This window comes from Photinus pyralis, unplaced genomic scaffold (assembly GCF_008802855.1).
Source record: "Photinus pyralis isolate 1611_PpyrPB1 unplaced genomic scaffold, Ppyr1.3 Ppyr1.4_LG10, whole genome shotgun sequence".
Lineage (NCBI taxonomy): Eukaryota > Metazoa > Arthropoda > Insecta > Coleoptera > Lampyridae > Photinus > Photinus pyralis.
The window spans coordinates 11,473,472-11,609,719 of record NW_022170250.1 but is presented as its reverse complement, the minus strand read 5'-3'; the positions used below and the strand labels follow the sequence as shown (position 1 = coordinate 11,609,719).

General features: G+C 43.2%; 20 protein-coding genes and 2 long non-coding RNA genes across 38 annotated transcripts in view; 12 read left to right on the top strand and 10 right to left on the bottom strand.

The window, feature by feature from the left end:
- Positions 1–1,098, bottom strand: part of LOC116161384 — a 16,716-nt gene extending 15,618 nt beyond the window's left edge. The window contains exon 1 of the mRNA XM_031474717.1: positions 970–1,098. The gene's annotated coding sequence lies outside the window, so the exon portion shown is untranslated. The remainder of the gene's footprint in view (positions 1–969) is intronic.
- LOC116161383 overlaps positions 1–3,246 on the top strand; it is a 4,362-nt gene extending 1,116 nt beyond the window's left edge. The window contains exons 3-8 of the mRNA XM_031474715.1: positions 1–84; positions 134–309; positions 2,216–2,506; positions 2,551–2,731; positions 2,777–2,953; positions 3,001–3,246. The exon at positions 1–84 is cut by the window's left edge and continues 93 nt beyond it. Coding sequence (XP_031330575.1) covers positions 1–84; positions 134–309; positions 2,216–2,506; positions 2,551–2,731; positions 2,777–2,953; positions 3,001–3,186 — 1,095 coding nt within the window. The 3' untranslated portion in view covers positions 3,187–3,246. The remainder of the gene's footprint in view (positions 85–133; positions 310–2,215; positions 2,507–2,550; positions 2,732–2,776; positions 2,954–3,000) is intronic.
- A 2,475-nt stretch (positions 3,247–5,721) lies between these two features.
- LOC116161915 (retinaldehyde-binding protein 1-like) lies at positions 5,722–7,569 on the bottom strand. Its single transcript, XM_031475412.1, has 4 exons — positions 7,259–7,569; positions 7,034–7,214; positions 6,812–6,988; positions 5,722–6,767 (listed from the first exon to the last, which is right to left on the bottom strand). The coding sequence occupies exons 1-4, from the start codon at positions 7,534–7,536 to the stop codon at positions 6,582–6,584; spliced, it is 822 nt and encodes a 273-aa protein (XP_031331272.1). The 5' UTR covers positions 7,537–7,569; the 3' UTR covers positions 5,722–6,581.
- Positions 7,570–9,237: 1,668 nt separating this feature from the next.
- LOC116162355 (retinaldehyde-binding protein 1-like) lies at positions 9,238–10,275 on the top strand. The gene is made up of 4 exons (XM_031475972.1): positions 9,238–9,515; positions 9,560–9,740; positions 9,786–9,962; positions 10,012–10,275. Exons 1-4 carry the CDS (start codon positions 9,238–9,240, stop codon positions 10,159–10,161), a joined length of 786 nt encoding a protein of 261 aa, XP_031331832.1. The 3' UTR covers positions 10,162–10,275.
- Positions 10,276–13,746: 3,471 nt separating this feature from the next.
- LOC116162354 lies at positions 13,747–14,708 on the bottom strand. Its single transcript, XM_031475971.1, has 4 exons — positions 14,431–14,708; positions 14,202–14,382; positions 13,979–14,155; positions 13,747–13,932 (listed from the first exon to the last, which is right to left on the bottom strand). Exons 1-4 carry the CDS (start codon positions 14,706–14,708, stop codon positions 13,747–13,749), a joined length of 822 nt encoding a protein of 273 aa, XP_031331831.1.
- Positions 14,709–17,976: 3,268 nt separating this feature from the next.
- On the top strand, positions 17,977–19,071 carry LOC116161798. The gene is made up of 3 exons (XR_004143430.1): positions 17,977–18,251; positions 18,301–18,703; positions 18,750–19,071. It is a non-coding gene; the product is annotated as an uncharacterized LOC116161798 (long non-coding RNA).
- Positions 19,072–21,723: 2,652 nt separating this feature from the next.
- Positions 21,724–22,787, bottom strand: LOC116161797. The gene is made up of 4 exons (XM_031475265.1): positions 22,479–22,787; positions 22,253–22,433; positions 22,029–22,205; positions 21,724–21,980 (listed from the first exon to the last, which is right to left on the bottom strand). Exons 1-4 carry the CDS (start codon positions 22,754–22,756, stop codon positions 21,933–21,935), a joined length of 684 nt encoding a protein of 227 aa, XP_031331125.1. The 5' UTR covers positions 22,757–22,787; the 3' UTR covers positions 21,724–21,932.
- Positions 22,788–23,672: 885 nt separating this feature from the next.
- LOC116161796 lies at positions 23,673–25,740 on the bottom strand. The gene is made up of 4 exons (XM_031475264.1): positions 24,394–25,740; positions 24,170–24,350; positions 23,946–24,122; positions 23,673–23,897 (listed from the first exon to the last, which is right to left on the bottom strand). Exons 1-4 carry the CDS (start codon positions 24,669–24,671, stop codon positions 23,712–23,714), a joined length of 822 nt encoding a protein of 273 aa, XP_031331124.1. The 5' UTR covers positions 24,672–25,740; the 3' UTR covers positions 23,673–23,711.
- Positions 25,741–27,299: 1,559 nt separating this feature from the next.
- LOC116161795 lies at positions 27,300–28,511 on the top strand. The gene is made up of 4 exons (XM_031475263.1): positions 27,300–27,623; positions 27,665–27,839; positions 27,886–28,065; positions 28,113–28,511. The coding sequence occupies exons 1-4, from the start codon at positions 27,340–27,342 to the stop codon at positions 28,305–28,307; spliced, it is 834 nt and encodes a 277-aa protein (XP_031331123.1). The 5' UTR covers positions 27,300–27,339; the 3' UTR covers positions 28,308–28,511.
- Positions 28,512–30,458: 1,947 nt separating this feature from the next.
- LOC116162353 lies at positions 30,459–31,680 on the top strand. Its single transcript, XM_031475970.1, has 4 exons — positions 30,459–30,766; positions 30,809–30,983; positions 31,036–31,215; positions 31,262–31,680. The coding sequence occupies exons 1-4, from the start codon at positions 30,483–30,485 to the stop codon at positions 31,421–31,423; spliced, it is 801 nt and encodes a 266-aa protein (XP_031331830.1). The 5' UTR covers positions 30,459–30,482; the 3' UTR covers positions 31,424–31,680.
- Positions 31,681–34,044: 2,364 nt separating this feature from the next.
- LOC116161890 (clavesin-2-like) lies at positions 34,045–38,910 on the bottom strand. Its single transcript, XM_031475372.1, has 6 exons — positions 38,618–38,910; positions 35,533–35,974; positions 34,768–35,473; positions 34,535–34,724; positions 34,311–34,487; positions 34,045–34,265 (listed from the first exon to the last, which is right to left on the bottom strand). Exons 3-6 carry the CDS (start codon positions 35,058–35,060, stop codon positions 34,062–34,064), a joined length of 864 nt encoding a protein of 287 aa, XP_031331232.1. The 5' UTR covers positions 35,061–35,473; positions 35,533–35,974; positions 38,618–38,910; the 3' UTR covers positions 34,045–34,061.
- Positions 38,911–39,753: 843 nt separating this feature from the next.
- On the bottom strand, positions 39,754–55,227 carry LOC116161898 (RIMS-binding protein 2). Of its 10 annotated transcripts, none has more exons than XM_031475380.1 (16): positions 55,107–55,227; positions 54,795–54,964; positions 54,437–54,723; positions 53,438–54,386; positions 53,222–53,388; positions 52,955–53,107; positions 47,532–47,585; positions 47,181–47,371; positions 46,709–47,129; positions 46,308–46,660; positions 46,173–46,260; positions 45,938–46,108; positions 45,434–45,891; positions 42,086–42,356; positions 41,603–41,685; positions 39,754–41,341 (listed from the first exon to the last, which is right to left on the bottom strand). In XM_031475380.1, exons 2-16 carry the CDS (start codon positions 54,959–54,961, stop codon positions 40,958–40,960), a joined length of 4,197 nt encoding a protein of 1,398 aa, XP_031331240.1. In that variant the 5' UTR covers positions 54,962–54,964; positions 55,107–55,227; the 3' UTR covers positions 39,754–40,957. The 10 variants fall into 10 exon arrangements, with proteins under 10 accessions (XP_031331240.1, XP_031331241.1, XP_031331242.1 ...); XM_031475381.1 differs by having other exon boundaries at positions 42,086–42,353; XM_031475382.1 differs by having other exon boundaries at positions 45,938–46,090.
- A 4,847-nt stretch (positions 55,228–60,074) lies between these two features.
- LOC116162037 (aminoacylase-1-like) lies at positions 60,075–65,415 on the top strand. The gene is made up of 6 exons (XM_031475555.1): positions 60,075–60,324; positions 60,372–60,690; positions 60,736–61,150; positions 61,198–61,485; positions 64,704–64,891; positions 64,938–65,415. The coding sequence occupies exons 1-4, from the start codon at positions 60,076–60,078 to the stop codon at positions 61,400–61,402; spliced, it is 1,188 nt and encodes a 395-aa protein (XP_031331415.1). The 5' UTR covers position 60,075; the 3' UTR covers positions 61,403–61,485; positions 64,704–64,891; positions 64,938–65,415.
- Positions 65,416–68,276: 2,861 nt separating this feature from the next.
- On the bottom strand, positions 68,277–75,163 carry LOC116160963. 2 transcript variants are annotated; one of them, XM_031474116.1, is made up of 4 exons: positions 74,159–75,163; positions 70,237–70,428; positions 68,855–69,013; positions 68,277–68,804 (listed from the first exon to the last, which is right to left on the bottom strand). In XM_031474116.1, the coding sequence occupies exons 1-4, from the start codon at positions 74,257–74,259 to the stop codon at positions 68,303–68,305; spliced, it is 954 nt and encodes a 317-aa protein (XP_031329976.1). In that variant the 5' UTR covers positions 74,260–75,163; the 3' UTR covers positions 68,277–68,302. The 2 variants fall into 2 exon arrangements, with proteins under 2 accessions (XP_031329976.1, XP_031329977.1); XM_031474117.1 differs by having other exon boundaries at positions 74,155–74,202.
- Positions 68,985–70,454, top strand: LOC116160962. Its single transcript, XM_031474115.1, has 2 exons — positions 68,985–69,109; positions 69,161–70,454. The coding sequence occupies exons 1-2, from the start codon at positions 69,071–69,073 to the stop codon at positions 70,220–70,222; spliced, it is 1,101 nt and encodes a 366-aa protein (XP_031329975.1). The 5' UTR covers positions 68,985–69,070; the 3' UTR covers positions 70,223–70,454.
- A 496-nt stretch (positions 75,164–75,659) lies between the features above and the next one.
- On the bottom strand, positions 75,660–86,135 carry LOC116160961. The gene is made up of 3 exons (XM_031474113.1): positions 85,973–86,135; positions 85,858–85,924; positions 75,660–84,512 (listed from the first exon to the last, which is right to left on the bottom strand). Exons 2-3 carry the CDS (start codon positions 85,894–85,896, stop codon positions 75,816–75,818), a joined length of 8,736 nt encoding a protein of 2,911 aa, XP_031329973.1. The 5' UTR covers positions 85,897–85,924; positions 85,973–86,135; the 3' UTR covers positions 75,660–75,815.
- Positions 86,136–86,987: 852 nt separating this feature from the next.
- LOC116161786 lies at positions 86,988–87,797 on the top strand. Its single transcript, XR_004143428.1, has 3 exons — positions 86,988–87,173; positions 87,223–87,277; positions 87,605–87,797. It is a non-coding gene; the product is annotated as an uncharacterized LOC116161786 (long non-coding RNA).
- Positions 87,798–89,143: 1,346 nt separating this feature from the next.
- LOC116162352 lies at positions 89,144–98,238 on the top strand. Its single transcript, XM_031475969.1, has 2 exons — positions 89,144–97,809; positions 97,869–98,238. The coding sequence occupies exons 1-2, from the start codon at positions 89,144–89,146 to the stop codon at positions 98,005–98,007; spliced, it is 8,805 nt and encodes a 2,934-aa protein (XP_031331829.1). The 3' UTR covers positions 98,008–98,238.
- A 2,784-nt stretch (positions 98,239–101,022) lies between these two features.
- LOC116162498 lies at positions 101,023–112,228 on the top strand. 6 transcript variants are annotated; one of them, XR_004143553.1, is made up of 4 exons: positions 101,023–101,171; positions 101,221–101,287; positions 101,532–101,710; positions 101,771–103,133. XR_004143553.1 is itself a non-coding variant. In XM_031476122.1 (3 exons), exons 2-3 carry the CDS (start codon positions 101,249–101,251, stop codon positions 111,698–111,700), a joined length of 8,733 nt encoding a protein of 2,910 aa, XP_031331982.1. In that variant the 5' UTR covers positions 101,023–101,171; positions 101,221–101,248; the 3' UTR covers positions 111,701–112,228. The 6 variants fall into 6 exon arrangements, 1 of the variants encoding a protein (XP_031331982.1); XR_004143551.1 differs by having other exon boundaries at positions 101,408–101,710; XR_004143552.1 differs by having other exon boundaries at positions 101,221–101,504; positions 101,566–101,710.
- On the top strand, positions 111,930–118,162 carry LOC116162499 (zinc finger protein 845-like). The gene is made up of 2 exons (XM_031476123.1): positions 111,930–113,955; positions 117,006–118,162. The coding sequence occupies exons 1-2, from the start codon at positions 112,396–112,398 to the stop codon at positions 117,942–117,944; spliced, it is 2,499 nt and encodes an 832-aa protein (XP_031331983.1). The 5' UTR covers positions 111,930–112,395; the 3' UTR covers positions 117,945–118,162.
- A 209-nt stretch (positions 118,163–118,371) lies between these two features.
- On the top strand, positions 118,372–119,587 carry LOC116162501 (DTW domain-containing protein 2). 2 transcript variants are annotated; one of them, XM_031476125.1, is made up of 3 exons: positions 118,372–118,511; positions 118,600–118,766; positions 118,816–119,587. In XM_031476125.1, the coding sequence occupies exons 2-3, from the start codon at positions 118,681–118,683 to the stop codon at positions 119,486–119,488; spliced, it is 759 nt and encodes a 252-aa protein (XP_031331985.1). In that variant the 5' UTR covers positions 118,372–118,511; positions 118,600–118,680; the 3' UTR covers positions 119,489–119,587. The 2 variants fall into 2 exon arrangements, with proteins under 2 accessions (XP_031331985.1, XP_031331986.1); XM_031476126.1 differs by lacking the exon at positions 118,372–118,511 and having other exon boundaries at positions 118,644–118,762.
- Positions 119,486–121,579, bottom strand: LOC116162500 (aminoacylase-1A-like). The gene is made up of 7 exons (XM_031476124.1): positions 121,477–121,579; positions 121,256–121,425; positions 121,036–121,207; positions 120,837–120,983; positions 120,603–120,787; positions 120,318–120,547; positions 119,486–119,717 (listed from the first exon to the last, which is right to left on the bottom strand). Exons 1-7 carry the CDS (start codon positions 121,577–121,579, stop codon positions 119,513–119,515), a joined length of 1,212 nt encoding a protein of 403 aa, XP_031331984.1. The 3' UTR covers positions 119,486–119,512.
- Between the last annotated feature and the right edge of the window lie 14,669 nt (positions 121,580–136,248).

Below are 136,248 nucleotides of genomic sequence, written 5' to 3'. Positions count from 1 at the left end.
ATTCACTTCATCAATTCGTCCTTTACTGTAAAGGCGCTTTTTAAAATGCTAAGCCCCTTTATTAATCCGGAAATGGCAGGCTTGGTTGGCTTCCAATAGCACCGAACAGTGTGTAACATTAGTTCGCTTGCAGATCCACTTCCACTGCAGCGGCACGGACATGGAGTTGTTCCACAAGAAGTGGATACCGACGCGATGTCTTCCGAGAGAATATGGGGGCGAGTTGGAGTCAGTTGAAGTCTACAGTCAGGCCCTTGTACAGAGGTTGGAGTCGCTGCAATGGTTTTTTGACGCGGAACTTTTGCAAAGGTCCCAAACATAGATTACTCTTATGTGTAGTTCTCATTCAGTTTAGGTAATTCAAGTGTGAAGTAGAAAATACGTTTTTTCACTCCCCTCCATTGAAATGTCCTTTAGACTCATGGCATCGTTTTTGATTACCAAATGAGGTTGGTGTTTTTGTTTTACTTTTGCAAGAAGGGCACATTTCTGAAATATAATCCCGAAAATTGATGTCGTATGGAAAATTGTTATGGTTCCAATAAAGCGAAATCACCCCAAAAATCAATTTTTCAGCAAATTTTTAAGGTTAATGGTGTACCTACCGGGTGACCCAATAAGGCTGTTCCTCGGCGATATCACGGGAACCGTTCGTCGTATGAATAAAAAAATTATTGGGTAAATTGGTCATGAAAAATCACTGGAAAATATTTTCAAGTTCTAAAAATGACCACCAGAGGGCGTAACAGCAATCTTAAATCTTAAAAGTGCATTTTCTTTAAATTTGGTCATTTTTAGAACTTGAAAATATTTTCCAGCGATTCTTCATGACCGATTTACCCAAATTTTTTTATCCCTAAGTCATACGACGAACGGTCCCCGAGATATGGCCGAGGAACAGTCTTATTGGGTCACCCGGTACAGTAAACTATTAAAATTGAAATTAAGATTACTCACTTAACTGACTACTTAACTGATTGTCTCGTACTGGAAATTCTAGCGATCTGTGTCACGACCTTCTGATCTTTCACTCCAATGGAATTAAAATTTGGAAGTGAGTGTTGTCACTGTGCCATTTGGGTTACCGAATGCACCTGATACGCGAAAGGTAAATGCGGAAGAACTGGGCGTGGGTGCCAGTTAAGTTGCGCTACACGGTACAAATTTCAGCATAATTTACCTATCAAGGTGTTTTTTAATTTTTATTTGTCCATTAACCACATTATCCTTTGATTTAATGAGGAATAAATTACTAATTACGACCTATATACGTGGATAGATAGTATCAGGAGCGGATAATGTATCCCTCTTTCTTTGTTAGCGTTCAGGTACCAGGATTACAAAAACTGAAGCGTCTAACAAAAAAGTGCCAAAAAACCAGTGATACTACAACGGGTTATTTACCGTAAAAGGGGTGCAGCAGCTAACGTCGGCACTTGATAGCCGGGACTTGAATTTTCCCCGAACTGCGGAAAAGAACACTACGGTCAGAAAGACCACACTAGAAGCCATAAATTCACTTCAAATGTGAAATATCGTGTCAGGGGCACAGCAGCAAACATCGTAAAATGATTCAGATGGCAGCTTTTCTTCAGGAACTGAATTCTGCGCTCGCTGTAAATATCAGTAGGTCCCAATGTAAGTGATTAACCGATTTCGTTGCATATGCTGAATATTTCAGAAGAGTTTAGGAGGTATAAATCCACTTCAAATCAGAAGGGCTGCGGCACATTGCGTAAAAGGATTCTTAGACCATATTCTTTCTGTATGCTATTCCGACATATGAATTTCTGCTTTGAGTTTGCATTTTCTGCTCTCCTGGTAGCGAAACCATTCAAAAGGTACTGTATTTGACCAAGGTTCATAAGCCTTTGAGACGTTTCAAATTATTCTGCTGTCCCAACAAAGTTTTTCGAGAAGGTACTGGAGGACTCCGTTTTAAAAGTGATTTATTCTACCAGGAGCGCAGCTGTGAATGTCGTAGTCTCCAGATTGCGGAAACTAACCTTTAAAATGCAAGCAATTTATCAATACGCTCTTTCGGCTCACCTTAAAAATGGATTTGTCGTATAAAGAGCACAAACGCGATAATATTGTGCAATTTATTCAAATGAAGTAATTATCCTACTGTAAATTCATACATTTCGGAATAATAACCACTTAACGTCAGATGGGAAATTGGGTAATTGAAGAACGGTGTTCTCTTATTCCTCAGTTTGCGTACGGAAATGTCGGAAGTTAAATTTGGATTCAGTGCCGGTGCAATAATCCAAGCCGGCCACGTGAGCGACGATGATCTTCAACTGCTGAAGATATGGCAGCGCGAAACTGATCTTCCCCAATTGACGGACGAACAGCTAGTCCTGTTCCTGATTGCCACCGGTAGCTCCGTCGAGCTGTGCAAGGCTACCATAGAGACTCACTTCAGAATCAAGACGAAGACTCCGGTCTTATTCAAAGATAGAAATGTGCAAAATGAAGATCTTAGGAAAATTGCGAGAGTCATGTAAGCTTCCCCTTTAAAAAACACGTTAGCAGAACACATTTTAGGCACTTTGCTGTAATGCCTGAACGCTATGGAGGATCCACGCTCTTCTTCTCCGGGTTGAACGATAGTAATTACAGAAATCTGGATTTTGCGTGTTTTTTGAGGATGAACTGCCTAATTGTAGAGGCGATTCTTCAAGATAACAACCCGCAGGACGTTATATACGCCGTTGATTGCAGAGGGGTAGGTTCGCCAATTATCTCCTCCCGTGACAAGTTATCATTTCAGTCGACGTTTATGCACGCTTGGAAAATTAACGTGCACCTTCTGAAGGTTTACTTCGACTACATTCAGCATGGACTTCCATGCAGGATCAAAAACGTCCATTTTCTCCACTCCAATCGGGTTATGCACACGATTTACAACATGTTCAAGCCTTGGATCGGTCAGGAAATATCATCCAAAGTAAGATCTCACAAAGTATTTGATGTGATGTAACTTCTCGTACGTAGATTAAACTTCACTCGAGCCAGGAGAGCACGAACAGCTTTTACGAGTGGATACCAAAGAGGTACCTTCCGAAGCAGTTCGGTGGAGATTTAGAATCCATCCGCGTCTACCACGAGAGAACCATGAAGAAGCTGGTGGAATTGCAGTTTTACTTTGACGCGGAACAAAAACTGTGGTTGAGGGACTAAGCATTACCTCCCCCCTCCTTCGTCAACCCCACATATATTTGTGTTACGGTTTTTACACATTTTTACACTGTTCTCAATTAAATGCGTAAGAGAAATGCAATTTCACTTTTAATGTATTCTTTTTGAGTCAATAGCTACCGGATGCGTCGTGACCGGTTAGTTGCTGGGAAAGGCTGTAGGCGCCAGTCTGACGTGCGATAACACAATTGTAATGTCTGTAACGTGACCAAATCAGCTGACTCAAAATTATTCGTAGTGATGTCATGCAGCAGCGTGAGAAATGCGAACTCGGCGACCTTGAAATCTAGTAGATTTCAATTGATTGTTTTTATATGCGCGTGGGTTAAGTAGGCGCGGTCTATTAGTTACGTACAGATGACGCTTTATTTTGACGCGGAACAAAAGCAGTGATTGCTCCTCGTCTTCGGAAGTAAAGGGCTTCTTCGACGTTGCTTCCTGTTGTCGAGGCTGCAGCAATTCAGGGTGTCGGGGCGGCGAAGTTGGAATATATTTGTGAACGCTAGTGGTGGTCTCATTACCGCCCGTACATAATTTGTTGTCTATGAGAATCGGTGTCCTTCACAGACGAGTCGGCGAAGTCCGTAGCTCTTTTTCGTTTTTTCTTCTACTGGCCTCTCTGTGGGGTGTGTGTCAAAGTTTGTAAAAATGTAAGGCGAAATCTAGCGTTAAAAAATGTGTGGGTGATGGGAAAAGACTTCTTCAGTCATCATGTTCTCCTGTTAGCCAGAATAATTTTACAAAAAGTTTCTAACTGATAGTTCGTGTATTAGGAGTCGAAATACCTCCTCGCACATTATACTCTCCTGATACAAAGTTGGTAAAAATTTAAGGCAAAATCTGGCGTCGAAAGTTTTGTGGATGATGGAAAAAGACCTCCTCAACAATCATGTTTTCCTGGTGGCTAGACAAATTTTACAAGAATTTTCTAACTGATAGTTCGTGTATGAGGAGCTGAAACAAATCCTCGCGCATTATATTCTCCTGATACTACACTTGTAGAGATTTAAAAAGAAATTTGGCTTCGAAATATGTTTGTGGGTGATGGGAAAAGATCTCCTCAACTATCATGTTCTCGTGGTAGCTAGGCCAATTTTACAAGAATTTTCTAGCAGATACTTGGTATTTTTAGAGCTGAAACACCTCCTCGCGCATTGTATTCTCCTAATACAACACTTGTAAAGATTTAAAACTAAATTTGGCTTTGAAATATTTGTGTGGGTGATGGGAAAAGACCTCCTCCACCATCATGTTCTCCTGGTACTCAGACAAATTTTACTAGAATTTTTTAACTGATAGTTCGTGTATTGGGAGCTGAACACATCTTCACGCATTATATTCTCTTGGTACAACACTTGTAAAAATTTAAAACTACATTTGGCTTTGAAATGTTTGTGAGGGATGGGAAAACACCCCCTATTCAACAATCATATTCTTCTGGTAGCCAGACAAACTTTCCAAGTATTTTTTAACCGCTAGTTCGTGTATTCAGAGCTGAACCACCCCCTCGCACATTATACTCTCCTGATACAACATTTGTAAAGATTTCAAACTAAATTTGGCTTTGAAATATGATTGTGGGTGATGGGAAAAGACCTCCTCCACCTTCATGTTCTCCTGGTACAAATTTTACACGAATTCTGTAACTGATAATTCGTGTCTTAAGAGGTGAAACACCTCCTCGCGCATTATATTCTCCCGATACCACACTCGCAAAGATTTAAAACTAAATTGGGCTTTGAAATATGTTTTTGAAGGATGGGAAAAGACCTCCGCAATGTTCCCTTGGTACTCAGAACAATTTTTAGAAGAATTTTCTAACTGATAGTTCGTGTATTAGGAGCTGAAACACCTCGCGCATTATATTCTCCTGATACAACACTTGTAAAAATTTAAAAAGAAATTTGGCTTTGAAATGTGTTTGTGGGTGATGGGATAAAAGACCTCCTCAACTATCGTGTTCTCCTGGTAGCCAGACAAATTTTACAAGAATTTTCTGACTGATAGTTCGTGTATTAGGAGGTGGAACACCTCCTCGTGCATTATATTCTCCTGATACAACGCTTGTAAAGATTTCAAACTAAATTTGGCTTTGAAATATGTTTGTGAGGGATAGGAAAAGACCTCCGCCATGTTCTCCTGGTTCTCAGACAAATTATAGAAGAATTTTCTAACTCATAGGTCGTGTATTAGGGGCCGAAACACCTCCTGCATTATATTCTCCTGATACAAAATTTGTAAAGATTTAAAACGTAATTTGGCTTTGAAATATATTTGTGGGTGATGGGAAAAGACTTCCTCAACCATCTTTTTCTCATAGTACTCAGACAAATTTTACATGAATTTTCTAACTGATAGTTTGTGTATTGGAGCTGAAACACCTCGCGCAGTATATTCTCCTGATACAACACTTGTAAAGATTTAAAAAGAAATTTGGCTTTCAAATGTGTTTGTGGGTGATGGGATAAAAGACCTCCGCAACTATCTTGTTCTCCTGGTAGCCAGACAAATTTTACAAGAATTTTTAACCGATAGTTCGTTTATTTAGAGCTGAACCACCTCCTCACACATTATACTCAACTGATACAACATTTTTAAAGATTTAAAACAAAATTTGACTTTGAAAAATGTTTGTGGGTGATGGGAAAAAAACTCCTCGGCCATCATGTTCTCTTGGTACTCAGACAAATTTTACAAGAATGTTTTAATAACTGATGGTTCGTGTATTAAGAGCTGAAACATCTCTTCGCGCATTATATTCTCCCGATAAAATTGTAAAACTAAATTTGGCTTTGAAATATGTTTGTGGGGGATGGGAAAAGACCTCGGTAACAATCATGTTCTCCTGGTAGCCAGACAAATTTTACAAGCTGAAAGACCTACTCGCACATTATACTCTCTTGATACAAAGTTTGTAAAAATTTAAGACGAAATCTGGGGTTGAAAGGCGTTTGACGGTAATGGGAAAAGACCTCCTCAATCATTAAAAGGCATCCAAGAAAAAGGGGGTGACTAGAAAATCAGAGAGGACCGTCCCAAGTGATCACCTTTTTAAGGTGCGCACGATGTAAACCCAGCTCTCACAGAAATATTTCAATTTCGACGCCTTACTTCGCCTTAAACATTCACAAATCTTGTATCAGGAGAATATAATGCGCAAGGAGCTGATTGATGCTTAGGTTAGAGAGAGTGAAGTTAGGTTAAGGTGCTGAGTTAGGTTAGGTCAGAAATCTTGTATGTAAGAATATGATGTGCGAGGAAGTAATTCAAGGTTAGGTTAGAGTGCTAGTCGTAAAATTCAATTTATAAAAACGTTACACAACAAAAAATGTGTGGTTGAGGAAGGAGGGGGAGGTAATGCCAATAAAATGGTCGAGTTAGTTCTGCAACCACAGTTCTTGTTCCGCATCAAAATAGAACTGCAGGTCCTCCAGCTTCTTTATGGTCCTGTCGTGGTAGACGCGGATGGATTTCAAATCTCCGCCGAACTCCTTCGGAAGGTACCTCCTTGGTATCCACTCGTAAAATCCGTTCGTGCTCTCCTCGCTGGAGTGAAGTACAATCTACGCAACAGTTACACGGTATCAAATACGTTATGATGTCTTACTTTGGATAATATTCCCTGACCGAACCAAGGCTTGATTATGTTGTAAGTGACGTGCATAACTCGATTGGAGTGGAGGAAATGGACGTTTTTGACCTGGCATGGAAGTCCTTGCTGTATGTAGTCTAAGTAGACCTTGAGAAGGTGCATGTTAATTTTCCAAGCGTGCATAAACGTCGTCTGAAATGATAATTTGTCACCGAAGAAGATGACTGGCGAACCTACCCCTCTGCAATCGAAGGTGTATATAACATCCTGCGGGTTGTTATCTTGAAGAATCGCCTCTGCAATTAGGCAGTTCATCCTCAAAAAACACGCAAAATCCAGATTTCTGTAATTGCGATCGTTCAACCCGGAGAAGAAGAGCGTGGATCCTCCATAGCGTTCAGGCATTACAGCAAAGTGCCTAAAATGTCTTTTGCTGACCCATTTTTCAAAAGGGAAGCTTACATGACACTCGCAATTTTTCTCAGATCTCCATTTTGCACATTTCTATCTTTGAATAAGACCGGGTTCTTCGTCTTGATTCTGAAGTGAGCGTCTATGGTGGCCTTGCACAGCTCGACGGAGCTACCGGCGGCAATCAGGAACAGGACTAGCTGTTCGTCCGTCAATTGGGGAAGATCAGTTTCGCGCTGCCATCTTTTCAGCAGATGAAGATCATCGTCGCTTACGTGGCCGGCTTCGATTATTTCAGGGGCACTGAATCCAAATTTAATTTCCGACATTTTCGCACGCAAACTGAGAAATGGGAGAGCGTCGTTTTTCAGTTAGTTAAATTCCCATCCCACGTTAGGTGGGTATTATGCCGAAATTCGTGGATATTTAAAGCATGATAATTACCTTCTTTGAATAAATTGCGATTATCATCGCGTTTGTGCCCTTGGTACGTTAAATGGATTTTGTCAAACTGAATTCTATTTTATTTTGTGCCACGGCCTTCCTATCTTCCATTTCAATTGCGTTTGATTTGAAAGTTAGTTTTGTCATCATGCCATTTGGGTTACCGAATGCACCTGAAACGCGAGAGATATATGTGGAAGAGCTGGGCTGGGGTGTCGGTTAGATTACCAATTACTACCTGTATACGTGGATAGATAGTATCAGGAGCGGATAATGCATCCCTCTTCCTAATTAGCTTTCAGGTACCAAGGTAAAAGCGATATGGTGAGTACAAAAAAGGGCCCATAAATGGCACAATCACTTATTATTTCCGGTTCAGTATCTTAGATATTCAAAAATCCTCGGCTTGTCCTATCCTTCTAGAAGTTAAGAGTCATAAATTTACTTCAACGGGTTACTTATCGTAACAGGAGTACAGCAGCAAACGTGGGCAAATTTTTGCTGTTTATTGGTCCGGCACTTGAATTTTGTTCGCACTGCGGAAAGATACCGGGTGATTAGAAAAGTAGTAGATCAAACTAGAAACTATAAATTCCTTTAAATGTAATACATCGTGTCAGGAGCACAGCAGCAACCATCGTAATATGATTCAGATGGCAGCTTTCTTTCGGCAACTTGCCCCCACTGTAAATATTAGTAGTAAAAAGTTTCAAGCATCGAAACATCGAAGTGCGATTTCGTTGCGTATGCTGTTCTCCTCATAAATGAATATTTTAGAAAGAATTAGGAGCTATAAATCCATTTCACAGCAGGAGTGCTGCAGCATATCTCGTAAAATGGTTCTTGGGCCATATTTTTCCTGTGTACTGTTCCGATACCTAAATTTCAGCTTTCGCTTTGCATTTCATGCTCTCGTGGTGGGGAAACCCTTCCAGCCCTTCTGCCAGGAAGCCTTGAGATCCAAAAAATTGCGTTATAAAGAGTGATGCGAAGATTTGGGCTAACTTGGACAAGATCAAAAACCGGCTGCTCCCAGAGCCAATACCGGCCTTGCTCGACGAAAAGATCCTGATCTTCTTCACTGACCGCTGACGTACAAACAGCTAACAAATCATCAAATCGCACTATCACTTGAAGCAGACTCGCCCTGATATCTTCGCAAGCAAGCGAATCAATGATTAAAAATGGCGGTTTTCATTAATAAAAAACCATTTTGTTGGCATTAACTAGTTAAAAAGAAATGATGTGGGGATTATCCCGGGGAGATTTTGATTCATTCGGGTTTGGGCTACCAGCGCAATCAGTGTGTGGTCCAAAGTAAATTTTCTGCGAGATTCGGCTTTGGACTCAAAAGTTTGCTGCTTCAAAGGCGCGGTTGCAGCCAAGAAAGGCACATGCCATCCTAAAAATTGATGTCGTATGGAGGAATGACCTTATCAAGGGAACAAACGAGATATTAATCGCAATTTATTCAAGTAATACAATTGTATCTAAAATTTGCAAATTTCGGCATAATACCCATTTAACGTGAGATGGGAAATTAACTAATTGAAAATGATCTGTCATTCTTCAGTTTGCGTACGGAAATGTCGGAAGTTACATTTGGATTCAGCGCCCCTGAAATAATCCAAGCCGGCCACGTAAGTGACGACGATCTTCAACTGCTGAAGAAATGGCAGCGCGAAACTAATCTTCCCCAATTAACGGACGAACAGCCAGTCCTGTTCCTGATTGCCACCGGCAGCTCCGTCGAGTTGTGGAAGGCCACCATAGCAGCTCACTTCAGAATCAAGACGAAGAACCCGGTCTTATTCAAAGATAGAAATGTGCAAAATGTGGATCTTAGGAAAATTACGAGAGTCATGTAAGCTTCCCCTTTGAAAAGCACCTCAGCAGAAGACATTTTAGGCACTTTGCTGTAATGCCTGAACGCTATGGAGGTTCTACGCTTTGCTTCTCCGGGTTAAACGATACGAATTACCAAAATTTAGATTTTGAATGTTGTTTGAGGATGAACTGCATAATTTTGGAGGCAGTTCTTCAAGACAACAATCCGCAGGATATTATATACGCCTTTGATTGTAGAGGGGTAGGTTAACCAGTCATCGCCTTCCATGACACGTTATCATTTTAGACGACGTTTATGCACGCTTGGAAATTTAACATGCACCTTCTGAAGGTCTACTTAGACTACGTACAGCATGGACTTCCATGCAAGATCAAAAACATCCATTTACTCCACTCCAATCGAGTTATGCACACCACTTACAATATAACCAAGCCTTGGATTGGTCAGGAAATATCATCCAAAGTAAGATCTCGTAAAGTATTATTGATGTGGGGTAACTTCTCTTTCATAGATTGTACTTCACTCGAGCCTGGAGAGCACGAACAGATTTTACGAGTGGATACCAAAGAGGTACCTTCCAAAGGAGTTCGGCGGAGACTTAAAGTCAATCCGCGTCTACCACGAGAGAACCATGAGGAAGCTGGAGGAGTTGCAGTTTTAGTTTGACGCAGAACAGAAACAGTGGTTGAGAGACTAACCTAACCATTTTGTTTGCACTACTTCCCCCCTCCTTCCCTTCGGTATCGCCACATTTGTTGTTGCGTAACGATTTTTATAAATTTGTACAATGTTCCGTATGTTGCGTAAGAGAAATGGATTATTATCACTTGTGATACATACTTTTTGAGTAAATGGCTACCGGATTCGTCATGACCGGTTAATTGCCAGGGGGCCAGTCTGACGAGCGATAACACAATTTTAATGTCTTTTACGTGACCAAAGCCCCGGCTGAATTAGTATTTTTCGTAGTGATGAGATGCAACAGCGTGAGAAATGCGAACTCAGCGACCTTGAACTCTAGTAAATTTTCATTGGTCGTTTTTATACACGCGTGATTGGGTTAAGTACGCGCACTCTATTACCCATGGCCGCTTTAACCTATTAGTTCGATTTTGTAGGCGGTTTTCTCCGCAATAAAACAATTTCTGAAACAAAAATCTGGAGAGAGAGGGAAGGAAGAGAAAGAAAAGGAAAGAGAGAATTGCGTAGATTGTAGATAGGGACGGAAAGAGGCATACAGGTGGGCAAAGAGTAGTGAAAAGAGGAAGTAGCTGACAGACAGATGCTGAAAAGAAAAAGTAGAGAGAAAGAAAAAAATAAAGAACCAAGCAGAGACAGAACAAGCAATTCGGGACAGAAAGAGGGAGACAGGGGGAGCAAATCAGAGAGTGACAGAGAGAGTCAGGTAATGGGGAGGCAGAAGAAAGACCGATAAAAATAAATAGAGACAGATAGATACATAGAAAGGCAAAGGGCGACGGAGAAAGACATAGAAAGACGGAGAGAATCAGATATAGGGACAGAGAGAAATACAAGACAGAGGGAATGAGAGAGTAGTAATAAAGTGCTTTAATAAACATTCAATATTAGAACACGTCACGTCTAAAAAAAGGCAGATTTTTTCAATCAGTTTCGGCTAATTGACACATTTGTCTGACATTTAGGCCAATTGACAGATGAACTCATAGGCAAACATGGCAATTATGACAAATTGACAATCTACCAATCAGCGCTTACCGAAAAAACTTGTGACAGTACAGCTCAGAAAAGAAAACAACCGCCGATATCCCCATACCAATTGGCAAGATTAGAAAGGCGCCGCCCAGGTGCTTCAAATTCAAGGCGCCGTTCCACTGGGTTTCCTGGATGTCGAGCGTCAAACTGCTGTTCCGTTGGAGTTCGGCGTAAGCGTGGATGTACAGGCCGTGCTCGTTGAGGGCGCCCATCGCCATATTGAAGCTTTCGAGAAAGTAGTGGCCCTTGATCATGATAACCGATAGCTTCGCCGTTTTGGTCACCAGTGTACTTACGAACATGTTCGGTTTTGAGTTTATGTAGCGGCCCAAGGGGGCGTCGAACACGTTTCGCGCCTCCATCATGAAAAATCGCGAAGCGTTCATGGGGCTGGTTCGAGGAAGGATCCTCTTTCTGATTTCGGTGTAGACGGTCGATTCGGGACAGTCGCGTTCGAAGTGGAGGTAGATGTAGCTTCGAGGTGCGTAGATCGGTAAGTTGGTGGTCGCCAACTCTTCGTCGCTTGCGATGGGTTGGTCGTGGTAGGGACGCACTAGGATGTTGATCAAGTTGGAGTTGTAGCCCGTGTGCAGGTTGATAATCAGAAGTGAGTACGCGACGAGGAGAAGTCTGATGGATATTCGATTGGAAATGGACGGGGTGGGAACACCAAACGTCAGTGATGCTACCATTGTGGCAATTGAAGAAATCTTAGTTGAAGAGAGAGTAAGTTTTCCGATTACATACCATGCCATGGTGACCGTCACAAAACAGACTATTACCGAAAACCAAATGCAGCAATCGAAGGGGTAAAAGAACACACCCAGATCTGCTGTGTACTCCAGTTCTGGTCCGATCCAGTAGAATTCGTAAATCAGCTGGGTGTCGGCATAGTCGAAGATTGAAAATTTCGAAGCAACAGCAAAAATGGATAAGTCAACCAAGCAGCTGAAATTGTTGTTTGGCTCCTCCTCTTCCTCCAAGTAGGTTACGTTAAGCTGCTCTTCCAAATCGCGCATTATCATCTGAACAATATAACCTTCCACTTTACTTTTTTCGGAAGTAGAAGACGACCACTTGTAGCAGACTGGACATTCGTTATAGTTCCGGTACTTCTTCAAAAAATCGATCATTTTCAAATCCCCGCACCCGTACCAAGCTGGGTCGCGACAAGATCGACCGCACTGATTTGGCTGTGTGTTAGGATCGCACGTTAAAGCCGAAACCTGCCCATTGTGTAACATTACAACCACCACATTCACGATAAAGGCATCCCACATCTGTCGAAACAGTTGCGAAACATTTTGGACTGTTCCAATGAGCAACACGAATTGGCCCCTAGGACTGTAGCCTTGGCTCCAAACCGCGCTGTCTATCAAACCTGATAGAATACCTTCCAAATCTTCCAAGTCATTTGCCTCAATGAGGTAATTGTTCCAATGCAGATGACCACCTGTTATCGGTTGCGAAACGTCCACGGTAACAATGGCATTAGTTGCGTTACCTGACAGAAATTTGGACGTCCCATTATATACGTGGGTAAAGGACGGACGATTTGCAAAGACTTTCTCGATCACTTCCATCGCGCACGCTTCCAATACACGTTCCTCTTCAATCCGAAAAAGAGCACATCTTACAGCAAAAATCAGCACGCAAACGAAAAGCGACCTCATTACACCGATTCCTTAATTACAGTACTCATTTTTCTTTGTTATAATACGATGATCATTAATCACTCACATTTTGATTTATATGTTGGTTTTACGCGCACTAGTAACCCAACTATTTGTCTTAGAATAATGGATCAATACAGTAAAAATAGTAATTACGTTTATTTCAAATAAATACGCCCACGAGTCGATAATGTTTACGTTAAAAGACGCTGGATTCTATTCAGTTTTAGAAACTTAGAAGGTCCAAATTTTCCAAGGGGCACTGTTAAGATGAGTTGCTTCTTGCCACTGAGCTTAGAATTAACCCAGTCATTAATCCCAACCAAGTTTTCCTGATCAAACAAACGTACGTGAAAATTCGTATTGAGAACTATCGCTAAAAATTATAACAGTATGAACGTACTTTTTCGGTGCATTCGATTAATAAACAAAATCGGATTCGAAGAAGCCGTAGTCAGAAATCTCTTCCTCCCCGACCTCTCACATTACACGCCTCGAACTCCTTAGAGCATTTAAAAGCTTTTACTTTCTTTCAAGGCCCTTACAAGGTTCACTGAAAGCCTTTAGAGCCTCCAACGTTTTGTAGATCTTTCAACATTTTCAGATTCACTAAATATTTCACATATTTCTCTTTTTAAACCCAAGGAGTATCAAATAAATCTTTAGATGCTTTTAAAGGAAGAAAAGGGCAGTAAGAAAGGCACATTGTATAGTAAAGGTGCATTATTGGAGCCAAATGGCATCATGTGAATTTTACTTATTTGTCTTCCTCTTCTAACAGAATGGTGCATGCCCTATGGAATTATGTGTCTAATCCTCCTTGCACGAGTTGCTCCTCATCATCCGTAAACTTGTTGCTCGATTGCCTCAAAAAACGGCTGTAGATTGCGCAACCTCACTAAAGTTTGTTCGTTATAAAAGCGCAACGATTCCAATTCACCCCCGTATTCCATTGGAAGGTATTCCAACGGGACAAATTCGTGGAGATCACCAAAACCTCCGTCGGAAGTTTTGAACAGGTGGATCTGGAATGAGCAGTGAGCCCTAAAAATGTGACGTAAGCGATATCACCTTCTCCATTACGTCCGACTTTATGAACGGCCTGAAGAGGTTGATTCCCGCGTACGCGATTGACCCCGCGTTGAGAAGATACGTGTTGCCAGATTGCAGCGGCTGTCCCTTCTGGCCGTAGTCGCTGAAGACCCTGATCGCTCTCAACCCCATTTTAGTCAGGTGCATGAAGCTATACTGAAACAGACGGTGAAGTCGTAACGAAATCTCTCGAGCGACTCACGCCTTGAAAATCGAAAACCGTAGTGACGCTGCTAGGAGGGTTGTAAAACAAAAGGGAGTCTAAAACCATTGTTGCCAGTTGTGCGTATCGCTGAAAATCGTATTTTCTGTAGTTCGGATCGATTACACTGCTGACTATTATCGCCGAACCGTTATATCTCTTTGGCATTACGGCAAGGCTTCTAAGCAAATCTGCAATGAGCAAACGGCCGAAGCCCACCTCTACTCACATCACCTCACCCATCCGTATCAAGCTCTCGTTTTTCAAGTGGCGACCATAGAAGATCTCGGGCGCGTTCATTCTGATCTCGAAGTAAGTTTCGATCGTCCTCTTCGCGTAATCTCGGTCGTTCCCGCACGACACGAGAAACAAGCCGATCTGTTCGGCGGACAGCTTCGGGTAACGCGCGCTGCGTTGCCATTCTTGGATCTCCCGAACGGCCTCTTCGGTGGTACGCGCGGTCGCAATCAGATCTTTCACTTTGAACCCGTACCGTACGCCCGTCATCTCTATGTATGTGCGCCGTCTCCATGGACCAGTGCTCTACTTGAATTCGGTTCACACGACCTTCCAGTAAGGCTAATCAAAAACGCAATTAATACAGTTCACGTTCCCACCATCAGTCACCGGTTTTTTTCCCATTACATCCATGAAGTCGAAAAGATCAAAATTCCTGGCTGATCACCGTTAAAAGACCGAAATTTAGGCAAATTTCTGATAGTTTCCTCGCTTATGTGCTCCTAATACGAATTATTCTTTCGAAAAACAGTACTTCGGTGGATCAATTTTTCTTCTAGTTTTCACAGACCATAATATTATGGTCCATTTGAGGGTAGGCGACTAGATCGTCTGATTTATTCTTTATGGTTCAAGTTTATGTGCTCCTAATACAAATGGATCTCTAAAATGGGCCAAGTTTCGTAGACCTTGGGGTGTGCAATTTGAGGTTAGGTTATACGTTATTTATATGCAAAGGTGCTTCTGCTGAGAATTCCTGTTGAGAATTTTGGACTAGTGGGTGATCGATTGATTAACACTGATCGCTGTCGATTTGTGCTTTAAATTACAGCTTCACTTTAAACAAGTTTCTGATATTTTTCTACGCCTACGTACTCCTAATACAAACGAATTTTTCTTAAAAAACGTACTTCAACTTCTCACATAAAACTGTTCACATAAACCGTGAAAGTGAGACTCGGTTACTACATCATCGATACACAATCTTTCTTCGATTTACGTAAAGTTCTAGTATTTTCTTGATTGTTTACATTTGCATGTGCTCCTAATACAAATTATTCTTTCGAAAAAAATAAGTTTCGGAAATCAATTTTTCAAACCTTAGAGTTTAGACTATTACTAGATCACCCAGGGATCCATGGAGTTCGATCTCAGATGACTACCAAGAAATTATCGCCCTTCTGAGCTCCTGATACTAATTTTCATTAGAGTACGAGATCAAACTGATCAAAATGGCTCGTGTTCACCTGTCGCTGGAGTGTTCCAAAGTAGAAATTCAATTTAGTCCAAGCCTTTATATACTTTTCGTAGTTTACACTTATGTGCTCCTGATACAAACGAATCTTAGGAAAAGGCACGTCAATTAATGACGAGATCGTGAATTTCAGATTAGGTATTACTATGTCATATATTTGCAAATGTTCTTAAAAATTGGTATCAGATGAATCGAAAATAACGAATAACGTGTAGAGTTTATTGAAGTAGATCCATCAAACTGCATTGTGGCACACCTGTTGGTGAAGTGCATTTGTAGCGAGAGTTCGCTACGGGTTTAAATTTTTTAGTTAGATTCCGGTACGACCGCGTAAAGCGAATTTGAAAGCAGACGATATAAATAAAAAGTTCATTGCCCGAATAATTACACAACGTACGAAGAAGATCAAATGAAACTGTAACATCAACGTCAATTCGAGAAGGCCAGTACTAATTTGTGCCTTTGATTGTATAAAACGCTATAATTAAGGTAACGTAATCTTTGATTTGTTTAAAAAATAATGATCGGTTCGATTTCAGAAATTGCATTAAATTTTATTGAAAATAATCATAAAATAGATTCTTAAAGGAATCAGTCTGTGTAAACTGGCTGTAATACCCTCCAGACTCCCTGGAACTGCCAAAAACGGTCATTACTCTTTAAATAAAGACAATCGGATTTTCCTATTCCGATAAATCCAGAGGGGTGAGGGGGGGGGGGGTCTGGGAGAATGGAATTTTTTTACCGGGTCGTACCGCAATCTAACTAAACATTCTAAAAAATTGAAACCAGTTTTGGGCCCTCGTTGCAAATGCACTACAACGATGCATTTTGATTACTCCAACAAACTCAGTAATAGGAGCGTAGAAGGCCAAGAGTTTAAACATTATTTTCTAGTCATCTCATCGTTTATGACAAAAATTGAGTCTAAGCTCAATGTTTGTATGAAAAATGTATTTCCTAAGCTCCTTTTTGTTTAAGAATCACTTGTATTAGGAGCACATAGGTGTAAACAACCAAGAAAATACTAGAACTTTACGTAAATTGAAACTTTACTTGTGACAACTCTACTTGACAGGCGTACAGGGAGGTATTTTGATTAGTGTGAATCATCTAATCCAAGAAAATTCGTAATAAAAGCGTAAAAGGCCCGAATTTATTTGTTCCCTTCTAGTCACCTGATACCAAACCATAAGAACGCTTGTAAATCGAAGAATCTAGTCTGATTTTGGTGATCTCACGGTTTATGCGAAAAACTGAAGTGTCAAAGTACGTTTTTACAAAAGATTTATTGTATTAGGAGCACATAAAATATAAGAAATTCGTTTACGCTAGCTTTCCTTTGAGCCAATTAATCGACAAGTGAGTACAGCGATGAGTTTTGATCAATTAGTCACCCACCAGTCCAAAATTCCCAACAGGACCGTAAAAAGGCGAGAATAAATTCTTTTTTAGTCTCGTGATGCCAAACTATAAGAAAAATCATTGTATGTAATTAATCTAGTGACCTAGGATGAACTTGCACAGCCTATGCGAAAGTTTAACGTGCCGAGGTGCCCATTTTAGAAAGATTCATTTGTATTAGGAGCACATAAACGTAAACCATAAGGAATATATCAGATATTTGCCTACATTGATATCATACTTTGAAACACTTTTGCGACAGGAGTCTAAAGTGATGCATTTTGATCAATTTAAACTCCTACGATCTGTTCACCTCTCCTGAAGTTAACCATCACAGGGGCGCAGTTGAATGGATCTGCTGATGCACTTTTTTTTGGAAAGAATCATTCGCATTAGGAGTACATAATTGTAAACAAGGAGAAACCTGAACTTTACGTAAACTGAGGCATTACTAGCAACATACTGCACTGACAGGAGTACATAGAAGTTACAGAAGATGTATATGGGTTTCGAGTCACCTGACATCAAGCTCTGAGAACCTTTGTAAATGGATGATCTAGTAATCTAGTCTGAATTCGATCATCTCATGGTTTACGCAGAAAATTGACGTGTCAAAGTGCCTTCTTATGCAAGATTCAGTTGTATTAGGAGCACATAAGCGTAAACCAGGAAAGAAATAGGAATTTGTGTAAGTCGAAGGCTTATCTTGAAACATTTTGGCTACTAGCATACGTCTATCTATTCAATAGAATCGGTAACATTGACCGATGGTGGGAACGTGAACTGTATTAATTTCGTTTTTGTTAAATACTGCGAAGGTCGTGTGAACCGAATCAAGGGTAGCACTGATCCATGAGACGGCACTTTTACAGAGTGATGACAGCCGTACGGTACGGGTTTAAAGTCGAAGATCTGTTTGCGGCCGGTCGTACCACCGAAAAGGCCGTTCGGGAGATCAAAAAATGGCAACGCAGTACGCGTTACCCGAAGCTGTCTGTCGAACAGATCGGCTTGTTCCTCGTGTCGTGCGGGAACGATCGTGATTACGCGAAGAGGACGATCGAACATTACTTCCAGATCAGATCGAACGCGCCCGAGATCTTCTATGGTCGCCACTTGAAAAACGAGAGCTTGGTGAGGATTGCTGAGGTGATGTGAGTAGAAGTAGGCTTCGACCGGTTTGCTCATTGCAACTCTGCTTAGAGGTCTTGCCGTAATGCCAAAGAGCTATAACGGTTCGGCGATAATGGTCAGCAGGTTAATCGACCAAAACTACAGGAATTACGATTTTCATCGCTACGCACAGCTGCAACAATGATTTTAGACTCGCTTTTGTTTTACGACCCTCCTAGCAGCGTCACTACGGTTTTTGATGTTCAAGGCGTGAGTCGCCCGAGAGATTTCGTTACGACTTCACCGTCTGTTTCAGTATAGCTTCATGCACCTAACTAAAATTGGATTGAAAGCGATCAGAGTCTTCAGCGACTACGGCCAGAAGGGACAGCCGCTGCAATCCGGCAACACGTATCTTCTCAACCCGGGGTCAATCGCGTATGCAGCAATGAACCTTTTTAGGCCGTTCATAAAGTCAGATATAATGGAAAAGGTGACATCGCCTACGTCACATTTTCAGTGCTCACTCAACGTTCTAGATTCACCTGCTCAAAACTTCTGACGGCGGTTTTGGTAGTCGAATTTCTACCGAAAGAATACCTTCCAGTGGAATATGGGGGCGAATTGAAATCAGTGCGTTTGTATAACGAACAAACCTTAGTAATGTTACGCGATCTACAGCCGTTTTTTGAGGCAGTCGAGCAACAAGTTTACAGTCAAAGCAGTTGAGCAAAGAGGATTCAGCAAATGATTCCATAGATCATTCTGTCAAGTGATGCCATTTGGCTTCAATAATGCACCATTACTAACTAAACCCTTTCTTACTGCCCCTTCCCTCCTTTAAAAGCACCTGAATGTTTATTGTATACTCGTAGTGTTTAATTAAAACTCATAGAAGAAGAAATATCTGAATTATTTAATGAAAGATGCTGAATCGGAAAATCTTGAAAGATCTGTATAACGTTCGGCCACGTTGAAAAAGGTTTACAGTAAAGAGCCTTGAAACGGCAGTAAAGGTTTTTAAATGCATCTAAGGAGTTCTAAAAAAACTCGTGACGTGTAGTGTGCGAGGTCGGAGAGGAGCTTTAATGTAAACATGATCTATTCACCGCAAAAAGTCCGCCCGTACTGTTATACTTTTTAGCGATAGTTCTCAATACGAATTTGGAGGTACGCTTGTTTATGAAATTGAATTTTTTATTATTTAACGCCCGATTAGTAGACTTATCGACGAAACTTTTGTGTTCGCGATTATACTGCCTTAATATTCCTGTTGTTGCGGCGAATTTCCGGATTTGTTTCCTTGGCATCAGCTTTCCCCAGGTTCATACGCATATTATTAAATTTCCGCTCTCTTAATTATTTGTACTGAGCTCTACGACGGCTCAAGACGCATTACATTTGTCGCGCTCTGCGAATTTACCCCCCCCCCCCTCTCTAAAACATTGAACGACTTAATGACTTCTTCTGCTATTATACGCAAATTTTTAAAAAAACCCATAGCGTATCCTGCAACCTTCAACCTGCAGAAGTATCAAACGCGTAACTGGTTTGGAAATTACTGCCTTAAAATAAATAAATACCACACCACCTAACACTGAGCTACCCTCTTGAAGTTCGGTTCTAACCCCTACAAAAATTTGGAAAAAAATCAACCCCAAAAAAGGGCTTCCGTTACATCGTGAAATATGAAAAAGAAACCTTCTCGTTTCTTGTGTCCTCCTGATAGCCACAGAAAATGTGCAAAATTGTTCCGGCAAATACGGTTGTTACTTTATATGCTCTCCGGGTGGTCAGCCTACATTTTCTTTACTGCCGAGTACTATGTCTGCCTGGGGGAAATTCCATACCCCCCAGATCCTCCGGATCTGCCGCCGACCTTAAATCTTTTAACCCAAGAACTCTCATTGCAGGGCAATACCAATTTTGGTTCAAAATAGAGAAACCTCGGGGTCTGGAGGGTATGGAATACCACCCTGTATACGAAGATGACATTCGTATGGGTGGCACATGATTTCATGATGATTATGGTGGTAGAGAAAGAGAATTTTTAAATTTTTCTCCAGTGCGGAGTACTATGTCTGCATGGGGGGATTCCATACCCCTCCGGACCCCCCGGATCTGCCGCGACCTTAAAACTTTTAAACCCAAGAACCTCCTCATTTGCAGGGCAATACCCATTTTTGGTTCAAATAGAGGAAACCTCGGGGTCTGGAGGGTAGGAATACCGCCCTGTATACGAAGATGACATTCGTATGGGTATGCACATGATTTCATGATGATTATGGTTGTAGAGAAAGAGAATTTTTAAATTTTTCTCCGCTGCGGAGTACTATGTCTGCCTGGGGGGTATTTCAGACCCCCCGGATCTGCCACCGACCTTAAAACTTTTAACCCAAGAACTCTCATTGCAGGGCAATACCCATTTTGGTTCAAAATAGAGAAACCTCGGGGTCTGGAGGGTATAGAATACCACCCTGTATACGAAGATGACATTCGTATGGGTGTGCACATGATTTCATGATGATTATGGTTTTAGAGAAAGATAATTTTTAAATTTTTCTCCGCTGCGGAGTACTATGTCTGCCTGGGGGGTATTTCAGACCCCCCGGATCTGCCACCGACCTTAAAACTTTTAACTCAAGAACTCTCATTGCAGGGCAATACCAATTTTGCTTCAAAATAGAGAAACCTCGGGGTCTGGAGGGTATAGAATACCACCCTGTATACGAAGATGACATTCGTATGGGTGTGCACATGATTTCATGATGATTATGGTTGTAGAGAAAGAGAATTTTTAAATTTTTCTCCTCTGCGGAGTACTATCTCTGCCTGGGGGTATTCCATACCCCCCAGACCCCCCGGATCTGCCTCCGACCTTAAAACTTTTAACCCAAGAAATATCATTGCAGGGCAATCCCCATTTTGGTTCAAAATAGAGAAACCTCGGGGTCTGGAGGGCATGGAATACCACCCTGTATACGAAGATGACATTCGTATGGGTGTGCACATGATTTCATGATGATTATGGTTGTAGAGAAAGAGAATTTTTGAATTTTTCTCCTCTGCGGAGTACTATGTGTGCCTGGGGGGTACCCCCCGGATCTGCCACCGACCTTAAAACTTTTAACCCAAGAACTCTCATTGCAGGGCAATACCCATTTTGGGTCAAAATAAACAAACCTGGAATACCATCCTGTATACAAAGATTAAATTCGTATGAGTGTGCACATGACTTCATGATGATTATGTTTGTAGAGAAAGAGAATTTTCAAATTGATCTTTTCTGGTGGAGTATTGTGTCTGGCTGAGGGGTATTCCATACGGATGAGCTGCCACCTACCTTAAAACTTTCAAACCAACGACTCTCATTGCACTTTAAAAAATGACAATCAAATTTTCCCCCCCTGGAGCTGCTCCCGTCTTTCAGAAAAGTGTATTTCGGTACGACATTCTTTCGGAAAAGGTTTTGGGGACCGTCAAATTCAGACTGGGTTACTAGATCGTCTATTCGAAAATAAGTTCTCGTCTTTCTGCGCTCCTGTCACGAATTTTGTTGGATTAGCTGATCAGATTGGTCGAGGTGCCGTGCTGTACATCTGTCGCTGAAGTGCTTCAAAGTAAGGCTTCAATTTACGCAAATTTCTAATATTCTTCTCGTGATAGAAGCGCACTGACTCCAAATCACCACCGAACTCCTTCGGAAGGTACTCCTTTGGAATTCACTTGTGGAACTCATCGAAACTGGCACCGGCTCTGTACATCTCTACCTGAAAGTTTGCCATTGTCATAAGATGTACACGTGACGCAGTCAGAACCTTGTCCAAGACTTCCGAGTTCAGGAAAGGTTTGAACAGGTTCAGTCCAGCTTCGGCGATGAAGTTCGCATTGAGGACGCAGGTTCTGCCCAACTGCAAGGGCATGGCGTGCTGGTAAAAGGTTGTAAGAGCCTTGATGACACCCAGTCGGAGCTTCACCAAGTGCATGAAGCTGTACTAAAACGGAGGGGCAGACTACGGCAACGGATTATGGGAGTACTCACGCGTTTACTATCGAAAACAGTCGTAACGGTCTCGGGAGGATCGTGGAACAAGCTGGCCTCCAGGGTCATCGTCACCAGTTGGGCGTAGAGCCTCATGTCGTAATTCCTGTAGTTCGTGTCTCGCAAGCAGACGAACAGAATCGCCGAACCTTCATACCTTTTCGGCAGCACACCTACACTCCTAGCACGTGGTCAAAATTATCGCCGGAGTCACGAGGTAACTTACAAAACTTCGCACATCCTCTTCAGATCGCTGTTATCTATGTTACGATCGCCGAAGATCTCTTGGTGGCCCAATTTAACCTCGAAATAGGTTTCGATCGTCTTCTTGGTGTACTCGCGGTCGTTCCTGCAGGAGACCAGGAAGAGGCCGATCTGCTCGTCCGTCAGCTTAGGACGGCGTATGGACTTTTGCCAGCCGCGAATCGCCGCAATGTCTTCTTCGGTGGTACGATTGGCCTTAATCAGGTCTTCCGCTTTGAAACCGAGTTGTATGGTGCTCATACTGTACGTACTTTAAAAACTTCTGACATACGAGTACGCGATTTCCCATTGATAACCGGAACCCATGGAGGTTCGCATATTCGTAGAAATAAATGTAAATTTTTCGACCTTTATACTAATCATATAAATCACATCTGAATGACACAAATTCCGAATGCATTAAATTTAGTAGCTCTGAACAATCTACGAGCCTTAAAATCGTGCTGTACACACCACCCACGCCTTCGCCGATATGAGACGATTTGCCCAAATGGCGCATATATGCGCCTGAATAGCGCATAACATATTTATCGACCTTTGACGTCATGACAAAGGCAAGTTTTGTGCTTGTTATCGTCTGGTACAAGTGTGAGCAACCTCCAGATATCTTAAAACGGCCGACGTTTTGTGCGCCATCCCGAAATTATGCTCCGCTTAAATTCCAGATTTAGGTCGTTCTTCGTAAATTCTGAGCATGAAGGGTAACGGGTAGCAATCATGTCACAAGGGGCGAGGGTGAGGTATTCTCTTTGATGTATTTCGACATTGCTCGCTTGTAAACACTCTCACGCCAGCCTTCACAAAGCGCACAATTGAATTGGATGTGAGCGTAATTTAAAACAAAGATACAAACAGAGGCAATCTTCTAAAGGCCTAACGAGGGCGTCCAAAGGCCTCGCACATTATAAAATCCTAATCAAAGGTTAAAAGTTAGATCATTTCGTCTTGGGAATAGAGGAAACCTCGGATAGTAGGAGCAGAAATACCTCCTCGCTCATTAGTTTCCCCTGATACAAAGCTTAAGCACAAGGCGTTCAATGATTTTCGTGAAGGTTTTTGCGACTTATAAAAATGAGGGGATATACGTATTGGCTGATCTCCCTGCTGTGCGCCTGGTATAGTTATGTCAGGAGACCTTAGGAAAATGTTGTTATTAGGAGGTTGTGCGCACAGTACGTTGAAGGCAATCTAGCTCCTAAGTTTCGTAGACCTGCTGCTGCAGGGCTTCAAAGTATGGTCGCAAGCTCGCCAAGCGTCGCAAATTTTCTTCGCTGTAAAAGCCAATCGGCTCTAGTTCTCCTCCCAACTCCTTCGGTAGGTAGGCTCTTGGTATGCAATCGTAGAACCGATCAAGGTTTGCGTTAGCCTTGTGCATCTCCATCTGGAAGTCGGAATTTGACTTTGGTTGTTGACAAAATATCTACTTTACATTCTCCAGGACGTCCAATTGAAGGAACGGTTTGATAAAGTTGACGACAGCGTACGTAACGTAATTGACGTTCAAGACGTATATTTTTCCCAATTTGGGGGGGTTTCCGCTCTGGTTGAAGTTGGCGAAGTGCTTCACTAGCTTCAACCTCATCTTGGTCATGTGCAGCAACGTGACCTGCGAATTGCAAGTGGGATTGCGATCGGCCTTCTCCGGCTTCTTACCCCTTTGGAATCCATGACGGTGATGACGTTCGTCGGAGGGTCGCCGTAAAGGAGCGATTCTAACGTCATAGTGTACAACTGGACGTAGGTGCGAAAATCGAAATTTCTGTAGTTCGTGTCCTTTAGGCTAGCGACCATTACTGCGGCACCACCAAGCCTCTTCGGCATCACAGCGACGTTCCTGTCAGGGCGATCAATTGCTTAATTACAGCAAAGCGACTTACACAACGTTAGCGATCCTCCGCAGGTCCTCACTGGCGACGTTCCTGTCGCGAAAGATTTCGGGCGCGCCCAGTTTCGTCTCGAAGTACATCACGATCGTCCTCTTCGCGAATTCACGATCATTTCTGCACGCGATTAGGAAAAGACCGATCTGTTCGTCGGTCAGCTTCGGGTAGGGAGTCGAGCGTTGCCATCCTTTAATCGACGACACACGTTCAACTGTAGTGCGATTGTCACTGATTAAGTCATCGAACTTGAAGCCCAAATTGACAACCGCCATAGTCTCACGATGTCACGCAAGTAATGAAACTACTTAGAATCTCGTCGTCAAGTATTCTACGCAAGATTATTTTAATGATCGGCCAAGGACTCTAAATTATGCGATATGTCACGCACTCCTGATAAATGCGTCAAGTATTGAAATTCGTACCCACCTATTTTATACAGATGCATAAATTAATAATTCCAGCGAGAAAGTGCAAATGTTTTGAATTGCTAAGCTACTTACCGATAAATTATTCGCTATCTTTCTGAGTTCCTGATACAGCAATCGCTAAAATAGTCACCTATATCGAGAGATCATAACATGCAAAAATGTCTCCGCTCCATACGTCTCTGCGTTTTCCAAAACAATTGTACACCTCCTTGCGTTTCTGTGACCCTAATAAAGTAATGTATACTAATAATGTAATCAGGAGCGTAAAATACGTATTATTTCAACACATTAGTGCTCTTCCTTACCATTTGTCAGCAGGATACAACAAAATATAAATCAAGGATCTGTTTCAGAACGACATAGCATACGTCTCTGTCATCCTGGTAACTAATTTGTAGGTCAAATGTTACCAGGAACGTATAGTACGTATTGTTGAAACAAATTTGTGCTCCATCTATGCCTCCTGTCGTCCTGATACAAGAATATTTAAAGATAGCATGTTAAGAGCCCTCTGTCAATAAATTTTTGACCTCCTTGCATCTCTTTATCCTGATAATCTTTAGAAAGGCCCAAAAAAATTAGGAGCTAGCAGAAAATAAAAATGATGAGTTTTAACGTTCAAAATATACATTACGAATTTGTTCGACTGCCCTTCGGACTAGAAAACGCACCTACAACTAGATGACATTCTGATACAACAATATTTAAAAATAGAAATGTATCAGGAGCATGTTAACAGCCCTTCGTCAATAAATTTTTGACCTCCTTGCATCCCTGTCATCTTGATAAACTAATTTAGATAGTCCCAAAAAAATTAGGAGCTAGCAGAAAACAAAAATGATGAGTTTTAACGTTCAAAATAGTCATTACGAATTTGTTCGAATGCCCTTCGGACTAGAAAACGCACCGACAACTGGACGACATTCTGATAAAACTGTATCAGGAGCATGTTAAGAGCCCTTCGTCACCTCCTTGCATCATCCTGATTATTTAGATATCCCAAAAAATTAGGAGCTAGCAGAAAACAAAAATGATGAGTTTTAACGTTCAAAATAGACATTACGAATTTGTTCGAATGCCCTTCGGACTAGAAAACGCACCTACAACTAGATGACATTCTGATAAACAATATTTAAATATATAAATGTATCAGGAGCATGTTAAGAGCCCTTCGTCAATAAATTTTTGACCTCCTTGCATCTCTGTCATCCTGATAAAATATTTAGATAGTCCCAAAAAAATTAGGAGCTAGCAGAAAACAAAAATGATGAGTTTTAACGTTCAAAATAGTCATTACGAATTTGTTCGAATGCCCTTCGGACTAGAAAACGCACCGACAACTGGACGACATTCTGATAAAACAATATTTAAATATATAAATGTATCAGGAGCATGTTAAGAGCTCTTCGTCAATATATTTTTGACCTCCTTGCATCTCTGTCATCCTGATAAAATATTTAGATAGTACCAAAAAAATTAGGAGCTAGCAGAAAACAAAAATGATGAGTTTTAACGTTCAAAATAGATATTACGAATTTGTTCGAATGCCCTTCGGACTAGAAAATGCACCTACAACTGGATGACATTCTGATAAAACAATATTTAAATATAGAAATGTATCAGGAGCATGTTAAGAGCCCTTCGTCAATAAATTTTTGACCTCCTTGCATCTCTGTCATCCTGATAAAATATTTAGATAGTCCCAAAAAATTAGAAGCTAGCAGAAAACAAACATAATATATATAATTACACTTCAGGTGGGTATCAAATGGCTCAAAGGACCATGTTCAATTTCGGCATGAGACCGCGAGTAGATTTGGAGTAGAAAATAAGGCCTTACACTCCGAGTGAGTAAAAGCATTCGCTTAATACTAATTTATTACTAATCGGTCTTTTGTTTATATACAATTGTACCCTAGTTTAACTATATCTTTTATAAACATTTCATAATAATAATGTGCATTATTAATCTACTGACCTATAGTAGTATCTATCCATTCATATTTTAATGTGCAATGGATGCGTTCTTGCACAATATTGTTATTGTAACCTAATCTATGCAATAATTGTTATCTGTTCAATCCACTTAGAATTGGTGACCCAAAAAGTAAAGGATAAAGTCTTTATAGGGTAAAAAAACGGCTACTCCAAAAGTGATTTTTGGGCCAAATTCTTCACCATAGAACAGGCTCGAAAGTACCAAAAATTTCTTATTTTTCCTCATTCACTTATTGAAAATCGACTGGTTCCCTGCTGCATTCGGTTGGCCCAAAAAGAAGATAATCCCGTTCTTCCAATCTTATATTCCAATGCCCTTTCTGCATCTCGCTCGCAAGCCCTTGTAAAGCTATTCCTAGTCTGAATCATCATTGCCATGGAAGACGTAAAAGACACACAACGATATAGACGCAGATCTCTAAATTGGTTTATAAAGGTCTAAGTACATAGATTAAAAGTGACGTTCAATGATAATATTTCGTATGTCATAGAGTGATCAGTATCAATTCGATAAATGAAGTCAAAGGGCGTTGTTCTTGGATTTGAAGAGGCGCAGATAGTAAAAGATGGCGTAGTGGAAGCGGAAAAGATCCGCACTATCGACGCATGGCTGGACGGAACGGATATCCCTAGGCTCAGTGGGGAGCAGATAATTCTTTTCCTCGCATCTTGCGATAACAACGTTGAACTCGCGCAGGACGCCATCGGGGAATATTATCGGATCAAGAGCAGTACACCTCAGCTGTTTGCTGAGAGGAGTGTGGATTCGGATGCTGTGCGAAGGGCCTTGAGTGCGGGGTGAGTAGCACCGTTGGCTTTCGTTCTGTAACTGCTTTCAGGCGTATGTGCACGTGGCGAGACGAAAGTGGCTGCGCCTTCGGTTACTACGACATCAAAGTCGACTCAAAGTCTTGGGGTCTTGCAGATGGCTTAAAGTTGATGTTCATGGCATTTGATTGTGCCCTCTATGACGGTCCTCCCAATGGACTACAACTACTAATAGATACTAAAGAGGCGAGTAGGCTTCACCTCTACTAAGTTACCAAGCGTTTTGTTACAGATAACTTTGGCAATTGTAGCGAAATGCTTTTATCCGGATTTGCTGCGAACCGCCTTTAAGTATTTCCTGCGGGCCTCGCCAGTGAAGCTGAAGAAAATTCACATGTTCAACACATTCTCCATTACTCGTCAAATGATACAAGTGGTCAGGCCGTTTATGGACAAAAAGCTCTACGAGCAGGTAAGCTGGCACGGATCTGCAGAGGGCTTCACAACCAAAATTCGCAGTTCGTCTTCCATCCGAGGGATCTTCAGTGGGAAGAGTTTTACGAAAAATATGTGCCTAGGCGATCGCTCCCGAGCGATTTGGGAGGGGATTTGCCTACAGTTGACGATATGCAACAGCAGATGATCGACAGAATGGTGGAACTTGGCACGTACTATGAAACCGATGAGAAGTGGATTAAAGGACTTCACTTCTAAAAAATGCATTGTAGATAATTAAACAAAGTAGCTTTAATATCTTAGTAGGCATAGAAAACCCCAACCGCTGTCTTCAACATGATGGACGAGGAGGTATTTCTCCACCACTACAAGGCATATTTCAACACCTTTGCTAGAGGAATACAACGTGCGAAGATGTGTTTCAGCTCCTAATGCATCGTCAGCAAACCCTTGTAAACATTTTGTGGCCACCAGGAAACCATGAAGAAAGACACACTTAACTTTGGAATGAGGAGAGAATAATGTGTGAGAAATCACAATATATGGCCTATCAGAACTCTTGTAAAGTTATTCTGGCGACCAGGAAGCCATGATGGCCATAGAGGTTTTTGTCCATCATAAAAAGGAACAATTTACATATTATACCACACCACCTTACCTTGGCTTAGATTTTTGGAAATCTTGTATCAGGAGAATATAACGTGGCAAACTTTTAGCTACCAGGCGAACATGATAATAAATACTTTTCCATTATCAACACCTTCTTTTACTTTTACACCTTTTTTTTACAATCTGGGAACTGTTTGAAATTATGGATTCTGCGGGCCAATCTCTATAAGAAAATGTTTTTTCCCGGTCGGTCTCAGACAATTTTTTTCCGACCTCAAAAAAAGGCAGGTTATAAACCTTCCTTTTTTACCAAAAATCGACTGCTCCAAAATTTCTCGGGAAAACACTTTTTCTCACTAATTTTGGTGCGTAGAATCCAAATCGATTCGTACTTTTTCGATCAGACCTCCCAATCAAAAGTTATGGACTAAATAAAAATTTCGACAATATTCAAAGGGCTGTAGCTTTTGATCTAGTAGACCAATCTTGGAACTGTTTGAAATTATGGATTCTACGGGCCAAACTCTATAAGAAAATGTTTTTTCCCCGTCGATCTCAGACAATTTTTTTTTCCGGCCTCAAAAAAAGGCAGTGTATTACCTTCCTTTTCTACCAAAAATCGACTGCTCCAAAAATTTTCGGGAAAACACTTTTTCTCACTAATTTTGGTGCGTAGAATCCAAATCGATTCGTACTTTTTCGATCAGACCTCTCAATCAAAATTTATGGACTAAATAAAAATTTCGACAAAATATAGTATTGACTGGGTCCGTTACTGTTCCAACCGTAACAATTGGCACCCAACGTTGAGCCATAATTTTCGAGTGCAAAGCCCACCGGAACCCACCAACGAGTGACTCAGCAATAGTAGTAGTAAACACGAGGAGTAACGCCAGCATGAGGCACTTCCACCAGCGCCTCTCCGACTCCCACAGAAAGTGCGCCAGCCGCCACCAACACCAACATGCCCCCATGATCGCTAGCGGCGCGTTTCCAACAACCATCATGAGCACCGCATCCGCCTCCACCGCCTCAGTAGTTGTACAGGTGGGTTCCTGGACCACTTCAAGGTCGATCGCCACCTGGTGGAGACCTTAGGAAGTAGGCCTTGCTGGTTGTTGATGCTGCTTATAAACAGTTCGTTGTCGAGGTGTTTGGTGTTGCGGCCAATGGTGCGCTTGTTAGTAGTGGAGCCGGTGTTGCCGCTCCTCTGACGTTCGTAACAACAGCGATAATTCTATAACCGGTCCGTGCAAAGATGCGAAATTAATATGTGGGGGCATTAGACCAACCATACCTCTCCTACATGTCGAGATCTTAGTAAATTTTTACAGTTTCACTTGGCCACCTTAAGATTGTCATCTCCAACGGTCCTTTATTTTCCTCACCCACCCTGTTTCGCGTACCTTGTCAACTAGCTCGCCAATGTGTCAGCAGTTTTCACCCGCCATCTTGTTTTTACCACCGACTGCAGGTATTGGGCTTGTTTTTGTTTAACATCATAGCAAGGTAATTGTAAATAGACTAAAAAGTCGAGAAAGAAATAGGAGATTGGTAAGGTTTTTTCAATGGTTCGAAAAGACAAAAAAAAAATGACATGTCAAAATGGCGGCCCAAAGCCGTAACCACCAATCCAGTTTAGTTGAACTAGATGGACCCACACAGGCTATTCTGCATCAGAAAAGAACGAGGCGAAATTGAAGCGATGGTTTAGATTAGATAATGACGACGAATAAATATTTTGTGGTTGAGTAATACGCAAAAGGTCAAAGGACATCCGATTAATATCGTTAGTCTACGAAATTCTAAATAGTCAATGACAGAATGACCTTAAAAGAGTTAGTGCTTGGTTTTCAATCTGAACAGTTGATAACGGACGGCGTTGTCGCCGAAGAGGCGGTTTGTGCTGTTAAATCCTGGCTGAACGACGCCAAACTTCCGGCTCTGAGCGACGAGCAGATAATACTTTTCCTGGTATCTTGCAATCAAAATGTTGAGTTTACTCAGAAGACTATCCTGGTGCATTTTAAAATTAAGAGGGGCTCGCCTGAGCATTTCGACAGTAGACGGTTGCATGGGAATGACGTCCAGAATGCCCTTCAGACTGGGTAAGGTGGATCTAGGCGTCTTCGTTTGCACTTGTAATTTTTCTTAGGCGCACCTGCGTTTGGAAAGACGAAGAGGGCTGTGTCATCATATACTACCGATGTAATCGAGACGTTCGGCATTGGAACCTCAGTCACTCGGCCAAATTTTCGTTCATGGTTCTTGACAGTGCTCTGTAACCCTCCAAAAGGATTGTATATCATCGTCGACACCAAGGAGGTTATCGAATTCGGTGGACTGTTTCAAATGTGGTTACCTCTGATGCTTTCAGTTAAGCTTCGAGCTTGCTATGAAGACTCTACGCCCGAGCGTGCTGAGTGTCATCTTCAATTACTTCCAACGGGCGGCGCCAGTCAAACTGAGAGCCATACATATCTTCAATTCTGCGTATTGGGCACCGAAACTCTTGCAAATGGTCAGTCCATTTATAGACAGTAAGATTGTCGAACAGGTGGGTCACGAGTGAATTGCTCCTCTTTAACCGTACCAGTCCGCAGATCGTCTTCTACCCCAGAAATCTGAGCTTGGAGGAGCTCCGCGAGAGGTTGCCAAGCGACTTGGGAGGAGAGTTGCCATCTGTTGACGTTTTGCAAGAACGTCTCATTGAGAAAATGGAAAGCATCTCTGCGTACTATGAAGCCGAGGAGTTGCAACGTTGACCTTTTGTACGCCCGTAGAGTTACTTATCATAAAAAGGTTAAATCAATTACTATAAATAGCGATAATGTACTGCGTAAAATATACTGTCGATAAACCCCGCGACTCTGCCTTGTTACGGGTCTATACACACGACTACGTTATGGCACTAGAATGCCGGAAAAAATAAGTGGAGGTATTGGTGCGGTAGATAAACCCAGGGGTTAGAACCTCATCTACACGTATTATTATTATTGCGATACACAGTTTTTATACATGGCGTTTGTTTTTTTATACGACCCTAAACTACAATTTTCATACGGACCACCCTATATATTTTTGAAAAGAGGCCATGGCGAACAAAAGATGGTTATTTTACTGGAATAGTTAGTAATGTTCTTCAGTATGGAAATGTCCAACGAATTAATTGTCTTTAACTTTTTTACCGGTTGTCGTTTAATGTAGATCTAATAACAAATGTAGCGCAATGAAGCATTTTCCACCTTGAACCTCAACGCTTTCGTGGTAAAAGTTTATTCAAATGAGAGCACGCTAATCTGATTACGCTTTGAAAGGCAACACTTCGCACAGTTGAAAATTGTATCAGCCGACTCCACTACGCAATCAAGTTTCGTCTTGAAAGCTTTCCGAAGAGTTTCGTGTTACGCTATCTAGAAATTACCGCACTTTCGCCTCGAAAGTTTGGCTGTTAGCGTTTTTCTCCCACCAAATTTTTACTTATGGCCGAGCTCTAGTGATGAAATCAGACCCACCGAAAACCAAGTGTTCTCTCTGTCTTTTACAGGTGAAGGTATAGCAGAAACACTGTTCTGCATTCTCAGGCACAACGGTTTAAAAACACTCTAGCGTTTCGACGCTTATCTGCTTGAACACTCGTTTTTTATCTTAACGCGCATTACTTTCTCGGATATTAGTTCTGTTATTTTTCATTACGAAGTGGAATATTTATAAAATTTCCTATACCGGGAGTTTGTAAATTTAACACAAGCCTAAAGGGTGCTCTAAAAGTATCGATAGTTATATCGCAAAACAATGCGCCGGATTTAAACAAGAGAGTGTGTCGCGTGAGTCCGAAAGTAAAATGCACGAATAAATTAAGAACTATTCGATATAAAAAAAAGCAGCGAATTGTTTTAAAAATTGCCGCGTGTTGTTGTTCCTTTGCTTGCGCTTTGTGTTAGTGCTGGCGTTTGTTTAAAAATAAAATTTTATCTTTATTATTTCCGTTTTTTGCGAATTGTCAGTGGAAGGAACGGAATCGCGTATATTTTCGTGCGTCTTAAAGAACGTTTCTGAATCTGATGATTTTGGTTTGTTTGTCTAGAATTATTCGTTTCATTGTTTGCTAGAATAAATTTAATTATCTGGCCAGTAGGGATTTTTTTTAGTTTATTAAGGGGATTAGTATTTGTTTGACTCTTATTCAACCCACATCATCCCTTAAATATCCATCAAGACCGGACCACCAGAAGCAGAGATAAAGCAACCAATTCAAAGAGCATGTTATGCGGAGTCCCTTATAATTTATCAAGGAAGAAAATGTTGCAGATCAACCAGAAAGAAGTGATTTCTAATAAACTATTGCCTATGAAAAATGTATTATGCAAAATTCACGCGTATGATAAAAAATTATTGCGCTTCCGCAGTTCAAATTTTTATAACCGCAAAGCTTAGCAAACGACCTACACTCTGTTGCGACTGCAACCTGCCTTTATCTTTGCTATACTTCTTTGACTTCGCTATTTATGCTTAGAAAAAACCGAAATGGAACCAACGCAAACCACGGAACAGCGTCCCCTCTCAGCCAACAGCAGACCTGAATTTTTGTTATCTAGGCTTCGTCTAGACGGGAACCGACGAAGCTGGCAAGATTCTTGCGTTCTAAATATGCACCCTTAATAATTTTTTACATTTTAAAGCTTCTGGCGCCACCGATACCAAAAATAAGCACGTCAAAACAACCCTTTAACCATTTTCCGTTATTTTTAACTCCTCTGCGACCGCAACAATTTTTTTTTCTCCTTGGCGGTTGAAGGATTTTCCAATGTCTCACACACTTCTGGAGGAGTGCTGAACCTTTAGAGCTTTAAACAGAATCTGCACGAGTCCTTAAGGCATGAAGAGCGTTTATCGCTTCAGTGAGTCCTCGAAATTAAATTAAACCTGTCGGTCTCCAAGGGTTTTCGAGAACTTTTGCAACCGCAAAAAGCTTTTAGGAAGCCATAGGAACATTTGTGACCGTCTCTGTTGCCTGCGTTCACGTGGAAGTATATTATGAATGTGCTATTGCCGTGTACGATTCGACTAACCATTTATTCCGAGGAGGGAGTACCTCATGGAGGTCCGGTTCTTTGCTATATCGTGTCGGTTGAGGGACCCCTTTAGTGTACCAGCGTCTCCAACGCTCTTCAACGATGTTTTCAGCACCCCTTGAGTCTTGGAGGAGATCTCTAAGGGCCCATAAGGCTTTATTAAGATTAGAAAAGGCTTTTAAGGTTTCCCCTTTCAGCCTTTAAGGCCCTTTAGGTCGTTAATAATCTTTCAACTGCTCACCGTAAATAGTTGAGGATGGTTTCAACCCGGACATGGAATAACGTCTGTTAGGGGTGGATAAAAGAATCAGTGAAACAAAAACCAAATTTATTGCTCCTCTCTGTCATCCATGCTGTGCCTAAAAATCTCTTCACTTTCGAAATACCCTTCCATAGAGGTGAGCGTGTGCACCGTGACGTCATTAAGCACACTCAGAGGTGGATGGCAGCCGCCGAAATCTTCGGGAAGGTACTCCGTCGGCACGTACTTGTAGAACGAACTCAAATTCTTGCCTCTCGAGTGGAAGTGCGTCTAAACCAAGAGGTGCAATAGTCTGGAGATGAGTGCCTCGCTTACCATGTTCCAGACCTCCTTCTTTATAAACGGCTTGAGCACCTTCAGCAGCTTGTTCAGGATGGACATCATGTTGACGATGTGTATTGCTTTAAGTTTACCGGACAAGCCCTCCTGTAGGTATTGGATGAAGATCTTCATCACCTTCGGCTTGATCCGAGTGATGTGCTTCATGGTGACCTTCAACAGAGGTTCGAATTGTGCTCGTGCCGGCCACGATTGCTTACGTGCTGTACGTCGAAGACGATGATGAACTCGCACTTGGGATTCGCGAACATGGCTGCCTCCAGGAGCATGCATGTGAGCTTGAGCAGTCCGCGTATGTGCCACTTAACCTCGTCGCCCTCTTTAAGTTTCGCCTGCAAAATCAAAATGGTGGAGCCGTCGCTGGTTTTCTGGGGCACCATGCAAACGTTGCTAGAACTCACAAGTCATTAAACATTCGACCGGTAACACTCACCAGATACTTAGAACCCCCTGGATGTCTTCGCCGCTCATCCTCCTGTTGTCGAAGATGAGAGGCGAGCTGTTCTTGATCTCGAACGCGGTTTCTATTGTACGTTTCGTGAATTCCGTATCATTATCACAAGAGAAGAGGAACAAAACTGCCTGCTCCTCCGACAGCACCGGAAGCGAGAACTCATCGCACCAGCTGCGAATGTCGGCCACGTCTTCTTCTCGCACCATGCCATTTTCGACATACTGGCGGTACGAGAATCCGAACGGGACGACGACGGCCTCGCTACGGCGCATTCTTCACTCTGGGGAATGCGGATAATTAAGGTGTTTTTAAAATGGAATTTCATGTTATCTGAACCGGAACGGAAATGCTACTGATAGTCGCTCGTTATTTCGATAAATGCTAAACTTGGATAAGTTAACCTGCATCTTTGGCCATAAATTCAATAATCGAACCAAAAAACTGCTGTTACTATGAAGAATGCACCATTAGAACCTGTGATCCTGATACTCCTCTCACTTATACACTTTTATCCTTTGGAAATAACTCTTCAGCATCTGTTCTCCTAATACAGGTAGTTTATTTGCTTGATTACCCGTGTAAGTTTGGTATAGGGAAAAAGCGTGGCAATAATTTACAGCTTTTTACAACCTGGAGGAAATGGTTATCAAGACGTTACTGCGCTCCTAATACTGCTTGCTAGCGACTATCAAAAAAACACGAAGGTAAACCTCTTCCCACTTTTTTCCCGTTTCATTTACATACCTGATACGGTTATTTTCCCGGGGTTACATTTACATCTTCTCCTACACGCCTGATACGGCTAATCTACGAATCAGACCTTTTTAATCAAATTGTGACTTTTTACACTTCCACAACCCTGAAACTTAACTTTAGCGTCCTTATAACGCGTTGTATTTTACGTTCTCCTACACAATCTTTCGAGAGAACTTTTGTATCAGGAGCGTATAAAGAGGAGGTTCTGTAATCAGGTATCATCTTGTTCTCTCCTTAATTTCGTGCACCTCTTCATCATCAAAATGCAGTTTTTTATGCTCCTGATGCATAACCTTTAGGAAAGATCTGGATCGGGAACCCAAGAATCGCTCTTTTTTAAGTTTGTGTACTAGAAGAACGTAACTTGGTCTACGCTCCTGATACAATGCTTTTTCGTGAACTTTTTGGCATCATCATTACACATCAAAACCTGAAAATTCAGATTATAGATTCCTGAGATACAATTTTTCAAAGGAGCTTGTGTTTTCGTGTATACATATGTATTTTATATTTTGTTCTGCGCTCCTAATACAACACAATTTTGTCAAAAGTGTATTTCGTCGTCATTACGGTAGATGGAGTTGCACTTTCTTGAGCTTCAACATCCCTGATGCGTAATTTTCAGGATAGTTTCTGTATAAGGAGCATATAAGACGCAAATTTGACCTTTTTCATCATGTTTCAACTGGAATAGCGTAGGAAACGAGCAGATTTCTGTGTGTATACCTTTTGTTCTACAGAATATAGGAATGTAAAGAACTTCATGAATCTTCCTTTCATGTACCATTACGGTAGATCAGATTTTTCGCATATTTCTTTGTCCCTGATGAAGACTTGGAGCAATTTTCGGAACAGAAATTTGCATCACGTTAAGATAATAGGCAGAGAGTTCTTTAAAATTAATTTCTCCTCAATGAAACAACTTTTGGAGCCCAAATCTGAAGCTATTTTCCTATTTTACATGTTTCTGGACCTTCTGCGAGCCTGATCGAACAATTTTTAGAGAAGAATTTGAATCACATTAACATAATAGGCAGAGAGTTCTGTAAAATTAATTTCTGATAAATGAAATAATTTTTGGAGCCCAAATCTGAAGCTATTTTCCTGTTTTACATATTCTGGACCTTCTGTTAGCCTGATAAACTAATTTTTGGGAAATAAATTTCTATCACGCTATCATAATAGCTAGAGAGATTTTTGAAATTTATTTCTCCTCAATGAGACAATTTTTGGAGCCCAAATCTAAAGCTGTTTTCCTATTTTACATATTCTGAACGTCCTGTGAGCCTGATCGAACAATTTTTGGAGAAGAAATTTGAATCACGTTAACATAATAGGCAGAGAGTTCTTTAAAATTAATTTTTGTTAAATGAAATAATTTTGGAGTACAAATCTGAAGCTGTTTTCCTATTTTACATATTCAGGACCTTCTGTAAGCCTGATAAACCAATTTTTAGGGAAGAAATTTCTATCACACTATCATATATAGGTATAGTGATCTTTAAAATTAATTTTTCCTCAATGAAACAATTTTTGGAGCTCAAATCTATAGCTGCTTTCCTATTTTACATATTCTGAACCTTCTGTGAGCCTGATCGAACAATTTTTGGAGAAGAAATTTGAATCACGTTAACATAATAGGCAGAGAGTTCTTTAAAATTAATTTTTGTTAAATGAAATAATTTTGGAGTACAAATCTGAAGCTGTTTTCCTATTTTACATATTCAGGACCTTCTGTAAGCCTGATAAACCAATTTTTAGGGAAGAAATTTCTATCACACTATCATATATAGGTATAGTGATCTTTAAAATTAATTTTTCCTCAATGAAACAATTTTTGGAGCTCAAATCTATAGCTGCTTTCCTATTTTACATATTCTGAACCTTCTGTGAGCCTGATCGAACAATTTTTGGAGAAGAAATTTGAATCACGTTAACATGATAGGCAAAGAGTTCTTTAAAATTAATTTTTGTTAAATGAAATAATTTTTGGTGTACAAATCTGAAGCTGTTTTCCTGTTTTACATATTCTGGATCTTCTGTGAGCCTGATAAACCAATTTTTGGGGAAGAAATTTCTATCGCGCTATCATAATATAGGTAGAGAGATCTTTAAAATTAATTTTTCCTCAATGAAACAATTTTTGGAGCCCAAATCTAAAGCTGCTTTCCTATTTTACATATTCTGAACCTCCTGTGAGCCTGATCGAACAATTTTTGGAGAAAAAATTTGAATCACGTTAACATAATAGGCAGAGAGTTCTTTAAAATTAATTCTCTTAAATGAAAGAATTTTGGAGCTCGAATCTGAAGCTTTTTCACTATTTTACATATTCTGGATCCTCTGTGAGCCTGATAAACCCATTTTTTTGAGAAAAAATTGCTATCACGCTATCATAATAGGTAGAGAGATCTTTAAATAATTTTTCTTACATGAAAGAATTTTTGGAGCCCAAATCTGAAGCTGTTTCCCCATTTAACATATTCTGGATCTTCTGTGAGCCTGATAAACCATTTTTTTGGGGAAAAAATTTCTATCACGCTACCATAATAGGTAGAGAGATCTTTAAAATTAATTTCTCCTCAATGAAACAATTTTTGGAGCCCAAATCTAAAGCCGTTTTCCTATTTTACATATTCTGAGCTCCCTGTAAGCCTGAGTTTTTGGAGGAGAAATTTGTATCACGTTATCATAATAGGCAGAGAGTTCTTTAAAATTAATTTCTCTTACATGAAAGTATCTTTCGAGTACGAATCTGAAGCCGTTTTGATATTTTAAATATTGTGGACCATCTGTGAGCCTGATACAGCAATTTTTTGGAGGAGAAATTTGTATCACTTTAACATAATAGACAGCGAGTTTTTAAAAATAATGTCTCCTCAATTTAACAATTTTTGGAGCCCAAATCTGAAACTGTTGCCCTATTTTATATATTTTGCACCTTGTGCGACCCTGATAGAGCAATTTTTGACGGAGAAACTTTTATCCCGTTAGCACAACGGGCAACGAGTTTTTTAAAATTAATTTCTAATAATGAAACAATAGTAGCGCAGATCTGAAGCTGTTTTCTTACCATACGTATTTTCTCGACCTCCTGTGAGCCTGATAGAGCAATTTTTGGAGAAGAAATTTGCATCACGTTAACATAATAGGCAGAGGGTTCTTATAAAGTTAATGCTGTCTCAATAAAACAATTTTTCAAGCAAAAATCAGAAGATGTTTTTCCATTTTGCAGCTTTTGAACTTGCTGCGAGCCTGATAGACCGATTCTTTTGGCTCAAGACGTCGCCATCGCACGATATCAATTCCCGGCTATGACCAAACCACGCGATGCGAAGAAAAAAAACATACGCTTTGCAGTGCGCGGCTTCCTGTGTGATTGACGTGACCGTGACGTTTTTATACTGACGTCTAGTAATTACGTTGTCCGGTAACAGCGTTATATTCTCAAGTATATCGTTCTCTTCTCTAACGTGCTGCCCAAAATCTTCACGGAGGTGGCAAAAACTGTAATCTAATGAGTTACGACACCTAATTCCGTGATTATGTTCGACTTTCAACTGTAGGCTTAGAAACCCCGAACGAGGGGCGAGTTATCTATCTTGGGGGCAAGATTATGCTAATCGAAACTTTTCGGTATGTGCGATAAATGAGTTGCGATTCGCTAATTTCCATATATCTTAACAGTAGTTGAATTTGCCTGCAAGGCCATGTAATTTTCCAGTTTGCTATTAACAAAAGGACTTTATTGCACCAAAGATGAGTCACATCCTGTACCCTTCATCCTTTCTCAGAATTTAGGTACCTGCTTACCTGACCCATTGTTTCCAAAATGTAACCAATTTAGTGTATCAGCATTTACTATCTTTGTTAACCACTGCTTAAACTTCTACAAACACTTTCGGACTGTATTAATCAAACGGCAAGGTTTTTCTCCGTCGTACTCTTTTTGCCCTTGGCAGTTACTTTTTACAAGCTGTACGGCGTAGGATGGATGTCGTTAACATCTGGTCGGCGCGACGCTCTTTTCAAGAATGACTCGTTTTCATTTTATTTCATTGACATTACTTCATTCCGAATATACATACGTAAAGCAGTACTTAAAATCCTGTTCTATTTACATATGGAGGTCGCCGCGAATTAGGACCGAAAATATAAGAAGGTACGGAAAGTAGGCCATGAATCCCAATAAGAATAATTCAACTCTGGTGTATTAAGGCAGCTTAACGCTGTAAGTTTATTATCGTTTATTTTTTGGTACAATATTAATAATGTGTATGATACATGAAGGTTAGATAACACTCAAGCTGTAGCTTCACCAATTAATCCAGGTCCTCTTATTGATATGTGACCATGGGACGAACCTTATAATAGACTATTTTTGTCCCAAAACTTAACTGCGTCTGATTTTAGCTATCACCTCGTGCTCGACTCAACATACAGACACGCCTAGTGCTCTTGTGATTACAAAATCAAGGGTGCGCGAAACGGTGCCTGGATACGAAGTCGCTTTTTTTTTTAAAAGCACTGACGTAAAATCAGCTATCAGCCTGTACAATATTCACATAAGCAGTTTTGCAAAGATATATACATATAGGAAGGTACGTAGATCACTGACCGGATCTAGGAAAGGATGAACCAACATTTATATAATTCATTATATCTTACATTAGAATTTGTAAAAAACGAAACAAGAACCAGTGCCCGGGCTAGGAGTCCTTTTAACATTCGCCCAATTTTTTTTTGTTTTCAAACGTAACGAGTTCCAACAAGTTTGTGCTTAATTATAGGTTTCGCAACATGTTACAAGGAGTACTAGCTGTGCGTTAAAAATGGAGAAGGCACAACAAATTTGTAGCGCACCGTATTTAAAAATACAAAATTTACACATCGTCAACTAAACTTTGGATTTAAATACCTTACGCCTGTAACAGCTAGAATTTGGAAATAACTTTTTAGTTGAGTTGTGCCGGCAGAGCTGTTTTTGAATCCGTCCCCGTCGTCCGTTTTACGCGAGATCAGTCGGATTTCGTCGGGATGATAGTTGTCGTCTCGCGAAAACGTCGACGTTCCACGCGAAAATTGTGAGCTAACTAAGCGACTAGCTAACGTTATTGGTCAAATTTGAATTTGTACTCAAATATATAGTTGAATATGTCACTTTGTATTGATAATACTGAAATGTTTCACTTTAACCGAACTCGCCTCGTTCGGCTCTAAACAAAAAGGCGAGTTCCTCTCTAATTATAATACATTGAACACTTCTCTTTTCATTAAATGTAGGTAATTAAGTAATTGTAAAAAAATTACGAAGTCTTAAAATTTAAGATTCTCGAGCGATACAAAAAGCTTCGATAAGCGGTTCCAAAAACAGCTGATATCACTATAAAAACAAGAGAGAGAGAGTATTTGGTTATTTTCCTCCGAGTCCAAATTTCATAAAGATTAGTTCCTTCCCCTTCGACAGTATGTCGCCGCCAGGGGCCGTTATTTCGTTTAGCTTTTGCATCAGATTGGGACCCTGTTGCTGCTGCTGCTGTTGCTGCGGCTGCTGTTGCTGAAGCGGCGCGCCGATCGTCGGTATTACCTGCGGTACTCCCTTGTGTTGCTGAAGACGCGTCACGCCGCCGAACTGCTGCTGGCTAACGGCCTGTCCGCTGAATGGCGTCGGTTGACCGAAGACGCTCGTCGGGTTTGTGCTAATCGTTTGTTGGGCGTAATTGGTTGGTTGCTGCGAGGTGCCCTGGGCGATATTACCACCTCTCGCCGCCCCTATCATTTCCCCTCTCCCCCTCCCCTGAAAAATACAGCTCACTTTCAGTATATCAGCTATGATCGTCCTAATGGGGTCATGCAATGAGAGAAATGAAGTCATGCCAGTTTCTTTATGTACTGTGGGAGTATAGAGAGAGAGAGAGCGAGAAGAGAGAAGATCTGGCTATGTTCATGAGGTCTATGTTTTTTTCATCCTTTTGATATTGACTTAAGTGAAGCATACACTGCGGCCATACATGCAAACACGTCAATACAGATAGAGCGGCGCGAGTGAGACAGTTACCTGGTGCTCGGTGAAGACTTGTGTGTTCGGTGTCGCAGTGTTGGTAGCATTGTCTAACTGAGAGGGTAACACAGGGCAGGCATCTAGCAACAGACAACACACAGTACAGTCAGGCGCCAGTTTGGACATATTCGGAGCTGTTCGTGTCCCTCCCCGTCCCCCATTACTGTCAATTGTCGTCGTGAGTGTAATGTGAGTGTAAAAAACGGTTCCGCGTATGTCCGTCCCCAGCTTAAGATAGAAAGAGATAGAGCTAGCAAATTAGCATCCAATCCGATAGTGCAATCTCAACATTTAGACAATTAAAGCAGCTTATTTATTACAACCCTTTCTGATCAAAAAAATTCGAAAAAACCCATCACACGCCCCGGAGGTGAAACAATCACAACAAAAATAACAAAAGCGTGTGACGACGTAAATTGAGAAACAAAACAAAACCGAAAGAAAGTCCAAGACGGAGCAGTCCTCGACTTTCTCATATACCTCTTTTGAGCGAGCGGGCGGGATTCTCCCTGGGCGGCGGTGGGGGCCCGCGCGCGCCCGGTCCGTGTCCGCGACCTCTCTGCCCGCGACCGGCGCCGGGCATCTGCTGCGACGTCTGCCCGCTGCCGCCGTACTGGTCGGGCGCCTCGGTAAGGAAGTTCGACGGCACCAGCCCGCGCACGCCCTCGATCTCCGCCATGTAGAAGCCGTCGTCGTCCATCTCGCCGTAGACGTTGATAATTTGGCCGGTCGTGAAGGATAACTCCACCTGCAGTTGGGGGGGAAGACGGGTAAAAACAACAGGAATTCAGCGAACTTGTCGCCCAGCAAACACAAATTGGCGCCTCACCAGCAAACCATTCGCGTGCCACTCATTGGCACATAAAGTTAATTACTGACTTTCAGGCACAACATCAAAATTTCTAGCAAGTTTTCAAAATTAATACAATGAGGAGGTGTATGTCAATTTACTCTTCACCTTCTTCACTTCTGCGGTCTTGATACTTCTAAAATGAAGGTTTAACCAAAAGAACATAGACGGAGTGTTTGTGAACTTTTTTTTCTTTTTCTGTGATCCTAATACGATAATTTCGGAAAGAAAGAATGGCGGAATCATGACATGTCTCCCAATTTATTTTTTACCTTCTTGGTGGTACGCAGATTTCTATTTTCCTGACGCACATTAGGAAACCATAGGTGACATATTTCTGTGGTCTTGATACATTTAAAATGAGTTATCAACCAATAGAGCATAGGGTCGGTTAACGTAAGCAAGTGTTTGCAAATACTCTATTCTACTCGGATCTTTATCTTCCAGATGTAACCATTTTTAAAGAAGACATTTTCTCAGGAACACATGTTACATCTATCAAAATGACATAAATATCTTTCACCCCTTTTTGCGCTTTTGTGATCCCGATACGATCATTTGGGACAACATTTTATTAGGAGAACGTGACACATGAGGAGGTATCTGCCAATAATTTTCCTTTTACCTTCTTGAGAATACGCAAAAAGATGTTGCCAATAAATTCTATACCAGTTTAGATTTCTATTCTCCTGATCTAACCATTTAAAAAAACATAACGGATGAGGGAGTATTTGTTAACATTTGCTACACCTTTTCGCGTTTTTGTGATCCTAATACGACATTTTTTGGCAGTAAAGTAACATGACATATGCGGTAAAAAAACATTTGCATCACAAAACCAGAATACACGATACATTCCTGCGGCCTTGATACTTGCCCTGACGTAAAAAAAACATTTTATCAGGAAAACATAATCAATTCGGCGGTTTTGATACCTTAAAAATAAATGCCCATCAAAAAAGATAATTAGCATGGTGCTTCTCAATACCTTCTGCACTTTTCTTGAGTTCATAGTCCTAATACGATAATTTTGGAAAGAGAAAGTTGTATCAGAAGAACATGACCCGTGAAGAGGTGTTTGTCAATTTATTCTTTACCTTGCGAATACGTATACGTGTTTGCCAATTAATCTAGTACACTCTTGGATTTGTATTGTTCTTTAAAAATCAGATTTATATAAGGAAGGCGTGATACATTTCTGCGGTCTTGATACTTCTAAAATTAGTGCTGAATCAAAGGAAGATAATATGTGAGGAGTGTTTTTCAATATTTTTACACCGATTTGGCACGAAACTTGTATCAGAAGTATATAACATGTGAGTGTCTGTCAAATTATTTTTCATCTTGCGGATAAGTGAAATCTTTTTTTAAAGAAACATTTGTATCAGGAGAAGATGACATATGAGAAGGTAACGTTTGTATCAGAACGGTGTGATACATTTCTGTACTCTTGATACATCAAAGGAACATAATGGGTGTTTATCCCTATTTTCTACACCTTTTTGCGTTTCTGTTGTCCTACTAGAAAATTCTTGGAAAGAAAAAGAACATGGCGTATGAGGAGGTGCCTGTGAATTTATTTTTCACGATTAGTTCTATACCTTCTTGGATTTCTGTGTTCTTAATCAGGAAAACATGACACATTTCTGCGGTTATGATACTTTTGAAATAAATGTTGGATCAAAAGGACATAATGGACGAGGGGTCGTTTGTTAATATCTTTCACACCTTTTTTTCGCTTTTGTGATCTTGGTACAATCATTTTTGGAAAAAAAACATTTGTACCAGGAGAAGATGACATATGAGGAGGTAACGTTTGCATCAGTACGGCGCGATACATTTCTGTACCCTTGATACTTTCAAATAAATGTTGATCAATGGAACAAAATGTATGAAAGAGTGTTTATCCATATTTTCTATACCTTTTTGCGCTTCTGTGGTCCTAATACGACATTTTTGGAAAGTAAACTAACATGAAGTAAGAGGTAAAAAGACATTTGTATCAGAAAACCAGGATACACGATATATTCCTGCGGCCTTGATACTTGTCCTGACGTAGATTTCAATATTTTTCACGCCGATTTGCGTTTTTGTGACCTTAACACGATAATCTTGAAAAGAACTCGTATCAGGAGTGTATGACACGTGGCGAGGTGTCTGTAGAAATATTTTTCATCTTGCAGATACGTGAGAAAGTGCCAATAAACTCTATTCCACTCGGGTTTTTATTTTCCTGATATAACAATTTTAAAAAAAGGCATTTTATCAGGAAAACATGAAACTTTTGAAATAAATGTTGTATCAAAAGGACATAATGGGTGGGGGGAGGGCGTCTTTTTAGTATCTTCTACACCTTCTGCCCTTTTGTGATCCTGGCACAATCATTTTTTAAAGAAACATTTGTATCAGGAGATGATGACATGTGAGGAGGTAACGTGTGTATCAGGAGGGCGTGATACAGTTCTGTACTCTTCATACTTTAAAATAAATGTTGAATCAGATATAGTATGTATGAAAGGGTGATTATACATATTTATACAAATAAACAAATTCTTGGAGAGAAAAAGAACATGATATATGAGGAGGTGTCTGTCAATTTATTGTTCACGAAAGTGTTTGACGATTAGTTCTATTCCTTCTTGGGTTTCTGTGTTCTTGACGTAAAAAAGACATTAGTATCAGGAAAACATGATACATGAGAAATTTCTGCGCCCTTAATAGTTTTCAAATAAATATTGAATCAAAAATTGTAATTGATGAGGAGGTGTTTGTCAATATTTTCTACAGTTTTTTTGAGATTCTGTGATGCTGAGAGTATCAGGAGAAAATGACTTGTGTCAATTTATTTTTCGCCATCCTGAATGCATCGTATACCTTCTCAAATCTTATTTCTCGAAATGAATGATGGATCAAAGGAGCATGATGTGTGAAGGAGGTGCGTGTTTGCTGGGTAGCGACACAATATACTAGCTTCTCACCTCCGCGTCAACGTTCGGACTCAACTCCTGCGGATCGTAGTCGTAAAGCGCGACCATCCGCTTAACGGGAACGTTCGCGTAAATATCCCCCCAACGGTCGCGATTTTGCCCGCCCCCCTCGACCTCCATCACCATGTTGTGCGGCACGTATCCCCTTCGACCGCGACACTCGCCCCAATAGAACCCGTCGGCGTCCTTATCGCCCCATACTTTAATCGAATCGCCCTCGGAGAACGGCAGCTCCTCCTCGCACGCGTCCGGATTAGGCGACATCGTCGCCGGATCGTAATCGAAAAGCGCGACGAACCATCGCGCCCGTTTCTGCGCGGTCGGCGTCGTCGTCGTCGGCTGCGCGACGCCCGGCGCGCCTCTCGGCTGCTGCGCCTGCTGCTGGCTAGGCGGCACCTGTCGCTGCTGCACGGTCCTCATGTTGGTCACGTTCCTCGGGTTCGGCTGAGCTAAAACCGATCGTTAGCATCGACTGAGCTCCTCCCGACAACGTACCTTGCTGGTAGTAAGGTTGCTGCGTTTGCTCGTTGCGCTGCTGGGGCGGCGTCCTATGCTGACGCTGCTGCTGCATGTACTGCTGCCTGGGATTTCGACGATCCTGCAGCTCGTCCTCTGATAAATTAGTTTCGAAAGACTCCTTCGTGATTTCTGGAATGGATCGTTGCGCTAGGATTAAAAGAAATGCGTAAAGGTGCGGGTTGGGCCCTGTGTGCGTGGGAGGGTCACTCACCTATTGACGGTATCCCGCTTTGCTGCTGGTGGACTCCGGTTGTCGGGAAAATTTCTTTGTCGCTGAGGTTTTCGTCGTGCTCGATTATCTGTAAGGTGAAGCTGAGTGGGGTTCGGCGGGGTAGGGGGCACTCACCTGCTGCCCCTGAGGTTGACGCTGCTGCTGTTGCTGTCGCATGTGCATCGGCACAGCCGAGTGCGGTTGCTGCCGGGCTCTGACCGCCCCTCCGCGTAAGACACTGACCGGAATCGGGGTCGGCACCGAGTCGACCGACTGACTGTCTCTCGCTTTCGTCTTGACGGTGACGTGCCTGGGGTTTAAGCCTAGTAATTTACTTATATCTATCAAGGCGTGATCGCCGGTAGGCGAATCGACATCAGTCACTTTTTTTCCGTCGGCGTACACCGAGTAGCCGGTCACGATCGAGCCGGGGTGGTGGGGAGGCTGGACAGGGTGCCAGGTTACTAAAAGCGTACCGTCCTGGGGACCTGAAACGGGCCGTGAGTTGTGACGGTACGGGGGACGCGGTGGCCTACCTGGTTCAACCATAATTTCGCTAGGGGGATCCGGTAGGCCCTTCGGTAGGGTGCGGAAGTCGGTGTGTGCGGCGGCAGGCATGGGGAGGTCTTCGGTTAGGTTGGCTACGTTTTGCGAGGCCCTGTGGTGTTTCGCCCTTACGGTCACGCGGTACTGCGTGTTTGGTGTTAGTCCGGTTATTGTGTGCCTGTAGATGCCTGGCTTGACGGTGCGCACTTCGACGTTATTAACGCATACGACGTGCTGATGATTTGAGTTCGCAGGCAACCAGTTGATCACGGAGGAGGTGGCCGTGACGTTAGTGGCGCGTACGGCACTCGGACCGAGCTGGTGCGTGTCGCGTCCGATGATCATCGTGCAGGCTGCGTCTCGCGATGTTCGCCGATTCGCCGTCACGGACCGTACGCTGATTCTGTGCGGCTGTTGAGCGACAGATTTTAATCGAGTTAGAAAAAGACAGCGGTAACTTACTCTGTTACTGTCTACACCCTCCACGAGTGCCCGAGTACGTTCAGTCGCCTTTATCGTAGTTTTAAGCACACCGTCGACGTACACGTGGTAGCTTTCGATCTGATTGCCCGGCCCCACGTCGGGCGCCGTCCAACCGATCAACACGCTTTTGTTCAGTTGACGTTCCAGTGTTAGATTTCGTGGTGCGGGAACTAACACGGAGAAGAACAGGTCAGCTGTTGATTTTTATACCTAAATGTCAGTTCTAACTTCTACTCTTTAATTATGCCCTAACGATACTAGTCAGCTCTGGTGAAGATGGCGAGGTGAGCATGCGGTATGTGTGAAATGTGATATATGTAAAATGCTTACTTATTGTCGTCTTTAACGTGGATAGCAGTACAACCTTGTTTCCGAATAAGCTAGCTGGAATAGAAAGCGTTTCGATAAGATGCATGCAAGAAGCACATCTAAGAAAGAATTGCGTTTGGCTCGCCCTCAGCACAAGTTGAAAGCTTGCCAAGTATTTTCTACCGAGTAAACGGCAACATGTAAGACAGCCTGCACATCAAAGCTTTGCCACTACTTCACTTCTATCAAATGTTTCTGACATATTGCACACGAGGGCGCTCTAACACAGTGCCGCACAAAGTCCAGCAGCGCATAATGAGCGCAAGGAAGGGTTTGAGTACATCGTGCTCTTTTAGGCACTATCTAGAACTACTTCTACAGTCTCTAAGCGACCCTCTTAACATCATACTGAACCCTTCTCCTTCTCTCCCCCCCCCCTCCCGAGGAACTTAGGAACCTAGAACCTAGAACTGAAGCAACACAGCTTCGTAATTCCTTCCATCGTCTGACACTTTCCGCGTCACTCTGCTCTTTTAAACGTAACCTACAACCTCTTCGCGCCTATGGGCATTTTAAGGCTTCCTGACTCCACTTTTTGAAACTACCACTTTCGCTCTTAAGGCACTACAAACTCTGAAAGCTTTGGAGCAATCTATAACACTTAAACAGTCCCTTAAGATCCTATCTATGGTGCAATGTAGAACCAGGTCTTCATAAAGCTGTCGGCATCTGCAAATCTCCCAACGCCCTCCTGGAGTGGCCCCTTTCAGGACATTTAGACAATTGCAGAGGCTTTAGTACTATCTCCAGGTGCATGTCACCTAAAAGAGGAGATGGGTCTCCACTGGCGCCTGTTACAGCCAGTAGGAGACCTGAGAATCCAGATGGCGCCATGGTGCTGATACGGTTTATAAAACATTGGAAGGACCTAAAAGGCATTTTCTAATACTAGAAAAGTCTAAATAATTTTGATTAATGTGGAAAAGAAAGTGTTGAACGCCTAGACAACTGTGGACTAGAAAAGCTACACTAGAAAGCATAAAGGTTTTTGTCTTTCTTTAATTATACTTCTGCGCAAAAAATGTGTGTACCAAATAACAAACCAAAAATTTACAGAACAAAATGCTTTAACGAAAAGTTGCACCAAATAGTCCTGATGGTACATACATGTAAGCGACCGGCAATCGCAAATGCTCCGGTGCACAAGGGGAACCATCTGATTTAGGTTGCACCCAAAAGACCTTAATGGTACACTAAATCGGCTACATTTGTTCCAAAAACCACAATCTACAACAGCGCCCAAATGATCCTGGTGGCAAACTAGAGGAACTAGATCTACGGTTGCACCAATAATGAATGCCCTCATGGTATACATAATTCGCTAAGCCACCTCTGATCAAATAAATGAACTAAACTACTTACAATCGCGCCAAAAGGGCCCTAGAGGAAAATTACAGGAACTAAAGGTCCAACAATGGCTAGCAAAAGATGGACGGTTGAACCACAGAGACCTTAATGGCAGACCAAGTGAACTAAGTGACCCTCAATCGCGCCACATGGCTCCTACTGCAAAATGGCAAACTAAAGAAACTACACGATCTATGGTTGCACTAAGGCTTACTTACTGACCTACAGTTGCGTCAAAAATGTTCTAGTGGCAAGCTAATGGACTTAACTGATGCATCTTGGCCCAAAAGGACCCTATTGGCACACTAAATGAACTAAACGGCCTAAAATCGCTCCAAAAATGCACTTCTAGGGTCTGCAAAAGGTCCTAGTGCAATTGAATAAATCTGAGCGATGTACGGTTGCATCAATGGGACCACCATGGCACCCACACCGCACTAATCCACCCAAAATCGCATCTCCAACCCCTACAATAGCACCTAAAGTGTCTTGCTGGGAAACTAGAGGAACTAAACGAGTCACGATTGCACCAAAAGGACCATTCAGGGACACTGATGGCCTAAAATCGCTCCAAAAATGCAGTTCCAGGATCTGCAAAAGGTCCTAGTGCAAATGAATGAAACTGGGCGATCTACATTTCTGGTCCGTTAACTTGGCCCCCCCCACTGAGAGATTTCATAGTCGTATTATTTTGAAATGAATGCGCTCGTTATGCGCTCATATGCGCCACCGATAATAACTCTTGCGCCATTATCGTTTTTTAGAAATCCGAAAAACATTTGGGGGGGGGGCCAAGTGAACGTAGCCTCCCCAGTACGTATTTTGTCCCTTGTAACTAGGTCACCTGATACATTTGGTTATGCGCTCAATTGCGCCACTTGAATTAAAGCTAGCGCCATTACGGTTAAGCCGTGACAAATTTTCAAAAAGTGGGGGGCCAACTTAACGTTTTTAAAAGTTACTTTTTTTAACATCTTTTCACTTATAATTGCACAAGAGGTTTGTATTTTACCGAGTAAATTTGGGTTGTTTAGGTAATGAAAATCTGTTGCCTAGCAATTAGACGAGAAAAACTGTCAACTAATAAAAATGCGACACCGCAGGCGGAGCATTTTTAGGTTGACAGTTTTTCGAGTCCAATTGCTAAAAGGAAACAGATTTGAATTGCCACAACCCAAATTTATTCGGTTTAAATACAAACCTCGAGTGTAATTCGGAAGGACAATTTAACGAACAAGAAATTCACCAAACTAATCAATTATTGACAGACGTCAAACTAGTCATATGGGTAAGGATAATGCGATTATTGGTTCGAAAATGAATAAGTGAAAAATCCACTAGTGCATTTGTCGCTGGAAAAGTTGCAGGTAACTTTTGCCGCTGTCAAAGTGACAATTACACTGCGGCTTATGTGATTTTTTATACATGAGTTGAATTGTCATACGAAATTGTACTCTCAGGTATGCGCTGAAATGCGCCGTAAAAAGATATCTTTGCGCCATTATTGTTTTTTGGTTATCTTTAAATATATTTGGGGGGGGGGGGCAAGTGAACGGAATCCCCCATAACGCATTTTGCTACCGGTATTTGTGCCACTTGATACATCTGGTTATGAGCTCAATTGCGCCACTTGAATTAAAGCTAGCGCCATTACGGTTAAGCCATAAAAAAATTTTAAAAAGGGGGGGGGGGCTAACTTAACGTTTTCAAAAGTTACGTTTTTTAACATGTTTTTTCTACTACATCGTACCTTTCATCATGCGCTAAAATGCGCCGTAAACAAAAATCTTGGCGCCATTATAGTGTTTCAGAAACACTATACAGGGTGTTTTTTTGGGAGCTTTAGTTAAACGATTCTGAGAAAGTAAAATAGGTAGGTTTTTAAAAATTTGTATTTAGGAGTTACTCCGAAGGCCGAATCGATGTAAAATATTTTCAAAATGGACGCACTTCCGGAAATAACTTTTGAAAACGCTAAGTTAGACCCTCCACTTTTGAAAAAATTTTTATGGCTTAACCGTAATGGCGCTAGCTTTAATTCAAGTGGCGCAATTGAGCTCATAACCAGATGTATCAAGTGACACAAATACCGGTAGCAAAATGCGTTATGAGGGATTCCGTTCACTTGCCCCCCCCCCCCAAATATATTTAAGGATAACCAAAAAACAATAATGGCGCAAAGATATCTTTTTACGGCGCATTTCAGCGCATACCTGAGAGTACAATTTCGTATGAAAAGATGTTAAAAAAAGTAACTTTTAAAAACGTTAAGTTGGCCCCCCCACTTTTTGAAAATTTGTCACGGCTTAACCGTAATGGCGCTAGTTTTAATTCAAGTGGCGCAATTGAGCGCATAACCAAATGTATCAGGTGACCTAGTTACCAGGGACCAAATACGTACTGGGGGAGGGCTACGTTCACTTGGCCCCTCCCCCCCAAATGTTTTTTCGGATTTCTAAAAAACGATAATGGCGCAAGAGTTATTATCGGTGGCGCATATGAGCGCATAACGAGCGCATTCATTTCAAAACAATACGACTATGAAATCTCTCAGTGGGGGGGCCAAGTTAACGGGTCCCTACATTTCCATCAGGGAGACCATCATGTCACCCATACTGTACTAAGCCATCCAAAATCGCATCTCCAACCCCTACAATAGCACCTAAAGTGTCTTGCTGGGAAACTAGAGGAACTAAACGAGTCACGATTGCACCAAAAGGACCATTCTGGGACACTGACGGCACAAAATCGCTCCAAAAATGCACTTCCAGGATCTGCAAAAGGTCCTAGTGCAAATGAATGAAACTGGGCGATCTACATTTCCACCAGGGAGACCATCATGGCACTCGTACTGCACTAAGCCACCCAAAATCGCATCTCCAACCCCTACAATAGCACCTAAAGTGTCTTGCTGGCAAACTAGAGGATCTAAACAAGTTACGGTTGCACCAAAAGCATTCTGGGACACGGATGTCCTAAAATCGCTCCAAAAATCCACTCCTCGGATCTACATCAGCGCCAAAACGTCCAAGTCCAAGTGCAAATTAACGATCGGCTGAAATCTTTTGGTGGAAAAGGAAGGATCTACAATAGCGCCGACAACGTCTTGACGGAAAACTAGGGGAAATAAACTACCTGCAGTTGTATGAATATGTTGACCAACCTGGATTGCATTAAGTAAGCCACCCCCATAACACACCTAAGCAACTCAGTGACCAAAAAGGCCTTTGTGGAAAGTAAAGAAAAAAATTCACTGCAGCAAGTACAGATACCACCCGCAGACCTGCGCATGCGCGCTCCCACCAAAAGCTTTTTAACTCTTCCTTTTATGTCTAAGACAACGTGTAGGTACCAAATTTGGTTCCAATCGGTTCAGCCGTTTAGTCGGAAATGAGAGTACAGTCAGACAGACAGACAGACAGACATAATTGAGATTTTGTTTGATTCGGTGCTTCAAAACGTGTATTTCCGTCAAAAAAAAGTGGGGGGGGGGGTCATTTTTTACCCCTTCCTTACTAACGTGCGAGTGGTAAAAACTAAACTACCCACAGTTGTCCCAAGGGAACCCTTATGCCACATTAAATAAACCGAATGTTTTACAGTCGCATCCAAATAAACCTTGGTGGAAAAGTAAAGGAAAAAATCGTTTAGCCCCATAAGAGCCCTGCTAGCAAACTAAACTCTTGTTCAAAATTTGAGGAACTAAAAGATTTAAAGTTGTCCACAAAAAAAGCCCATTGCCTAAACAAAAGTCAAATAATTGTCAAAAAAAGGGGCAAAATTTCATATTTTTTTGGGGGGGAGAGAAAAATTTCGAAAAAATCCCAAATTTCGATCTGACGTAAGAAGGAAGCGTGTTCAGAGTGCGAAACTAATCAGGACTACAATTTTTCGCTTTGTGCCAACCCACTCCGTCGTTAGGTTCGAATTCTCTACACTAAAAAGTAGTAGCAACGCTGAGCTGACTAATATGTTAGACTAACGTACAACAGCTGCCGTCTAGACGTAAAAAGCGCATGCGTACACGGAAGCCTTACCGGCGTCCCCGTCGTTATTGTCGTCCTCCTGCCCCTCCGACATCTCGGCGATCTCGTTGAGCCGCTGTATGTCGGCCGCGAACGTTTCGGCGCTGATCTCCTCCTCCCTGAGCGTCGTCAGCACCGCCTGGTGGAACTCGAGCAGGTCGTCACCTGGGGAAAGTCGAGGGGTTAGCGTTTGGGTTTTGAGTTGTGAGGTGGTTGGGTGGCGTGCAGGTGTCTTACCGCGTTCAGTGAGTGGTGCAGTGTGCGTTTGGTGGTTTTTACCTATAAGTCTTTGGGCAAAGTGCGACGGTACCAGTCCCCTGCGTCCGTCCAGGGTTTCGGCGTCGAGGTAGCCGGCGGTACCGACCGGTTCGCCCCAGACCAGGAGGTAGTCGCCGGCTTGTACCGCCAGCTCTTCTTCCGCTTCGGGTTCGGGATCGTACGAGAATCTGCGCGAGATGGTTAGTGGGGCGAGGGTGGGATGTTTGGGGGGGTTACCTGGCGATGTAGACCGAGCAGCGTCCCTTGCCTGGTATGTCCAGCATGTCGACCTGTCCTTCGGTCGAGTGCCCGTTGAGGTAGCTGCGGTCGGTGCTGTGCATCCCGCCCCAATCGGAGTCGAGCCCGTCGGGCATCATACGCGACAGTGGTCTGGTGTCGGTCATGCCCAACGAGGAGCCTAGGCTCCACGCCGGTGGATGCGGCGTTACTGGAGTTGCTGCCCTACGTCCAGCTCCCAATTCGACTTCCTCAAAGGGTTTTAGTTTGATTGACATTGCGGACGGCCCGGAGAGGGCCATGTTGTTAAATTGCGAACTTAAGGGGTTTGAAAACGTAACGTTATTCGTAAAGCTTGTCGTTGTGATCGGGTTGTACGGAAGCGTGTACTGAGGCAAAGCGCTAGCGACCTGGTTGCTATAGGATGGGTTGCTGAACGCAGTTTGAGGAAGCGAAGTCGGGTTGTTTGATACTAAGTGGGTGAAGGTTGGGTTTGATATCGTGCTCGTGGTGTAAGTTGATGGCGGCGGTAGTATTGTTGGGTTGCCTAAAATTGCGGATGTCGGTCCGAGTCCGGTTTGTCCCATTGTTGACGTTTGACCCAGAACGGATGGTACCAAAGGCGTTTGTCCTAATCCGATTTGGCCGAGACCGCCGAGGTGCTGGTGGTGGGCGATCGGCTGAAAGGCTGTACCCATCGGGTTTGGCTTACTGGTGTAGGGGTTGGTTAGGCTATTGAACTGTTGAGATATGGGTATTGGGTTGTAGGTGCTACTGGATGGAAGGTAACCTAGTGACGCCGGACTTTGGTGCGGGCAGTTGCTGGTGGGTCCGCACAGCGTAGACGTCGGGTATATCGAGGGAGTTGTGTGAGACATTGTGATGGGGGAGATCGGAGGACTACTTTCGCCAAGCGCGTGGCTACTCGCACTCGTCTGGATACCGGCACCTGCAATGGACAGGTTTCGAGTGACACGGAGAAGGCATACTGGTACGCACCTAGCGTGGTCGAGCGGCTGTGATCTAATTCGGCTAAAATTCTATTGTCCTGCTCAATTTTCGCCATGATCCGTTCAATTTCGCTACCCTTACTAGTTGTGTTCCAAGACTGACTGGCCTGATTCGATATTTGCACCCTTCCTCTCTGCGACGCGGCCAGCTCAAGTTGAAGCTCTTCACATCTAAAAATAGGTCGATATTCATAGTACGATCTTGAACGTGCATCTTCAAGTGTTTTGCAGGCAGAGCTTTCACCCATCAAAAGTCCCCAACAATCGGAACTTTCTCTGGGTAGGATTGAAACACAAAAAAAAACACATTGAGCAACACGCAAAGCGAGGCAGTGGACACAAATTACCTCACGGTCTCGAGCGCCACTTTCTTCTCCAGCTCCCTAACCCTCGACTGTCTCGCCTCCAACAGGTCCGACCCGCAGTTTCTTAACGCGGCCATTGCCTCGGCGTGCGCCCGCTCCAATTCCGTTTTCCTCGCCTCGGCCGCCCTCAGTTGCATCTCCAGGTCCATGATCTACAACATTTCCCGAGATTATAACTGCACGACCCATAATTACGATAATCCCGCAAATCGAAGTTGGCGAACGCGAACCAGCGTCGTTTTTCAACGAGCGCGATGGGCGCACCGGAGAAACGGGCGAAAAACTCCTACTCACCGTGTGTTTGATGTTAAATTTTAAGAAATTAAACCGGACGGACACTATTCTATCTATAATGGCGGCATACTCAGTAGGTCACAACAAAATCGATTTGCGCGCGCCGCGCGATTGATTTTCCCAACCCTCGAAATTTTCAACGCATGACGTAAGACGTCGCGACGCCCACGAACGTTGCGCGGTTAAACGTACAACTTTCGCATCGATTACGGCGCCGTCGGCCCAGTTTCCTATCGAAAACTCGCAGATTACTTGCTTATCGGGAACGGTTCGCGTCCAAAGGGAAGAGCGAACTCAACGGACTCAAACATTCATCTGTCGCATTCATAGGCACTCGAATTATAAGAGAAGTCATCGCTGCAACAATGGGAGCATCAGGTAGCAAGAGAACAGCTAGATATTGGAGTAAAATGAGGCCTCCTTAGGCTTCTACCCCTCTGATATTGGCAACCATTATTGAAACTAATGTCATGTTCAAGATTGTGCCGGTAACGCACCTTTTGAGATGTTTCTTCTGCACTCCTGGTACAGGGACCCGCTCTTGTAGAATATTTCCATGTACATTCCAACCAATTTCCGCTTACGCTTTGGAACGGTCAACATTACATTGAAATAAGGTGTTTGTATTAGGAAAACATACGATAACTACTCAGTTTCTGCTGTCTCAAAACGAATTTTGGCAGCGCACATCGCGAAAAGACCAATTTGTGACTTCTCGACCTTCTTCACTGTTCGATCCAATTAGTGGAATCTTACACTCCTGTGCTCCTGATTATGTTGTCTGACAAATTTCGACTTGCATCACCTTAAAAGTTGACATTTTCTGTTTCTGTGCTTTAAAATACTTTTGGACAGTTTTATGATCCAAAGGGAGTAGGTATTTGGGGTTCTTGTGCGCCTGATAGCCAATTCTGCGCCTCTTATGGAACAAGCTTTTTATACATCTGCAAAGCTCTTATTGATGTTTGTTTCAATATTATCCATGACGCTTGTGCCACCAGATGTCGGCTCAAATCTTGTGTAGTCGATAAATCAGTTTAATACGGTTCGTCTTATCAGGATAACATACACTTTCAGCTTCTGGTTTCTAAAAGTACCTTTTGCTAGCTTTATCATACCAAGAGACCATAGCGAATAGAAGTATAGTTCAATTTAGAGCTTCTTGTGCGCCTGGCATTCCTGGAACGATACTATGCATTGAGTTGATTTGATATAATCAGGAAAGCATACGCTCATTTTAATTTCTCTGCCCTTTTGACTACTTTCTGTTACAAAAGTACATACGTAGATAGTTACTTATGCAAATTTATGACTTCTTGTAATCTGATTTTCGCTCTTTACGCAGCAAGTAAGCGTTACATTCAATTAATGGCTGTCTACCCTTCTGCGCTCCTGATTTTTGCAATATTTCTTAGAGATGATGTTCGTTTCAAGATTATACACCCCACTGAAACGATGCCTATCTGAAATTTGATTTTTCTCTGGCTACCGGGAGAACATGATAGATGAGGAAGTCTTTTTCCAACACAAAAAAACCATTACAACCCTTTATTTTGACTTGAAGGATAATATGATAGACTGAGACTTTCTTCCCTCATCAAGAGAAGTGCTGAGACACTTTGTTTTGAATGAAACCTTCACAAACTTTGTATCAGCAGAATATAATATACGATGCACGAAGAGGTATAATACAATGCGCGGGGAGCACCAACAAAATTTCACTGGGTTCTAGGAGAACATGATAGTATTTTCTGTAACCTGGAGGAACATTTCAATACCCTACTTTGGCAATAAGCCTTGTATTAATGGAATATAAGTCGCGAGGAGGTGTTTCCGCTCCTAATACACGGAATATCAGCTAGCAAACTCGTATTCTCGCTACCAGGAAAATACGATCAACCAAAAACTGCATTAATCTCAAGAAAAACGCGTCAAAACTGTTTTTTTTTTTGCTCACACATTTACCAATTTTGTATCAGGAGAATATAATGTGCTGTTTGCTCCTAATACACGGAGTATCATTTAGTAGCAAAACTTTGTACAATTTCTCTGGGTTCCAGAAGAGCATGATGGGCTGATCACCAAAATAAGCAACTCCCACTTTGCAATTTTTTGAAATATTGTATCAGGAGAGTACATTTTGCAAAAAGGTATTTCTTTTCCCAACGCACGGAGTATTAGTTCGCAGACTTTTTTTAAAATTCCTCTTGCTTTAAAAAGAACATGATAAAAATGGAGATGGGTGTCGTGTCGTGCATCATGACTGATATGCGCTCCTGATAATTATAGTAAAAGCTAAATAACCCCTCTCAGGATTACAGACAGAAGGAAATTATTCACGAATTGAACACGAATGTTATCAGGAGTATAAAATTGCTAATAAACCTAAATGAGCCATTCTTTTCATTGGTGTTTGACTGAATTTACGTGTATTGACAATCCTATTGTCCCGATGACATTCGTGTTCAATTTTCTGATCTGATCTCTTTTATTTAATGCATAGTGATGGATTTATAGTGCCCTTCAGCTTTTAACTTGCGAAGGAAGCAGTGCGAATGTGTTTTTGAAACAATATACACTTTCTGTGCTTCTGATGTACGTGTTTGATATTTGTATCAGGACCATTCAGGGTATTTTCCTGAACAGAATTTACACCTGAATCCCTTTGGATCCATTAACTGTTTGAAGATGACCTGCTAGTATACAGAAAACACTCATTCATTTATTTTTAACGTCTGTGCGACTTTACAATTCTGTGGTCCTGGTATGAACAAGCAGCCCTCTAGTATTGATGTTTGTTTCAAGAAAATGTTGTGTGCGCTTTAAAAAATTGTTGTATTAGGACCACAGGATGTTAAATATGGTACAAATGTATTGCTCAGAAACTTCCAATGAACTAAGTTGTCCTGATATAAAGTTATCTTTCAAAAATTTATAGTATCAGGATCAAAGTTAAATGTGGCAAAAATGTATTGCTCGCCACCTTCTGATAAATTATGTTCTCCTGCTACAACGTTCCCTTTTCAAAAATTGTTGTATCAGGATCATAGGTACCCAAGAAAATAAGGAACAAATTTACGCATTAGCACTTTTTATTGTAAAATGATTTCCTAAAGCAGCTTTCCCCCTTAAAAAAATGGTTGTATTAGGATCATAGGAAAGCAAAAATGTTTCCTAGTAAACATCTGCGTTCCTGATAATATCAGCAATTCCTCACAGTCATGTTCAAGACGATCTAAGGTTTTTTGAGTATTAATTTTGGCTTACATGTCTTAGAAGCTGTAGGTAAATCATTTGCAACTGACTTTTGGTATCAGGAAAACATACACTTGGCAGTTCACGAAGAATCAGCTCTTCTTTAAATTGTTTAGGCTACCTGGAGAACATGACGGAAGAGGAGCAACTTTCCATCTCTCAGAACAATACTTGAACACCTTACGTTGGCTTACACCTTTACAAGTCCTATCAGAGGCGTATAATGTGCGAGGAGGTGTTTTAATGAACAAAACCCAAGACAAAACCCTTGTGACATTTCTGCTGCTTATGGGAGAATTATGAATGAGGTCATTTTCTACCGCCAAGGGAACCATTACAACTCCTTATTTAGGCCTCTCAGGGTATCAGGAGAATATAATGTTTTTTTTTTTTTTTTTTTTTATTTAGGCTTTTGCCTGCTCAACAATTTACTTACACTGTTATACAAGGCATTGTTAACAAGGATGTGTTTAGTATATAACTAACATGAGCGGTATGTATGACCGCAAGAATGTTTAAATGTTACGTTACTTTCACTTGTGAGCACTGGATTTGTTGGAACTGGTCACTGGTCATGTGCGAGCGGGTGTTTCTGCTCGTAATACACAAAGCATCACTTGGGGAACCTTCATAACATTTTTGTGGCTACCAGGAGAATACGATGGCTCATTAAGAGAATCGTTTCAGCACTTTATTTTGACATAATCATCTGCAAAGCGTGTAGGTATATTTTGTAAGATTTCATTGGTTAGCAGGAGAATATCATAGAGCGGGAGATCTGTGTCCTAGTACATTGAATATCAGTTAATAAATTTAACTCGCTACAAAGATAACATGATGGATGAGGAGGTCTATTCCATTATCAAGACATACTTCAACGCCCTATTTTGACTTACACCTTTAAAAATCTTATATCAGGAGAACATAATGTGCGTGGAGATGTTTCTGCTCCTAATACACGGAGTATCAGTTAGTTAGGGACGATATATTATATTGAGATGAGCTGGTGGTATCAGGTGTCTCTAAATTGCTTTTTGAGATCTTCATGAGACTGGTCTCCAATAGATGTTTGGATCAATTTACGTGGTCTTCTTCTCCTGATAATTGATTTACCACCAGTAGGTTTTTGGTGCACTTCTGCGCCCCTGATATTGGAAATTGTCTTGAGAACGTTGCAAGTTAGTGTTCGGACTAATCTACTTTTGTATTCATAGCATTAAATATCCCGTCTCCATTAGGATCACATAATCACCATCTGATTATACTGAGTCAGTGCATTAGACTTTTACACTCTTAGTATAATTATCAGGAGCGCATACCGAACGTGCTTTCAATTAGTTTTCTAGCAACCCTGTGATCCTGATAACTTTGTGTTCGATTTTATGATCTGATCTCTTTTACTTCAAAACTCTCTTAACAGGTTATGGTACCACAGAAACGAGTTTATAGTTGGAAGAAATTACATGCTTTTATGTTCTCCTGATCTTAACCTTCTAACCTAATAGGAGGTCTTCTGGCATAGAAATTTTTTAGTTGGGAAAGTTCATTAGTCTCTATGTCTAACTTATGTTGTTTTATTTGTCAATTCTACCAAATAAATTGGTAAACCGCACTATTTTGAACTTATACCGCAAATGGGACGGATATGTTTGTCTGTTACGCGATAATCGTGCTCTACGTTTCCGCCTTAGTGTACTAGCGACCGAGGAGCAAAATGGACTTGAAGAAGGTCGCCGTTGAAAATCTTCAAAAGTACTTGCGAATTCCCACCGTTCATCCCAATGTCAATTACGGTCCTGCCGTCAAGTTTCTGGAGTCGCTGGCCGGTGAGCTGGGTTTACCCGTGAAGGTCCTGGAATATCACCCGAGCAATCCCATCGTGCTTATATCGTGGGTCGGTGAGCAACCCAATCTACCGTCGATCTTACTTAATAGTCATATGGACACGGTTCCGGTGAACGAGGTGAGTGTTTCGCTTGGTGATCGTGGTGAAGATTTGCAACGTTTCAGAAAAAATGGGCGCACAATCCTTTCGGCGCCGAGATTGACGAGTATGGGAATATCCACGGGCGCGGAGCCCAAGACTGCAAGGGCATCGGGATGATTTACATCGAGACGATACGTCGACTGAAACAAGCAGGCGTGCAGCTAAAGAGAACGGTCCACGTGCTCTTCGTGCCAGACGAAGAGCTCGGGGGAACAAAGGGAATGGGAGCGTTTACCGGAACCAAGGAGTTTAAGGAGCTCAATGTTGGTTTCGCCATCGACGAGGGTTTTGGCGATGTTGGCAACAAATTTTTGGCGTCTTACGCCGACAGACTTGGGCGAAGTAAGTGCGACTCAGAGCGTTCATAGATTCACCAGCACTTTTCAGAGATGGTAATTCATTGCGAAGGCACTGCAGGTCACGGTTCTCTCCTTCTTCACAACACGGCAGGAGAAAAACTAGCCAAAGTTTTAACAAAATTTTACAATGAGCGCAGACAGCAGAAAGAAAAACTCTCAATTGGCAAATTAGGTCTTGGAGAGGTGACCTCAATTAATCTAACGAAGATGGAGGGCGGATTGTCATCGAACATCATCCCCCAAAAGCTCTCCGCCACCATCGACTGTCGAGTCACTCCCAAAGATAATGTTGGGGAATTCGAAGACATGATAAATCGATGGTGTCGCGAGGCTGGCGATGGGGTTACCGTGGAATACTTGCACAAATCGGAGTCTGCACCTGCTACAGCACTGAACGATTCGAACCCCTACTGGGTGGCATTCGAGGAGACCGTCACCCAACTGCAAGTGGAATCCCTAGGCACGGGCTTGTGTAATTGATTTTTTCTAGGGGCATCCCTTTGGAGACTTGGATCTATCCGGCAAGCACCGACGCAATTCATTTGCGAGCGGTGGGCGTCTCGACGATTGGTTTTGTTCCGTTTCGATACACGCCCTTTTTGAAGCACGCCGATAACGAGTCCCTCAACGTAAATACGTTTTTGGAAGCGATCGACGTTTACACCAAAATTTTACCGCAGTTAGCTAACGTATAAGTGCAGTCAATGGTTACTAAATTAAACGACTAATTCAAATTTGTCTTTGTATCAGGAGCGCAAGAAGCGGTGGGCTGCTCAAGGTAAACGAAGGGGTATCAGGAGTGCATCTGCGTCAAATACCGATTCACGCCTTCCTGAAGGCATGACGCCGAATAAACAATAAAATTAAGTAACATGGGCTCCTGATAAAGAAACGGCCACATCTTTGTAGATAATTTGCGAAAAAAGCGCAAAGCAGATTGAACTAAACACCTGCCGCCTGGTTCCATAGTATCATCCAATACGCAGTTGTATCAGGACCGCAAAAAGTCGATGATGTGCTTACACTAAACGAAGGCGCGAGGTATCAGGAGCGCATGACTGTAAAACCTCACGTGCTTCTGATACACCCACTAAGATAGTTCCGTAAAACTAGTACGAAACGTGCAGGTATTTGTTTTAATCTGCTTCTTATTTATGTGTTCCTGATACAAATGTTTAATATGTGATCGTTTAGTAAATAGTAAATGCTGCAGGTTTCATGTAGGTAAGGACTTTTTTCATGACCGCGTTCTTAGTACGAATAATTTAATTCTTGGTTTTCTGCTACATTCACGGCTTGCGATAGCAAGAAGATGAGAATTAGTTACGATTTTTTTCTTACTAGCCTGCGTTCCTGATACATTTAATTTACGTTTTGAATAACCTTCAAATTTTATGATCATACTACGTGTGGCATAACAATTTGAATCAGATTACAGCGTCATGCGCTCCTGATAAACTAAGCGGACATGAGATGCGATTTGTTCCTTTTACAAATAATTCAAATGTTATTGTTTTTGTGTATCAGGAGCTCATGTCAGTCAACTCTTTTCAAAGTTATGGTGTCTGGAGGCAATTGGCTCAGTTTACGTTTCCTCTTGCAATGCTGCACTCCTGATAATTATTGTCTTTGGGGTGAGCATGTGGTTTAATTATGGTTCAACTTTCATGGTCCCTATACGCAAAACGCTTACCATGCACAGAATAACTGTTTCGACCACATTACGTCTTGCGCTCCTGATACATCCTGTTATTAAATAATTTTGTGCAAGCAGGCGCACATAAAATCTTAAACTTTTTACTTATGCGCTCTTGCTACAAATAATTTAATTGTGAGTGTTTCTGGATCAGGAGCGTATTCCTGTCACCTTTTGGTTTTTTTGTTCATTCCCAGTTGCGGTACGAGGAAGATGCGAACATGCGTGACAATGAATTTTAATTGGGCTGCAAGGCTCATGATCCTCATACGAAGAACTTTGGATCAGTTTACGACTTCCTGTACTCCTGATATAGTTGACTCTGGCTTAATTGCATGGAACTAGGCACACATAAAATGCAACAAAGGTTTAGCTCCATCTGCCACTGTTTTACTTGTGCGCTCTTGCCGCAAATGATATAATTGTAATTGTTTCAGTATCAGGAGCACATTTTGGGTAAGTTTTGGTTTTATTTATTCCTATGTGATATGGGGAACGAGCGAATATTTATTTGACCCAATTCCTGCGATACTGCTAGCTCCCGTTTTCGCTTAGGATAAGCAAACATTTTAATTAAACTCTTAAAGTTTCATTGTTTATTGTGATCAGGAGCGCATGCCAGTCAATTTTTGGTTTCTTTGTTCATTCACAGTTGAGGTGTCAGGAAGATGTGAACATGCACTGCACACCTAATACTTCTCGTCTTTACTTGCGGCGAACATTCGATTTTACTGCAACTTTCATTATCCACATACGAAAAGTTGTCCCTGGGTGCAGTGTAACGATTTTGATCCATTTACGGGTTCCTGCACTTCTGATACAAAAAAGTTGCAGTAAACACATGCTGTATTATTACATATTATCTAATATCCAGTGGTATCAGGAGCGCAATGATCTATAACGCCGAACTAAAACAAGAGATATCAGGAGCGCAGGATGGTGTGAAAAAGGGGAAATTAGATCAAATGCCACTTCAGTCACAGGTAGCACAACTAAGAATGAACAATAAGCAAACCAAAAATTATCTGACGCGCGCTCCTGATACAAAATAGGTTACAATCAAATGAACTTGCACATTAAACGAAACACCTTCCACATTTCATGGTTCCATAGAATTATCCAATAGCCAGAATTGACTGATATCTGTGCTCCTGATAATATAGAAACGATCATTTGCATTTCGTGTTCGTCAGGTTGCAGAAGGTCCTGTAATAGTCAGGGGTATCAGGAGCGCAAAAAGCCGTAAACTAAGCCAAACAGTTACACGGCACGTAGTACAAACTTTACGTACGGGTATCATAAACTTTCCGTAAAGCGCATGCTCACGCAAAATAGAGACGAAAGATATCAGGAGCGCATAATTGTAAAGGAAACGTAAATTGAATCCTTCTTGAAGCCACGCATAGGAATTCGTTTCAATCTGCTTCTTAGTTCTGTGCTCCTGATACATGTACTTGAGATGGGATCGTTTAGTTAGCATTGTATCAATTAAAAGGGAGTTATTATACGTTTTTTCTTGCAATCTGTGCTCCTGGTACCTCTCCTGTGTGTTTGGCACTAGCACGCCTTTCAGTTAACCTTCAACATTCATGGTCGTCATACCAAAAGGTCGTTCTGCCCGCGTCGTACGCATACAGGCTATTAGATGAGTTTGTAAAACAGGGCAAATACGACAGGACTTTGGTTCAACATTTTCACAACTGCGCTCCCGATTAATGCAATTGCAACCCTACGCTCCTGATACGTTCCACTTTCGTGTAGCGTAACTATCCGTTTTCTATTGACCTAATCCTCGCACAAAAGACTTGTTTTATACACATCTTACCTGTGCTCCTGATACAACTAGTTATTAAATCATTTTTTGTATTTAGGCAAACTTGAATGCTACAGGTTTAGTTCAGGTCTCCTGATTCAGATAATTTAATCGGGATCGTTTCTGTATCAGGAGCGCAGGTCAGCCAGTTTTTTGTTTTCTTTAATTTTGCAATCCTGGTAACCCTCGTATCCGTTTAGTGTGGGTATGGCGTTTAATTATGGCCTCCTGCGCTCCTGCGACTACTGACTACTAGCTGGTTTTATTAAACCAAAAGAGCGGCAGGTATTAAGTCCGACTTCTCTACTCCCGCTCTCTTGTTGCAAATAATTTTACTACGGGTGATTATGTATCAGGCGCGGATGGCGATTAGTTTCTTTGTTGATTCAGAGTCGTAGTTTGAGAAAGGAGTGAGGAGGTGTTTGATGATATCAGGAGCTCAGTATTGTCTTCGATTACAGCTAAATTAATGGTTTTGTAAAACCAGGTGGACAATGAATACGGCAGGTATTTAATTCAATGTGCGACCGGTGGACACGCCCAAGCCGTTTGTCATAGTCGTTTGCAACGCTACCGGGTTATAGTTCCCTTTTATTTAATTAGCTGATCGTTCAAACTAAATTCGCAGTGGGGGGAGCAATGAATTACGTTTACCAAGCCGTTCGACCGTTACGAGTAAGTGACCTTCGCGAATCTCATAATTCTGCACCTTGTGTTTCAGGAGTTTCTCCGAAATTTACTGTCGTGGACTGTCAAACTTGACAGGACGCGAACGTCGCCGTCCCAGTTCTTCCACGAGTTTTGCGATGTTTATAAAATTAGCCGACAGCCGGTCGTAGCCAAGGGAGGGATACAGTGGAAGCATCCCGGATCGTTGATCGGACCGCCGATGGAACGCAAGCGCCCGTTCTGCTTCAGGACGATTGTTGCCGAACAGAGTGACTCCCACGTGTACAAAGTTCAGGAGCACTTTATGTGTTTGGGCTCATCCCTGGGCGAAAAATCAAAAAAGCTGAAGGGCGACGGTCCCATTATATACAGGGAGCTGCCGAACTCTTCGGATCTATTGGCAGATCTGTACCAGCTGCGACAGGTTGTTTTGGCGCGCACGTCCATTGTACACGACAATGGAGATAAGGGTACTCAAGGGAACAGGAAGTGTAACGTGTACTTATTTGTCAATCAACAATAGAAGTAATCCGAGCAAGTCTAAGAGTTATTACACTGATTTTTTTGGTTTTTTCTTTCAAAAAATTCTCTTCAGGTTTCTGTTTCTTTTTGAATCGTGGTCTAAACCTACACAAGGTTGTGAACGGTTATGTATCAGGAGCGCATGTGGTGTCAGAAAAGAGTGAACAGTTATTTGGCCCAATTCACGTTTTTTTTCTCTTAAACTTTTGTGCTCCTGATACTAATACCTAATTCTGGACCATGCCAGAAATTCGCGAATCTCAAGGGATCCATGGGCACTACGTTTGAGGTCTAACAAATTCCAGTAGACCACCAAACTGAAATGGAGGTTTAAGACATTCAAACGGCTCCACGGAGTCCTCCAAGTCGTTTGTAACTGACGCCTCTTGTATTCGGACCTGAAACACCTCCACGTACGATACGATTTCCTGATACGAAACTTTGGAAACAGTTAAGCCAACATTTCCTTTGGTGATGGAAAAAGCTCGTTGATTCTGTTTTCCTGGCATCTGGAGAAACTTAAGAAAAATTTTCCAACTGATACACTGAGCTGAAACACTTCTACACCTGTTCTCCTCATACAGGACTTGTAAAGGTTTAACCAAAATAAACCGCGTCCCCAGGTAGCAGCTAAGGGGATGGCCCAGTGAATGATCATGTGAGAAAATGGGATGCCCACAGGTGAAGCTGTTAGAAGCATCCCATACTGTATCCAGTTGGCGTACCGTGGCCAAGGACTTGCACGAGGAAGAACGGCGCTGTCCTGGTTCTGATCTACTTCAGATCAGCCATGACGGAAAACCGTGCATGAGAAGGTCGTCTGTGGCCCTGCTTCACGGACCTGAGGGTATGGGGGGTCTAGACTCAAGTGCCAGGAGCAAGAGGAGTCAACTACATTTTAAAGAAGCCCAACAACCAACAAGGGATGGTCGCCCTTTAAGCGCGCCAATCATGGGACTTGAGGCAATTGGCCTCACACCGACCCACTTAGGGCTCCGCCAGAGTCAGAGGCACCGGTAAGCAAGTATGCTGGGTGAGACTATGGCCAAAAGCTAGCTGATAGCCACAATGAGCAGTGCTGTAAGGCAACGGTACCATTGGCTGGCGGTGTAGAAACGCATAAGCAGCTGAGCAAGCCGTCCGACCGCACGTACCGCCGACAGAACAAGGTAACTTGGACAAAGGGAAGAGAAGGTCCCGGTCCGACGATATAACACCCGAAGCTGCCCAGACAAGGAAGCAGCCGCGCAGGGAGACGACAGGTCTAAGTGGGGGTACGGTTTCACAGGACCCTCCACAACCTGTAAACAGGCTATATAGGGTAAAATGGTTAGGGATACTGCATGGGAGGTACTCGGAGGTGGACCTCACTACAGCTTAAGCACTTCCGTTCCAGAAAGCACCAACGAGAGCACGGAGCGTATCCTTGGTTTGTTGCCGAAGCAGAACCCCGCTTAAAACACTAAGGAATGGCGAGTGCTGGAGAGAGAGCAAGGGATAACAGTGGACCGACCCTCGCTAAGATGCCTGGAGCAAAAAGGCCTAAGAACTAAGTTTCATGTTTGGACAAATAGCAATCAAGTCTAAAGAATCTAGCAAGCGCTAGTAGTGCCACTTCCAAAGGACCGCCAGAGAGGACCACCAGAGGAGCACCAGGCACCCAAAGTCCAAAAGCCAGCACCAGTGACCAACGAAGAAGAGAGACAAAAAGGCACCATATTAGGTGAGAAATCTTGTATCAGGAGAATATGATGCGTGAGGAGGTGATTGGGGTTATGTTAAAGTATTAGTGAGGTTAGGTAAGAGTGCTAGTTAGGTTAGCTGAGAAATCTTGTATCAGGAAAATATGATGTGCGAGGAGGTGATTGAAGGTTATGTTAAAGTATGGGTGAGGTTAGAGTGCTACTTAGGTTAGGTGATAAATCTCGTATCAGGAAAATATAATGTACGAGGAGGTGATTAAAAATTAGGTTAAGGTATTAGTGAGGTTAGGTTAGAGTGTAGCTAGGTTAGGTCCTTCAATCATATTACTCGTTCATTATATTCTCCCGATACAGGATTTCTCATCTAACCTAACCAGCACTCTAACCTACCCTCACTTATACTTTATTCTAACCTTCAATCTCCTCGTTCATTATATTCTCCTGATACAAGATTTTTCACCTAACCTAACTAGCACTCTAACCTTACTCATACTTTAACATAACCTTCAATCACCTCCTCGCACATCAGATTCTCCCGATACATAATTTTTCACCTAACCTATCACTCTAACCTAACCTCACTAATATTTTATCCTAACCTTCAATCTCCTCGCACATTATATTCTCCTGATACAGGAGAAGTAAAGACTCCCGTGGAGTACTGCAAGCGGATGAACATCAAACTGGCCAGTGGTCATGGGCCGCGATGCCGACGCACGCCACGTAGCAGGGGATCAGCACAAACAAGAATCTGAAATGATCTGCAAAGTCTCCCACTTACTTAATGCGTATGAGAGGAGTTGCCCCACAAAAACTAAGTTACAAGCCAACAAGGAACGTGTCCATACTTCCATAGTAATTTCTGGGAAACGCGATGAGCAATTGCAAAAGGCTCTGGACATCGCCCAGAGGTGATGTACAGCCTAAGCATTAATCCCTTCAAAACTCTGGTGGTGCCTTTTACCGAAATGAGGAAGCCCAACATAACGACAGCCGCTATGGGAGGCGCCATCATCGATCTTAGTAAAAAGGTGAACTACCTGGGAGTGAACATCACACTAGGGTGGGTGCTAGGGAATTCATTTTCTGTTTCAGTTTAAGGTAATCAAAGTCACTTAAAACTATTTATATAAACGTAACTCTCGATGTTGTCCTTTACAGTTGCTTTACAATTAAGGTGATTATTTGGAAACTAGTCGACTTCAAGCTCTCTAAGTGCATTCTGGTCCTTTCCCCCGATCTGGCGATCGTCACTGTTTGGCACTATCTCATTGCTTCCCGAGAAGAGTGACCACCACGTGCCCTTCCTCGCGCGTTTCGATTCGTCGGCGACGAAATACTCCGTTTCGATCATCCACTCGTGGTATTTCTCCTTGAGCTTAACAACCTCGAGGCTGAGCTCCTCCGTGGTGGGGGCCTCGCCGCCCAGATCCTTCGGGAACATCTCCAACGCCATTCCCTCGGGTATACTCCCGCGATGAAACCGCAACAGTCCGATTAGCTCGGAACGTATCATAGGGGCGATGAGACGCATGAACTGCTTTATAAATGCGTTGGTATTGGTCACGTGGATCGCTTTGAGACGGACGGGGTGGGCTTCCTGTATGTAAGTCATGAAGGCCCTCAGCGCAGGAAGTGTGATTCGTACCAGGTGTCCCAGTTTCATGTTTTTTATGTCGAGTATTACTACGTACCTGGAAGGAGAGGCATTAATTTGGTAATTGGGGAGACTCCTTTCGCTTACCCCTCGACCAGGCCATCTTCCGATATGATGCTGTCGTTGTATATGCAGAATCCCTTGATCGCATCGCTGAAGACGTACTCGCAGTTCTCCCGCTCGCGTGGGATGTACATGACGACCGTGTACCCCTCCGGCGTCTTCGTTGGCAACTTAAACGAGCATCTACAAATCAAGAAGGCAACGATATGTCAAAAAAAAACTCAAAATTCGCAGTAGAACATGCACGTATTTCACAACATTCTCAAACTATCACCGACGGTAAGTGGGAGATCACGTTCGGGATGATTTTAAAGGGATGGTCCATTTCAGCCGAACACCAGCTTACAAATTTTGAGAAACTCGCACTCATGGACCTACCTGGAACCCATCGGATCGTGCTGTCGTCACCTGGAGATCGAAAAAAGTCGTGCGAGGTCGCTACCTCGTGGTGCACGAAAACCTTCCGCTGGCGGGGAAGAGAGATCAACGTCCGCCATCATTAGACTGAGCAACAAGAAGGTTGCTTTCAAGGTGTCCACGGGAAGTTGCCAGTATAGCACGTTGCAGCGATTCTTTAACAAGTTGAAATTTTGGAAGACGACCCACGCTCCCGACGCCGAGGAGCACCTCTGTGACACATGCCGCAAGGAGGAGGACGAACCGAAGAAGGTGCTGGTCCTCAAGCAAACGCCGAGGTCGGTGGGGGAAACTTCGTCCGCAGTCGCGACCGGTAAAAGCTACCAGACGTGCAGCACATGCGGCGGCCGGCACATGATACCGACGCACAATCGCAATTTTGAAAATTTACAGCGGAAGCTCAATTTGGCCAAGCTCGAGGCGAACAAGTACGGCAAGCTGGTGCCCGATAGACCACGAGCACAGACTACCATAGATTTATTAAATCCGAACAGCTTGGAGCAGCCGAACGCGTCCAAGCATGGCCAGAAACCTCGCGAACCGAGGAAGTTGACCGATAAACCACGCGTCGATCCGTTGATTCAGAAGCTGTACAAGTCGACGGAGACAATAAACGAAGAAGAGGTTGACAGTTTCGTCATATTGTCCAAGAGGCAGCTGGAGGACGAGGTGGATCCACAGCCTTCCACGGTTGCGCCGCTAGACCGCGAAGAAAAACGCATGATCCTAAAGCTGACCCCCAAACTCGACTCCGTGACCCTTGACGACCTGGTGACGCCCTCCCCGCAGCCGCCCGCTCCCAAGACGCGCGTCGCGCACTTGTCTAAGTTTCCGTTCCAGTGCGACAGCTCGTGCAGCCATCACGCCGACATGCAATGGCTCGGGAAGAACAACCGAAGAAAACTGCACACGAGACGCGCCCTCTGCTGGTGTTCGGACCTCTCGGACGACCGGAACGCAGAAGGGGCCAAGTAACGGAAACAACTTACGCTAGCTTCGTTACGAATTCCATGCTATCCGAGTACACGTTTCGATCGGCGAAGAGGCTCGGAGTATTCGCTCTGATCGTGAAGTAGTTCTCGATCGTCTGTCTCGTCTTCTCCTGGTCGTAGAAGCAGGAGTGCAGGAAAAGGTAGATGTACTCGTCTGATATGTGCGGGAGGTGGGGTTGAGTTTCCATCCTAAAATAAATAAAACAGTAACGTCATTTGATGCACGGTTTTGTCCTTTATTTATAATACTGAGAGATCGCCGCCATTGTGATGTTGCAACAAAATGGCTGCCAACTCAAAAAACAAGATGTCCGCTACTGCAGTATACCATAAGGTTTTTGGCACATTATGAGGCAAGAGGGGGGTGCTATGTCAAACTATCATATAAATTTCCTCATCAACAAGTTTATTAACAGACCAATAGATGTCAAGTTCCAATATAATCATAGATGTGATTCTGCGCATGCGCACGCTTGGATTTTGTTATGCACCTATTTTACTTTTATGAAAACTAAGCGTACTTGATTTTGTACTTTGTATTTTGTTTTTTAGGGACAAAGCACACTGTCAAAAATTATTCTGCGCAGGTCTACGCTTGAATTTGATCAGGTAGCTGGTATTTCCGTTAATAAGAAGCATGGCGCCTGGGTTTCTTCCATTTGCTCATGGTAAAATGTCAAAATTGCAATAAATTTGACTAACAAAAAGCACCTTCTGTGTATGCGTAATTTCGAGTTTTAACCTATTCACCTTTATGAGAAAAATGGACACCTGCTCTTTTGGTTTTTTAAAAATGGGATCATTGGAATGGATGGTACCTTGGGGTGAAAGGGATCGTTGTTCCCTGATCTTTGATTTTTTAATGGAACTCCCTTCATTTAATTTTTTAAATGGGATCATTGGGATGAGTGGGATCTTTGTCTCCCGCTTCTTTGGTTTTTTTTAAAAATAAGTTCATTGGGGAGATGGGTGGGATCTTTGCTCCGGCCTGCTCTCTTGTTTTTTTAATGGGATCAACAGTGATCCCTCTTTTGAGTTTTTAAAAAAATGGTATCATTGGGATGAGTGGAATCTTTGTTCCCTACTCTTTTTGTTTTTTAATGGGATCATTGTATCCTCTTGAATTTTTTTGTATGGGTGGGATGTTTGTCACCTGCATTTTTAAATAAGATCATTGTCCCCCGCCATTTTGTTTTTTTTTAATTGTGTCTTTGGTATGGGGGGGGGGGAGATCTTTGTCTCCTGCTCTTTTGTTTTTTAAAATGAAATTTGGGTTTTTTGAAATAGGATTATTGGAATGGACAAACATCGCACCCATCTCAATATCCCTTCTCTTTTGTTTTTTTTAAATGGGATGGATGGGAACTTTGTCCCGGCCTGCTCTTTTGTTTTTTAATGTTTTTTTTAATGGGATCATTGGGATGGGTTGAATGTTTGTTCCCTGCTCTTTTTGTTTTTTTAAATGGGATCATTGGGATGAGCGGGATCTGGTTTTTTAATGGGATCACTGTCGCCTCTTTTGCTTTTTTGAAATGGGACCATTGGGGTGAGTAGGATCGTTGTTCTCTGATCTTTGAGTTTTTAATGGAACCACTGCCCCCTTCATTTGATTTTTCCATTGACCCCTCTTTTGGGTTTTTTAAAAAAATGGATCTATCTATCAAAAGTTACAGCCCTTTGAATTTTCTTTCGAAATTGGTTTCTAATCTATAACTTTTGATTGAGAAGTCTGATCGAAAAAGTACGAATTGTTTTTTTCTTTCGAAATTGGTTTCTAATCTATAACTTTTGATTGAGAAGTCTGATCGAAAAAAGTACGAATTGTTTTGGATTCTACGCACCAAAATTAATAAGAAAAAGTATTTTCCCGAGAAATTTTGGTGCAGTCGATTTTTGGTAAAAAAAAGGAAGTTTAAGTATTCAAATACTATGCGAAGTATTCGAATACTTCTCAAAGTATTCAAATACTTTGCGAAGTATTCGAATACTAAATACTTGTGAAAGTATTTGAGTTACAAATCACCTGCTCTTCTGGTTTTTCAAATGGGATCAATGCCTCCTGCTTTTTTGTATTTTTGAATTGCCATCTGCCCTTTTTTAAAAATGGAACCTGCCCGTTTTTGTTATTTTTTAAGTGGAACCTGTCCCTCTCTTTAAATCGATCTTCCCTTTTTTATGGGACCTGCAATTCTTTGAATTTTTTTTATGGAACCTGCCCCTTTTTTATATGTGAAGTAGAAGAGGATAAATTTTACACTTCTGCGTTTCTGTGCTCCTGATGTAACTACTTATCCGTAAAAGACAAATTTGTATCAGGAGATACACAGTAGATGAGAAGGTGCATGATAAAATTTGACTCGTGATCCTGATGTAACTATTCTTAAGTGATCAGGAGATACGTAATCGATGAAAAGGTACATGTGAATAAATTTTCTTCATTCTTGCGTTTCTATGATCTTGATTCTGCGATTTTTAAAATAGAAGCTTGGACCAAGAGAACATAACAAATGATTAAGCGTCTGTCAATAATGGTACTCAGTCTTACTTTTTTGTGATCCTGGTTAACTCGTTGTACCATTTCCGTGATCCTAGTTCAGCTGTTTTTGAAACAGAAAATTGTAACAGGAGAGCAATACCTGCTTCACTTCCTTGTCTCTCTCTTGATACAACAAATTCTTAAATAAAAATGCGGTGATCCTAATACGACCATTTTCGTAGCAATTTGGGCCCAGTTAGCGTTAACACGTGGAAAGGCGTCTGGCAATAAATTTTACATCTCACTGCGTTTCTGTGACCCCTTTCAAAAAGAGGTTTGTAGGTATCAGGAGAACATATGAAAGGTACCTATCGATCAAACAGTGGCTTTTTACGTGTCTGTGACCCTAATAAAGCCATTACGAACCGATAAATTTGTGCCAGGAAATTATAACAAGTCTTCCATCCAGGAGAAATATACGTGCTCAGTTTTAGACGCTAATTTCACTTTTATGTGTAGGAGTGTAAGGTCAAGTAAGTTGATTCTAGCTTTAAGCTTTAATTTTGACGCTTCTTATTTTTAGGATGTATTTCCCCTTTTTGGAGAAATACGCGCTCCCGGATTTTGGCATGTATTCATCTTTATTGTATTAGTGTGTCCGTATCTTTAATTTTAAAAAATGGCTGCCTAACGTCAAAATTTTAAAGGTTAGGTTTTTGCTGCGCATGCGCACACTTTGATTTTGACGTCGACGTATATTTGTTCTGCGCATGTTTGCGCTTCAGTCATGCGCATTGGTTCATTTGTTTCTACAGGCAGTGCCACCATTTCAAAGAAATCGCCCTACAAGTACCTAATAAGGTTTATAATGCGCATTTGGTTTTTAAATGTTACGCGGAAATTGCGACAATTTTTCCGCTTATCTTGCCTGGTACGAACTCAAGGACGATTTTTTTACAAAAGTGACGTAGTCAATGATAATGGCTACCATAATATGAGACCACCCCCTAATTTAAAATAATCATTACTTTTGATTTTTTGAGGCGAAAAACCGCCCGGAAGCATTGGCATCGATCTCTAGGACAAAAAACAGCCCTTGGCACAGGGTCAACTTTGAAGTAGAGGGTATCTCAATTTCGCCAAAAGGCGCAGCCAAGAAAAGATTTTTTGTTTTCGATTTGCTGTTTTAATTCTATTCACTTTTACTTCCCTCGGACCTTTGCCTCGGGTCAAATACGCGAGAGAAAACATATGCAAGGTTTCCTCATTCTAGGTCAACTATGCAAGTCTTATCAGTTATAAATAACTTTCGCCCCAAATGATATTATCTAAACAGAAACAAAATTCTAGCCAAGGTCGCCTTTTCGTAAAAAGAAAATGGGCCGCAATTAAATCGCTTTCTTTTCGCGTAAAATCTGAATAAGTAAGTGAGTACGTACATACCACGACCTGATCTCCTTCAAATCCTTCGTCCTCCCTTCGGGAAGTTCCTTCAGCCCGTTCAGGAAGGGATGCCTCAGTTTCGGTACGATTTTTCGCTCCATTTCCGCCACGAAACGAGATCACTGCCTACTGCGAAAAACTGCCGACTTCAAGTCTCGAAGTGTACCACGCGATTTCCTTGGAATTGGGCAACGGAGCGAAGAAGAAGAAAGTGGCTTGGTGGGGCTGCTGGATGGTGAGGTACTAATGGGCCCTTTCTAATTTGCAATTTCGTAACATCTCATTAACGTTTTGCAATGCGGACGGGTAGAAAGTTGAAGATATAATCCGCAAAAGTGGAGCGAACTGGCGAGATGGTGACCTGGTTTTTCGTATCGGATGTGTTGGGGGAATCTTCCGATGGACTACGGATTTTTGATGATAATTCAATTCGGCTGTTACGCAACGACGTCTCGTAGGTGAAACCTTAACGATTTCTTTTCCGGAAAAGCAATCGACAATGGACTTTCAATATCGCTTCCATCTCTTTTTAGGTGAACGGGCATTTAAACTTAATTGGTACTTTGCACAAATGCATTTCTTGTCATAACGGTACTTTAACAAAGGTTGACGTTTTATGCACCAAAGAACCAATGGCATTTGTCCTTTTTTGCTGATGGTGCGATTATAGTTGTCACCTATACGTTGCATGCAAGAAGTTCGCTCTCTTTCTAGACTCAGGGAAAATTTCAAAAGCTCGTGAAAGTGTATGAGCAATCCTTGGAAGGGAGGTACTTTAATCTTTGCACCCCTTTCAGAGTCTTCTAGTACCCTTTGAGCATTTTACACTCTGTCGGAAACAGTCATAATTCTGGAAAAACATTTTGCAATTTTTCAAAGCGCTGTAGGGGTTTTCCTTGCCCGCCCGCCTTATAGGTTCTTTGCCGAACGTTCTATACCTTTTTTTAGAACCGCCAAAACTTTCAAGCTCATTACAAACCCCTATATCTCCAACTAGCTGGGGCGCCGACACATGGCAGCTTGACAGAGGGCGCTGGAAGGCTAGAGACGCCTTTCGAAAGACCTTACATAGCATTATATGCACAGCTTTCTCTCCTCCTTTAGCTCAGAAGATGGTACAGATGCTTTTTGAAAACTCGGACTCCTCAGGCACCTCTGAAAATCACTTGGAGACTGTGCCAAGTGCAAGAAAGCTTTGTACACGTTTTTTAGACTAATCTAAAGCTTCTCACAGCCGTGCTAGCCGAAGTGGTCGTTGTTTTTCAAATTGTTGTAGCTGACACGCGAGCGACTAGGGTTCGATTCCCGGTCGATGCAGTTTTTTTTTCAATTTTATATATTTAACATTGCGCCAGTATAATGCTGAAGATTGACGTGCGATATCACACAGGCCGGTAGGGGCTGGTATTATCGTATTGTATAATAAATAACTATTTCCAAGTCTTTAGAACCCCCAATGTGCACAATTTGTATCGATTGTCTCCCATTAGATCAGGTAATGTAATAACTTTCATATTTATTTATTTAAAAACAAAATTAACAACAATAAAAAAGCGTTTGGTGCATAAATCTCATCCATTGATCAAACCTAATTAGTCACATTAGCAAAAATAGATAGATTTAAAACAATTTTACAAATTAAATTATTACAGAGCAATTACAACACAATATTTTCGAACTCCTCATCTGCAAGTCCGAGACTAACAAACTTATCAACAAGTTCTTTGACATCGACACTCTTCGCGGCGTACAACAAATTACGGTCCGCCTTATCTCTCACGGCGAAATCGGCCCCCTGCTCTAGGAGCAGATTTACCATGGCGACGTTGGGGGCCAACACCGCGAGAGTTAACGGAGTACGGCCGTCGGCGTTGAGCGCGTTTAGCTCGCATCCATTAATTATCAGGTCGAGAACCAGAGAGTCGTCACCCAGCTTGACCGCTTGGTGAAGGTAGGAGTCGCGAAAGTTGCCCTCCTCGACCGAAGCGCCGCGTGACAGCAGCAACTTTGCCATAGCGCAATTGCCGTCGACTAAAGCGACGCGTAGCGGAGTTTCGCGCTGGTTATTTTCCCGGTCGATGTCGAGACCTTCATCCAGGAGATCGCCCACGATGTCCTCGTAACCTGCACGTACCGCGTGGTGCAAACAGGATTCTCCCGTGACGTAGCTGACCAAGCGAACACTTGCCCCTGCCGCGATTAAAAAATCGACCATAGCCCTGCACTTCTCTTTCAGGGCCGTAATCAGTAGGGGTTCGTTTCGTGATAATCGGACGTTTACGTCGATCCCTTGCGCGAGTATCGTTCGCACTATTTCAACGTCTTCAAGCGCGATGACTTGGTCCACCCAGGTTTCGTAATAAGAAGTGCAGGAGTGGATGTCGGCCCCATTTGCTAGCAACAATTTGACTGCGCCTGCGTGTTTTCCCTTGAAGGCCATCTGAAGCGGGCTGCCTTCGGAGTATGCTAGGTTAACGTCGTGCCCTTTCGAAATGAAATCGGCGAGCAGTTCTTCGAAGCCAAACTGGGCACAGTACACCAGACAGGAGCCGTTCTCATTGTCGACGACGCTACAATCGGCACCTTCACCGAGTAGTATTTTAGCGTGATCTAATTTCTCACCTTTTAATGCTTTAAGAAGGGGAGTCTCGCCGAGTACGTTGCTGCAGTTTACGTCGATGCCTTTCCCGAGGAACATTTGCAGAAGCTCTACATCAGAGTGATCGGTCGCGTAATGCAGGCAGGTGTTGTACTCGTTGTTTTTGACGCGCACATCTGCGCCTTTCTCCAGAAGGAGCTTGGCAGTCTCGAGCGCGCCGGTTTTAACGGCGAGAAGCAGCGGAGTGTTGCCCTGCTCATCCTCCTCGTCCACGCCAAGATCAAGTAACGCGTCGACGATGTCGACACCTTGCGTGATGGCGTAGTGCAAGTTCGAGCCTTGACGGTTTCGCACGCTAACGTCGGCGTTTTTCGCCAGCAACAATTTCGCGTGGTCTGTATTGCACCTCTCGAGGGCCTGGGTGAATGGGGTGTGACCGTCGTTTCCCTGGCAATTAACGTCGACTTCTCTCGCAAGAAAGTCGGCGACGAGTTCGCTGTCCGCCTCGATGGCTTTTAACAGGCAAGTCTCGCCGTAGCGGTTCGCCTGGTTAGGGTCCGCCCCGTGGGCGATCAGCAGCTTCGCGACACTTAGCGAACCGTTGTTGATGGCCATGTCTAAGCAATCGTCACCTTCGGCATTCCTCCGGAGCATATCGAGCCCGCTTTCCAAAAGAAGCCCGACCATTTCGTGGTCTCCAGCCCTGGCGGCATTGTGCAGACAAGTGTTGCCCATGAAGTCTTCGGTGTGTATATCGGCACCCCATGAAATCAACAACCGAGCCGAATGCGTGAATGACAATTTCAGTGCCAGCATTAGAGGCGTCAGTCCCGACAGGTTCTTCGCCTCCAGGTTGCCACCGTCCAGAAACAAGGTGAGCATTTCCTCGGTGTCGCAGGCGGCGAGATGTAGATACGTCTCCCCTTCATAATTAGCCAGGGTGACATCGGCGCCTCGCTCCAGGAGCAACTTTACCATGTCGACGTCGCCAGATTTCGCGGCGATCATTAAAAGACTTTCACCCGACGAGTTCAGGTCGTCAATGTTTCCGTTTCTGTCCAGCAGATGCCGTAATATATTGTGGTACCCGTTCTTTATGGCGTTCGAGAGCGTGCTCTCTCCGTAAGAGTTTTCGTGATTGTCAACACCGAAATCGATAAAGGCATCCAGCAGGTCTGAGTGGTTACTATCAACTGCTAAGAACGCGGCATAATTCACGCACTTTTGGCTTTTACTCGCGTCGATTTTCTCCAGGAAAGCTTTGAGGGTTCGCTTGCAGTGATTGCGGACGCACTGCTCCAGTGGCGTTTCGTCGTTGGCGCTCGGTACGGTCGGATCAGCCCCATGTGCTAGCAAAACCGCGATGGTAGAGAAGTTTTCGTTTTGGGTGGCAACGTGCAACGGGGTGCAGCCCTGGTGTGATTTGGCGTTGACGTCGACACCCTCCTCCAACATACTCCGAACCATATCGTCCCAGCCGAAACGGGCGAAGGCGTGGAAACAGGGTAGGGCTTCTCCGTAACTGACGACGTTACGATCCGCTCCCTTCGCGAGCAAAAGCTTGGCGGTGCTCAATTTTTCGTGATGAAACGCAAGCAGTAGGGGAGTTTCACCGTAGTCGTTCCGCTTATTGATCTCGAAACCCTTCTTCAGGAGATCGGACACGATTTGGTTGTCGCCGAATTCCGCCGCCCGGTGAAGGTAGTTAAGTTCACCGTCCTTGAGGTCGTGCGCGAGTATCGCCTTGAACAGCAATTTCACGACGTTAACCCTCGATTCGCATAGTGCAAGAAGTAGGGGGGTCTCGTTATCGTTGTTTCGGTGATGAATGTCCGCTCCGTTTTTTATGAGATCTTCGACCATTTCTTCCCATCCGTTTTTGGCCGCCAGGCAGAGGATTGACGAGAAGTTATTACTGTAGATATCTAAGGAGGCCCCGTTTGAGATCAGGGCCATTGTGGTAGCGTATTTGCCCCTATCGGCTGCAATGAAGAGTGCGCTTCTTTCGGAGATGGTTTTCTTGTCGACATCGAAGCCGTTATCTATGATAGTCGAGACGAAATCGTGCAAGTCGCCAGCTGCCGCGGCGTGCAAGGGGTATCCTTCCGATGCGTTCCCCAGGTGAACGTTACATCCACGGGAGAGTAGCAGTTTAACGGCCTCCCGTTTTTCGTTGGCGATCGCGGTTTTTAATGGGGAACCCATGTTTTCGTCGCAGTAATCCATCAGCACCCCTTTCTCTATTAATAGGGTGATGATATCACAGTACTGGTGACTGACGGCCCATGAAAGAGCGGAGTCTCCGTAATCGGTCATAACGTTGAGGTCGACGCCACGCTCGATCAGAGTTAGAGCGATCCGTCGATGACGGCTCGCCAACGAATGAATCAACGGCGTCATTCCTACATCTCCGAACTTGTCGGCGTCGAGACCCACGTTGAGTAGTCGCGCAGCAAGGTCTTCGGAGCCATACGCGCAAGCCACGTGAAGACACGATCCTTTCCCATTGTGCGGAGGTAGCTCGACTTTCGCGTTGCGTTCGAGAAGTAGTTGTGCGATGTTTGGATAAGGTCTGGCCATAGCCCGTAACAAAGCAGAATCACTAGCAGTGTTAACCGCATCAATATCACAGCCCCCTCGGAGAACTTCCCGAACAATTTGCATATCTCCAAGGTCGGCTGCGTAATGTAAAGCTGTGTAACCGTCACTGTTTCGCGCGGTGACATCCGCCCCTTTCGACAAAAGAAAATCAGAAATCGCCACATTGCGGTCGATGAGCGCGAGCAGAAGCGGTGTATTGCCACTCTCGTCTCGCATGTTGATATCACCACCTCCCTCGATAAGTTTCCTAACCGTGTACACTTCTCCTTTGGTAACGGCGGACACCAGCCCCACGTTAGTCTTTTCGGCTGTTTTCAATAACAGGTTCACAATGGCGGAATATCCCAGCGTCTGCGCTTTGCTCACGGGAGTTTCGCCACCACCATCGGTCGCGTCCGTCTTGGCCCCGTATTGGAGCAAAGCCATAACCATCTCGCTGCTCTCAGTAGCTACAGCGCTATGCAGGCAAGTATCATTGCCGTTATTGCGGCTATTAGCATCTGCTCCCTTCGCAAGCAAAAGCTTCGTAATCTCCAAGTGCTCGCGTTCAATAGCGAGGTGCAGCGCGGTCTCCCCGTCGTTATTTCGCGCACTGAGATCATCAGAGGCCTTCAACAGAGCGCGTACCACTCCAGGCGGGCCCTTATCTGTGGCGGAATGTAGCAGAGAGTTACCGGTTTCCAAGTCGATCGCGTCTATCTCGGCGCCTCGATTGAGAAGCAACTTCGTCGTGTTCGCCTCCAGGTACCAGTCGCGGATGTGCAGTGACAATGGAGTCTCGCCCGCTAGCGATTTTTTGTTGATGTCAGCTCCTCGGTTGAGCAGATCGACAATCTGGTCAGTTAATCCGTAATGAGCAGCGTGGTGAAGCGCAGTAAACCCCTCCCTACTTTCGGCGAGGATGTCGGCCCCATTCGCGATCAGTAGGTTCATTACTGCAGTACGACGCTCTTGCGACGCGATGATCAGTGGCGTATTACCATTACCATCCACCGCATTCACATCCAACCCCATCTTGAGGAAGTCTTCCATCAGTGTAGCATATGATGTGGCAACGTGTAGACACGTGGCACCGCTCCCATTGGTCACACTTGCATCGGCACCTCTCGCCAGCAAGAGCTTGACGATACCGACCGCATCAAGACGTAAGGCTGTAAACAATGGAGCATCGCCATCATTATCTCGATGGTCCATCTCGCACCCGTGCTCAACCAACGCGTTCACCGTACTCATCAGCTTCCACTCGATGGCGCGATGCAATCCGTTGCAGCCGTTACCATCGGGAATGTTCGGATCAGCGCCTCTCTTCAACAGCAGCAGTACGATATCGACACTCTTTCGCGTGAGAGCGAGACTCAGGGGAGTCTCGCCCTCGTTACTCCGCCGATTAACTTCGACTCCCCTATCCAAAATGGCGTCGACCAGACCAATGAGTCCTGTTTGGGCGGCGTAATGTAGACAGGTCATGCCCAGGCGATCGCAACCGTCAACGTGGGCGCCTTTCGAAAGCAGAAGCCTGGCGATGCGCACGTGGAGGGATTTAAGTGCGATCAGCAGAGGAGTTTGGCCTTCGCTGTTAACGCCGTTGAGGTTGACGCGATAGTAGATCAGTTCTAAGGCGGTCTTGTAATCGTCGACCTCTGCGGCGTAATGCAGACATGAATTGCCTGACTGGTTGATCGCGTGGACGTCGGCGTGGTACTCCAAGAGCTCGCGCACGATTCCGCCGCAGTCGTGCTTCAAGGCGAGCAGCAGAGGCGTGTCACCAGTCTTGTTCTGTAAGTCGACGTCCAGACAGTGATCGCGCGATATACTGGTCTGGGGCGAGAAGAAGAGCGAGTAGTATTTGTCGGGAAGGAACAGTTCGGCGCTCGGCTCACAGCTGTGCTTCAGCGCGTGGTGAAACGGAGTGTCGCCTGCGTCGTTTTGTATGCTGATGTCGGTGCCTCGTCGCATGAGTTTCGTGACCATTTGGGGATTACGCCTCGCGCACGCCAGGTGTAAAGCTGTGTTTCCGAAGGGGTCGATCACGTTGATCTTAGCCCTCGCCGCGAGAAGAACGTCGACGTTGTCCGCTCGGTAGTGATTTACTGCGGCATGAAGCGGCGTGTACGATCGACTGCCTAGGTTATAGATTTTAGCGCCCTCTTTCAACAGGTCGAGTATGTTTCGTTTGGATCCGAAGGCGGCGGCCAGGTGCAGATTGGTGAAATACCGCGAGTTCTCTCTCTTCAACTCCAGCTTCTCCATGAGATGGCTCAAGGATGTAACTTCTAAACCCTGGATGTAGGTCTCAACAGTCTGCTGGGTCAGCTCGTCCAGTTGCAGTTGAGCTGAGAACGCATAAGCTTCCATGTTATTTCTCAGTTGACTAGTAGCGACTTTGTGCCAAATCAGGTATTTAAGCAAGGATTTGTACAGATGCGCGTAGTGATCAATTTGAACGCAGTACGCGATGTAACTTTCCACCTGCGTAGGGACCATGTGAATCCGTCCGACCAATTGCGGGGACTTTTCGCATATGGCGTTGGCAACGGCCAGGCACCCACTGCTTAGGGCGTAATCCAAAGCGGAATATCCCAACAGCGTATCATCCGCCTCGATTACACTCCGATCGGCTAACGTAACGATAGTGACCAGATGGTCGTTGAGATCGATGCCGCGCACGATGTTCGTTCTGGGATGACATACACCGTACAGTGCGGCCATGTGCACCGCATTTCGTCCCCCTAAATCAGTTGCGGCAGAATCGTAGGTTTCGGCCGGATTGTATTTCAGTTTGCTTCGGATGAGCATAGTGTGCAGAGGAAGATCTCTAGCTAACATAAGATCGAAAATTGTAAAGGTGCCCCGATAGCGATCCAAATCGGAAAATCGCCTCTTATTTAAAGCCCTGACCAAAATGCGCCTGCTCGATAAGTTCTGGTACATCCACTTCGCAGACAAAAACTGGGCCATAATCGCATGAGGCAATTCGCACTCGACAATCCCTTCCTTCGCAAATTCGGCCAGTGCATCCTCCTTCAAGTAGTACAATAAATCGCTTGGGTCGAAGACAGCGCGTAGGGCCAATATCGGAAGACGATGCGAGAAAAATTTGTTGTCACAAAGATCGTATTTGTCTGTTAAGTAATTGACGTACGCTGTGGTGAAGGTTTCCAAAAAGTTGATCAACTGAAAGTTATCTTCGAGCCTCAACCCACCAGTCAAAACAAAGTGCTTGAAGTCGTCCATGTAAATGTTGGCGATGAGGGTTAGATACAAGGGAGAATCGAGAAAGGCATCGATCTCCCTCCGAAGCATACGCAACAGCGTCTCAACGAACGTGTTCACTTCAGCCTTCTGCGACCCTGCAAACATGCCGAAGTATCTTACGAAAAAATCGCGTGAATTTCTTATGTTAAATGAATTCAGCGGTATCGCAATCGTAGCGAGCTGCTTCTCCAATTTCCCAGCATTTTTACCACTTGCTATTATCCAAAGGCCCACGTTCTTCTGCTGCAAAGACGTAAGCAACTCGAGCGCTTTGTCTGAATGATTCAAAATCGCCTGATCGTAATTATCAAAGAGCACCTCTACGTTCTTCGCGTCGGCGAATTTCCCAAACAAAAGCTGCGCCAATTCGGAGCTGTCCTGTGTGCAAAACCGGTACAAATCCACCAGGTCAATTTTGCGATAGTCTTCGGACAGGTACCTGTTTAAATCCACGCCAAGAACCCATCGATCTGTCATGGAAAGTGCCAAATGATCCAAAACCGTCGACTTACCCATCGACGCCTCCATGGCAAGCAGTCGCACCGTGCACTCGCGGTCCCTAGCCAACTGCGCAACATTACCCTCCAATCTCAACTCTTGCGAAATATCAAATTTTTTAATACCGTCAGTACACCCCCAAGAACTTCTCCACTCGAGCCAGTTCTCACCACACGACACCAGAAGGTGAACGGGGCGACCAGTCTCTCTCGCTCCTGTTAACGCATCCACCGGGCTCTCTTTTACAATGACCAAATTCGACAAACCCTCCACAGTGCCCAGTGAGACATTGACACCGTCCACCTCGTCTTTCACGACGAAGGTCTCCTCCACCAAACTGGCGACGGCATCGAGCCGAATAATAACTTTGGTACAAGATCTCTCGATGAAATACTCCGGAGGTTTCTTGTAGCAATAATCGACGATTAAATTGTTGGTAATCACCCGAATGGCATCGCTGGCCTTCAATGAAGTCAGCTCTTCCATGAACTCCCCGAGCCGAAACGTCGACTTCCCTTGCAAGTTGGCCTCGCATTTCAGTAACCCACTGGACTGCTCCTCGTTCAAGCACAACACGCTCTCGTGGCCGGAAACGGTCAGCACCGTCACTTTCACACCGGCCGAAAACGCCTTGAGAATGTTGACAACATTCAGGTGGTCCTTCGAGCTGGGCGTCGACAATAAGAGCGCCACCTCCCCCGACACCCACAGGTTGCGATAGGCGATCTCGGACGAATCTCCAAACTTAGCGATGACTCCCGCGGTGTGCGACTTCAAAAACGTCTCACTAGCAAACTCGGACTCGACCGCAATCAAAGGCGAATCGCGAGTGATATCCGCCCAAAGCTCGCTGTAACTGATCCGCGTGTCGTAGGACAAATCCACCTTATACCTAGCGATGAATAATTCTAGTAAAGCTAACTTAATATCACTCCGCGTAAAGCCTCGGGTGAGTTTTAAGTACGAATGAAATCGATTTAGTATCAACTGGGAGAAGAAACGGCTTATGCCGCGCTGACTAGTGAACTCTTGCAGAGCTTCGGTAATACTTGGGTTGAGGTCGGAAGGAATCCGATCGACATAAAAATGTTCGGTCGCGAGCTCGCGTATGTTCGTCAGGTTGAGAAACCCGAATTTGTCGACCGCGCGATCCTTAACATTAAGCTGATCTACCGGGCAGTTAGTAAATATAAAATACTTAGCACTCGCACCGACGGCTCGTGCCAAGTCCAAGTCGTCGTGCTGCAAAGGCTTGGGTTCCGAAACAAGATGGAAGTGAATTACGACAGTTTCCTCAGAGGTCTCCAGTATGAGGTCGTCGCCGTTCGTGCTAAAGTCGTAGGCGCCATGCGTAAGGCATCGAAGGAGTACAAGTTGAAGGGCCTTGGTCTTGTCCATGGCCTATAAAAAACAATTATAAGTTTACCATGAGTCTTTATCGCTTTCCAGAGAGTTGAGTTTAATTGTAGCCTATAACGTTTGCATCATAAAGCAGACGTTGTATTATTAGGTACCTGTATTTGACAGTAACTATAGTATTGATTTAAAGGTATAATTCAGGTAACGTATCGATTTTGATACTGTTGGGAGTATTTCATAAATTTGCGTTTTATGTGGGCACAACGTTCCAAATTTTTCTTGTCATAAATCAACCCCCATTAAGTGTTTGGATAGGTATATCACTACTACCTACATCACAGAGCTATCCAAAGTAGACCAGCCTATAAATCTCTGAAAAGGACCTCGAAAGGGGTGATGAAAAAGACCCACGCAACCAGATACAAACTCTGGAAAGATCATCTAAGGCTCCAAACACATTTCATTGCTCTGAAAAACATTTGAATGCTGAGGGAAGTACCCACAGGACTCTCGAGAGCATTTTGTTTTCCACGCCCGTCTGACAGCAGTTTTTACAAACCCATTACATTACTTCTTACACCCCCTCCCCAATATGCAAATCTAAAATGCTCCTTCTAGAATGCTCTCGAAAACGTCGCCTAAAACGTTTTGGAATCTTTCGGATACGACTAAAAAGCACCTACAAAACATTTTGAAAGCTCACCACCGTTCTTTTAGTGTTCTAGAAATAATAATGAAGATAATAATAAGTGACATTTATTAAATTAATGTGCGAGATACAAAAAAAAACTATCCTAGAAAATAAACATTGAAGTAAGTAGATAATAAGCTAAATAATTGCCCATAAAATAACAAAAAATTAATGTTACGTAATCTAAAACTAAAAAGTAGAATTAGTGAAATGAAATAAATCATACATATTGAGGGAAGAGCAAGAGAAATAAAACACATGGTCCAAATAAAATTTTGCTCAAAAGGTAATTATGCAAAAATGCCATTAAAAATACGTTTAAATCTTCCCCAGACCTTGTAAATCCTTTTGAGAGTGTAAAGGTTTTTGTGTAATGCCCAGAAAAGATTGTTGTGAAATCTCATTCAATTAAAATAGCGTGACAAGGATGGCTTTCCATTAGACTTCTATCGTGCCAGTTTCTCAAGCGCTTTCCAAACACTTCGGAACTCTCTTCTAACTCCTTTTACAAGCATCCTTTTCATAGTTATTTCCAAAAAGACATAGAAGCTTTGGTAGCGGACATAAAGCTCTAGGCAACACTTTAGAAGAAGAACCAATGATACAAGGTCAAATTTGACAAGGGATGCTACGCCCCTTTTGCCACTCCTGTGATGTGCAGTGGAATAAACAAATTAGGGTAAAAGGTAAATTTACCTGTGATGGCTCTTGCTGAACTGTTTCCATCGCTTCCATTTATGATACCAACAAACTATGTGTTTACCTATCGAAATAAGTCTATCATAAGTTCGACATAGCAAATCGTACTTACCGAAATGTTCATTGTGTACCCACAACACATTAAAAGCTAAAAGGGGGCTCCTACTGCCTTTCTGTTTGAATTTATACCCGAAATACTTTCCTCTATGCACTTTTTTTTTAATGATTTTGAAGTATTGACACTATTCTAACCTCAAATTTGTCTAGATGTCACAATTATAGATGTCAGCTGGTGACAGTTATGGACGCATTCCGGTGACTTTTCTGAGATTTTGCACTTTCTTCATACCCTGTAGATTCTTAAATTTGCTCCAAAATGTAACAATTCTTCATTTAGAGTAATTGGGTTCGTACTATATATTTCCTATGCCTCAGATCGTTCCCGTCATTTGAAATCAGGTCATTCAGTCAAGATTTTGGAAATATGAAGCTCATATAAACGTTTCCTAGGATTTTGTACGTGTTTTTCAGGGCATTTAAATGCATTTATAAGGTGCTTTTTAGATACTCCTTGTGCACTTTCTGGAGATTCCGAGAACCTTCTTCAGGGCCATTCCAGAGCTAGTTGGGACGGTATATAGCGATACTAGAAACGTTTTTTAATCGTCTGGAGATGGATTTTGTTTTAGGAAGTATTTGATTACTTTAAAAGGTTTTTTCTAGAGCCTTTTCTCTCTTTTGGAAGCATTTGAGTGCTCTCACCTAATGCTCTAAGAAACGTTTAATAAGCTTCACATGAATTTTTCTAGCTATTCCCAGGACCCTTTAAGCTTCTTCTCTCCCTCGACGATTGTAAGCTCTGGTAGGGCCAAAAAAAAGCTTGACAAGTGGCTTAAAATTAACAATTAGTGAAAAAGGAGAAATGAATGTTTTTGTGTAAAGGGCATTAAGAAACTACCAAATCTAACAAGCCCTAATAATTAAAATAATATTGCAAGAGAACATAGAGATACGTCAGGGAAATCTAAAGAAATTGGAAAATCAAAATTATGTTGTCGTTGAGTAAGCACACACCCTGTATGGGTGAACGGAATGCGTCCATTGTTACTATAGAATAGAAAGGGACAGCTGATATGTACACCAATTTGAGGTTTGAAAACTGTCAATTGTTCAGTTCAACAGTGCCAAATGATTAAAAGAAATCGGGATGGATGAAAGTATTTGGGTATAAATTCAGAAAAAAAACAGAACCACAATAGGGGCCCCCTTTTAGAGTTTAATTTGTAGTGAGTCAGTACACATTGAGCATTTCGGTAAGTACAATTTGCTATATCGAACTTTTGATAGGCTTTATTTCGATAGGAAAACGCATAATTAAATGGAAGCGATGGAAACAGTTCAGCAAGGGCGACCACAGGTAAAGTTACCTTTTTTCCTAATTTGTTTGTTTACTCAGCGGCACATCCAAGGCACGGCATAGGGGGATTTAGCATCCCCTGTGACTAAAGGAGCGTTTGGAAAGTGCTTGAGAAACTGTCAAATGATAGAAGGCTATTGGAAAGCCATTCTTGTCATACTCCTTTAAACGAACGAGGTTTCACAGCTATCTTTTCTGGGTATTTTGCGGAAACTTTCTACGCACTTTTAGCTCTCGAAAGGACCTACAAAGCTCCGGAAAAGTCCCAGTCTTTCTCTCTCATCAATATACCGTTTATTTCACTCTACTAATTCTTTTATTTTTTAGTTTTGGGTGGGGTTAAATGGTAGAGCAGTTCTGGGATGTCCCAACCACAGAACTAAACTTCGCCCCATTAGATTATGTAGCATTAATTTTTTGTTATTTTATTTGCAATTATTTAGCTTATCTACTTCAATGTTTATTTTTCAGGATAGTCGTTTTGTATTTCATGTATTCTAATAAATGTCACTTATTATTATTTTCATTATTATTATTATTATTTCTAGAAGACACTAAAAGGACTGTGGGGAGCTTTCAAAGTGTTCTGTAGATGCTTTTCAGTCCTATCACAAAGATTTCAGGCGGCTTTCTCTAAGAGTATTCCAGAAGGAGCATTTTAGACTTGCATGTTCTGGAAGGGGCACAGAAGTGATTCAAAGGGGTAAACGTTTTTGAAAAACGTTAGAAAGGCGTGAAAAGCACAGTGTGACACGGCCATAGCCAGCGTTTACCTTGAGGGGTACATACTATTTTTTAGTTTTACAACAGGAAGTGCTAATGGCAGCCAGAAGGGCAACTGGAACTTCAACAATCGCCTATTATTTTGTCCACAACTGAATTTAATCATGCAATCAATTACTGGGTAATAACTTCTTAACGCGAGCTGCCAAATGATCTCAAATTTTCACGCCCTTCTCTTAATAAAAATTTTGTTGCTCATACTTTATTAAATAAATACCAGTTCTAAAAGAACAATCCAATCGTTTCCAAAATTTCAGCTTTCAGGACCATTAGAGGGAACATTGGTACAAAATTTCAGCCAAATCGCCCTACTCCTTCATTCAATAAATAACGATTTTATTGCCATTTTCGAATCGCTTCCACAAGCGTTTCAGGTCTCGCGACCATTAAAGGGAACGTCTGTTTCAAATTTCAACTACGTCGGTAGGGCGGTTTTGGCTAAACCTTTTTTTGTAATTGTAACTGGGTTTGTTACAAGCGAATTTGCATCTGTGATGATGGCTAAATAGCTTCAGGTGTCTATCGATACCAGATATGGGTTCTTTGGCAGACGTAATGATGTCTAGGGCATCCTTTAGCTTACCACACTTAATATTTTCTTCACAGCAACCAATGATGCTTTACCACCAACGTTTTCATATCGCTAAAAAAAGTATTTCCCTTCCTTGGTCATTCAGAGTAGGTATAAGGCAAAATGATGAGAATGCACAACATGAAATTGAGATACGGACGAAAAACGCGACCATTTCTTCAACGGCTGTTGCCATTACTCAATGCGAAGGCAGTCACCAACCCGGGCCATAGCCCTTGGTTCTCTTTTCATTTGTCGCAATAATTTCTAAGATTGCATGGATATTCTCCATAAAATCGCCAGGAAGGGCAGAAAATCTTCCAGGCTACGGTCCTGCTGGGAACGCTGCTGGTTCCTTTAACTTAGGAGCTAGCTTAGATCTTGTCTTTTTCCATCGCCCTTAACTAAAAAGCTTTTCGAGATCCGTTCCAGAGATTTATTGGTCAGTGTATTTCGGATAAGCCTTTAGAAAGCGATAGACAAATTAAACGTCTATTTCTTTTTTATAGGTCATGGACAAGACCAAGGCCCTTCAACTTGTACTCCTTCGATGTCTTACAAATGACGCCGTCGATTTTCACACGGACGGCGACGACCTCATACTGGAAATCTCTGAGGAGACTGTCGTAATTCACTTTCATCTCGTTCCGGAACCCAAACCTCTGCAGCACGACTACTTGAGCTTTGCGCGACCCGTCGGCGCGAGTGCTAAGTATTTTATCTTTACTAACTGCCCGGTAGATCAGCTTAATTTTAAGGAGCGCGCGAACGACAAATTCGGTTTTCTCAACCTGACGAATTTACGCGAGCTCGCGACCGAGCAGTTATACGTCGATCGGATTCCTTTCGACTTCAACCCGAGTATTACCGAAGCTCTGCAAGAGTTCACTAGTCAACGCGGTATAAGTCGTTTCTTCTCCCAGTTGATACTAAATCGATTTCATTCGTACTTAAAACTGGCCCGAAGCTTTACGCGGAGTGATATTAAATTAGCTTTACTAGAATTATTCGTCGCTGGGTATAAGGTGGATTTGTTCTACGACACGCGGATCAGTTACAGCGAGCTTTGGGCGGATATCACTCGCGATTCGCCTTTGATTGCGGTCGAGTCCGAGTATGCTAGCGAGACGTTTTTGAAGTCGCACACCGCGGGAGTCATCGCTAGGTTTGGAGATTCGTCCGAGATCGCCTATCGCAACCTGTGGGTGTCGGGGGAGGTGGCGCTCTTATTATCGGCGCCCAGCTCGAAGGACTATCTGAATGTTGTCAACATTCTGAAGGCGTTTTCGGCCGGTGTGAAAGTGACGGTGTTGACCGTTTCCGGCCACGAGACCTTGTTGTGCTTGAACGAGGAGCAGTCGAGCCGGTTACTGCAATGCGAGGCCAATTTGCAAGGGAAGTCGACGTTTCGGCTCGGGGAGTTCGTGAACGAGCTGGCATCGTTGAAGGCCAGCGATGCCATTCGGGTGATCACCAACAATTTAATCGTCGATTATTGCTACAAGAAGCCGCCGGAGTATTTCATCGAGAGATCCTATGCCAAGGTGATTATCAGGCTCGATGCCGTCGCCAGTTTGGTGGAGGAGACCTTCATCGTGGAAGACCAGGTGAACGGTGTCAATGTCTCACTGGGCACTGTGGACGGTTTGTCGAATTTGGTAATTGTAAAAGAGAGACCGGTGGATGCGTTAATAGGAGCGAGAGAGACTGGTCGCCCCGTTCACCTTCTGGTGTCGTGTGGTGAGAACTGGCTCGAGTGGAGGAGTTCTTGGGGGTCTACTGATGGTATTAAAAAATTTGATATATCGCAAGAGTTGAGGTTGGAAGGAGATGTTGCGGAGTTGATACGGGACCGCGAATGCAAGGTACGACTGTTGACCATGAAGGCCTCGATGGGTAAGACGGCGATTTTGGATCATTTGGCACTTTCCATTACAAATCGATGGGTTCTTGTGGTAGATTTAAACAGGTACCTCTCCGAAGACTGTCGCAAAGTTGACCTGGTGGATTTGTACCGGTTTTGCACGCAGGACAGCTCCGAATTGGCGCAGCTTTTGTTTGAGAAATTCGCCGACGCGAAGAACGTAGAGGTGCTCTTAGACAATTACGATCAGGCGGCTTTGAATCATTCAGACAAAGCGCTCGAGTTGCTTACGTCTTTGCAACAGAAGAACGTGGGCTTTTGGATAATAGCGAGTGGTAAAAATGCTGGGAGATTGGAGAAGCAGCTCGCTACGATTGCGATACCGCTGAATGCATTTAACGTACGAAATTCACGCGATTTTCTCGTAAGATACTTCGACCAGCTTGCGGGGTCGCAGAAGGCCGATGTGAACACGTTCGTTGAGACGCTGTTGCGTATGCTTCAGAGGGAGATCGACGCCTTTCTCGATTCTCCCTTGTACCTAACCCTCATCGCCAACATTTACATGGACGACTTCAAGCACTTTGTTTTGACTGGTGGGTTGAGGCTCGAAGATAACTTTCAGTTGATCAACTTTTTGGAAACCTTCGTCGCAGCGTACGTCAACTACTTGACAGACAAATACGATCTTTGTGACAACAAATTTTTCTCGCATCGTCTTCCGTTATTGGCCCTACGCTCTGTCTTCGACCCAAGCGATTTATTGTACTACTTGAAGGAGGATGCACTGGCTGAATTTGCTAAGGAAGGGATTGTCGAGTGCGAATTGCCTCATGCGATTATGGCCCAGTTTTTGTCTGCGAAGTGGATGTACGAGAATTTATCGAGCAGGCGCATTTTGGTCAGGGCTTTAAATAGAAGGCGCTTTTCCGATTTGGATCGCTATCGAGCAACCTTCACCATGTTCGATCTTCTGTTAGCTAAAGATCTTCCGTTGCACACTACGCTCATCCGAAGCAAACTGAAATACGTCCCGGCCGAAAACAGCGATTTTAGTGCAACTGATTTAGGGGGACGAAATGCGGTGCACATGGCCGCACTGTACGGTGTGTGCCATCCCAGAACGAACATCGTGCGCGGCGTCGATCTCAACGACCAACTGGTCACTATCGTTACGATATCCGATCCGAGTGTAATCGAGGCGGATGATACGCTGTTGGGGTATTCCGCTTTGGATTACGCCCTAAGCAGTGGGTGCCTGGCCGTTGCCAACGCCATATGCGAAAAGTCCCCGCAATTGGTCGGACGGATTCACATGGTCCCTACGCAGGTCGAAAGTTACATCGCGTACTGCGTTCAAATTGAACACTACGCGCACCTGTACAAATCCTTGCTTAAGTACTTGATTTGGCACAAAGTTGCGACCAGTCAACTGAGAGAAAACATGGAAGCTTATTCGTTCTCATCTGAACTGCAACTGGACGAGCTGACCCAGCAGACTGTCGAGACCTACATCCAGGGTTTAGAAGTTAGGTTAATGAACCATCTCATGGAGAAGCTGAAGTTGAAAAAAGAGAACTCGCAGTATTTCACCAACCTGCACCTGGCCGCCGCCTACGGATCCAAACAAAACATACTCGACCTGTTGAAAGAGGGCGCTAAGATCAACAACCTTGGCAGTCGATCGAACACGCCGCTTCATGCCGCAGTAAATCACAACCGAGCGGACAACGTCGGCGCTCTTCTTGGGGCCAGGGCAAAGATTAATGTGATCGACCCCTTCGGAAACACAGCTTTACACCTGGCGTGCACGAGGCGTAATCCCCAAATGGTCACGAAACTCGTGCGACGAGGCACCGACATCAGCATACAAAACGACGCAGGCGACACTCCGTTTCACCACGCGCTGAAGCACAGCTGCGAGCCGAGCGCCGAACTGTTTCTTCCCGACAAATACTACTCACTCTTCTTCTCGTCCCAGACCAGCATATCGCGCGATCACTGTCTGGACGTTGACTTACAAAACAAGAATGGCGACACGCCTCTGCTGCTCGCCTTGAAGCACGACTGCGGCGGAATCGTGCGCGAGCTCTTGGAGTACCACGCCGACGTCAACGCGATCAACCAGTCCGGCAATTCGTGTCTGCATTACGCCGCAGAGGTCGATGACTACAAGACCGCCTTAGAACTGATCTACTATCGCGTCAACCTCAACGGCGTTAACAGCGAAGGCCAAACTCCTCTGCTGATCGCGCTCAAGTCTCTCCACGTGCGCATCGCCAGGCTTCTGCTTTCGAAAGGCGCCCACGTTGACGGTTGCGACAGCTTGGGAATGACTTGTCTGCATTACGCTGCCAAAACCGGCCTCATGGATCTGGTCGAGGTCATTTTGGATAGGGGAGTCGAAATTAATCGACGAAGTAACGAGGGTGAGACTCCGTTGAGTCTCGCGCTGTCGCGAAAGAGTGTCGATATCGTGCTGCTATTGTTGAGGAGGGGCGCTGATCCGAACATTCCCGATGGTAACGGCTGCAACGGATTGCATCGCGCCATCGAGTCGAAGCTAACGAGCGTGGTTACGGCGTTGCTGGAGCACGGGTGCGACATGGACCACCGAGATTATGAGGGCGAAGCCCCGTTGTTTACGGCGTTGCGTCTTGATGCAGTCAGTATCGTCAAGCTGTTGCTGGCGAGAGGTGCCGATGCAAGTGCGACCAATGCGAGCGGTTCCACGTGTTTACACGTTGCCACGTCATATTTTACACTGATGGAAGAGTTCCTCAAAATGGGATTGGATGTGAATGCGGCGGATATTAATGGCAATACGCCGCTGATCATCGCGTCTGAAGAGCGTCGCGCTACATTAATGAACCTATTGATCGCGAATGGGGCGGACCCCCTCGCCGAAAACAACGAGGGGTATACAGCGCTTCACCACGCCGCGCAATTCGGTTTAACTGACTCGATTGTCGATTTGCTGAACCGGGGGGCTGACATCAACAAAATAACCCGCGCGGGTGAGACTCCATTGTTATTGCACATTCGCGACTGGCAACTGGAGACTATCACGACGAGATTGCTACTGTCGCGGGGCGCCGACGTGAACGTAGCCGACTTGGAAACCGGTGACTCTCTGCTACATTCCGCTACGGATAAGTGCCAGACTGGAGTGGTACACGTACTGTTGAATTATTCGGTGGACCTCCAAGCGCGAAATAACGACGGGGACACCGCGCTGCATCTCGCCATTAGACGCGAGCATTTCGAGGTTACAAAGCTTTTGCTTGTGAAAGGAGCGGATGCTAATGGCCGGAATAACGGCGGGGATACTTGCCTGCATAGCGCTGTATCTACTGAGAGCTGCGAGATGGTTATGGCTTTGCTCCAACATGGAGCCACGACTGAGGCGATCGATGGTGGTGGGGAAACTCCCGTTAGCAAAGCGCAAAGGCTGGGATATTCCGCTATTGTGAACCTGTTACTGAAAAAAGGTGAAAAGAGGAACGTAAGCCTTCTGTCGGCTGTTACCAATGATGAAATGTACACGGTTAGGAAACTTATCGAGGAAGGTGTTGATATCAACATGCGAGACGAGAAAGGCAATTCACCGCTTCTGGTCGCGCTCAACTCCCGCTATCTGACCATTGCTGATTTTCTTCTGTCGAAAGGGGCTGATGTTTCCGCGTGTAACAACGACGGGTATACTGCTTTACATTACGCAGCCGAACTTGGAGATATACAAATTGTCCGGGAAGTTCTCAGAAGAGGCTGTGATATCGATGCCGTTAACAGTAATGGTGATTCGGCTCTGTTGCGGGCTATGTTCGGGTGTTATTATTTTCATATCGCGCATCTACTTCTCGAACGCAACGCGAAGGTCGAGTTACCTCCTCACCATTGGAAAGGATCGTATCTTCACATAGCTTGCGAGAATGGCTCCGAAGACCTTGTTGCGCGGCTACTCAACGCAGGTGCCGACGTTGACAAGTTCGGTCATATCGGAATGACGCCATTGATGCAAGCGATCACGAGTCGTCACCGGCGTATCGCTCTAAATCTGATCGAACGCGGCGTCGATCTGAACGTGATTAGCGAGTTCTCAGACACCGCTCTTTCGTTGGCCGTCATTCGCCAACATTGTGACGTCATCGACCTACTAATAGAGAAAGGAGTGCCGATAGATTACTGGGACGACAGCAACGGTTCCTTATTGAGAACCGCGATCGCCAACGAAAAACGGGGGGCCGTTAAACTGCTACTCTCCCGCGGGTGTAACGTTCACCTGGGAAACGCATCGGCAGGGTATCCATTGCACGCCGCGGCAGCTGTCGACTACACCGATTTTGTCTCGACTATCTTAGATAACGGCTTCGATGTCGACAAGAAAACCGCCGAAGGAAACGCACTCTTCATTGCAGCCGATAAAGACAACTACTCTACCGCAATCACTTTGATTTCAAACGGCGCTTCCTTAGATACCTACAGTAACAACTTCTCATCAATGCTCTGCCTCGCAGCCAAAAACGGATGGGAAGAAATGGTCGAAGATCTCATAAAAAACGGCGCAGACATTCATCACAAAAACCAAGATAACGAGACGCCTCTTCATTTCGCGCTACGCGAACCAAGGGTTAACGTCGTGAAATTGCTGTTCAAGGCGATACTCGCGCACGACCCCAAGGACGGCGAACTGAACTACCTTCACCTGGCGGCGGAATTCGGCGACAACCAAATCGTGTCCGAACTCCTGAAGAAGGGTTTCGAGATCAATAAGCGGAACGACTACGGTGAAACTCCCCTACTGCTTGCGTTTCATTACGGCAAATGGAGCACCGCCAAGCTTTTGCTCGCGAATGGAGCGGATCGTAACGTCGTCAGTTACGGAGTATCCCTACCCTGTTTTCACGCCTTCGTCTGTTTCGGCTGGGACGATATGGTACTGAGTATGTTGGAGGAGGGCTTCGACGTCAACGCCAAATCACACCAGGGTTTAACCCCCTTGCACGTTGCCACCCAAAACAAAAACCTTTCCACCATCGCGCTGTTACTATCACATGGAGCTGATCCGACCGCCTGCGACGAAACTCCACTGGGCCACTGCATCGGAAATCACTGCAAGCGAACCCTCAAAGCCTTCCTGGAGAAAATCGACGCGAGTAAAAGCCAAAAGTGCGTGAATTACGCCGCGTTTGTAGCTGTCGATTATAACTACTCGGACCTGCTGGAGGTCCTCATCGACTTTGGTGTTGACAACTACGAAACCCCTTACGCAGACAGCACGCTTTCGAACGCCGTAAAGGAGGGCTATCACAGTCTCGTGCGGCATTTGCTGGACAGAAATGGAAACGTTAACGATCTGAACTCGTCAGGCGAAAGTCTCGTAATGGTCGCCGCGAAATCTGACGACGTTGCCATGGTGAAGTTGCTCCTGGAGCGAGGCGCCGATGTCACTGTGTCCAATTATGAAGGGAACACGTGTCTTCATTTCGCCGCCTGCGGAAACGAAGAAATGTTGACGCTATTCCTGGACGGTGGCGACCTGGAGGCGAAGAACCTATCAGGATTGACGCCTTTAATGTTCGCACTGAAGTTGTCGTGCACGGATTTGGCTCGGCTGTTGATTTCATCGGGTGCCGATATACACACCGAAGACTTCATGGGCAACACTTGCTTGCACAATGCCGCCTGGGCTGGAGACGATGAAATGGTCGAGTTTCTTTTGGAAAACGGACTCGATATGCACCGAAGGAATGCGGAAGGTGACGATTGCTTAGACATGGCCATCAACAACGGCTCTCTAAGCGCTGCGAAAGTGTTGATCGCCCACGGGGCGGACCCTAACCAGGCGAACCGCTACGGCGAGACTTGCCTGCTAAAAGCCATCGAGACGGACAGCGAAATCGTCGCCGAATTTCTCGCGAGAGATGTCGACGTTAACTGCCAGGGAAACGACGGTCACACCCCTTTCACCCAGGCGCTAGCATTTGGCAATACAGACCACGCGAAACTGTTACTGGCGAAAAACGCCGACGTTAGCATACGAAACCGTCATGGCTCTAACTTGCACTACGCCATTTCGCTAGGTGTCGATGTCGTCGACGCGTTACTTGATCTCGGCGTGAACGAGCAGGATGACCAGGGATACACCCCGCTGCTTCTCGCCGTTCAAAACGGCGCGCTCGAGACTGCCAAACTCCTCCTGGAGAAAGGCGCAGATGTACGCATCAAAGACAACCGGGACAATACCTGCCTGCATTTCGCGACCGATCACTCCGATGTAGAGCTTCTGCAAATGTTCCTCGGGAAAGGCATCGACATAAACTGCAGCAACGGACTCTGCGAGACCCCTCTGCTCAGGGCGCTGAAAGGAGATCAATTAGAACACGCCAAAATACTACTCGCTGAAGGTGCCGATTGTAGCGTCGTCGACGGTGAGAACGGCTCCTGTCTGGTGTACTGCGCCCAGTTCGGCTTCGACGAACTGCTCGCCGATTTCATCTCGAAAGGGCAAGATGTTAACCAAGCACACTCCGACGGCACTCCGCTTCAGATGGCCTTCAAGGGAAACCACGCAGGTGCCGTAAAATTGCTGCTGGCAAATGGCGCGGACATCCATTCCTGCATTTCCCCTGACGAAACCTGGATAGACCATGTCATCGCACTTGAAGACGTTGAAATAGCGCGAATGATACTCGCACAAGGAATCGACATAAACACCCGATTATCACGAGCCGATCCCTTACTCGTTACAGCCCTGAAAAAGAAGTGTAGGGCGATGGTCGATTTTCTAATCGCAACAGGGGCAAGTGCTCGCTCGGTCAGCTACGCCACGGGAGATTCCTGTTTGCACTACGCGGCACGTGCAGGTTACGAGGACATCGTGGGCGATCTCCTGGATCAAGGTCTCGACATCGACCGCGAAAATAACCAGCGCGAGACGCCGCTACGCGTCGCTTTAGTCGATGGCAATTGCGCTGTGGCAAAGTTGCTGCTGTCACACGGCGCCTCGGTCGACCATGGCAACTTTCGAGACTCCTACCTCCACCACGCGGCCAAGCTGGATGACGACTCTCTGGTTCTCGACCTGATAACTAAGGGATGCGAGTTAAACGCGCGCAACGCCGACGGCCATGCGCCGCTATCTGTCGCGGTGTTGGCCAACAACGTCGCCATGGTAAATCTACTTCTTGGGCAGGGAGCCGATTTCGCCGTGAGAGATAAGGCGGATCGTAATTTATTGTACGCCGCGAAGAGTGTCGATGCCAAAGAACTTGTAGATAAGTTTGTTAGTCTCGGACTTGCAGATGAGGAGTTGTAATGATATTGTATTGTAATTGCTCTGTGATAATTATTTTAAAGCTGTCTATTTTTAGTCAGGAATCTGGGTATCAAAAAGACGCTTCTAAAATAGTGCCACCTGCACTCGAAGATATACATTTTGAAAAATGCGGATCTTGTGCAGAATTAGATTCTGAATCACGAGGGCGCGATGGTCACAAGGATTGCAAATAGCCAGAAAAAAATAATTTGTACAAAATTTCGCACTTTAGAAATTTTATGATTACTTCGCATTTCTGAAGTTATTTATGAATATTTTTGAAGAATTTGTGTACCATTCGAAAGTTCATTATATTTGCCGTCTCACAGAACAAAAAGAAAGTTAATGTTGCCTTTAACAACCACTCTGGAAACTGTTAAAGCTGTATATGCGCGAGAAGTGTAATAAAAACTTCAGTCGGGAGGTATTTTTGTTATTATTGGAGATACATATACGAGACAAAATATGTACAATGAAACAAGGTAGTTTTTTTACTAAAACATTTTTTCAATCAGACAAACCGTTTAAGAAATATAATAGGTTAAACATTTATTGCTTTAATAAAGTGCCTAATTGGTTTTAATCGCATACCAAAGGACATTCCAGCCGTTTGAGATATGATTCACTATAAATGCTTTGTTATTGTTGTGCAAAGTTCTCTAATTGTGCTTCCAAATAAATAAATATGACACAAATGGTGGCGACATACCCCTACGTTTGAAAGAATGGCAGTATGATAAACATACGAGAGGCTCTGTATATACAGAAATCGTTCTGCGCAGATGGCGGGAACACGGATTTCGCAAAGACGCTTGGCAAGAAACGAGTTAGCGTGGATTACGGGATTCCGATAGCATCCGTAGGTGCCCGATTTCACAATGTTTGTTAAACAGTGCTCAATTGATTCTTTTTCGTACTAACCGTTAATAGAAAAGTACATTATCTGTATGTTTGAGTATCTAAAAGAGTTCCGATTCTTCGCTGTGTATGTTACTCCCTCATCTCGTGCCAGCTGCCTAGCGGTGCGTAACCAATACGAGAAAGGGAGCCTCAAATTATCGTTTCTTGTCTTTTGTATAACTATAGTGTCTGCTCTGGGATGTGAGATGATCGTCTTTCACATGAATACTTTCCGCTGGAATTTCCATCATATGTATGTTTCTTGTTAACTGATGAATGGTGGCGCGGATGCTGGTCTAGTCTAGAGCCATGCTGTTGTGAACATGTTTTGTAATGTACATACATGCAATTTATCATATTACGGGTTGTTGCGAGTAGATCTTACAACACCAGGTCTAAGGCTTTTTGGAAAACAAACTCTAGTGCCTACCTGTGTTCTCATATGGACATGAAAAGGAATTGCTTTATCAAGATTATAAAATTCATACCCTGGACCCCCAATTTTCAAATACAGAGATGATCAAATGCGACTACGCAAATTTTCAAAGGCTGAAAGGGAATAGAGCTTTCCGAAAAATTCACTCACAACCTTATTCCAGAATTTTCAAGAGCCGTGTGAATCAAAGGAAGAGTTACATAGAAAACTAATGATCTCTGAATACCCCTCGAGATCTTTTTTGAGGTTTCAAGAGTTTCGTGAACCCTTCTATAGTTATGAGAGCCTATGTTGGGCACAGAAAATTCTAACGATTGGATAACTTTCACCTGCAAGACTCTGGAAAGGGTTTGCAGTGCCTTCTACCACTTTCCTGACTTTCTGAAGTGCTTTGCGTGGGCTTTCGATAAAATCCTCTGTATAGGTAGACGAGTCTAGGAAGTTTTGGGTGGAGAGCTTTCAATTGCCTTGGAAAAACATTTGAATGCTTTAAAAACCATATATTAAACTCGGAGCTTTTAACATAAGTCTTTTCCAAAGTTTTATTTTGTAATGATCTTAGCCTCCTACTATCTTGGCGGGCTAACGCCAACTTCAAGAATATTTGACCTAACCAGGCGAACCGCTACGGCAAGACTTGCCTGCTAAGCCATCGAGGCGGACAGCGAACTCGTCGCCGACATTCTCGCGACAGAAGTCGATGTTAATTGCCAGGGAAACGACGGTCACACCCCATTCACCCAGGCCCTCGAGAGGTGCAATACAGACAACGCGAAACCGTCAAGGCTCGAACTTCCACTACGCCATAACGCAAGGTGTCGAGATCGTCGACGCGTTACTTTATCTCGGCGTGAACCAGCAGGATGAGCAGGGCAACACTCCGCTGCTTTTCGCCGTTAAATCCGGCGCGCTCGAGACTGCCAAGCTCCTCTTGGAGAAAGGCGCAGATGTACGCGTCAAAAACAACCTGCCTGCATTACCCGCCTGGAATACTCTCCAGAGTGTGTTCATACACGCAATTCTGGGTTGTTGTAGGATCCCTTAAATATTCCCCGTAGACTTTCTACAATTTTTTCAGAGCTCTCGAAGACCTTTTTGTTCGTTCCAAAGTTGTGCGAACATAGAAAGCGCCTTGTAAATGGGAGAGGTGTAGGTAGTTGAAGCCATATATGATTGGAAATGCCTATGATGAAAGGGTTTAGGAGCACTGAAAGGCATTCGCAGTAGTCACAAAATCTGAAAAGTGCCTATGGACTTTTTGATTGCCTTTGATAGAATTTAGAAGAACTTCTAGGGCAAGGTTTCTAAGGTGTTTTGTGGATACTCGCTTTGTGCAATTTCTGGAGAGCTTTCTTGAACCCTTCCAGGGCTATGTCACCCAAGAAAATGGCGTAGATAAATACTAGAAAATGATGAAACGTTCAGGAAACGGCTGACGATGGAGATGGTTTTAGGAAACTCACTTTCAAAACTTTCTATATATCTCTGAAGCTTTTGATTGGTCTAAAATACACGTAGAAAACTATTAGTTGGCTACAGACTTGACCCCTCGAGGCTTGTAAAGTTCTGGAGCAGGAGAATCTATCTAGAAAGTTCAAAGGACGGGAACGATCTGAGGCATCGGAATATATTCCAAGCGACAAACAAAATAGTACGAACCCAATGACTGAATAAAGCGAATTGATAGATTTTGGTCCAAATTGAAGAATCCTTAGTTTCTGAAACCGAAGAAATAAAAAAAGTCCTGAGAATTCAAATAATCTTGCAGAATGACAAATTGGAGACGCTCGGCTAAAGAATCGGAAAAATGGAAGAACCAAAAAATCAATACTACGTCATGACGGGTGTTTAGACACCACTCCCTGAACGGGTTAACGGAATGCGTCCATTAATGGGGCCAGTTGATTGGGGCATCTTTAAAATTATTAAAAGAAATTGCAATAGATGAGTATTTCGGGTATAAATTGAAATAAAAAACAGAGGCCTTTTTTAGTGTGTCGCGAGTAAACAATGAACATTTCGGTAAGTACGATTTGCTATGTCAAACTTGTGATAGGCTTTATTTCGATAGGTGAACACATAATTACTTGGTATCGTAAATGGAAGCGATGGAAGCAGTTCAGCAAGGGCGAGCACAGGTAAACTTACTGTTTTTCATGATTCGTTTGTTTATTCAGTGGCATGCACCAAGGAGGTGCAAAGGCAAGGGGTTGAGCACCTCTTGTGAAACTTGAGCTTACGTAATTTACAAATTTCAGCCGTATAGGACTCCGCTCTAGCGGGTTTTGATAGGTCGCTCTAAAATGCTAGAAGGTGCATAAGGTGTCTTTGGGAAGCACTTGAAAACGACTAAAGGTTCTGATAAGGCTAAATCGTTTTCAGGGTTTGATTTTACTCCTTTTCCGATACCTTAAAGGCCCTGCAAACATCCTCGAAAGCTCCAGTGTCGTAGGAAAGATCAGCATGCGTTTCAGAGAGAACTTTGCACTTTGGAAAAGTCATATTAATTCTCTAATAAAAGACTAGAAAGCGATAAAAACGCATTTTCCAGACTTCTACATGTAAGTCTTTTCCAGGATCGAAACAAATATTTCCAGGGAGCTTTAGTCGCTTTTTTCCAGAGCAGTCAATCGCCTTCCTGGAGCTGCGCATGCAGATTCCAGGCTTTTACAAGCTTTCTGCTTTAATCTACACCCCTCTTCATGTTTAATAATAGTAAAAAAACCTAATGTAACAGAAAAAAGTGGTAGTTTTTTTTTTACTATTCAAGTTCCAAAGAAATCTAACATTTCAACACCCTTGAAGGAAATGGTACTAATCTGAACATAAAATAAAAGGTTCGATACCAATTGGTTGACGAATAAATCGATGAAAAATTGCTTTAATTTTGAAATTCTCACGTGATGACTAAAGATTACACAATCCGTCGGTAAGCACAGTTACCATTAAAAGGTGTTATCTGCAATCAAATGGACTCTTGCAGAGAATTACTGTCGTGTTCAGTTTGCTTTATATTTAGAACTTTACTAGCTTTGTGCTGGACGATCTCTAAACCGAATTATCTGGCGACGCACGCAATTTCTGGGTAAGTAATGTTCACTAGTGCCTCATTGATATGCATGAAAGTGATTAATACAAAAACATTCACCCTGAGGTAAATTACAGGTGAGATTTTTCGCAACTTCCCACCACATTATTTTTAGTCTTTCTGTCGCCGCCAACTTTCACACGCAGTCAGCTGGACAGGATCGTACTGGCAAATCATTAGCCCAAATAAAAACTCGAAATAATTTAAGAAATTGAAATTAAATAAAACCTACATTTGGGAAGCCCTATAAAGGCGTATAATGAACACTTGTAGACTTCTGGAAAGCGATTTCCATGTGCGTATTTCAGAACATTAAGGTTTTGTAGACCAGTCGAAAGCTATCTGGGATACTTTTGAGTGATTTATTTGTAGTGCAGTCGAAACCTTACCAATGCTGTTTGTCACTTGTTCATAACTGTTTAATGTATTTTGAGAAAGTGTTTTTTAGAAAATTCCCTTGATAATTATATTGAGGTCTCAGGAATGTATGGGAAGCACTTCGAAGCTATGGAAAGCGATAGAAGCATTTGGAAAATCTTACAAATGTGTCTTGTGTTTCTCAGAGCATTCATCCCGGTTTTATGTATTTTTCTACAGTTGCTAGGTCCGATCAAGAGCGCCATGTCCGTTTTCCAAGGGCTTTTCAAAGCATTCGAAGGTTTGCTATAATAGAATAACATTGGTTTTCTAGATCGTAGGTGCTTTTCATAGCTTTATAAACCGATTCATTTTTGAGAACTCTCTGGACTCTTTTCTTTCTTCTTTATAGGCCATTGACAAGACCAAAGCCCTTCAACTAGTGCTCCTTCGATGTCTTCTGCACGACGCTTACGAGTTTCGCACGAACGGCGACTACCTCGTACTAGACACCTCCGATGAGACCGTCGCAATTTACTTCCATCTTGTTCCAGAACCCAAACCTCTTCAGCACGGCGACTTTAGCGAGGAAGGCGAATTGAACTTCGCTCGAGCGGTCAGTGCGAGCACTAAGTATTTTATCTTTACTAACTGCCCGGTAGATCAGCTTAATTTTAAGGGTCGCGCGGACGACAAATTCGGTTTTCTCAACCTGACGAATTTACGCGAGCTCGCAACCGAACACTTGTATCTCGATCGGATTCCTTCCGATCTCGGCCCGAGTATTACCGAAGCTCTACGAGAGTTTACTAGTCAGCGCGGCATAAGCCGTTTCTTCTCCCAGTTGATACTAAATCGATTTCGTTCGTATTTAAAACTCGCACGAAGCTTTACACGGAATGATATTAAATTAGCTTTACTAGAATTATTCGTCGCTAGGTATAAGGTGGATTTGTTCTACGACACGCGGGTCAGTTACAGCGAGCTTTGGGCGGATATCACTCGCGATTCGCCTTTGATTGCGGTCGAGTCCGAGTTTGCTAGTGAGACGTTTTTGAAGTCGCACACCGCGGGAGTCATCGCTAAGTTTGGAGATTCGTCCGAGATCGCCTATCGCAACCTGTGGGTGTCGGGGGAGGTGGCGCTCTTATTGTCGGCGCCCAGCTCGAAGGACCACCTGAATGTTGTCAACATTCTCAAGGCGTTTTCGGCCGGCGTGAAAGTGACGGTGTTGACAGTTTCTGGCCACGACACCGTGTTGCGCTTGAACGAGGAGCAGTCGAGTCGGTTACTGAAATGCGACGCCAGCTTGCAAGGGAAGTCGACGTTTCGGCTCGGGGAGTTCGTGGACGAGTTGGTATCGTTGAAGGCCAGCGATGCCATTCGGGTGATTACCAACAATTTAATCGTCGATTATTGCTGCAAGAAACCGCCGGAGAATTTCATCGAGAGATCCTATGTCAAGGTGATTATTAGGCTCGATGCCGTCGCCAGTTTGGTGGAGGAGACCTTCGTCGTGAAAGACGAGGTGGACGGTGTCAATGTCTCACTGGGCGCTGTGGAGGGTTTGTCGAATTTGGTCATTGTAAAAGAGAGCCCGGTGGATGCGTTAATAGAAGCGAGAGAGACTGGTCGCCCCGTTCACCTCTTGGTGTCGAACGGTGAGAACTGGCTCGAGTGGAAGAGTTCGTGGGGGTGTTCCGACGGTATTAAAAAATTTGATATTTCGCAAGAGTTGAGGCTGGAGGGTGATGTTGCGCAGTTGGCTAGGGACCGCGAGTGCACGGTGCGACTGCTTGCCATGGAGGCGTCGATGGGTAAGTCGACGGTTTTGGATCATTTAGCACTTTCCATGACAGATCGTTGGGTTCTTCGCGTGGATTTAAACAGATACCTATCTGAAGATTCTCGCAAAATTGACCTGGTGGATTTGTACAGGTTTTGCACGCAGAACAGCTCCGAATTGGCGCAGCTTTTGTTTGGGAAATTCGCCGACGCGAAGAACGCAGAGGTGCTCTTTGACAATTACGATCAGGCGGCTTTGAATCATTCGGACAAAGCGTTCGAGTTGCTTACGTCTTTGCAACAGAAGAACGTGGGCTTTTGGATAATAGCGAGTGGTAAAAATGCTGGGAGATTGGAGAAGCAGCTCGCTACGATTGCGATACCGCTGAATTCATTTAACGTACGAAATTCGCGCGATTTTCTCGCCAGGTACTTCGGTCAGTTTGCGGGGTCGCAGAAGGCCGATGTGAACACGTTCGTTGAGACGCTGTTGCGTATGCTTTGGAGGGAGATCCATGGCTTTCTCGATTCCCCCTTGTACCTAACTCTCATCGCCAACATTTACATGGAGGACTTCAAGCACTTTGTTTTGACTGGTGGGTTGAGGCTCGAAGATAACTTTCAGTTGATCAACTTTTTGGAAACCTTCACCACAGCGTACGTCAACTACTTGACAGACAAATACGATTTTTGTGATAACAAATTTTTCTCGCATCGTCTTCCGATGTTAGCTCTACACACTATCTTCGAGCCGAGCGATTTGGAAGCCTTGAAGGAGGACGTGCTGGCTGAATTTGCGGAGGAAGGAATTGTCGAGTGCAAATTACCTCATGCGATTATGGCCCAGTTTTTATCTGCGAGGTGGATGTACGAGAATTTATCGAGCAGGCGCATTTTGGTCAGGGCTTTAAATAAGAGGCGCTTTTCCGATTTGAATATCTATCAAGGCACCTTTACCATGTTTGATCATCTGTTAGCTAAAGATCTTCCGTTGCACACTACGCTCATCCGAAGCAAACTGAAATACGTCTCGACCGAAAACAGCGATTTTAGTGCAACTGATTTAGGGGGACGAAATGCTGTGCACATGGCCGCACTGTACGGTGTGTGCCATCCCAGAACGAACATCTTGCGCGGCATCGATCTCAACGACCATCTGGTCACTATCGTTACGTTAGCCGATCGGAGTGTAATCGAGGCGGATGATACGCTGTTGGGATATTCCGCTTTGGATTACGCCCTAAGCAGTGGGTGCCTGGCCGTTGCCAACGCCATATGCGAAAAGTCCCCGCAATTGGTCGGACGGATTCACATGGTCCCTACGCAGGTCGAAAGTTACATCGCGTACTGCGTTCAAATTGAACACTACGCGCACCTGTACAAATCCTTGCTTAAGTACTTGATTTGGCACAAAGTCGCGACCAGTCAATTGAGAGAAAACATGGAAGCTTACACGTTCTCCACCCAACTGGAACTCGATGAGCTGACCCAGCAGACTGTGGAGACCTACATCAGGAATTTAGAAGTTACATCCTTGAGCCAACTCATAGAGAAGCTGGAGTTGAAGCAAGAGAACTCGCGATATTTCACTAACTTGCACCTTGCCGCCGCCTTCGGATCGAAACAAAACATACTCGACCTGTTGAAAGAGGGCGCTAAAATCAATAACCTTGGCAGTCGATCGTTCACGCCGCTTCATGCTGCAGTAAATAACAATCGAGCGGACAACGTCGACGCTCTTCTCGCGGCCAGGGCTAAGATTAACGTGATCGACCCCTTCGGAAACACAGCTTTACACCTGGCGTGCGCGAGGCGTAATCCCGGGATGGTCACGAAACTCATGCGACGAGGCACCGACATCAGCATACAAAACGACGCAGGCGACACTCCGTTTCACCACGCGCTGAAGCACAGCTGTGAGCCGAGCGCGGAATTGTTCCTTCCCGACAAATACTACTCGCTCTTCTTCTCGCCCCAGACCAGCATATCACGCGATGGCTGTCTCGACGTTAACCTACAAAACAACAATGGCGACACGCCTCTGCTGCTCGCCCTGAAGCACGACTGCGGCGGAATCGTGCGCGACCTCTTGGAGTACCACGCCGACGTCCACGCGATCAACCAGTCAGGCAATTCATGTCTGCATTACGCCGCAGAGGTCGACGATTACAAGACCGCCTTAGAACTGATCTACTATCGCGTCAACCTCAACGGCGTTAACAGCGAAGGCCAAACTCCTCTGCTGATCGCGCTCAAGTCTCTCCACGTGCGCATCGCCAGGCTTCTACTTTCGAAAGGCGCCCACGTTGACGGTTGCGACAGCCTGGGCATGACCTGTCTGCATTACGCCGCCAAAACCGGCCTCATGGATCTGGTCGAGGTCATTTTGGATAAGGGAGCCGAAATTAATCGGCGGAGTAACGAGGGTGAGACTCCGTTGAGTCTCGCGCTGACGCGAAAGAGTGTCGATATCGTACTACTGCTGTTGAGGAGGGGCGCTGATCCGAACATTTCCGATGGTAACGGCTGCAACGGATTGCATCGCGCCATCGAATGGAAGCTGACGAGCGCGGTCAAGGCGTTGGTGGAGCATGGGTGCGACATGAACCACAAGGATAATGATGGCGATGCTCCATTGTTTACGGCCTTACGTCTTGATGCGGTCGGTATCGTCAAGCTCTTGCTGGCGAGAGGTGCCGATGCAAGTGCCACCAATGCGAGCGGTTCCACGTGTCTACACGTTGCCACATCATTTGTTACACTAATGGAAGACTTCCTCAAAATGGGGTTGGATGTGAATGCGGTGGATAGTAATGGCAATACGCCACTGATCATCGCGTCACAAGAGCGTCGTACTGCAGTAATGAACCTACTGATCGCGAATGGGGCCGACATCCTCGCCGAAAGCAGGGAGGGGTACACCGTGCTTCACCACGCTGCGCGTTTCGGTTTGACTGACTTGATTGTCGATTTGCTGAACCGGGGAGCTGAGATCAATAAAAAAACCGTCACGGGTGAGACGCCATTGTCGTTTCACATCCGCGACTGGCAGCTGGAAGCGATCACGACGAGGTTGCTACTCAATCGAGGCGCTGATATAAACGTGATCGACTTGGGAACCGGTAACTCTCTCCTACATTCCGCCACAGAAAAGAGCAATACTGGAGTGGTAGCCGCCCTGTTTAAGGCTGCGGTTGATCTCGAGGCGCGAAACAACGAAGGAGAGACCGCGCTGCATCTCGCCATTAAACGCGAGCGCTTCGAGATTACAAAGCTTTTGCTTGCGAAGGGAGCGAATGTTAATGGGCGTGATAACGGCGGTGATACTTGCCTGCATAGCGCTGTAGCTGCTGAGAGCAGCGAGATGGTGATGGCGTTGCTCCAAGCCGGGGCTAAGACAGACGCGATCGATGGCAGTGGGGAAACTCCTGTTAGCAAAGCGCATAGGTTGGGATATTCCGGCATTGTAAACCTGTTACTGAAAAAAGCCGAAATGACGAACGTGGAGCTGCTGTCGGCTGTTACGAAAGGAGAACCGTACACGGTTAGGAAACTCATCGAGGAAGGTGTTGATATCAACATGCGAGACGAGAGTGGCAATACACCGCTTCTGCTCGCGCTTCACAACTGCAATCTAGCGATTTCTGACTTTCTTCTGTCGAAAGGGGCTGATGTTACCGTGTCTAACAATGACGGTGACACTCCTTTACATTACGCAACCGACATTGGAGATATACAAATTGTCCGGAAAGTCCTCGGAGGGGGATGTGATATTGATGCCGTTAACAGTGATAATGATTCGGCTCTTATGCGCGCTATAGACGGGTATCATTTCCACATCGCACGTCTACTGCTCGAGCGCAACGCGAAAGTAGAGCTACCTGCGCACAATCGGAAAGGATCGTGTCTTCACGTGGCTTGCGAGTATAGCTCTGAAGACCTTACTGCGCAGCTAATCAACGCAGGTCTTGACCCCGACCAGTTCGGTAATTGTGGAATGACGCCGCTAATTCAAGCGCTCACGAGGCGGCACAGGCGGATCGCTCTAAGTCTTATTGAACGCGGCGTCGACCTCAACGTTATGAGCGATTACGGAGACTCTGCTCTTTCATTAGCCGTCATTTATCAGTACTGTGACGTCATCGCCCTACTAATAGAGAAAGGGGCGCTGCTGGATTACTGGGACGATAACGCCGGTTCCCCATTAAAAACCGCGATCTCCAACGAAAAACGGGAGGCCGCTAAACTGCTACTCTCCCGTGGATGTAACGTTCACCTGGGGAACGCATCGGAAGGATACCCCTTGCACGCCGCGGCAGCTGGCGACTTGCACGATTTCATCTCGATTATCTTAGATAACGGTTTCGATGTCGACAAGAAAGGAAGCGAAGAAACCGCACTCTTGATAGCAACCGATAGAGGCAACTACGCTTCCACAACGACCTTGATATCAAACGGCGCCTCCGTAGATGTCTACAGTTACAACTTCACCTCAATTCTCTGCTTCGCAGCCAAGAACGGATGGGAAGAAATGGTCGAAGATCTCATAAAAAACGGCGCAGACATTCATCACAAAAACCAAGATAACGAGACGCCTCTTCATTTCGCGCTACGCGAACCAAGGGTTAACGTCGTGAAATTGCTGTTCAAGGCGATACTCGCGCACGACCCCAAGGACGGCAACCTGAACTACCTTCATCTGGCGGCGGAATTTGGCGACAACCAAATCGTGTCCGAACTCCTGAAGAAGGGTTTCGAGATCAATAAGCAGAACGACTACGGCGAAACTCCGCTACTGCTCGCGTTGCATTACGAAAAACTGAGTACCGCCAAGCTTTTGCTCGCGAATGGAGCGGATCGTAACGTCGTCGGTTACGGAGACGCCCTCCCCTGTTTCCAATCCTTCGTCCGTTTCGGCTGGGACGATATGGTGCTGAGTATGCTGGAGGAGGGCTTCGACGTCAACACCAAATCGTACCAGGGTTTCACCCCCTTGCACGTTGCCATCCAAAACGGAAACGTCTCCACCATCACGCTTTTGCTGGCACATGGTGCTGACCCGACCGTGCCGAGCGCATGCAACGCCACGCCACTGGAGCAGTGCATCCGCTACCGCTGCAGCAAGCGAACCCTCAAAGCCTTCCTGGAGAAAATCGACCCGAGTAAAAGCCAAAAGTGCGTGAATTATGCCGCGTTTTTAGCAGTCGATTATAACTACTCGGACCTGCTGGAGGTTCTCATCGATTTCGGCGTTGGCAACTACGAAAACAATTACGGACACAGCACCCTTTCTAACGCCGTAAAAAATCGTTACTACAGTGTGGTGCGGCATGTGCTGGACAGAAATGGAGACGTTGACGACCAGAACTCGTCAGGCGTAAGTCTCTTAATGATCGCCGTGAAATCTGGCGACGTTGACATGGCAAAGTTGCTACTGGAGCGGGGCGCCGATGTCACCGTAGCCAATTATGAAGGGGATACGTGTTTACATCTCGCCGCCTGCGACACCGAAGAAATGCTCACGTTGTTCCTGGACCGGGGCAACTTGGAAGCGAGAAACCTGTCAGGTTTGACGCCTCTAATGTTCGCACTGAAGTCGTTCAGGCATTCGGCTCGGCTGTTGATTTCATCAGGTGCCGATATACTCACCGAAGACTTCATGGGCAACACTTGCCTGCACAATGCCGCCTGGGCTGGGGACGAGGAAATGGTGACGTTTTTTTTGGAGAGCGGACTCGATATGCACCAAAGGAATGCCGAAGGTGACGATTGCTTAGACATGGCTATCAACAACGGGTCTCTAAGCGTCGCGAAACTGCTGATCACTTACGGAGCGGATCCCAACCAGGCGAACCGCTACGGCGAGACTTGTCTGTTAAAAGCCATCGAGGCGGAGAGCGAACTGGTCGCCGACTTTCTCGCGAGAGATGTCGATGTTAACTGTCAGAGAAACGACGGTCACACTCCATTTACCCAGGCGCTCGAAAGGTACAATACAGACCACGCGAAACTGTTGCTGGCGAAAAACGCCGACGTTAGCGTGCGAAACCGTCAAGGTACGAACTTGCACTACGCCATCACGCAAGGTATCGACATCGTCGACGCGTTACTTGATCTCGGCGTGGACGAGCAAGACGACAAGGGCAACACTCCGCTGCTTCTCGCCGTTAAATCCGGCGAGCTCGAGACTGCCAAGCTCCTCCTGGAGAAAGGCGCAGATGTGCGCGTCAAAAACAACGAGTACAACACCTGCCTGCATTACGCGACCTATCACTCTGATGTAGAGCTTCTGCAAATGTTCCTTGGGAAAGGCATCGACATAAACTGCAGCAACCTACTCGGCGAGACCCCCCTACTCAAAGCACTGAAGGATGGCAAATTAGACCACGCCAAAATACTGCTCGGTGAAGGTGCCGATTGTAACGTCGTCGACAATGAGAACGGCTCCTGTTTGGTGTACTGTGCCCAGTACGGCTTCGACGAACTGCTCGCCGACTTAATCTCGAAAGGGCATGACGTTAACCGAGCATACTCCGAAGGCACTCCGCTTCAGATGGCCTTCTATGGAAGACAGGCAGGCGCAGTCAAATTGCTGCTCGCAAATGGTGCGGACATCCACTCCTGCACTTCCTATTACGCATCCTGGGTAGACCATGTCATCGCACTTGAAGACCTTGAAATACTACATACTATACTCGCACAAGGAATCGATGTAAACACCCGAATATCACGAAGCGAACCCCTACTCAATACAGCTCTGAAAGAGGAGTGCAGGGCTATGGTCGATTTTTTAATAGCAACAGGGGCAAGTACTCGTTTTGTCAACTATGCCACGGGAGACTCCTGTTTGCACCACGCAGTACTTGCAGGATACGAGGATATCGTGGGCAATCTCTTGGATGAAGGTCTCGACATCGACCGCGAAAATAACCAGCGCGAAACGCCGCTACGCGTCGCTTTAGTCGATAATAAATGCGCTATGGCAAAGTTGCTGCTTTCACGCGGCGCTTCGGTTGACGAGGGTAACTTTCGCGACTCCTACCTCCACCATGCGGTCAAGCTGGGTGACGACTCTCTGGTTCTCGACCTGATAACTAAGGGATGCGAGCTAAACGCGCGCAACTGTGACGGCCATACGCCGCTATCTCTCGCGGTGTTGGCAAACAACGTCGCCATGGTGAATCTACTTCTTGAGCAGGGGGCCGATTTCGCCGTGAGAGATAAGGGGGGTCGTAATTTGTTGTATACAGCGAAAAGTGTCGATGCCAATGAACTTGCCGATCGGTTTGTTAATCTTGGACTTGCATATGAGAAGTTCTAAGATATTGTAATTGCTCTGTGATAATTTGTACCTACATTTATTTTAAAGCTGTCTATTATTGTTAAAGTGCCTAATCACTGTTAATCGTATAGCAATGGATATTCCAACCATTCGCGTTTTAAGAGATTTATTTACTAAATCCTTTTTTATTGTTGTGCCAAGTTTTGCAATTGTTTTTAATTGTGTTTCTAAATAAATATATAACAAATATCGATTAGAATGAAATAAATCAGAAAGGATCCCACAATAGACTCAGAATTCAAGTAGTTGTACAATCTAGGAGAATTCTAAAAATGTCAAGTAAAGAATTGAAGAATACAGTAGGATTTCATGGATCTGAGAAGCCGAAAAATATGCAAAAGAGGGAAAAATTGAAGATAGAAAGGAAGTATCTAACACATTCGATGAAATTGGAGCATTGGAAAAAAGCTAAAGGATCTGTTTCGAAGAAACGCAAGCATAGAACAATCCAAAAATGAGCATCCGAAGAACCAAAAGAATAGCAAAATGTCAAAAGTCTGACGAACAAGAAACAGGCAAAAAGTAACTAATGTCTACGCCCATGGACTGTTATAGTTCAAGTGCACTATAGTAGTTCATTCGTGTCATCTAGAACTTAACCTAAATTTGCACAAACAAAGATGTCTATATCATGACGTTTAATTGGAAGAATTTTATATAAAAGCATACCTAAAATGGCCCTAGTCCCGCTAACAGTCAAGGAAGATGATATCAAGCCGCTGATCACCACGGAATACACCTCGGAAGATGTGAAAATAGAACCGCTTAAAACGGAGGAAGTGGACTTGATGGAGGTCGAAATACGAGTCGAACTAGTATGCCAAGGATGCTGGTATCGTACCTTCGACAAGAAGGAGTTTATGGCGCACATACCGCTGTGTGATCGGAAACGTTTCGTGTGCAATGTTTGCGGTTTTAGGACGGCTTATAGATACCTTCTGACCAGACACATGGCGCAACATTTGGGCGAAAGGAACTTTAAATGTGACCAGTGTGATTATACCGGGTTCACAGCCGCGATCGTAAGAAGACACGCGGCGAAGCACTCGAAGGACGAATTCTTCTGTGACAATTGCCCGTATGCGACGAAATTGAAAGGCTCTTTGCGTATACACATGTTGAAGCACATAGGTGGAAAAACTCGCAAGTGCACGGTGTGCAATTATAGTACGAATATCAAGCGAAACATGCAAATGCACATGCTTCAACACACAAGACCAAAGGTCCACTGTAACCAGTGCGATTATAAGGGATACTCCGATTCTTTGAAGTTACACGTTCTTCGTGTGCACGATCGTATCAAACCGTTCGCGTGTGACAAGTGCCCGTTTAGGGCTTTCGAGCGGAAAAGTCTACGGCTTCATCAGTCGACCCACTCGAACAATTATCTCTACTGCTTGAAGTGCAAGTATAAATCCACGAATAAGAGAAATTTGAAACGTCACTTACAATTGCACACTCGAAACTTTAAGTGCCCCAGTTGTAATTTTAGCACAGCCAGCGGGGTCACTTTTAGATATCACAAGTTGAGGCACCTAGCTCAAAGTTTTAAATGTGAACAATGTGATTTCTCCACGTATTTGCAATCGGCACTAGTGGCTCACAAACGAAAGCATGCCACTAAGAAAGTGCCCCATATGGCGAAGCAGAAGCCCCAACGTTTCAACTGTACGCTGTGCGGTTACACAACGCCTCTCAAGTACCATTTAAGAGTCCATTCGTTGCTGCATCTTAAAAAAGTCTTAAAATGTGAAGTGTGTGATTATAAGACTTACTATCCGAAGTTACTTGAGAGTCACTCCAAGACAAGCAGCCATGCTTTCATAAATCTGGGAAAGTCGAAATGCGAACGGAGTAACGTTCCAACGCCACGTCGACGAGCACGGCGTGCCAACGTCGACTTAAATTGTGATCTTTGCGATTATGTGGCTACATCGCGAGACGAACGCCTATCGCACAACGAATCTCACTTGGACGACGCGAAGCTGTACACGTGCAACATCTGCGGTTACAAGGTCGAGTCTAAGCCGCCGCTGAAACAGCACATGTTGGTTCATCAGCTCGAGAGGAGGTACGCGTGCGACCGGTGCGAGTACGCCGGTAAGACGGAGAAGTACCTCAGGATGCACATGCTGGTCCACACCTGTCAAAATTTGAAATGTATCGAGTGCGATTTCGTCACGTCACAACCGAAGTATCTCAACAGGCACATGCAGAAGCATTATAATAGCGAGGTGAGTATGGGTGAATATTGCAAAATTTGTAATGAAAGCAATGGAAGGTTCTGGAAGGGATCTAGATAGCTATGAGACGTGCTTGGAAGGTAGGGGTATTGCCAAAAGAGGTTTTAGGTGATGGTTGAGCCCCCCATTTGCCTAAAAAAATGGTTGTGCTTTAGGGGGGTCCAAAAAAGTCAGTCAGTCAGTGTAAAATCACCACAATTTACAAGAACTTAGGCGAGGGCGTGGCCTGCAAACATTCCATAGTTTTTGAAATTTTTTTTGCATGTCACTTTTCAGTGGCCTGTTCTGCCTACCTATCAAACAACATTGTGGTCCTTTTAAGCCAAGTTTTAAGCTCCGTTTTAAGGGACCCAATGAGGTTCTTAGGAGTCAAAACTCAAAAAAGCAAGGGGTGAAACATTTCCAAATGTAGGTAGAAAATCACCAAAATTTTTGCACTGGTGGTAAGTTCTGCTGCACCCCTCATTTACCTATCAAAAAACTTTGTGCTAGTTTTAGGGTACCCAAAAAAGTTCTTGGACACTTCCAAAAGTGGGTTAAAACCACTCACATTTATAAGAGTTTACTCGAAGGGGTGTCCCTCGGGGTGCTTCGCAAAAATTCAATTTTTGCACCCCTCATTTTCCTATGAAAAAACGTTATGCTGGTTTTAAATGTACCCAAAAAAGATTTTAGGGGTCAAAAAAAGCGACAGGCAAGGGGTGAGACACTTCCAACTGTAGGTAAAAATCACCAAAACTGTTCAAATTTTTGCACTTCAATTTTCGGTGGTGAGTTCTGCTGCACCCCTCATTTACCTATCAAAAAACTTTCTGCTAGTTTTAGGGTACCCAAAAAAGTTCTTGGACACTTCCAAAAGTGGGTTAAAACCACCCAAATTTATAAGAGTTTACTCGAAGGGGTGTCCCTCGGGGTGCCTCGCAAAAATTCAATTTTTTTCGGTGGCGAGGTCTGCTGCACCCCTCATTTTCCTATCAAAAAACGTTATGTTGGTTTTAAAGGTACCCAAAAAAGATTTTAGGGGTCAAAAAAGCGACAGGCAAGGGATGAGACACTTCCAACTGTAGGTAAAAATCACCAAAATTGTTCAACGTTTTGCACTTCAATTTTCGGTGGTGAGTTCTGCTGCACCCCTCATTTACCTATCAAAAAACTTTGTGCTAGTTTTAGGGTACCCAAAAAAGTTCTTGGACACTTCCAAAACTGGGTTAAAATCATCCAAATTTATAAGAGTTTACTCGAAGGGGTGTCCCTCGGGATGCCCCGCAAAAATTCAATTCTTTTAAAATTTTGCACGTTAATTTTATGAGGCCAGGTCTGCTGCACCCCTCATTTTCATATCAAAAAACTTTGTGCTAGTTTTAAGGGACCCAAAAAAGTTCTTAGGGGTCAAAAAAGCGACAGGCAAGGGGTGAGACACTTCCAAAGGTAGGTATAAATCATCAAAATTTACAAGAGTTTACTGGAGGGGGGGCGCCCTACAAAATTTTTGTAATGTTTGCACGTCATTTTTGGTGGCCATTTCTGCTGCACTCCTCATTTAGCTATCAAAAAACTTTGCGCTAGTTTTAAAGGACCCAAAAAAGTTTTTGGGGGTAAAAAAAGCCAGAGGCAAGGTGTGAGACACTTCCAAAAGTGGGTTAAAATCACCAATATTTATAAAACTTTTTTCAAAGGGTGTCCCTCGGGGTGCCCCGCAAAAATTCAATTCTTTTAAAATTTTGCACGTTAATTTTATGAGGTCAGGTCTGCTGCACCCCTCATTTTCATATCAAAAAAACTTTGTGCTAGTTTTAAGGGACCCAAAAAAGTTCTTAGGGGTCAAAAAAGCGAGAGACGAGGATAGTGAGACACTTAACCCAAAAAACTCTTGAGGGTAAAAAAAAGCGAATATAGTTGGTGTAAAATCACCAGAATTTACAAGGGCTTAGTGAAGGGTGTGCCCTCCAAAAGTCATTTTTCCATAGGTAATGGGTGATACACTTCCAAAAGTAGGTATAAATAAAATTGGCAAAATTCACAAGAGTTTAGGCGAGGGAGTGCTCTGCAAAAATTCCAGAGGCAAATTTTTGCACGTCATTTTTCAGTGGGCCTTACAAAATCCTAAACCTCATGTACTCCTGATACCCACTTTTGTTTACAAAGTAATTAAAATAATTATCAAATAGCTGCTCTCATTTCATTTACTCCTGGTACCAAGGCTTCCTCCAAACCTAATTTGTATTAGGAGCGCAGAACATAATTTTCAAATACCAATACTGTTGATACCAATAAATTCCAATAAATAATTATCGTATTTAGGAGAGCAGGAGATTATTCCTCATTCCATACGCTCCTGGTCCCAACCGTTTCTGTACAAATAATTATATTAGGAGCGCAGAAAATGATTTTTATATACTTGTTACCATGTCATATGCTCCTGATACACATAATCATGTGTATTAAGAGCGCAGACCTGATACCAAAGCACTTTGTAGAAATAATTACTTATACCAGGAGCGCAGAAAATGGTTTGCAGATACCTGTTTTCATTTCATATATGTACACTTTGGTACCAAAGCGTTTTCTAAAGGCGGACGGAGATGCGATTACCTTTTCCCAAAGACTACCACCATGTGCGATAGGAGTAATAGATAATAGAATTATCAAGTTCTGCTACGCACTCGTTTTTGGCTGGGGGGTATTCCAGAGTCCCCCCAAAACGTTCTGCTCTTAAGCATAAGCATGTGATCAATGCTCTATACATTTCGTGGAGAATTTAATAACGGGGTCTGGGGGGTATTATACACCCCGTGAGATGGAGTGCGCGGCAATGGCCTCATAACTTTCACCGTGTGGTTTTGTGCATTACTTAGAGTGACCAAGAGCTAGCACTGGAAAGCTGCTAGAACGCTCTGGAATTTTTTAGAGCAGTCTTGGAACGCTTTCCAAGGGCGGTAATTTCCAGAGTTTTGGAAAAAGCTACCGTTTGAGATCGTGAGACAGTAGTCTGCACAAAATCCCACTTCTGAGGATGTTTACAATTTTCAAACTGTCAACAGGTACACAAATGCGATCGGTGCGACTACTCGTCCAAGTTCAGGGCAAATTTGGGAGTGCACATGAAGACTCATTTGAATGAGAAAAGGTTCGAATGCGCTACGTGCGGCCACAAGTCGAAGACGAAAAATCTGTTAGTCTTGCACGTACAGACTCACTTAATTCAGGTAACGTACAACTGCAAACAGTGCCATTATCGAACGACCAATGAAGAGAAATTTAAAAAACATCAGTTGAGAAAGCACGCCAGCGACGAACAACTTTCGTGCGAAAAGTGCGATTATAAGACCTTCCGCAAGGATTACCTCAGAAAGCATTACGAAAAGCACTCCGACGTACAGCAGGCATGCGACCAGTGCAATTATAAAACAAACCAGCTGACATTGCTTAAAGCGCACAAGCGTAATGCGCACAAGTCTACCAAAAAATACTTTTACTGCGCGGATTGCGATCATAAAACTCCCCACAAGCAGGAGTTAAAAGGTCATATGGTCCAACACTTCAAGGGCAAGATTCTGGAGTGTTCCCACTGCGACTTTTCCACCAAGCACCAGCACAGTCTCAAAACGCATCTACTAAAACACGACAACACGACCCGAATGTTCAACTGTCCAGAATGCGACTACACCACCATCTACCGGGGCAATCTGAAGAAGCACGCGGTTAAACATTCAGGTCAGAAGGACTACCAATGCGATCTGTGCCCGTACAAGGCGACTCAGAGCAGCTCGTTGGCGACTCACAAACGACTAAAGCACACCGAGGTAACTTACTTGGAATGCACCGAGTGTACGTACAAGACCCCGTTGAAGGGGAATCTAAAAAAGCACATGTTCGTGCATACGAGGGAGAGAAACTTCCCGTGCCCGCATTGCGGGTATAAAGCGACTCAGAGTAGTGCCTTAAAGACTCATATTAAAATTATGCATCGTAGTTCGTAAGATTTTTTTGTTATCACTTTGATCTTGGGCACGCGCCAATTTGAAGGTCATTTGGTTCCGTTTGTCGACGGAAAGGTGTCTTTGTCAAAAACAGGTCTGGCAAACGGAACCGAATGACCTTCAAATTGGGGCACGCGCAGAACCGAATCAAACGACCTTGTAATATTTTATGTACATATGTAATTGTAAGTATATCAATAGATCTTTGTATGATTTGACTACATTACTTAGGGAAATAGATCCATCTAAAATGTCTGTACGAGCCTGGTTCGTTAGGCACCACCTAGAACCTCTTGGCCTCTCTTTAGGTCAACGGATATCGGAATCAGGTCATGTTTCGCTCTTGTCTTGGGCGCCAGTTCCTGTCATTTTGGTGCCGTTAGGCGTTCGGCTTTCTGTGAGGATTTGTTGTTGGATTAATGACACTTCAGCTATCGGAATCTCCACCCATCGGATGAGTTCTGACGGTCACGAGCTCAGGCACGTAGGAACAGTCGGTCGGTTGAAGAACCCTCTGATGACGTTTCTTCTTAGGGATCACTGGGTCTCGACGTGCTAGAGAACTAGGTAAGAATAAAGACTTCTCCTTGCGTGTCACCTTTTTAAGCCGAACAATGGCCGAACCGTTTTTCAGAAACCCAATTTTAACGTGTAGATAATTGAGCCACATCCATCGCCGGTGTTCGTTACCTACAGCTGGACAATAACCACTACCAAAAACATAACCTTACAAAATATGGAAAATGTAAAGGATACATTTCAAAATTTCGCGGAAATAAACGTCGAACCAGTAGTAAAACGTAGCATTTGCACCACATGCAAGTAATTCCTTCGAGACCTGCAGGCATAAATAATGACGGTTTCTTTTCAGGCGCCCCTCGAAGGTGTGCTGGTGTTCGGCCCTTCCAAAGGATCGATTGCGTCCTCGAGGTCAAGTGATCATTCTTCAACATCCCGCCGAGGAGAAAAGATCCCTGCGAACGGCACCGATGCTATCCCTCGGACTGGTCGAGGGTAAATGTACCGTCTACAAAGGCAAACATTTTCGAACGAAAATCGACCAGCTCGACGAAATCTGTAACTCGCCCAACTCCCTGTTGCTTTACCCGAGCGCGAACTCGGAGAAAATCGAAGTCGTGGCCGAACGGCTCAAAGGAAGCTGCTACAATTTAATCGTGATCGACGGCACTTGGCCCCAGGCCAAGGCGATTTATGGCGGCAACCCGTTTTTAAGACAAATCCAGCAGGTGAAGCTAATGGCAAGCTCGACCAGCTACTACACGATACGCACGCAGCCGACCGACGGATGTCTGAGCACCTTAGAGGCTGCGGCCGAGGCGCTAGCAGTATTAGAGGACGACGACCGATATCGGACCGAGCTAATCAAACCGCTGACGTTGCTCTGCAACTACCAACTGCAGAACGGCGCCGTCTGCCATCAGAGCAAGGAGTTTCGAATTAAAAACAACACGTATCCGAAACTGATCGGGAAACGGCTGAATCGAGTTTTAGGGAAGGGGGAGAGGCTACGAGACGAGCAGTGATTAATTTATTGTTTTATTTAATTGTTAAGCGTTTGCAATCGCAGGCATGAGATTGTAGTAAATTTGGATGCCTTTTAGAAATATATTGATGTTAAGAAACTCGTTGTCTTTGTGCTCCAAGTTTGGCGTGTTGTAGAGCGCCGAGAAACCGATGGCGGGTATTCCCAAGGCGCGTACGTGACGAATGTCGGTGACTCCTATGAGGGTCTTCACTTTCAGCTTTAAGTTCCTGCAAAAGGAAAAGTGCAGTTTGCAGTTCGAGAAAAATATTATTACAGGTGGTTAGGCAACACATCATACTCTTCGGCTGGTTTCTTTGCCTATGCTAAGGGCCCTTTTTTAAAATTTTGTTAAAAATGGTTAGGTACCTCGTAGAAAATGGCGTCAAAAAGTACAGCTTGTGGGAATACCCCCCCTCCCTCTCTCCCTGCTGCGTTTTCCACCTCAAAACGTAGAAACCAGGCTCGTCTACTTTTAGTAAACCTGTTTAGCTACCAAAGTATTGCAGAGAACATACTACCGGGGGTCTGAAGACAGTGGAACCATCGTTTAATGCTGGGGGATATTTCAGCCCCCCCCCCCCCCCCATCTCACCGGGTGCTACGTCTTCCCCCGCAAAACGTTGAAACTGGGCTCGTTTGTTTTGAGCAAACCTATGGTGTGCTACCGAAGCATTGCATAGAACGTAGCACCTGGGGGTTTGGGGGTAGCAAAACAAAATTAAATGAGCATTTCAGGAAAATCGCAAACCATCCAGCAAAGGAGTACTCCATAGCTATTTTTCCTATAACCGACCATAGGGGAAAGCAGCTCATGGGCAGTAACTTACATTTTTTCAGCCGCCTTCTTAAAGGCAACCCAGTATTGATTCGTTTCGTCCAGCTTGGTCACCGCCGATAACGGATTCTTCTGCATGTACTCGATCCACACACCTTCGCCCGCCTCCTTGCACCACTTCATCAGCGTCACCTCCCACTCCTCGACGTCGGTGTGAACTGGAAGGCGACAGTCGAACGTCAACACGAGTTCGTCGGGAATTACGTTCGCTTGGACTCCCCCCTGGAAAATAACGCGTGCTAAACTCCACCATCAGAGGTTGACACCGCACCCTTACCTGTATCTGCGTCAGATTAATCGAAATGACGTCGCTTTCCTCGGCGCGCTGATCTTGTATTTTTTCGACCATCGCCTTTCGATAGCCGTAGAATTTGTCGAGTACAAACTCCACCTTTTCACCGGCGGTGTCGTCGTAGAGTTGGGAGCCGTGACCCGGTTGTCCGGAACAGTGGACGCGAAATTCTGCGGTCGCGGTTAATAGTGATCGTGTTAGAAAACGGGCGGTACTTACGCCAGGTGGTCTTCTCCGCGTTTGCGATGTTAAACACGTCATCCTCGTTCGGGAACGCTTCGTCGACGGCGAACCCCACGTTCAAACTTTTGAAGTCGGCCGACGCCGCGAACGCCACCATTCCGTGGAATCCACCGATCTCCTCGTCTACAAAGGGTCACAGTCACAACTGGGGGTATGAGCTTTGGAGAGTAGGTACCTGGCATGAAGACAACGTGGACGGTTCTACGTGGCTTAACACCGTCCTTTTTCAACCGGCGAATCGCCTCCAAGTACTGAATGCTGGTGGATCTCATATCCTGAGCGCCGCGTCCGTGGATGTCGCCGTTCTCGTCGATCACGGCATCAAATGGCTTGTGCAACCACTCCTTCTGTAATCAACCGTCAATCCTTTGTGCTGTTTTCCACGTTACAATTACCTCGTCAACGGGCACTACGTCCATGTGATTATTGAACAGCACCGACTGCAGCTGGGGCTCTTGACCGATCCAAGTTAACACCAAAACGGGCTTCCCCGCGAAGTACTCGTAGGTGCGATGTTGAAGACCGATCTCTTCCGCCTGCTCGACGAGAAATTTGACGGTGTCGGCTGTTAAAGGGCAATGGCAAAGATAGCGGAATCTTAGAGGGTGCTATTTACCGTAGTTGGGATTTGGATGGACCGCCGGCGTACGGAGGTACCGCCGAAAATTTGCGACCGCCTGGTCATCGCGAAACTTTTGCTCATCAGTGTCGGACGACATTTTTGGAATTGATCCCGGTTGAAGAAACTGAATTCCGACGTGGATGAGGATGTGGTACTTGACCACACGATTATGTTATTCAAACAGGTCATCAACAACCGCTATTATATTGTTATTGAAAGACTAATACGCGGTTGTCTCCACGTATCAATAAAATCGGGACCCTGGGCAAACCACCTAGGCCTACTTAGAACCATCCTGCTGGTGGTGTTTATTTTCCTAATACTGCACCTGTTACTTGTCGACAATCTTATGCAAAAGGTGTCGTGCTACTGGGAGAACATAATATACGAAGAGGTCTTTTTCTAGCTCTTTCAGAATTATTTCAATGCTTTTATTCGCTTTAAAAATTTTCCAATTCTGTATCAGGATGATATGAGTGCGAGGAGGTGTTGCTTTTCCTAATACTACATCTGTTACTTGTTCAAAGAGTTTTGGTAAAAAAGGGTTATATACTGCCTTTTTTTGAGCCCCGAAAAAAAAATTCTCACATCGACCCGGAAAAAAAATTTTCTGTGGCACTGTGGCAACAAACTTATGCAAAAGGTGTCATGCTACTAGGAGAACATAATATACGTAGAGGTCTTTTTCTATGTCTGTCAGAATTATTTCAAAGCTTTCATTCGATTTAAAAATATGCCAATTCCGTATCAGGATCATATGAGTGCGAGGAGGTGATTCTTTTCCTAACACTACACCTGTTACTTGTCGACAAACTTATGCAAAAGGTGTCGTGCTACCAGGAGAACATAATATACGAAGAGGTCTTTTTCTAGCTCTTCCAGAATTATTTCAATGCTTTCATTCGTTTTAAAAACTTGCCAATTCTGTATCAGGATCATATTAGTGCTAGGAGGTGTTTCATTTCCTACTACTCCTGTTACTTGTCGACAAACTTATGCAAAAGGTGTCGTGCTACTAGGAGAACATAATATACGAAGAGGTACTTTTCTAGCTCTGTAAGAATTATTTCAAAGCTTTCATTCGATTTAAAAATTTGCCAATTCTGTATCAGGATCATATGAGTGCGAGGAGGTGTTTCTTTTCCTAATACTACACCTGTTACTTGTCGACAAACTTATGCAAAAGGTGTCGTGCTACTAGGAGAACATAATATACGAAGAGGTCTTTTTCTAGCTCTGTCAGAATTATTTGAAATCTTTCATTCGATTTAAAAATTTGCCAATTCTGTATCAGGATCATATGAGTGCGAGAGGAGATGTTTTTTTCTAATGCTACATCTGTTATTTGTCGACAATTGTATGCAAAGGTGTCGTGCTACTAGGAGAACATAATATACGAAGAGGTTTTTTTTTAGCTCTGTCAGAATTATTTCAAAGCTTTCATTCGATTTAAAAATATGCCAATTCCGTATCAGGATCATATGAGTGCGAGGAGGTGATTCTTTTCCTAACACTACACCTGTTACTTGTCGACAAACTTATGCAAAAGGTGTCGTGCTACTAGGAGAACATAATATACGAAGAGGTACTTTTCTAGCTCTGTAAGAATTGTTTCAAAGCTTTCATTCGATTTAAAAATTTGCCATTTCTGTATCAGGATCATATGAGTGCGAGGAGGTGTTTCTTTGCCTAATACTACACCTGTTACTTGTCGACAAACTTATGCAAAAGGTGTCGTGCTACTAGGAGAACATAATATACGAAGAGGTCTTTTTCTAGCTCTGTCAGAATTATTCAAATCTTTCATTCGATTTAAAAATTTGCCAATTCTGTATCAGGATCATATGAGTGCGAGGAGGTGTTTCTTTTCCTAATACTACACCTGTTACTTGTCGACAAACTTTTGCAAAAGGTGTCGTGCTACTAGGAGAACATAATGTACGAAGAGGTCTTCTTCTAGCTCTGTCAGAATTATTTCAAAGCTTTCATTCGATTTAAAAATTGCCAATTCTGTATCAGGATCATATGAGTGCGAGGAGGTGTTTCTTTTCCTAATACTACACCTGTTACTTGTCGACAAACTTATGCAAAAGTTGTCGTGCTACTAGGAGAACGTAATATACGAAGAGGTTCTAGCTCTGTCAGAATTATTTCTAAGCTTTCATTCGATTTAAAAATTTTCCAATTCTGTATCAGGATCATATGAGTGCGAGGAGGTGTTTCTTTTCCTAATGCTACACCTGTTACTTGTCGACAAACTTATGTAAAAGGTGTCGTGCTACTAGGAGAACATAATATACGAAGAGGTCTTTTTCCAGCTCTGTCAGAATTATTTCAAAGCTTTCATTCGATTTAACAATTTTCCAATTCTGTATCAGGATCATATGAGTGCGAGGAGGTGTTTCTTTTCCTAATACTACACCTGTTACTTGTCGACAAACTTATGCAAAAGGTGTCGTGCTACTAGGAGAACATAATATACGAAGAGGTCTTTTTCTAGCTCTGTCAGAATTATTTCAAAGCTTTCATTCGATTTAAAATTTGCCAATTCTGTATCAGGATCATATGAGTGCGAGGAGGTGTTTCTTTTCCTAATACTACACCTGTTACTTGTCGACAAACTTATGTAAAAGGTGTCGTGCTACTAGGAGAACATAATGTACGAAGAGGCCTTTTTCTAGCTCTGTCAAAATTATTTCAAAGCTTTCATTCGATTTAAAAGTTTGCCAATTCTGTATCAGGATCATATGATGTGCGAGGAGATGTTTCTTTTCCTAATACTACACCTGTTACTTGTTGACAAACTTATGTAAAAGGTGTCGTGCTACTAGGAGAACATAATATGTGAAGAGGTCTTTTTCTAGCTCTGTCAGAATTATTTCAAAGCTTTCATTCGATTTAAAAATTTGCCAATTCCGTATCAGGATCACATGATGTGCGAGGAGGTGTTTCTTTTCCTAATACTACACCTGTTACTTGTCGACAACGTTATGTAAAAGGTGTCGTCTGTCGTGCTACTAGGAGAACAAAATATGCGAAGAGGTCTTTTTCTAGCTCTGTCAGAATTATTTCAAAGCTTTCATTCGATTTAAAAATTTGCCAATTCTGTAGCAGGATCACATGATGTGCGAGGAGGTGTTTCTTTTCCTAATACTACACCTGTTACTTGTCGACAAACTTATGTAAAAGGTGTCGTCTGTCGTGCTACTAGGAGAACTAAATATGCGAAGAGGTATTTTTCTAGCTCTGTCAGAATTATTTCAAGGCTTTCATTCGATTTAAAAATTTGCCAATTCTGTATCAGGATCACATGATGTGCGAGGAGGTGTTTCTTTTCCTAATACTACACCTGTTACTTGTCGACAAACTTATGCAAAAGGTGTCGTCTGTCGTGCTACTAGGAGAACAAAATATGCGAAGAGGTCTCTTTCTAGCTCTGTCAGAATTATTTCAAGGCTTTCATTCGATTTAAAAATTTGCCAATTCTGTATCAGGATCACATGATGTGCGAGGAGGTGTTTCTTTTCCTAATACTACACCTGTTACTTGTCGACAAACTTATGCAAAAGGTGTCGTCTGTCGTGCTACTACGAGAACATAATGTACGAAGAGGTCTCTTTCTAGCTCTGTCAGAATTATTTCAAGGCTTTCATTCGATTTAAAATTTTGCCAATTCTGTATCAGGATCATATGATGTGCGAGGAGGTGTTTCTTTTCCTAATACTACAGCTGTTACTTGTCGAGAAACTTATGTAAAAGGTGTCGTGCTACTAGGAGAACATAATGTACGAAGAGGCCTTTTTCTAGCTCTGTCAAAATTATTTCAAAGCTTTCATTCGATTTAAAAGTTTGCCAATTCTGTATCAGGATCATATGATGTGCGAGGAGATGTTTCTTTTCCTAATACTACACCTGTTACTTGTTGACAAACTTATGTAAAAGGTGTCGTGCTACTAGGAGAACATAATATGTGAAGAGGTCTTTTTCTAGCTCTGTCAGAATTATTTCAAAGCTTTCATTCGATTTAAAAATTTGCCAATTCCGTATCAGGATCACATGATGTGCGAGGAGGTGTTTCTTTTCCTAATACTACACCTGTTACTTGTCGACAACGTTATGTAAAAGGTGTCGTCTGTCGTGCTACTAGGAGAACAAAATATGCGAAGAGGTCTTTTTCTAGCTCTGTCAGAATTATTTCAAAGCTTTCATTCGATTTAAAAATTTGCCAATTCTGTATCAGGATCATATGAGTGCGAGGAGGTGTTTCTTCTCCTAATACCCACCTGTTACTTGTCGACAAACAAATGCAAAAGGTGTCGTGCTACTAGGAGAACATAATATACGAAGAGGTATTTTTCTAGCTCTGTCAGAATTATTTCAAAGCTTTCATTCGATTTAAAAATTTGCCAATTCTGTATCAGGATCATATGAGTGCGAGGAGGTGTTTCTTTTCCTCATACTACACCTGTTACTTGTCGACAAACTTATGCAAAAGGTGTCGTGCTACTAGGAGAACATAATATACGAAGAGGTCTTTTTCTATCTCTGTCAGAATTATTTCAAGCTTTCATTCGATTTAAAAATTTGCCAATTCTGTATCAGGATCACATGATGTGCGAGGAGGTGTTTCTTTTCCTAATACTACACCTGTTACTTGTCGACAAACTTATGCAAAAGGTGTCGTCTGTCGTGCTACTAGGAGAACAAAATATGCGAAGAGGTCTCTTTCTAGCTCTGTCAGAATTATTTCAAGGCTTTCATTCGATTTAAAAATTTGCCAATTCTGTATCAGGATCATATGATGTGCGAGGAGGTGTTTCTTTTCCTAATACTACACCTGTTACTTGTCGACAAACTTATGCAAAAGGTGTCGTGCTACTACGAGAACATAATGTACGAAGAGGTCTCTTTCTAGCTCTGTCAGAATTATTTCAAGGCTTTCATTCGATTTAAAATTTTGCCAATTCTGTATCAGGATCATATGATGTGCGAGGAGGTGTTTCTTTTCCTAATACTACAGCTGTTACTTGTCGAGAAACTTATGTAAAAGGTGTCGTGCTACTAGGAGAACATAATGTACGAAGAGGCCTTTTTCTAGCTCTGTCAAAATTATTTCAAAGCTTTCATTCGATTTAAAAGTTTGCCAATTCTGTATCAGGATCATATGATGTGCGAGGAGATGTTTCTTTTCCTAATACTACACCTGTTACTTGTTGACAAACTTATGTAAAAGGTGTCGTGCTACTAGGAGAACATAATATGTGAAGAGGTCTTTTTCTAGCTCTGTCAGAATTATTTCAAAGCTTTCATTCGATTTAAAAATTTGCCAATTCTGTATCAGGATCATATGAGTGCGAGGAGTGTTTCTTTTCTAATACTACACCTGTTACTTTTCGACAAAACTATGTAAAAGGTGTCGTGCTACTAGGAGAACATAATGTACGAAGAGGTCTTTTTCTAACTCTGTCAGAATTATTTCAAAGCTTTCATTCGATTTAAAAATTTGCCAATTCTGTATCAGGATCATATGAGTGCGAGGAGGTGTTTCTTTTCCTAATACTACACCTGTTACTTGTCGACAAACTTTGCAAAAGGTGTCGTGCTACTAGGAGAACATAATGTACGAAGAGGTCTTTTTCTAGCTCTGTCAGAATTATTTCAAAGCTTTCATTCGATTTAAAAATTTGCCAATTCTGTATCAGGATCATATGAGTGCGAGGAGGTGTTTCTTTTCCTAATACTACACCTGTTACTTGTCGACAAACTTATGCAAAAGGTGTCGTGCTACTAGGAGAACATAATATACGAAGAGGTCTTTTTCTAGCTCTGTCAGAATTATTTCAAAGCTTTCATTCGATTTAAAAATTTGCCAATTCTGTATCAGGATCATATGAGTGCGAGGAGGTGTTTCTTTTCCTAATACTACACCTGTTACTTGTCGACTAACTTATGCAAAAGGTGTCGTGCTACTAGGAGAACATAATATACGAAGAGGTCTACTTCTATCTCTGTCAGAATTATTTCAAAGCTTTCATTCGATTTAAAAATTTGCCAATTCTGTATCAGGATCATATGAGTGCGAGGAGGTGTTTCTGTTTTTAATACTACACCTGTTACTTTTCGACAAAACTATGCAAAAGGTGTCGTGCTACTAGGAGAACATAATATATGAAGAGGTCTTTTTCTATCTCTGTCAGAATTATTTCAAAGCTTTCATTCGATTTAAAAATTTGCCAATTCTGTATCAGGATCATATGAGTGCGAGGAGGTGTTTCTTTTCCTAATACTACACCTGGTACTTTTCGACAAAGCTATGCGAAAGGTGTCGTGCTACTAGGAGAACATAATATACGAAGAGGTCTTCTTCTAGCTCTGTCAGAATTATTTCAAAGCTTTCATTCGTTTTAAAAATTTGTCAATTCTGTATCAGGATCATATGAGTGCGAGGAGGTGTTTCTTTTCTTAATACTACACCTGTTACTTTTCGACAAAACTATGCAAAAGGTGTCGTGCTACTAGGAGAACATAATATACGAAGAGGTCTTTTTCTATCTCTGTCAGAATTATTTCAAAGCTTTCATTCGATTTAAAAATTTGCCAATTCTGTATCAGGATCATATGAGTGCGAGGAGGTGTTTCTTTTCCTAATACTACACCTGGTACTTTTCGACAAAGCTATGCAAAAGGTGTCGTGCTACTAGGAGAACATAATATACGAAGAGGTCTTTTTCTAGCTCTGTCAGAATTATTTCAAAGCTTTCATTCGTTTTAAAAATTTGTCAATTCTGTATCAGGATCATATGAGTGCGAGGAGGTGTTTCTTTTCCTAATACTACACCTGTTACTTTCGACAAAACTATGCAAAAGGTGTCGTGCTACTAGGAGAGCATAATATACGAAGAGGACTTTTTCTAGCTCTGTCAGAATTATTTCAAAGCCTTCATTCGATTTAAAAACTTGCCAATTCTGTATCAGGATCATATGAGTGCGAGGAGGTGTTTCTTTTCCTAATACTACACCTGGTACTTTTCGACAAAACTATGCAAAAGGTGTCGTGCTACTAGGAGAACATAATATACGAAGAGGTCTTTGTCTATCTCTGTCAGAATTATTTCAAAGCTTTCATTCGTTTTAAAAATTTGCCAATTCTGTATCAGGATCATATGAGTGCGAGGAGGTGTTTCTTTTCTTAATACTACACCTGGTACTTTTCGACAAAGCTATGCAAAAGGTGTCGTGCTACTAGGAGAACATAATATACGAAGAGGTCTTCTTCTATCTCTGTCAGAATTATTTCAAAGCTTTCATTCGTTTTAAAAATTTGTCAATTCTGTATCAGGATCATATGAGTGCGAGGAGGTGTATCTTTTCTTAATACTACCCCTGTTACTTTTCGACAAAACTATGCAAAAGGTGTCGTGCTACTAGGAGAGCATAATATACGAAGAGGTCTTTTTCTAACTCTGTCAGAATTATTTCAAAGCTTTCATTCGATTTAAACATTTGCCAATTCTGTATCAGGATCATATGAGTGCGAGGAGGTGTTTCTTTTCTTAATACTAGACCTGTCACTTTTCGACAAAACTATGCAAAAGGTGTCGTGCTACTAGGAGAACATAATATACGAAGAGGTCTTTTTCTAGCTCTGTGAGAATTATTTCAAAGCTTTCATTCGTTTTAAAAATTTGTCAATTCTGTATCAGGATCATATGAGTGCGAGGAGGTGTTTCTTTTCCTAATACTACACCTGGTACTTTTCGACAAAACTATGCAAAAGGTGTCGTGCTAGTAGGAGAACATAATATACGAAGAGGTCTCTTTCTAGCTCTGTCAGAATTATTTCAAAGCTATCATTCGATTTAAAAATTTGCCAATTCTGTATCAGGATCATATGAGTGCGAGGAGGTGTTTCTTTTCCTAATACTACACCTGTTACTTGTCGACAAACTTTTGCAAAAGGTGTCGTGCTACTAGGAGAACATAATATACGAAGAGGTCTTTTTCTAGCTCTGTCAGAATTATTTCAAAGCTTTCATTTGATTTAAAAATTTGCCAAATCTGTATCAGGATCATATGAGTGCGAGGAGGTGTTTCTTCTCTTAATACTACACCTGTTACTTTTCGACAAAACTATGCAAAAGTTGTCGCGCTACTAGGAGAACATAATATACGAAGAGGTCATTGTCTATCTCTGTCAGAATTATTTCAAAGCTTTCATTCGTTTTAAAAATTTGTCAATTCTGTATCAGGATCATATGAGTGCGAGGAGGTGTTTCTTTTCCTAATACTACACCTGGTACTTTTCGACAAAGCTATATAAAAGGTGTCGTGCTACTAGGAGAACATAATATACGAAGAGGTCATTGTCTATCTCTGTCAGAATTATTTCAAAGCTTTCATTCGATTTAAACATTTGCCAATTCTGTATCAGGATCATATGAGTGCGAGGAGTTGTTTCTTCTCTTAATACTACAATTGTTACTTTTCGACAAAACTATGCAAAAGGTGTCGCGCTACTAGGAGAACATAATATACGAAGAGGTCATTGTCTATCTCTGTCAGAATTATTTCAAAGCTTTCATTCGTTTTAAAAATTTGTCAATTCTGTATCAGGATCATATGAGTGCGAGGAGGTGTATCTTTTCCTAATACTACACCTGGACTTTTCGACAAAACTATGCAAAAGGTGTCGTGCTACTAGGAGAACATAATATACGAAGAGGTCTTTGTCTATCTCTGTCAGAATTATTTCAAAGCTTTCATTCGTTTTAAAAATTTGTCAATTCTGTATCAGGATCATATGAGTGCGAGGAGGGGTTTCTTTTCCTAATACTACACCTGGTACTTTTCGACAAAGCTATGCAAAAGGTGTCGTGCTACTAGGAGAACATAATATATGAAGAGGTCTTTTTCTATCTCTGTCACAATTATTTCAAAGCCTTCATTCGATTTAAAAACTTGCCAATTCTGTATCAGGATCATATGAGTGCGAGGAGGTGTTTCTTTTCCTAATACTACACCTGTTACTTGTCGACAAACTAATGCAAAAGGTGTCGTGCTACTAGGAGAACATAATATACGAAGAGGTCTTTTTCTAGCTCTGTCAGAATTATTTCAAAGCTTTCATTCGATTAAAAAATTTGCCAATTCTGTATCAGGATCATATGAGTGCGAGGAGGTGTTTCCTTTCCTAATACTACACCTGTTACTTTCGACAAAACTATGCAAAAGGTGTCGTGCTACTAGGAGAACATAATATACGAAGAGGTCTTTTTCTATCTCTGTCAGAATTATTTCAAAGCTTTCATTCGATTTAAAATTTGCCAATTCTGTATCAGGATCATATGAGTGCGAGGAGGTGTTTCTTTTCCTAATACCCACCTGTTACTTGTCGACAAACAAATGCAAAAGGTGTCGTTCTACTAGGAGAACATAATATACGAAGAGGTCTTTTTCTAGCTCTGTCAGAATTATTTCAAAGCTTTCATTCGATTTAAAAATTTGCCAATTCTGAATCAGGATCATATGAGTGCGAGGAGGTGTTTCTTTTCTTAATACTACACCTGTTACTTTTGGACAAAACTATGCAAAAGGTGTCGTGCTACTAGGAGAACATAATATATGAAGAGGTCTTTTTCTAACTCTGTCAGAATTATTTCAAAGCTTTCATTCGATTTAAAAATTTGCCAATTCTGTATCAGGATCATATGAGTGCGAGGAGGTGTTTCTTTTCCTAATACTACACCTGGTACTTTTCGACAAAGCTATGCGAAAGGTGTCGTGCTACTAGGAGAACATAATATACGAAGAGGTCTTCTTCTAGCTCTGTCAGAATTATTTCAAAGCTTTCATTCGTTTTAAAAATTTGTCAATTCTCTATCAGGATCATATGAGTGCGAGGAGGTGTATCTTTTCTTAATACTACACCTGTTACTTTTCGACAAAACTATGCAAAAGGTGTCGTGCTACTAGGAGAACATAATATACGAAGAGGTCTTTGTCTATCTCTGTCAGAATTATTTCAAAGCTTTCATTCGATTTAAAAATTTGCCAATTCTGTATCAGGATCATATGAGTGTGAGGAGGTGTTTCTTTTACTAATACTACACCTGTTACTTGTCGACAAACAAATGCAAATGGTGTCGTGCTACTAGGAGAACATAATATACGAAGAGGTCTTTTTCTAGCTCTGTCAGATTTATTTCAAAGCTTTCATTCGATTTAAAAATTTGCCAATTCTGTATCAGGATCATATGAGTGCGAGGAGGTGTTTCTTTTCCTAATACTACACCTGTTACTTTTGGACAAAACTATGCAAAAGGTGTCGTGCTACTAGGAGAACATAATATACGAAGAGGTCTTTTTCTAGCTCTGTCAGAATTATTTCAAAGCTTTCATTTCGATTTAAAAATTTGCCAATTCTGTATCAGGATCATATGAGTGCGAGGAGGTGTCCTTTTCCTAATACCCACCTGTTACTTGTCGACAAACAAATGCAAAAGGTGTCGTGCTACTAGGAGAACATAATTTACGAAGAGTTCTTTTTCTAGCTCTCTCAGAATTATTTCAAAGCTTTCATTCGATTTAAAAATTTGCCAATTCTGTATCAGGATCATATGAGTGCGAGGAGGTGTTTCTTTTCCTAATACCAACCTGTTACTTGTCGACAAACAAATGCAAAAGGTGTCGTGCTACTAGGAGAACATAATATACGAAGAGGTCTCTTTCTAGTTCTGTCAGAATTATTTCAAAGCTTTCATTCGATTTAAAAATTTGCCAATTCTGTATCAGGATCATATGAGTGCGAGGAGGTCTTTCTTTTCCTAATACTACACCTGTTTACTAGTCGACTAACTTATGCAAAAGGTGTCGTGCTACTAGGAGAACATAATATACGAAGAGGTTTTTTTCTAACTCTGTCAGAATTATTTCAAAGCTTTCATTCGATTTAAACATTTGCCAATTCTGTATCAGGATCATATGAGTGCGAGGAGGTGTTTCTTCTCTTAATACTACACCTGTTACTTTTCGACAAAACTATGCAAAAGGTGTCGCGCTACTAGGAGAACATAATATACGAAGAGGTCTCTTTCTAGTTCTGTCAGAATTATTTCAAAGCTTTCATTCGATTTAAAAATTTGCCAATTCTGTATCAGGATCATATGAGTGCGAGGAGGTGTTTCTTTTTAATACTACACCTGTTACTTTTCGACAAAACTATGCAAAAGGTGTCGTGCTACTAGGAGAACATAATATACGAAGAGGTCTTTTTCTAGCTCTGTCAGAATTATTTCAAAGCTTCCATTCGATTTAAAAATTTGCCAATTCTGTATCAGGATCATATGAGTGCGAGGAGGTGTTTCCTTTCCTAATACCCACCTGTTACTTTGTCGACAAACAAATGCAAAAGGTGTCGTGCTACTAGGAGAACATAATATACGAAGAGGTCTTTTTCTAGCTCTGTCAGAATTATTTCAAGGCTTTCATTCGATTTAAAAATTTGCCAATTCTGTATCAGGATCATATGAGTGCGAGGAGGTGTTTCTTTTCCTAATACTACACCTGTTACTTGTCGATAAACTTACGTAAAACTTTTCGTGCTACTAGGAGAACATAATGTGTGAAGAGGTCTTTTTCTAGCTCTGTCAGAATTATTTCAAAGCTTTCATTCGATTTAAAAATTTGCCAATTCTGTATCAGGATCATATGAGTTCGAGGAGGTTTTTCTTTTCCTAATACTACACCTGTTACTTGTCGACAAACTTGTGTAAAGGGTGTCGTGCTACTAGGAGAACATAATATACGAAGAGGTCTTTTTCTAGCTCTGTCAGAATTATTTCAAAGCTTTCATTCGATTTAAAAATTTGCCATTCTGTATCAGGATCATATGAGTGCGAGGAGGTGTTTCTTTTCCTAATACTACACCTGTTACTTGTCGATAAACTTATGCAAAAGGTGTCGTGCTACTAGGATAACATAATATACGAAGAGGTCTTTTTCTAGCTCTGTCAGAATTATTTCAAAGCTTTCATTCGACTTAAAAATTTGCCATTCTGTATCCGGATCATATGAGTGCGAGGAGGTGTTTCTTTGCCTAATACTACACCTGTTACTTGTCGATAAACTTATGCAAAAGGTGTCGTGCTACTAGGAGAACATAATATACGAAGAGGTCCTTTTCTAGCTCTGTCAGAATTATTTCAAAGCTTTCATTCGATTTAAAAATTTGCCATTCTGTATCCGGATCATATGAGTGCGAGGAGGTGTTTCTTTTCCTAATACTACACCTGTTACTTGTCGATAAACTTATGCAAAAGGTGTCGTGCTACTAGGAGAACATAATATACGAAGAGGTCTTTTTCTAGCTCTGTCAGAATTATTTCAAAGCTTTCATTCGATTTAAAAATTTGCCAATTCTGTATCAGGATCATATGAGTGCGAGGAGGTGTTTCTTTTCCTAATACTACACCTGTTACTTGTCGACAAACTTATGCAAAAGGTGTCGTGCTACTAGGAGAACATAATATACGAAGAGGTCTTTTTCTAGCTCTGTCAGAATTATTTCAAAGCTTTCATTCGATTTAAAAATTTGCCAATTCTGTATCAGGATCATATGAGTGCGAGGAGGTGTTTCTTTTCCTAATACTACACCTGTTACTTGTCGACAAACTTATGCAAAAGGTGTCGTGCTACTAGGAGAACATAATATACGAAGAGGTCTTTTTCTAGCTCTGTCAGAATTATTTCAAAGCTTTTATTCGATTTAAAAAATTGCCAATTCTGTATTAGGATCATATGAGTGCGAAGAGGTGTTTATTTTCCTAATACTACACCTGTTACTTGTCGACAAACTTATGCAAAAGGTGTCGTGCTACTAGGAGAACATAATATACGAAGAGGTCTTTTTCTAGCTCTGTCAGAATTAATTCAAAGCTTTCATTCGATATAAAAATTTGCCAATTCTGTATCAGGACCATATGAGTGCGAGGAGGTGTTTCTTTTCCTAATACTACACCTGTTACTTGTCGACAAAACTTATGCAAAAGTTGTCGTGCTACTAGGAGAACATAATATATGAAGAGGTCTCTTTCTAGCTCTGTCAGAATTATTTCAAAGCTTTCATTCGATTTAAAAATTTGCCAATTCTGTATCAGGATCATATGAGTGCGAGGAGGTGTTTCTTTTCCTAATACTATACCTGTTACTTGTCGACAAAATTTGTAAAAGGTCTCGTGCTAGTAGGAGAACATAATATACGAAGAGGTCTTTTTCTTGCTCTGTCAGAACTACTTCAAAACTTTCATTCGATTTAAAAATTTGCCAATTCTGTATCAGGATCATATGAGTGCGAGGAGGTGTTTCTTTTCCTAATACTATACCTGTTACTTGTCGACAAAATTTGTAAAAGGTGCCGTGCTAGTAGGAGAACATAATATACGAAGAGGTCTTTTTCTAGCTCTGTCAGAAGTACTTCAAAACTTTCATTCGATTTAAAAATTTGCCAATTCTGTATCAGGATCATATGAGTGCGAGGAGGTGTTTCTTTTCCTAATACTACACCTGTTTACTTGTCGACAAACTTATGCAAAACGTGTCGTGCTACTAGGAGAACATAATATACGAAGAGGTCTATTTCTATCTCTGTCAGAATTATTTCAAAGCTTTCATTTGATTTAAAAATTTGCAAATTCTGTATCAGGATCATATGAGTGCGAGGAGGTCTTTCTTTTCCTAATACTACACTTGTTTACTTGTCGACTAACTTATGCAAAAGGTGTCGTGCTACTAGGAGAACATAATATACGAAGAGGTCTTTTTCTATCTCTGTCAGAATTATTTCAAAGCCTTCATTCGATTTAAAAACTTGCCAATTCTGTATCAGGATCATATGAGTGAGAGGAGGTGTTTCTTTACCTAATACTACACCTGTTACTTGTCGACAAACTTATGCAACAGGTGTCGTGCTACTAGGAGAACATAATATACGAAGAGGTTTTTTTCAAGCTCTGTCAGAATTATTTCAAAGCATTCATTCGATTTAAAAATTTGCCAATTCTGTATCAGGATCATATGAGTGCGAGGAGGTGTTTCTTTTCCTAATACTACACCTGTTACTTGTCGACAAACTTATGCAAAAGGTGTCGTGCTACTAGGAGAACATAATATACGAAGAGGTCTTTTTCTAGCTCTGTCAGAATTATTTCAAAGCTTTCATTCGATTTAAAAATTTGCCAATTCTGTATCAGGATCATATGAGTGCGAGGAGGTGTTTCTTTTCCTAATACTACACCTGTTACTTGTCGACAAACTTATGCAAAAGGTGTCGTGCTACTAGGAGAACATAATATACGAAGAGGTCTTTTTCTAGCTCTGTCAGAATTATTTCAAAGCTTTCATTCGATTTAAAAATTTGCCAATTCTGTATCAGGATCATATGAGTGCGAGGAGGTGTTTCTTTACCTAATACTACACCTGTTACTTGTCGACAAACTAATGCAAAGGGTGTCGTACTATTAGGAGAACATAATATCCGAAGAGGCTTTTTTCTAGCTCTGTCAGAATGATTTCAAAACTTTCATTCGATTTAAAAATTTGCCAATTCTGTATCAGGACCATATGAGTGCGAGGAGGTGTTTCTTTTCCTAATACTACACCTGTTACTTGTCGACAAAACTTATGCAAAAGTTGTCGTGCTACTAGGAGAACATAATATGCGAAGAGGTCATTTTCTAGCTCTGTCAGAATTATTTCAAAGCTTTCATTCGA

Coding starts and splice junctions, on each gene's coding strand:
- LOC116162355 (XM_031475972.1), top strand. CDS start 9,238: ATGTCGGAAGTTACATTTGGATTCAGCGCCCCTGAAATAATCCAAGCC. Junction 9,741..9,785: donor ACGCCTTTGATTGTAGAGGG/GTAGGTTAACCA, acceptor TTATCATTTTAG/ACGACGTTTATGCACGCTTG. Junction 9,963..10,011: donor GTCAGGAAATATCATCCAAA/GTAAGATCTCGT, acceptor TCTCTTTCATAG/ATTGTACTTCACTCGAGCCT.
- LOC116162353 (XM_031475970.1), top strand. CDS start 30,483: ATGACCTTAAAAGAGTTAGTGCTTGGTTTTCAATCTGAACAGTTGATA. Junction 30,767..30,808: donor CAGAATGCCCTTCAGACTGG/GTAAGGTGGATC, acceptor CTTGTAATTTTT/CTTAGGCGCACCTGCGTTTG. Junction 31,216..31,261: donor ACAGTAAGATTGTCGAACAG/GTGGGTCACGAG, acceptor ACCAGTCCGCAG/ATCGTCTTCTACCCCAGAAA.
- LOC116162037 (XM_031475555.1), top strand. CDS start 60,076: ATGGACTTGAAGAAGGTCGCCGTTGAAAATCTTCAAAAGTACTTGCGA. Junction 60,691..60,735: donor CGCCGACAGACTTGGGCGAA/GTAAGTGCGACT, acceptor AGCACTTTTCAG/AGATGGTAATTCATTGCGAA. Junction 61,151..61,197: donor GAGGAGACCGTCACCCAACT/GCAAGTGGAATC, acceptor GATTTTTTCTAG/GGGCATCCCTTTGGAGACTT.
- LOC116160961 (XM_031474113.1), bottom strand. CDS start 85,896: ATGGAAGCGATGGAAACAGTTCAGCAAGAGCCATCACAG. Junction 84,513..85,857: donor TTCAGCAAGAGCCATCACAG/GTAAATTTACCT, acceptor TGTTTTTTATAG/GCCATGGACAAGACCAAGGC.
- LOC116161797 (XM_031475265.1), bottom strand. CDS start 22,756: ATGAGCACCATACAACTCGGTTTCAAAGCGGAAGACCTGATTAAGGCC. Junction 22,434..22,478: donor AAGAGGATGTGCGAAGTTTT/GTAAGTTACCTC, acceptor ACCACGTGCTAG/GAGTGTAGGTGTGCTGCCGA. Junction 21,981..22,028: donor ACTCGGAAGTCTTGGACAAG/GTTCTGACTGCG, acceptor GCAAACTTTCAG/GTAGAGATGTACAGAGCCGG.
- LOC116162498 (XM_031476122.1), top strand. CDS start 101,249: ATGGAAGCGATGGAAGCAGTTCAGCAAGGGCGAGCACAG. Junction 101,288..103,006: donor TTCAGCAAGGGCGAGCACAG/GTAAACTTACTG, acceptor TCTTCTTTATAG/GCCATTGACAAGACCAAAGC.
- LOC116162354 (XM_031475971.1), bottom strand. CDS start 14,708: ATGACGGGCGTACGGTACGGGTTCAAAGTGAAAGATCTGATTGCGACC. Junction 14,383..14,430: donor ATACGGATGGGTGAGGTGAT/GTGAGTAGAGGT, acceptor AGATTTGCTTAG/AAGCCTTGCCGTAATGCCAA. Junction 14,156..14,201: donor CGGTTTTCGATTTTCAAGGC/GTGAGTCGCTCG, acceptor CGTCTGTTTCAG/TATAGCTTCATGCACCTGAC.
- LOC116162500 (XM_031476124.1), bottom strand. CDS start 121,579: ATGTCGTCCGACACTGATGAGCAAAAGTTTCGCGATGACCAGGCGGTC. Junction 121,426..121,476: donor CCATCCAAATCCCAACTACG/GTAAATAGCACC, acceptor GCCCTTTAACAG/CCGACACCGTCAAATTTCTC. Junction 120,548..120,602: donor TTAATCTGACGCAGATACAG/GTAAGGGTGCGG, acceptor GTTATTTTCCAG/GGGGGAGTCCAAGCGAACGT.
- LOC116160962 (XM_031474115.1), top strand. CDS start 69,071: ATGCACGTATTTCACAACATTCTCAAACTATCACCGACG. Junction 69,110..69,160: donor TTCTCAAACTATCACCGACG/GTAAGTGGGAGA, acceptor GGTCCATTTCAG/CCGAACACCAGCTTACAAAT.
- LOC116161890 (XM_031475372.1), bottom strand. CDS start 35,060: ATGCGCCGTAGCGAGGCCGTCGTCGTCCCGTTCGGATTCTCGTACCGC. Junction 34,725..34,767: donor CAGGGGGTTCTAAGTATCTG/GTGAGTGTTACC, acceptor TGTGAGTTCTAG/CAACGTTTGCATGGTGCCCC. Junction 34,266..34,310: donor AGAAGGAGGTCTGGAACATG/GTAAGCGAGGCA, acceptor CTCTTGGTTTAG/ACGCACTTCCACTCGAGAGG.
- LOC116162352 (XM_031475969.1), top strand. CDS start 89,144: ATGGACAAGACCAAGGCCCTTCAACTTGTACTCCTTCGATGTCTTACA. Junction 97,810..97,868: donor GGACTTGCAGATGAGGAGTT/GTAATGATATTG, acceptor GTCTATTTTTAG/TCAGGAATCTGGGTATCAAA.
- LOC116162501 (XM_031476125.1), top strand. CDS start 118,681: ATGGAAAATGTAAAGGATACATTTCAAAATTTCGCGGAAATAAACGTC. Junction 118,767..118,815: donor AGCATTTGCACCACATGCAA/GTAATTCCTTCG, acceptor GTTTCTTTTCAG/GCGCCCCTCGAAGGTGTGCT.
- LOC116161898 (XM_031475380.1), bottom strand. CDS start 54,961: ATGGACCTGGAGATGCAACTGAGGGCGGCCGAGGCGAGGAAAACGGAA. Junction 47,372..47,531: donor CACGTTAAAGACGACAATAA/GTAAGCATTTTA, acceptor TCTCCGTGTTAG/TTCCCGCACCACGAAATCTA. Junction 42,357..45,433: donor GTCCGAACGTTGACGCGGAG/GTGAGAAGCTAG, acceptor CCCCCCCAACTG/CAGGTGGAGTTATCCTTCAC.
- LOC116161915 (XM_031475412.1), bottom strand. CDS start 7,536: ATGTCGGAAATTAAATTTGGATTCAGTGCCCCTGAAATAATCGAAGCC. Junction 7,215..7,258: donor AGAAAAATTGCGAGTGTCAT/GTAAGCTTCCCT, acceptor AAGACATTTTAG/GCACTTTGCTGTAATGCCTG. Junction 6,768..6,811: donor GTCAGGGAATATTATCCAAA/GTAAGACATCAT, acceptor ACTGTTGCGTAG/ATTGTACTTCACTCCAGCGA.
- LOC116162499 (XM_031476123.1), top strand. CDS start 112,396: ATGGCCCTAGTCCCGCTAACAGTCAAGGAAGATGATATCAAGCCGCTG. Junction 113,956..117,005: donor AGAAGCATTATAATAGCGAG/GTGAGTATGGGT, acceptor AACTGTCAACAG/GTACACAAATGCGATCGGTG.
- LOC116160963 (XM_031474116.1), bottom strand. CDS start 74,259: ATGGAGCGAAAAATCGTACCGAAACTGAGGCATCCCTTCCTGAACGGG. Junction 70,429..74,158: donor TTGAAGGAGATCAGGTCGTG/GTATGTACGTAC, acceptor TATTTATTTTAG/GATGGAAACTCAACCCCACC. Junction 68,805..68,854: donor GAAGATGGCCTGGTCGAGGG/GTAAGCGAAAGG, acceptor CTCTCCTTCCAG/GTACGTAGTAATACTCGACA.
- LOC116161795 (XM_031475263.1), top strand. CDS start 27,340: ATGAAGTCAAAGGGCGTTGTTCTTGGATTTGAAGAGGCGCAGATAGTA. Junction 27,840..27,885: donor TACTAATAGATACTAAAGAG/GCGAGTAGGCTT, acceptor GTTTTGTTACAG/ATAACTTTGGCAATTGTAGC. Junction 28,066..28,112: donor ACAAAAAGCTCTACGAGCAG/GTAAGCTGGCAC, acceptor CAAAATTCGCAG/TTCGTCTTCCATCCGAGGGA.
- LOC116161796 (XM_031475264.1), bottom strand. CDS start 24,671: ATGGCGGTTGTCAATTTGGGCTTCAAGTTCGATGACTTAATCAGTGAC. Junction 24,123..24,169: donor CCGTCATGGATTCCAAAGGG/GTAAGAAGCCGG, acceptor TGCAATTCGCAG/GTCACGTTGCTGCACATGAC. Junction 23,898..23,945: donor AATTGGACGTCCTGGAGAAT/GTAAAGTAGATA, acceptor TCCGACTTCCAG/ATGGAGATGCACAAGGCTAA.